The sequence below is a fragment of the Eubalaena glacialis genome, chromosome 13 (genome assembly GCF_028564815.1).
Source record: "Eubalaena glacialis isolate mEubGla1 chromosome 13, mEubGla1.1.hap2.+ XY, whole genome shotgun sequence".
Lineage (NCBI taxonomy): Eukaryota > Metazoa > Chordata > Mammalia > Artiodactyla > Balaenidae > Eubalaena > Eubalaena glacialis.
In genome coordinates this window covers 26,318,683-26,462,539 of record NC_083728.1, presented here as the reverse complement: position 1 = coordinate 26,462,539, position 143,857 = coordinate 26,318,683, and the positions used below count along the sequence as shown (strand labels likewise).

Sequence of the window (143,857 nt, the reverse complement as noted above, 5' to 3'; positions counted from 1 at the left end):
TTGGGATGCAGCAGGGAGCTCAAATCCAAGTACAGAAGAAACTTGGAGGAGAGAATCCTCCCCAGAACTCATGGAAGGAGTGTGTTGAAGTCCCTTGAATGGTGGGGAAGTCCCTGAGCTGTCCAGGGTGAGAGCTGGTCCACGGTTGGCAGGCTGAGGCCACCTGGCAGAGAACTGCCTGCCGAGGAGCAAATGGATTTCTTTGGGAAGCAGCCCCCTGGACGAAGGGATTGCTGTTGACTCACTGGGAAGTTGTCCCTGGGTAACTGCCTGGAAGGGAGCTGGGGTGACCCCAGCACTGGCTGCCACGGGGGTCCACTCAGCTCACAGCCTGAAGCTCTGGGAGGTGATGCCACTGGAGTCTGGCAAGAGGAGCACCAGGGCCAGGAGGGGAAGCTCCTTCCCCCTCCATGTCCCTCCAGAGCCTCTACTGACAGTGCTGAACAGTGCACCAGCTGGCAGAGGAGGAATATTTACAGGGACCAGCTCCATTGTCACAGGGCAGGCAAAGAGGCACTGACACACAGGGACTCTGGGACACAGTGTCCCCATGGCGGGGGTGGGGGGCAAGGGTGGAGGGAACTGGGGTATTTATACACCAATTCCCATCAGTCATTGGCTGAGGTTTTCTTCTGGAGCATCAGCTCTCCAGCACTCTGACCTGCTCTACACACAAGCCAAATGGGCTCCAGCTGTCAGGAAAAAAGTCCAGCAGTGACCAGAACCCAGGGGTCCTGGCTCTTCCTTTCTCTGCTCAGCACGTGGGGCTCTTTGGACAACAGGCCCATAGGATGTGGAGGTCAGAGAATCATTAGCAAGTGAGTTTCAGCAGCAAAACAGCCCCAAACAAGGCCTTATGAGCTCCCTGCCTCTTGGCTCCAGAGTGTTTGCCCCTGGCTAGGGAGAGAGTTGCAGGTCCGTGTGCCGAGTGTCCTGGCCAACACTCCCGGCAGAGGCTGGCAATGTTCAAGGGTGTGAATGGTCCCACCTGTGCCCAGCCACAGTCTTCATGTGAAAGTGCCCCATCTGGACCATCGTCCTCCAGGTCACATTTACACAGTGGAGATGATCAGAATGAAGCCATCCATACCCTCACCTTATATCCCAGTCCAAGTAGCCCTGAGTGATGTCCCCTCCCAGCCTGGAGCCCCCACCAAGCCATCCTTCTTGCCCCTCCTGCTGGACCCTAATCCCTGGGACCTGTCTCCAGTGCTGACGCAGAAACTGAAGGATCACGATGCTGTCAACACCCTGCAGCAGCTGCCGCTGCTCAGTGCCATGAAGAAGGAGTTGGCCGGGGGCATATTGAGCAGCCTGGTGAAGTCCATCCTGAAGCATATCATCTGGTAAGTGGAGCAGAGCCAAGTTGGGAGCTAGCTCTTTGCCCACACGTCTGCCCGGGACACGCTTTGCATGCTCAACCAATCGGTCAACAAGCATTGGTTGGTATCAGCTCTGTGCCTGACCGTGAAGGATGGATCAAACAAAGCCTCTCCCTCAGAGGCTCCCAGAGGAGTAACAATAACCGTAAGAGAGTGACCCAGGAACCCTAAGGGGGGTGACCTCAGAGGAAGGTCACCTGGGGTGGGAGGGTGAAGGAATAAGGCGATGCTTCTCATTGGAGGGGACAGGTGAGCCAATGACTCCATGCCCACCAGGAGACAAGAAGAAATGGCATTCCAGGCAGAGGGGCTGGCCTGAGCAAAGGCGTGGGGGGGGGGGGGGAGGTGAGAGTCAGAGTGGCTGGTGCTCAGACCCCAGGGCCAAGAGGGAGAGATCAGCAGGGCCAGGGCACAGAGGGTCTTATAAGTCAGCTCCAGGAGCTTGGATTCATCTCCTAAGTGATGGGGGAGCCATGGAAGTGTTGCGGGAAGGGGAGAGGAGAAGGATGGGGGCAAGACCGTGCTGAGGAGGAGTCAGCACACAGGGCTTGGGTCCAGCCGCTGGCTGGGCACTGTGGGGTTGGAGACAGGAAGGATGGAGGGAAGCCGGTCTGGGGACGATGCTCAGTGAACATGAGGCATGAATCTCATCTCTCCCGTGTCCCATCCAGGCTGAAAGTCACCTCAGCCAGCATCCTCCAGCTGCAGGTGCAACCCCTAGATGATGGCCGGGAGCTGATGATCAGTGTTCCCCTGGATATGGTAGCTGGATTCAACACGTGAGTGTCCCCTCAGTCAGGCACAGCTGGCCTGACAGTTTCCTCCACTCATTCTCCCCGCCCCCATCCTCCATGCAGGTGTCTGGAAAAGAGAGTTCCAAGCAGAGGACAGAGCAAGTGCAAAGGCCCTCAGGCAAGAGTGCACTTGCCTTGTTCACAGAATGGAATGAGAGCGGGGAAAGGGGGCAGTGAGGTGGTGCCCCAGTAGGCAGCTGGGGCCAGATCGTACAGGGCCTTGTGGGTCAAGGTGAGGACTTGGTTTTACCAAGTGAGATGGGCGCCGTGCAGGGCTCTAAGCAGAGGAGGGACATGACATGATTTCACATTCTTCAAGAAGCCCTCTCTCTGGCTGCTGTGTATAGGGGCAAGAGTGGAGACAGGGAGGCTATCCAGAAGCTACTGCAATAGTTCAGGAGGAGACAATAATAGCATGGACCAGGGTTTAGGAACAGGAAGGTGGTGAGAAGTAGACAGATTCCAAATATGTCTCAGAGGACACAACAGGATTTCCTGACAGATTGAATGGGGGCTCAGGGCTGGGCGGGGGGAGAGGGGAGATTGAGGGGACAAGGCAGCATGGAGTGGCCAGCAAACAAAACAGGGAAGATCATGAGAGGAGAGGATTTGGGGAAGGATCCATAGTTCAGTTTGTACATGTTAAATCTGAGATGCCTGTAAGACATTTGAGAAGTGAGTTAGGTATAAGTTTGGAAGCTACTGACATATGCAGAGGATTTAAACCAGGAGAGGAATCCAGAAACTGAGCCTGGGACACAATGAAGTCAACAGTTGAGGAGATGAGGAGACCCCAGCAAGGAGCCTGAGAAGGGAAGAGTGAGAGCCAGGAGACAGAGACGGACAGCAGGCTTGGCTTGATCCAGTCTGAAGCTGAGATGGAGCTCACAGCATGGGGCTCCTCCACTCCCAGGCCCCTGGTCAAGACCATTGTGGAGCTGCACATGGAGGTGGAGGCCCAAGCCATCATCCACGTGGAGACTGGCGAGAGAGACCACACCCGCCTGGTCCTCAGCGACTGCTCCAACACCCGCGGGAGGCTGCGCATCAGCCTGTTACATAAGTGAGTATGACCTCCTCCCACTGGGCTCCTGGCATGCCTAGGAGGGAAGCCAGGTGGTGTCCTGGCCCCATTTTACCGATGGAGAACATTGAAGCCCACAGAAAGAAAAGGACTTATCTCTCCTGACTCCTGATCTGGAGCTCCCTCCAAGAAATCTGTGATGCCAAAGAGAGCTCAAGATATCAAGGGTGAAGCGATAATGATGGGATTTCAGGCATCATGCCAGAAATTGGGGCAAACATTTGCAGGTGGAGAGGAGGCTCTTTCCTAGGCCCCTCAAACCACACAGGTAGGCTAGGGTGGAGCCATGGGTATAAACTGTGGAGTCAGGCAAACGTGTCTCCTTCATTTACTGTCCAGGTGACGCTGGGCAAGTCACCTCCCCATGCCTCACCTTCCAGGCCACAGTGAGAGGATTAACAGGGCAGTAGCGCTAAGCACTCAGCTGAGGGCAGGGCACACAACAGATGCTCAAAGACATGGTGCTTCCCTCCATCTCTCCTTAGTAGGAGAATGGGGGGAAATGCCAACTGCCCTCATCCCAGTGTCCAGCACAAATTCCTAAAGACAACCCCCAGGCCCTGTCCCTGAGAACTGTCTGCCACTGTCTACACCAGGCTCAGGGTCTACACCCAGCCTTGTTTCTAACAGGCCCTGGGCCTTGGGCAAGTTCCTTCCTCCCCTGGACTCAGTCTCCCCTTCTGTAAAACAGGGGAGTGGTGATCATCTCTGACCCTGCCTCATCTCTCTCCTCTTCTCCTCTTGGGAAGGCTCTCCTTCCTGCTCAACTCCTTAGCTGACAAGGTCATAAGCCTCCTGGTGGCAGCCCTGCCCAAGCTGGTGAAAAGCGAGGTAAGTGGAATCAGGGTCTCTCTGGCCTGTGAAGCTTGCTTCCCCTGTGGTTGGGGATGGAACTGCACGCTGGTGCTAAGGGACCTGTGCTTCCTTGAGTAGGAAGCTTCCTTGAGTGGGAAGCTTCTGGGCTTGGGTCACTCTTTCAGCAGTGGATCCTTGAGATCAAAGTAATGAAACTCCCAAAAGTCAGCCAGGGGACCTTGAACAGTGATGTGCTGATAAATTGCTCACAATTGACTCAGGAGGGGTTGGTTGAAGGAAGGGAGCTCTGATTTGTAACATTTACTGATTTCCTTGATGTAAACACCCCTTCCATTGCCAATTTCAAGCTACTAGTGTGATGTCACTGAACAGAGTCAGGAAGAGATGCCTGGTAGCCCACTCTTGTATGGCATTTCCACCATGCAGGTACAATAGACGTAAATAAGCTAAGAACAATAGATAACAGTAAAATAAAACAAAATAATTAGGAAGTAATGAGTTTTGAGTTTTCATTGACTTTGATCTTAGCATAACTTATTTAATTGTAAGTTTATACAATTTAATTTTTAATAATGTCAGGTTTAGCACCAAGCTCAGATATTCCTGAAAATTTAACAGTTGGCCCTCGTAAATTGGTCCAAGCTGGCTCTAGCGCACCAGGGCCTCACACCATCCTGGTTGTGTCGTCAGGGGTTTGTCACCCACCAGGTCTTGTTGGACTTATTTCTCTGAGTCAGTAAACACGAATCCATCTCATTTTATATGTCCCTTCAATGTCACAGGTAAACGAAAATTCTATAAGTTGGATTCATCCACTGTGACCATTGATTTTCACTGTAAATTCCAAGATGTGTTCACAACTGTGATTCTCCTGGGGTTAAAAACACCTTGTCAGGGACTTCCCTGGCAGCCCAGTGGTTAAGACTCCATGCTTCAACTGCAGGGAGCGCAGGTTCGATCCCTGGTCAGGGGACTAAGATCCTGCATGCCGCACTGCGCCGCGTGGCCAAAATGAAATAAATAAATAATAAAAACACCTCATAAGATAATTAACATATTTTTAATAAAAAAACTCTTTTGAATGGAAAACACACTATTATAACCAAAACTTTTGGCAAAAAAATACCCATAATCCTTCTACCTTAACTTGGCGGCTATTTTTTCTTTTGCATGTTGTTTTCCAAATCTCCATCCACATGCACTCAGATTTTTATGTGGCTGCACTCGGCATCAATATTATTTGATATCCTCTACGGTATATCTATTTCCTATGCCGTTGTATGATATTCATAACTATTTTAATAGCTGCACCATATTTAATACTTCTTAAAACCATTCCAGAGAGCCTTCTGAAAGAACTTTGAAAGTGAATAATTTGTAAAACTTAGCTTCACTTATGTGAGGTATTTTTTCTCTTAAGAAATTTTTTTTTTTCTATTTAAAGGTGGCAGTTTCTTAAAGTAGAGCCAGCTGGAAATTTCTTCCCAGCCTCCAGCAAAATCATATTTTAACTGGCATTATACTTGAATAGCTAAAAACGTGTCTTCCACTAGAAAAGATGGCAAGAACTTGGGATTATAAAATGTTCTTTGCATGATATCTGTTTTTAAGGGTGAAAAGCCAAATACAGTGAACAATTTGAGAAAACTGGCATTCCATTAATCATCATGGTTCCCCACCATGAATCACTGGATTTGAAACTACAGTCCTACGAATATTTTACTTGGCATGAAGGGAAAAAGGCGCAGCATGTTTAAATCTGGCAGGAGCCTATCTAGAAAATGCTGATGCCCCTTTCAGTGTAAATATGTGGGTCCCAACCCCAACTGCACATCAAAACCTCTTGATAAGGCTTTTTAAAATACTGATATCAGGGCTCAACCTGAGAGATTCAGATTTAATTGGCCTGGTGGTGCCCTGGTATCCCAGAGGATTCTAGCTGCCCCAGAGGAGGATTCTAATATGTAGCCAGGGTTGAGACCCAGGGGTGGAACTGAAGGAAGGGGAATTGTGGGAGAAGATGCAGAAGGTGCCAGCGACACCTTTCCCATGAGGAACAGACAGTGAATGCTGGGAGTCCCTGAGCTCAACTCCTCCATCCTCCCTGGGCTCAGGGTTGGCAAAGCAGCTGGAGCAGGGAACAGGTTTTTCATAGGAAAAATTAACATTTGTCAAAGTGCATTGTCATTTCTCGAGAGTAGCAATGGGTGGTCAACCAGAAGGTTCTTCACTGGGGAAATTGTACCTAAGACAAAATGACAAAACCTCAGAGCACTGCCCTGGAAAACAGGCTGCCTAGAGCAGAGAACAAGGCCTTTGGGCCCCATGGTCAAGTAAGTCAATTGTTTAACTTCCTCCCCAAGAAGAACAGCTCAGGCCAGGGGTTGTCACTATGGACATTTGGGCCCCCTAATTCTTTGCTGTGGCGGCCGCCCTGTGCATTGAGGGATGTTTAGTAGCATCCCTGGCCTCCACCTACTAGATGCCAGTAACACTCCCTCTAAACTGTGACAACTGAAAATGTCTTCAGTAATTTCCAAATGTCTCTTGGGAGACAAAATCCTCCCCTGCTGAGAACTGCTGCAATTTTGAGGGGAGAAGAGTTCGGGGGGCAAAGAGATGTGTTGGAGCTAGAAACCCACAGAGATTGTTCGCAAATCTGGTTGGGTCTGTCTTGCTGGCCTGTATTCTAACCTGACACGTGGAAGGAAGTCAGTACCAAGTGTTGACTCAAGAAGTGAATGAAGGAACGCATTCTCCATTTTCCTCCTATGGAAACGTGGGCTCTTGTGAACATGACGAGTCTGAGGGGAGGACAGCTGACAGGCCAGGCACACCCTGGACACAGGGCAAGGGACAAACCATTGCAAAAGATGCCAAGTGACGCCAGAGGCTGTGATGGGCTCTGAGCAGCGGTGATGACTGGGGACGTAGATGCACCACTGAGTCCTCAAGCCCATGGGTGAAAATCTGGCTGGCCGTGGGCACAGGGACGGGACTCAGCCCAGGAGAGCTGAGCATGGGTAACTGTGGGGCTATGTGCTGGCCCCTGGCTGATGGAGGCCCTGCATTTGTGCTGTTGCAGCTGTGTCCTGTGATCAAGGCAGCCTTTGAGGACATGTGTGCGGACCTCCTGAACCTGACGAAGGGTAGGTGCGCCGCTCTCTCATACCTTTCTCCTTGACTGCTGAGCTGGCCTCCAGGCCCTGGCTCTACCCAAGGTAGGCCTCCCCCCATCAGGCCCGAGCAGCAACTTGGCCCAGGAGCAAGTGAGACAAGAATCACCTGATCCCTGCCCAGGATGAGCAGACAGGAAATCACCACAACTGTGACTTCATGAGCACACAGTACGTGCAAGGTTCTATGTGAGCCAGTGGGTGTCCCAGATAAACGCAAGTTCAAATCCCAGTTCTGCCACTGATTTGCTCCATGGCTTTGAAAAAGTCAACTCCACCTCCTTATTCTGTTTCCTCATCTATAAAATGGGGTTTATGCAGCCCTACCTCACAGAACTGTTAGTGAGGATTAAAAGTTTATGGGAAAGTTCCAGATACATAGCAGGTTCTCTGCCTGGCACAGAGAGGTGCTTACAGATGTGTGCTGGATGGGTGGATAGATAGATGGATGGATGGATGGATGGATGGATGGATGGATGGATGATCAGAGACTACTATGGGCTACTAGGGAAGAAATAAATTGTATCCTCAGATCACTCACAGTGAAATTCTGAGTTCTTGGACCCCTCAGAGAGGGGATTGGTGGGAAGAAGAAAATGCTACCATCTACTCTTTTGGGATCTGAAGAGGTTCATTCAAAGCCACCAGAGAGGAGTGGAAAGAAGAGAATGGAATCAATAGGCATTCAGCACCCATAGAGCACCTGCTTTGGGCCAAGCCCTTGGGCTGAGTATTTTATATACACTGTCTTACTGACTCCTCAGACAACTCCATGAAGTGGAGCGGATCATTACCCCACTTCACAGATAAGGAAACTGAGGCTCAGAAATGAAATCATTTGTCCAAGTTCACAGAGGAAATTAGTGATAGGGGAAGGCTTTAACCCAATTCTTCAAGTTCCAAGTCTGGTTTAATTCAGATTTGAGCCAACTTTACTAGGTACCAGTCCTGTACAACCTATGAGGCAAGTAATACTACTCTCTCCCCATTTTAAGATGAGGAAACTGAGGTTCAGAGGCTAGCCAAGGCCGCTGGGGCTCAAACCCAAGTCTGTCCGGCTCCCCTGCTCCCCAGAGGCAGGGCAGGAGGCCTCCCCCAGGAGCAGGCAGACCAACGACCAACTCCCGGCCCGCCTCTGCGCCCCTCCCTAGTCCTCTCCATTTTCCGCCCAACAGCCCGGGCACATGAGACGCCACCGCCATCTGGCGGCCAAGTGGGGAATCCCAAGGCAAACGCACGCGATCCCTAGCACAGACCCAGACCCCGCCCCCCTGGGGGGGGTGTGCAAATCTGTCTGGTGGGGGAGGTAGACAGGTATAAGCAGTAGGTCAGTTTTGTTCCAAACCAGAACATTGGCATAGGACCGACTGGGTTCAGATCCTTTCACAGTATGCCCTTGAGGGACACAAGTCACTTCACTTTTGTGAGCCTTGGTTTCCCCATCTGTAAAATGAGGGTAATCGTAGGACCTACCTCCTAAGGTTATTGTGAGGATTCCATGAGCTAACACATGTAAAGGTTTAACACGTTACCTGGTGCTTGATATATGCTCAATAAATGTCAGTCAGTATCATCATCATGTTTATCATGGTCCTTATCAACATCATTGTTACACCTGCTCCTTCCCTTACTCCACCTCATGCAATAATGCTGCTCCAGCCAAAAGCAGCCCCAAACCACCCCATCCAATACTGTCCTCCACCCTCACACAACTTTCTTCTTCTCCCTGAGCAGTGCCCGTTTCTCTCAACTCTGACCATCTGGAGTTTGACTTTATGTCTCCTGCCATCGACCATAATGTTGTTCATCTCATCCTGGGGGTGAGTGTCATGGGACCTCAAGGAGAAAGTGGGGACATCACTGCCCTTCTCTGACCCCCAAGGGTCAGACACCATGGGTCTGTTTCAGGGGAGAAAATGCCAGTCACAGTTAGGACACACAGGCTGATTTAGAAGAATCTCAACAGGCTGAACATGTCCCATGTAAACCATTCTGATGGAGAAAAATCAGCAGCTGGAAGCTACAGGCCACACACAGAACATCGACCCCAGTGACCTGATTTCCTCCAACCCTGATTTTTCCAGTCAGGGTCCAGAGTGTGTGGGGCTCTTGGCCTTTCTCTCAGGCAAGCCCCTTCCATTCCTCAAATATCTGGTGACCTTGAACAAGAGCCCAGGATGGAGACACATCACTGAGGATCACACAGACCTAAGTTTCTCTCCCAGCTCCACAGCTCCCTGGTGTGTGACTTTGGGCAAGTTTCTTCACCCCTCTAAGCCTCAATTTCCTGATCTGTAAAATGTAATAACAATGGTCACCAAGGAGAGGAAGAAATGAGGCTGCATGGGACCTGGCAAGAAACCAGTAACCATCGGTTCTCTATAAAATGTGGAGCCGCCCACCCACACTGGGGCTGGACGCCCTCAGGGACCAGTTCAAGCAAGGCAGCGTGAATCTCAGACCAGTTTTCATGGATCCTTGGAAAACAGCAGCATCAAACATTTCCACCCATTCTGTTGTAGTCTTGAATTTTCCCTTCATCTAAAGGGTTTGTGAGGTATCTGAGAAGTTGAAACCTAAATGCCACATAAGACATCTAGATTTTTTAAAAATCAGAGATTACCTGAGGGGTGCAAGTGCAGTCGATGTTGCTAGGCACCTGAGATAAGTCATCATCTACAGCAAAGCACTGAATGCCAGGCTGAGTTTCCTGACAGCAAATGCAGAAAGGGGAACAAGCTGAATGGTGTCATTTCCTTCTAGGTTATTACTGGATACGTCGTGGAGTTAAAGTTCCCAGACAACTCTCTGCTCTGTGTCTCCTTAGGCCAAGTTGGTGGACTCGGAAGGAAAGGTGACTAAGCTGTTCAATGACAGTGTGGATTCCCTGAATCTGCCCTCCCTACACCACACCCCTTTCAGCCTCACCATGAGGAAGGACGTGGTGAATGCTGCAGTAGCTGCCTTGCTCCCTCCAGGAGAACTCATGGTCCTGTTGGACTATGTGGTAAGCCTCAGCATGGGACAGAGCGTGAAGCCACCTCTGCCGCATCATGGGGATTTCCTGAATCAACGGGGACACAAGGACTCCTATCCTAAGCAGGCACCACCTGTCAGGCTCAGCTTACGTATCTCCAGTGATAGAGAGCTCACTCCCTTATCAAACAGACCCTGCCTCTGATATATAACTCCAAAGCTGAAAACCTCCCTGTAACATCCAGCGCCAGTCCTAGTTCTGCCCTCCTGGAACCTGAAACGCCTGCTTCCTCTACCAAATAACAGGCCTGTCCAAAGGGCATTTTAGATTCTGACTGGCCCTGGGATGGTGACTGCACCACCGCTGTTCACTGCAGGACCCACGGCAGACATCACTAATCTCTCAGGGCCCTCCTTCCTGTTGACCCTGGATGCTGACACAGCCGCAGAATCCTTATCAATCCAGCACAGCAGACAACCACCACTAGTCAACTGGAGTGTGCCACCTCACCGGGGTGACCGATGGGGAAACTGAGGCCCAGAAGGGGATAGGGTTGGCCCAAAGTTAGGGAAGCGGGACAGGACTTCAGGTCAGCTGACAGACAACAGATCACCAAGCTCTCGGGGATTAGAAGTCAGGGTGAGGGGCGGGGGTGACGAGAAAAGGGGAGTGGTCACCAGCAACCACATTCATGACTATAGTAAGAATTCGGTCCCTTCTCTATGTCCTCTGAGAACAGGGAGCCGCCCACAGACCCACGAGCACCACCAACCCACAATAAAAGTCCAGGCCGGCGGGGACTTCATTCTCCACAGCCGCTGACATAGGGGATGTTTCCCACCAGGGACAGGCATGTGCACTGGACCACCAGGCCCTCCCAGCTTTTCTGCGGTTTGGGGGATCCCAGCAGTGGGGCTGCTGGAGGTGTGTCTCCCCTCTCCCCGCCAGCGGACCTGCTCTGGCTTCCTCTCTTCCTTAGCTTCCTGAGATGGCCCGCAGGCTGAAGTCAAGCATCAAGGTGATCAGTGAAAAGGTTGGTCCATTTACCATCTGCAGCCTGAAGGGTGTTTGCTGTGGTCTGTCTACTGGCCTCTGGGGAGTAAAGTACGTGTGGAACTGCTCTGTCCTTCGAGCACTGGTGACTGTAACAGACTGGTCCCAGTCCTCACGGAGATTTCAATCTAACAGGACAGTTTGACCTGAATCAAATAATTACACAGATAATAATTCAGTTACAAGTGTGGTGACAAAGGACAGATTCTAGGGGTTATGAGACCACTACTGGGGCACCTGATAGAGTCTGGGAGATTAGGAAGGGCTTCCCTGAAGGGAAAAGTATTCCAGATATAGGGAGAAGCAAAACCAAAGGCTGTGAGATGGGGAGAGCAGCAGTCTATTCCAAGATCTGAGGAAGCAGGGAGTCCAGGAATGTTGACAGCAGCCAGACCACATGGGGCCGCATGGGGCCGGCAGGCCATGGTGAGGCACTTGGGAGGTCACATGTGGGTCTGATGTCCTTTCAGGCAGCAAATCAGCTGGGGCCCACACAAATCGTGAAGATCCTGACTCAGGAGACCCCAGAGCTCCTTGTGGACCAGGGCAATGCCAAGGTGGCCCAACTGATCATGCTGGAAGTATTTGCCACCAATGAAGCCTACCGCCCCTTCTTCACCCTGGGCATTGTGAGTTCAGTTGTCTGAGACATTGGCAGCAACCTGGGAGACCCCCCTGTCCACTATTCCTGTTCACCCCTCTTGCTTTGCTAAACCTTTCCACCACTCTTTTTATCTCGCAGGGATAGGGGAAGGGAATTCTGAACCAAGAATCAGGAGATTTGGGGGCCCAGCTCTTTATTAGTCAGGATCTTTGGGCAGAAATTTAATTCACATGCACAAAATGAATTGTATTAGCTCGTATAACTGAAAAGTCTAGGTCAGATGGCTTCAGGAATAGCTGGATCCAGGTGTTCAAGCAATGTCATCTTCATTCTTCTCTCTTCCCTTGTTTTTCTTTGTGCTACCTTCATCCTCAGGCAGGTTATCCCTTCATGGAAGTGCCCCCAAGCTACATCAGGCTTATAACCTATCCGCTTGGCAACCCCAATGGAAAAGCTTCTCTTTCCCAGTAGTTCCAGCAGAACTTCCAAACCTGACTCTCATTGGCTGAGTTAGTTAGGGTCAAGTGCCCGTTCATGAACCAACCAGCGTGGCCAGAAAAATGAAATATGTAAATTTTCTGAGCTGGGACACACACACACAAACACACAGGAGTGGGGGATTGGGTTTGTCTCTATCCAAACCACAGGCCTGAGAGGGAAAGGGGTAATTCCTCTTCTGAAGTATGAACAGAACTAAATCATCTCCAAGTAAGTTCTTAACTGATTTTCGCAGTAACCCCAACAGGTCAGATCTCAGAGCTTCTATATAGGGGGATCCTGTGCGTAAAGGTATGGGGCTGGGAGTCATGAAAGGGCAAGCCCAGTAGGAAGGTATCTGAGATGGGGCCCTTAGAAACAGGCCCGAGACAAAGACTCTTATAAAAGTGATGTATTGGGGGAGAGCTCCCAGGAGAAGGACTGAGCAAGGATGTGGTCTCAGCTGGAGGCTCGCTTCTGCTTCACCCCACAGAGAGCTCGGGAGCATGGTGGCACCACAGAGTCGAGCCCAGGCTGAAACAAGAAGGCTGGCCTTTTGTACCCCCTTGTCCTTCAGTTGTTGGCCATAACTGCCCCCAGAGTAGGCACAACATAACCTCCCAGCAAGGCCGCTCCGCTCCAGCAAGGGCAGTTCCCCAGACAAGGGGACGGCTGGGCACTGTTAACAGCAGCATTCAGCAGCTGAGGAATGGATGCCCCACCCGAAAAAAGGACCTGAGTGGGCCACCAGCTGTATCGCACAGAGGACAGGGAGGAGGAAGAGACGAGGCCAGGTTCATGGCTGGGCCCTGAATAAGTGAGGCCGAGGAATCTGGACACCACCTGGTTGTTGGAGGCTAACGTTACACTCTCCTTACAGGAGGGTCGCTGCATGTCCTGTGCAGGCTGTCCACACGCCACGGCAGCGGGCACCATTCACACAACTACAGGATGCACAGTGCCCTGGCTTCCTGTGTGGGAGGATACTCTGAGCCCCCAACCAGCAGGGGAAGTGGACTGCCCCTGGCCAGCCTCACTCTCTGGGGACTTCCCCTCCATGGCCAATGGCAGACAGTTTTCAAAAGGTCACCAAGCCCAGGCCTGCAGGAGAAGTTTGTTCTCTGGGTGCAGCTGCCCTGGAGCTGGAGCCTGGCACTTGGGCTCACCCCAGCCCATGCGTCAAGATGATGCCCCTCAGTTTCCTCACCTCTACAATGGGGTAATAATAGGACTCACTTCACAAGAGTCGTGAGGATCAAAGGAGATGATCAGATAAAGCTCTTAAAACACCACCTGACACACAGTGAGGGCTCCGTGTGTATTGGCTACTGTCATCATTGTCATGATCAGTAATCCTCTGTGCAGTCTCTTCAATGGGGAGTGGGTACAGGTACCAGCCCAACAGAGAAGGAATTTGAGGCCCACAGAGGTCAGACCCTTTCCCAAGGTCACAGCCAACAGCTGAGATTCAGACCGTGTCAGCTTGGCCCCAGAGCCTCCTTGCAGAACCCCACACTCCACACCTCACACATCCTCTAAATAGATGGGGCCTGGGTTTCTCTTGTTGCAGGAAGCCACCTCAGAAGCTCAGTTTTACACCAGAGGTGACCTACTTATGCTCAACTTTAACAAAATCAGGTAAACATGAAAATCACTGTGAAGATTCTGGTGATGAAAATGAGTCCTGTCTGGTGACCACTGGTTTCTTTAAACACCCAGCGTTTTGAGCCTCTGGGGTGGCAGTGTGAGTGAAGGCTGCTTCAGGACGGGCAGAAAGGCTGTCTTGCCGGGACTGTCCCACTGTCAAGGACTGAGTGTGAGAGAAAGCAGAGAGGGACATGGCCTCGCAGCAGTCACGGGGCAGGCTGACCCTGGCCACGCGGGAAGGGGCCTCCCAGCACCATCCCCTCGGCCTGGGGCAGCCCATTTTGGACACCAAGAAAGTGGCAGTGACAGTCATGCCCAGATGCTGAGCCCCCATGGGGCCCAGCCCAGCAGCACACGGCTCCCGCTGCCTCCTACACCCCTGCCTGTCCTCCCCTCATCCTACCACCCTCCTGCTGCCCCAAAGGGAGTTGAGGGGTTGCAAACTGGAGCCTCCTGGGACAAATCAAGCCCATGGATGTGTTTTCATCAGCCCACATAGGGTTAGGTTTTTTAATATAAATTAGTCGCCAACATATACAAATCAGAATATCTGGCCGCCGTGGCCTGCATTCCTACATGGCAACAAACAGTGGAGCTAGGAATTAGGTACCCCCTTTAGAAGGAGAAAGAGATCCTCAGTCCACCATGGTCCTCACTCCTGGGGGTGATCTTTCTGCCTGATCTTTGGGCAACTATTTGTTTGCTATCTCCCCCTGCTTCCCCCATGCATTACAATGTAAGCTCCATGAAGCAAGGATTTTATTTGGGTCACTGCTGTACATCCAGAGCCTGCACTGTGTCTGGTACATAATAGGTGCTCAGTAAATAGTTGATGAATGAATGAATGGGACTCCGAGGGACCAGCCTCATGGGCATCTTCTGTTGCAGCTCTGATCGGATTCACCTGATGAACTCAGCCATTGGCCTGTTCAATGTGAGTATGAACAGATTTTCCCTGGGGATGCAGGTGATTGCCGAGGATGGTCCATCTCAGAAGTAGACATTGCCCAGGATTTGCTTTGAACAAGGTCCCCACGGGCAGCCCCATGGTGAGCTGGCCAGCCTCCCCGATCTCAGCCTCAAAGTCCAACCTCCTGGTTCAGGTGTTTACTGAGCACCTACTGTATGCCAGACACAGCTGAGACTACACACATTCACAAACACACAGATACACACGGACTTCCCTTCTGTAAAGTTCTGACCCTAAAACGGAAAACAAATCTCCTTTATTCACATCTCATTTCACTCATATAGACTCATCTCAGTGGTGACCCTGGGCAGCCCCTTCCCCCCAGTCCTCAGTTTCCCTGTCTGAGTCAGACTGAATCAGAGATCTCAAATTGGCTGAATCCTGTCTTCTGCTGTGGTGGGGTATTTGTTTCTTTGTTTTGGGGAGGGGCAAATTTTTCCACCCTTTTGTTTTGTCTTTTAAATTTTTTTGACAAATATTTTTTAATGGGGAGGTTTCCACATGAAAATCAGGACTTCTGGCTTCCCTTGAGAAGTTAAAACCTCGGGAAACAGGGTGAAATTCCCTTGGAGAATTCTGCTGAAACAGAGCGGTGGAGCCCTTGAGATTGAGGGCAAGGGATGCATCCCACAAATGTACCCCAGTCCCCTACCTGCTGGATCTAGGGCCACCTGGTTTGTGCCCCACCCCTCCCCCCACAGCCTATCTTGTCCGTGGAGCCCTTGCAGTTCTGACCAGTCAAGAACCTGAGATTCAGCATCTCCACCAGCTGCCCTCGCCAGAGGGCGGGACTGTGCCCATTCTAGGAATGGCTGGGAGGACTTCAGATTCTCAGCCAGGGTGATTGGGCCCCTTCTCTTTCACAGCCTGAACTTCTGAAAGACATCACCACCAAGATCCTTGCCTCCGTCCTGCTGCCAAACGAGAACGGTGCGTCCCTTTGCTGTCCATCCCCCTGGTCCCCAGGGCGTTGAGGGCAGGTGCTTTACTTCTCCTGCCTGTGTCTCCATTTGGGGCCCCTTTCATTTATTTTCCACCTATCCTCAGAGCCTAGTTCTAATTCTGCCTCCTCCAGGAAGCCTTCCAGGTCATCCACCTGGAAATGAGCTTTCCCATCTCCAGCATTCCAGCCCAATTTCTTCACTCGTGCCAGAGCCTAGGCATGCATGGCAATGCTCCAGGCTCACAGGGCTGACAGCAGGAGAGAGACAGAGGTGGAAACAGACAACTAGAGCACACCCAATGTGCCTCCGATAGACCGGGGCTCAAGTGCTGATTCCCCTTCTTGCTGGCTGCCTGGCCTTGGACAAGCTGCCTTATCATCCTGAGCCTCAGTTTCTCCATCTGTAAAATGGGAAAATAAGAGCACCTTCCTCAGAGGCATAAAGGAGAAGATGTTTGTATGGGGGCAGAGAGGGGGCGCCTGACACAGTCAGTGTTCAACAGTTCTTAGCCTTTGCTGTTGTTGGCATTGTTATTTGTGTCAGTAGTGGAGGAAGCCAAGAGAAAAGGATGGAATTATTCTTGTTGAGCCCCAGGTCATGGGGATCGGGAGAATTGGTAACCTCTGACTTTTGTCATGTCTTTGTTTTATTAGAGTAAGAAATGTCAAAGTATAGGCACGTGCTGTGGATGATGGGAGGCCCTGATGGTTCTTGAGCAGGAGCATGAGAGGATGTGAGGGTACCTTTTGGAGCAGCCAGAAGCTGGGGCTGGAGGCAAAGAGCGGGGAGATGAGGCTGGGTGGACGCTAGGGCTGGAGAACAGGGAGAGGCAAAAGGGGCAGTCTGAGTCTGGAGTGCCAGGTCTAGGAACTGTGAGCCTGCCCACGGCTGCCCAATCCCACCCCAGGCCCACCATTCTCTGACCACACTTGTGATTTCAGGCAAATTAAGATCCGGGATCTCAGTGTCAATGGTGAATGCCTTGGGATTTGAGGCAGCTTCGTGGTCTCTGACCGAGGTGAGTGGGTTAAACATACAGTCGCAGGGAGAGCCCAGGGATGGGAGGTGGGTGATGCTCTCCCATCCTGGCCCCTCTGGTCACTTATGGGGGACCTTGGGCAAGTCCCTTCTCCTCTCAGGGCCTCATGTCCTCATCTTTAAGTGGAAGAGGATGGCTGTCCTAGCCTGGAGTCATAAGCCTCCAGCCTTTTCTATCTTACCTGTCATCCCACCTGGCAGAGGGAAGGGTAGGAGGCTTTGTTAACTGGCTTCAAAGGCAAGTTGACATTTGACTCATTTTCAGCTGCCCACCCTCAAAAACTGTGTCCATGCTTCAGCTGGCTTTGATGGAGAATTATGACAGCATACTGTGCACGATACCTAGGCTGGGTCTAGACTCAGGGACCAGAGGACCAGTTCAAATGCCAACTCTGCCTCTCTCTCTAGCCAGGGGCCCTCAGGCAGATCCTTTGGCCTCTCTGAGCCCAAGTTCCTCACCCATAAAACCAGCAGATGTCTAAACATACAGGCCATGCACTAATGAACTACATACAATGATTCAATTATAATATAAGCAGTTTATCTAAGACACATACTGCATTTAATTCATGTTGGATGGACACAACAGGTGTCCATCCAACTGGGTGGCTGGAGGTTAGTATATTTCATGTATCTCTTATTAGGGGGCATTTAGCAACTGTCCTCTTTTTTTTTTTTAATCAAGTTGCAAAGCATCATTTGCAGTTTGGGTTACAAAGGTATCATTTCACCCTTTGGATCTGCTTTTTCCAAATTTCCTGTTTTGCTCTATTCATTTGTTTTGGACTAGCAGCACACTGATATCCTTTTTATAGCCTTACAATATAATATGTTTTAAAATCTAGTCAAAGGAATGAATAAATGGATAGATTTGAGGGAATTCACCGGCAGTCTAGTGGTTAGGACTCCGCGCTTTCACTGCCAAGGTCCCGAGTCAATCCCTGGTGGGGAACTAAGATCCCACAAGATGTGCAGCATGGCCAGAAAAAAAAAGGATAGATCCGAGATTAAACAAGTACGGCTTTAAAAAAGTTAATGGTACAATCTAGGTGATGAGTATACAAGTGTTCACTATAAAATTCTTTCAACTTTGCTGTATATTTGAAAATTACCATAATAGAATGTTGGGGGAAATCTAATAGGTTACATTCCTTGTATCACACTTAGTTTCCTCAAAAAAGGCAGAGTGTTGTTAAAAATTTAGCTGCCTGGGACCCAATGGATACAGCCAGGAATCTGCATTTTCCAAAACTTCTTGGGAGTTTTGTTGATCTGTTGGGCCTGGGGACAACAGTCCTATATAATCCCAGACTTTGCACCCAGATACTTTACCTGTGCCCCAGGCCCCTGCATGGTGTCACTGTTCACACACAGACGCTCCTGCTCTGACCCTCCCAAGAATTTTTTATGAGTGAGTTCAGGGTCATGACCCCCAATGCCAGCAGTCACCTTGTGGAGGATAAACTAGCATAAACCACAAAAGGGCAGAATGTTAAAAAAACTTTTTTGACTTTTCTCCTCCAATTCCAGGATGCCCTTGTGGTCACCCCGGCCTCCTCGTAGAACCTCAGACCATTTTCCTGTCTCCCAGTGAAGACTTGTATGGCGGCCTTCCATGCAAGCTGGGTCTCAGTGGGAGTGTGGAAGCTAGCTCTGTAGACTGGCCCTCTCTGCAATAAATAAACTTGTCTGTGATTCCTGCAGTCTGGAGTGTGTCTTTGTCCCAACTCAGGGGTCATTTTGCCCCTGGCAGGCTTAGGGACTGGACATCCAAGCCACATCTAGGCCATGTTCAGGCACATCTGAGCCAATCTGAGCCATGTCCAAGCCATGTCTTGGTGACATCAAAACACACGTGGACAAGGTCCAAGGTTTTGGCCACCTCCCTGAGCGATAGGAATAAAAAAGCCAGTTGCCCCCTCCTGCCTTCCACGTCAGCTTCTAGACCACCTACGGTAGGACAACCTCTCTTGTGGGTACGCACGTTGTGTTGATCTTGGTGATGTGGTGGGTCGAGGGCTCGCTGAACAGTGTGACTCTGGAGGCAGGATTTGAGTTCTGGCCTGGACCCCTCAGTGGTTGTTTGACCCTAAAATGTGGCTCCCCCTCTCTGGGCCTCAGCTTCCTTCTCTGTAAAATGGGGAGAATCTTAGTCCCCACCTTGGAGAGCTGTGGTGAGGATGAAATGAGAGAAGACAGTTCCCAGCACGTGGGAGGTGCTCAAACAATGTCATCTGTGGGTGATGTCATTGTCACTCTTGTTACCTGGACCCCGGGATGTTGGGCCTTATCACTGAAGTCCCTTCCCACTTAGACAGCACGTGACTGTCATTGTCTCCCTGGCCCTCCTGATGCCAGCAGGTTCAGGACAGACAATAAGGCCCCTGTCCTCCAGACTCTGGGTCTGTCCCAGCACGCAGAGCTCACATCCCATGAGGCGGGTGTTTCAGGAAAAGACGCTACACAGCTTCACAGTAAAAACATCCATAAGAACACCTTGCAACGTGGAAAGGCAGCCAGGAAGGAGTTTCTCCTACAGGAATCCTACAGGACTCCTACAGGTTAGGCCGAGAGGGACAGGACAAGACCCTGCACGAGGTGCTTACACTGGGGTCAGTGAACACTCGCTGGGCAGTTGCTGAGTGCTGGGCCCTGTGCTGCAGCTCCCCACATGCATCCTTGACCCCCAGGCACGCTTTGTGGTCCACATCCCACATTCCATTATTTTTCTAAATCATATTAAACCTGGGTTTTGAGCCCCCACTCACAAGGGAGCTGAGACAGTCCATCTCCATCTTCTCTGGGGCAGGTCTCCTCTGGCTCCCTAGGGTCATGCCACGTTCTATTGTGAGAGTTTCCGAGGAGCCTGGAGGGTGGGGCAGGGCTTCCGGTCTTTGGTCCCATCTGGTGCCGATGAATGGATCTCCGTCCCAGCCCACAGGATCCTGTCAGAGGTGAGCAGCTTGGAGCCCTGGCCACACTGGGGCACTTCTCCAAAACAGCCATGGCCATGGCTCCTGGGTTCCGACCGCCCACAACCTCTTAGGCTTCCTGGAGGGTGGTGAATAAATAACCCTGCTTCCTCACCCCTTGGGAGCAGGGAACAACTCCACACTGGCTCCCACAGCACCCCAGAGGGACTGAGCCCCAGGTGCCCATGGGGTCACTTGCTTGATACACACCTTTATGGGCTGTCTCCCTCCCTGCCTCACTTTCCCCCTCTCCTACCAGTGTCTCCTGGCATCACCTCCCCTATCAGCTACCTGCACTCAAATCCTGGTCTCAAGTTCTGTTTCTAGGGAACCCAAACCAAGACAAGTATTTGCTCTGCAGGTACTAGGCTAAGGGTCTTACAGACCTTCACTCACCCAGTGCCTCTCCTATGGTGCTCCCACTTGGCAAGTGAGGAAACTGAGGCTCTGACAGCTCAACACAACTACCAAGCAGCCCCTACCCATTACCCCGCACCGCCTCCCTCTACTCTCTGCTCCCTCATCACTCCCCCAGAGTCTCCACCCCCCGTAAAGAAGAAGAGAGGTGGTCTTCTGTGCCAGCCCCCTTCCGATTTGCACCCTGACACACAGGCGCCATCCGTGCACCCCTGAGGCAGGAGCCGCAGACCCGGAACTCCAAAATTCCAGCACCTTCCTGGGCTGGGGGAGGGAAAAGTCCTCTGCTTCCCTCTGAGTCTTAGCAGCAGCAGCAAATGAAAAACACCAAGTGATATCTCAATAACTCTTCCTGCCTTGCAGGAATTATTGTCTTACAGATGAGAACTCAAGTAACACAGAGCTGGTGAAGTGGTGGGAACCCAAGCCTCACCCACTTGCCCCAGCCTCCCACCTGAATCCACAGCAGGACAGTGACCCAGGTTTCTTTTTTTTTTTTAATTGGAGTATAGTTGCTTTACAATGTTGTGTTAGTTTCTACTGTACAGCAAAGTGAATCAGCTATACGTATACATATATCCCCTCTTTTTTGGATTTCCTATCCATTTAGGTCACCACAGAGCATTGAGTAGAGTTCCTTGTGCTATACAGTAGGTTCTCATTAGTTATCTATTTTATACACAGTATCAATAGTGTATATATGTCAATCCCCATCTCCCAGTTCATCCCACCCCCCCTTCCCTCTTGGTATCCATACGTTTGTTCTCTATTCCTCAAAATAACAGTGACAACTAACAGCCTCTATTCCCTGAGGGCTACTCAGTTCCCAGTACCGTACTAAACACTTCCTGTGGGTTAACTTTCCCATTTTACAGATGAATAGACTGGGGTTCAGAGACAGATAATAATGATGTCTTGTACCTCTCTGTGTCCTTCCCAGGGCTTCCCTTTCATGGAGGAGACCCCCAGGAAATCTCCCATCTCTCAGCAGAGATTAGTCCATGAGGTAAACATACAGAATTCATGGTGCTCCAGCCAAAATCTTCCCTCCTATCCTGTTTAGAGAGGCCAGATCTTGGAAGGGAAGGGAGACCTCTGTGCTTCCACCAATATCCTGCACCAGCCCCTAGTGACTCAGATGAGGAAATTAACCCTAGAGCCTTTCTCTGCCCAGGCAGGAGGACAGCACTTGGCAGTAATGTTGAGACCCAATCGACAGAAATGAGGGGGACCTGCCAACTTTTAAAGCATCTTCCAACCAAAACGTCCATGATTTTATGATGCTGAGATCCTAGAATAAGTACATCCCATCTGAAATATGGCACCAAACCATACTAATATCAGCCATTGACTTATTTATTTATTTGTTTGTTTGTTTGTTTGATTGCACTGGATCTTAGTTGCGGCTCGTGGGCTCCTTAGTTGTGGCTTGCAAACTCTTAGTTGCAGCATGCATGTGGGATCTAGTCCCCTGACCAGGGATCGAACCCGGGCCCTCTGCATTGGGAGCACGTAGCTAACGTTGCCCTAGCATTTCCTGCACAGCTGCTGTCTTCCAGAGCCAGCCCTTTCATCATCAGCCCCTCTGTGCCATGTTCCAGCCCAAGAATGGAGTTTAACACCTGCCCTAACCACATCTCTGACTGTGAAAGGGAAAGGAATTATCCACAAGGAAAATCTAAAAGCCGCCTAGAGGTGAGTCCTGCCCACCACTGAGATAACTGCACTGGACAGCGGTTAATGAAGGAGTGGATGCTGACACAGCCAGCTACGTGCACTCACAATGGTGGCGTCAAGATTCTCACGGAAGAGGACGTCTGCAGAGCAGTTTGGTTGGGAGTGAGGACTCGAGGTCTTGGAGCTGCATTACATAGTAACACCAAATTTCCCTTTCACTGGGTGGCCAGTTTCCTCTCTGGGCCCTGATTTCAAATCCCAGTTTTGCCACAGACATGCTGTGTGACCTTGAGTAAATCACTTAACCTCTCTGAGTCTCCATTATCTCATCTATAAAATGGAAATTAAAATAAGCAACTTTTTTGGAACATCCACATGAATTACCCCAATGAATCTTCACAATACCAAAAGACATAGATGGATTATTATTCCCATTTTGCAGACATGAAAAGTGAGGCTCAGGAGGGAAAGTAACTGGCCCACATTTACACAGCTACTGAGTGACAGTGGGGATTGAACCCAGACCTGTCTGGCTGCAGAGGCATGGCATGGGTGCCATATATGGAAAGAGGATGGGGAGTGGCCACAATGTGGTCACTGGGCCCCTCCCAGGCCTGCCTCTACCCCTGCTCTCCTCCACACACACCCCAACATACATCCTAACTCCCTTGGGTCCTGTGACTGCTACATTCTGCAATAGGAGCCTCCTTGGGCCCCTCCTGAGAGCTGGAGGCCCTGCCCCAGGCTTCATAGCACTGATGTGGCTCCTAAGGGAAAGGGCCCACCCCCAAAACCACAAGGCCCCCACCTACTTCCTCCCTGGGGTCTGTTGGCCCAGGACTAGAGCCTACCCCTAGGACCCCAGTGACTAGCCCCATCAGTTTTGGCCAGAAGCCCCTAGCCTTCTGGTGCCAAGAGGACCCCTCCCTCCACTGAAGGGCTCCGCTGAGCACAAACCGGCCAGGAGGCTGGACTTCCTGCCATGTTTCCACCCACCCGAGCTTCAGAGCTCGGGTTATAAAAGTTGTATCTTTCTGAGAAGCTAGTGACAGAGGCCCGGGAGAGATTCTGGACAGCCCTATTCTTGGAGAGGTAAGGACAAGGAGGCTAACATGGGCATTTCGCAAATATTTCTTAAGTACCTACAATCATGTGGTGATATGGTGCATAGATTCTCAGCCAAACTGGGTTCCAATCCAGGCTCTGCAGCCACTACCTGTGTGACCTTGGGCAAGCCATTTCTCCTATCTGTGCCCATTTCCGTAAAATAGGCCTGCTATCAATGATCCCAGACCGTTATGGTAAGGATTCAATAATGCAACAAAGCTTGTAAAGCTCTCGGCATAGAGCCTGCTACATAGCGAGGACTCAAGTAAAAGTCGGGGCCAGTATGATTCAAGACTGGTACGAGATGGAGAGGGCTCGGGGATGGTGTGAAGTACTAAGGGCAGGAAGGGAGGAGAGACCTGACTTGGGTGAACTGATTAAGAAAAGTGCCTAACATGGGCACTGGCTAAACACTGGTTGGATGAGTAGTGGATGAATTTAAGATCAGCCTGGTAGCAGAATATGAATAGTTAATGCCTTGAGTACAAATTTCCCAGTCCAAAATTCACATCTGCAAATAAACAAGAAACTTTCTTTTTTTTAGGACCCATTTTAATCACTGTTTTGAGTTCTTGCCATCAAGCAAAAAAAACTGGATGTTGCTGATTCGAGACAATGCCAGGATGTTCTCAGGCACTCCAGAGTAGGCTCAGCCACTTTGGGGGCTTTGCCCAGAGGCAGCATTTACCCTCTGGGTAGTGTCTTCATGGGCATTGGGGTGGGGATGTGGTGGCTCCTTAATGGGCCCTGCTTACACTGGCATCTGCCCTGGACGTGTCTGTATCCAGCTGGCCTCTGCCTTGCAGTTCCAAAGGCTGCATCTCCTGGCAGCACACCCTCGCCCACCTGGAGTGCCCCCTGCCTGCAGGCTCTGGGGTCCCAACTATGCCACCTTGGCCACCTGGGCAGAGGCTCAGCAGGCAGGAACCAGTACAAACGTACTGTTTGAAATACTGAAGTATTTCCCTACTAGTTGGCAAAGAGCCATGGCTTTAAGCCCCCCAGGTGCCTACCCTGGCCACTGTGGTGCTTCCCCCAGGACCCCCAACCCTTGTCCTCCTCAAGATTCAGAAACCTCCATGGTTTTAATGTCTCACAATGTCGCACAGCCACATTAACAGCTGTTGGGCACACTGCTTGCTAAGTGCTTTGCACGTATTATTGAGTGCATTCCCCACAGCAATCTATGATTGTCCCCCATTTTACAGATGAGAAAACTGAGGCACGGAGAGATCAAGTAACTTGCTCAGGGTCACACAGTCTGGAAGTGGCAAAGCCCAGATTTGAAGAGAGCCCACTTGAGAGGGAAGGACATTTCAGGCAGAAGGAACCGAAAGCACTAATGTGAGATGGTGGGGGTAAGGCTGTGTTCAAGGACTAGCAGATCTAGAGCGAGGGAAGGAAAGCTGGAGAGATGGCTCTAGGAGAGGCAGAGCTGCGAGAAGCTAGGCAGTGGCTCCCCAGTGAGGTGGCCAGTGGGGTTCCCAGCTCTGTGTCCCCAGGTCCTGGCCAGGAGGATGCTGCTGTTCTGGGGGTCACTGCTATGCTGGGGGCTGCTGCCCCAGGCCCCAGGGGAGCCCAGCACTTAGTCTTCTTGCGCTTCAGCAAGGATCAGCTGGAAACAGGTAGATTTTTAAGGGGTGGGTGGCAGGAGGCAGGAACTCAGGGAAGAGCAGGGGTGGAGGGTGACACCACCTCCCTACTCAAGGCTTTTCCTCTTCTGGCCTCCCCCTCACCAGCAGCAGAATTTGCCTTCCTTTGCCCAGAGCTGACCCCATCCTTCCCCTGCTCTAACACTTGCTGTGGCTCCCTAGTGCCTTCAGAAGCTCCAAGCTCTTCATCCTGGTTTTCAAGGCCCTGCCTCTCCAGCCTCTTCTACCACCACCTGCCCTGACCACCACTATAGACTTCCCAGCCTTCTTCCTTTGCTTGTGCTGTTCTTTCCTCCGTTCTCAACACAATGGATTCTGAGTCACCATTTAAGGCAAAGCTCTAATAGTCCCAGTTTCCCCAGCAGAAGGAGTCTCCTTCCACTGGGTTCCCACAGCCCTTTGGTGAAGCCTCATCTGTGGCCTTATCCAAGCGTACTGTACTTGTCCTGTCTGTCTGTCTTTCTGTCTCTCCCTAACTCTTGGCTGTGAGCTCTTTGTTATCCATTCACCTCCTTCCCCATTCAACACAGTCCAACCTCACTGATCTTTCTGTTTCATACTCACCAGGCTCATTACCACCTCAGGGCCTTTGCATGTGCTGTTCCCTCTGTCTACATTGCTCTCTCCCCAGATCTTGCAATAGTGGATTTCTCCACTTCATTCAGGTCTCAGCTCAAATGCCTCCCTTTCAGAGAGGCTCTCCCTGACTACCCTATCTAAAGTAGACCTCCCCCCCAGTCATGCTCCAATTCAACTCCATTTTATTTTCAAAAATTGCCTTGCTTGCTTATCTGAGGGCTCAGTTGTTTTCTGTGCCCGCCCCCACACCCCCGCTCCTAGAATGAAACCCATGGGCCCTGAGCCCAGAAGAGAGTAAGTGCTTCATAAGTACCTGTTGCTAAATGGCTGTCTAAATCGCTGACTCAGAGCAGGTGCTGGTGGGCCTTTGTTGAATGACTGAATGAAAGGTGAGCCCCGCCCTGAGGAGGGCCTTGTCCTCAGACATTTCAGGCTTGCTCTCGAAACACCACGTCCTGGACCGTGTGGCCAGGATCCCTGTGATGGGGGCCACAAGTGAAGGAGTCGCCATCCTGGACCACCGGCCCTTCGTAAGGGAAGGCCTCTCCAAAGGGAGCAGTGGGCTTGATCTGTCGCTGGTCGGGGACCTGCTCTCGGGGCAGAGCTTCCCGCTGCTGGGGGAGCCTCTCCAGCTGGGTGGGTGAGTGGCCTTCTGGCTTTTCTTCCCCCTCAGGAAGAGTGTTCTCACCTGGTGGGTGGGTAGGAGGCCCCAGCGTCGTTGGAGCTTTTCTCCAGCCTGGAAAGCCCTCAGCAAGTACATTTTTATGGTCCCTAAACCTCTTGAAGCCACCTGAAATCCTCCAAGGAACAAAGCAGAGTCTCAATCAGGGACCTTAGCCTGGCAGCCCTCCAACCCTCCACATTCAGCTTATACCTGGGTATTGCAAACTCCCGTAGTATTTTTTAAATATTTTAGTGACTTGCCAATATATAAAAATCTGGAGTGTTTTAATAAAAATCCAGATTTTCTGATTGTATTCGTTTGCTAGGACTGCCCTAACAAAGTACCACAAACTGAGTGGCTTAAACAACAGAAATTCAGGAGACTAGAAGTCTGAGATCAAGGCGTTTTCCATGTCTCTCCTCTAGCTTCTGGAGGGTTGCTGGCAGTCTTTGGTTTTCCTTGGCTTGTAGAATCATCACCTGATCTCTGCCTTCCTCTTCACTTGGCAATCTCCCTGGTTGTGTGTCTGTGTCTGTGTCCAAATTTCCCCTTTTTATACGGACACCAGTCACATGAGGCTAGGGGCCCACTCTACTCCAGTACGATCTCATCTTAACTACATCGGCAACAACCCTATTTCCAAATCAGTTCACATTATAAGGTGGGGATTAGGAGCGCAATATATGAACTGGGGGACTTCCCTGGTGGTCCAGTGGGTAACACTCCACGCTCCCCATGCAGGGGGCCCGGGTTCGATCCCTGGTCGGGGAACCAGATCCTGCATGCATGCTGCAACTAAGAGTTCGCATGCCGCAACTAAGAGTCTGCATGTCGCAACTAAAAAGTCTGCATGCTGCAACTAAAGATCCCGTGTGCCATAACTAAGACCCAGTGCGGCCAAAATAAATAAATAAGTAAATATTAAAAAAAAAAAAAAAAAAAATATATATATATATATATATATATGAATTGGGGGGTGGAAGGCAGACACAATTCAACCCCTAATAGCAACTCTCTCTATAACAAAGATCTGGCCACACCTGGCCTGACCTCCCACGTGGCAATCATTGGTGTAGGATCTGTAGTCCCTAAGTCAGTCCCCAGACACCTCCTCCACTCCCTTTACGTTACCTGCTTGGCCCTGAAGGCAAATGAGTTGGAGACTTCTGGCAAAATAAGTACCAACATAAATGAATGATATTTATGTAGGTTGGGGTAGGGGTTCCTGCAAGGTCAACCTATGTAGCCACAGGTAGGCCTCCGAATCCATCCCCCAGAATGAGGAGGGAGAGCCAGATGGGTCCTAAGATGATAGAGTCCAGAAGAAGTTTTCTGATGGGGGTGAAATGAAATGAAAAGCTAGGGCACTGGGGTGGGTAGGGGTGCTTCCCAGAGAGGCCTGGGAGGAGGGTGCTGGGCCCACACCTGCCCCAGCCCATCCTAAGGCCTAGGACTGGCCACCACTCACCCCTGCCTGTGCATTTGCACCACCTCTACTCACCCATCCTGGCACAGGGCACCAGCTTGGGAGGGCCGTAGGAAAAACCCCACATGGTCCAAGTCATTCTTCAAAAACCTCTGGAAGGTGCCATGGTAGAGGCAGGCATACAGCCTTTGGGGAGCCCAGTCCATCCAGGTCTTCCTCCAGCACTGGAACTTGTTGCTGCCCACTCCAGTGGGCACCAGGTAAGTCACCAGCTTGTATCTAATGTTCAAAAAGTACATAAAACTCTGGGTTCCTCTTAGCTCAGGGAGATGCGAGGACCTGAGGCCATCATGGGGAGCAGAAGTTTCATGTCCTCCTTCTTGGATGCTCAGCAGGGCAGGTGGTCCCTGAGTGGAAGGCGGTGGGATCACCAGCCGTCTTGCTCTCTCTGACTCCTGCCTGCTCACGTCTTTTTTGCAGAATCCTTATATTTGAATTCAGACCTGTTAAATGTGCACGGACAGGTCCTCCACTGTATTCTCATTTTGTAGAGGGTGACACTGACGCCTGGAGAAGGAAAGGGACCTTCCCAGGTCTTCAAGGCTTACAGGCTGCAACTAGAGCCCAGTGTTCTGCAGCTGGGCTGAGAGTCCGGGAAGGGGTGTCCCAAAGCTGCCCCCACCCCTCCTGGGGTCTGCCCCTATTCTAGCCAATACAGACACACACACTCCACAGAGTCACAGGGGCCTTACCAGGCCATACAAACAACACCCCCCAACCCACTCACAGGGTGGTCACAGAAGATGCCAAAGGCTCCGAGGTCACCCTACAAATCCTGAGTGACAGCCTGCTGCAGGTCACATTGCAAAGCAAACTGTACCTCTCGCTCTAGAGGTGAGTGTGTGCCCTGGGGGCTTCCTCCCCACCTCCCTCGGTTCCAGGCAGCCATGCAAGGCTAGCAAAAGTCTGCGGCCTATGTCACCAAAAGGGTTACAATAATCCTTTCCACTTGGGCATGTTTCAAAGCCACTTTTTTGTGATAGGGAAACTGAAGCACCGAGTAGGAGAGGGACCTGCCCAGGATCACACAGTGAACCTGCAGCAGAGGCTGAGATAAAACCCTCTGACTTCCATGTCAGGGGACATGTGCCCCATCTGAGTAAAAGGCAGATGCTTTCACGGGATGATCCAAGGAGGGTCTGGTTCAAGCTCACCTCGGGGTCCACCACGCCTGGACTCCAATCCCACTTACCATCCAGGCAACTTGAGTAAGGGCGTCCGTCCTCTGGGCCTCATCCACAACGTGTTATGATCAAGTCCCCTACTGCCCCTGGCTGTTGTAAGAGTTCACACCGCTCACTAAACTGTGGATGATGATGTCAACCTGGGGTTGTAAACACAACAGCCAATAAAGGGAGTGATTTGCACATGAAACAGGAATATTCTTACATGCCCCTTAGGAATACGCCCACTCTCTTTTTTTTTTTTTTTTTTTTGTGACATATGGCATTCTTTGTCTAGCTTCCCTTTTTAATAGAAAAGTGAGCACAAAGAAATATTTTCTTCACAGGGATGTGGGCACAGAGAAATATTTCTCTGCTATACAATAAACATATCATCACCCTTATAATGATGTGCAGTAAAAATGCAGCTTGACTCTTGGCCTGGTGGGGACTGCAGCAAACAGCAGAGCATGTGGCCCATCTCAAGGTCACATCAGCCGCCCTGTGAGGATGCTGGCCGAGAGTTTCCAGATCTTTTCGGTTTTCCAAAGTTTGAACTCTGTATTTTTAATGAACTCTTCCAGTTTTTCATTTGAGCCCTCCAGACAACTGCAGGCCCCACCAGCCTGTGACTTCTGGACTCAATCTTGGGCTGCGGCTTGGAGCCTGCCCAGACATGCTGCCCCTACAGGATCCTGCGGCTCAAAGTCATCAAGAACATCTGCATCGCGGTATGGCTGGAGCAGACGGGGAACAAGACCAGCGTGGCCTTCAAGGAGTGCCACACGCCACCAGGATACCTGAGCATTGAGGTTCTGGAGCAGTGAGTACCTACTCCCCACCACTCCTGTACCCAGCCCTTCACTGAGACCCTCCCCAGAGAGTCTCAGTCTTAGGCTGCCTCTCCCCAGCCTGAGCTGTCTAGAGTGACCAAGGGTGTCAGGGACAGGGTCATCTCCAAGACTACCAGCTGTACACACCACCCATCAGTATCTCCTGCCTTCACATTGAATGTTATGGCCAAAGTGTGCATCCACGCAGGTCATATCTTGGCTTGGCTGCTTCCTAACACCAGGAGCCCTGGCCAAGCTATTTGGCTTCCAGGAGCCTCAGTTTTCTCACCAATAAACAGGATCACAGAACTCAGCCAGCATGGGGTGGTTGTGGGGAAGAGATGAGCTAACCCCTGTGAGCTACTTAGCACAGAACCTGCCGCATAAAGTGGCCATTGCTTATGATTCTTACTATACCTAACAAAAAAGCCACCTCCTCCAGGAAGCCTTCCATTAACTTCCACTGCCAGGTGTGATCTCTCCCTCTTTGAAAATCCCAGAGACCTTTATTAAAGAGAGAAATAAAGCAAGAGAGGCAGAAAGGGAGAATCAAGAAGAAATAAAGTGGAGGAGGACAAAGTCTGGAAGAGAGAAAGCAAGAAGGCAAGAAGGGAAAAAAACAGAAAAGGAAAGGGGAGAAAGAGGAGAGAGGAGAGGAGAGGGACACCAGGCGGGGAAGGAAGCAGCCACCCTGAGCTTCCCTGTTCACAGGCCCCCTGGGGCTTTCCTCAGCCCTGCCCTGGACTCCCCTCTATGGCCTCAGTCTCCCCTTCCATGGTGTCTCAGACCCCACCTGCTCTCCCCACCCCTAGGATGGAACCCCTCCTTGTAAACAAAGCTCTGGGGTTGGTGACAGATGTCCTGGATGAGGCATTGCCCTTCCTCCTACAGAAGATAATAAGTTGCTCATTCCCCCTGCCCCGCCCCCTGAGAGAGGGGTGTGACCCCAAGGGACAGCCCCTTGATCTCACCCTGACCTCAACAATGACCCCCTCATGCCTTCCCTCCAGGGGTGTCCCCTGGCCACAACCCTGCTCAACTCGCTGCTGGAAGACCTATTACACATCACTCTGTGTTCGTAGCTCCCAGCCAAGGAAGAGGCTTATCTGCTGTCCCCCTACTGTGTGCCAGGAACTCTTCTAGGATCTGGAAATATGATGGGAAATAAAACAGACAAAGCTTTCCCATGGGGAGCCTACTTCCTAGTGGAGGGGATAAAGGGCATTATGTCTTATGACCTTGGTAAATCATTTCCCCCCGAGCCTCAGTTTCCCAGTCTGTAAAATGGGATTAATCACAGGCTCATAGAATGGACTGTTGTGATAATACATAAAACCTGGCACAGAGTTATGGCTCAATAAATGCTCATTGTTACAAGAAGCTGAGGCCCAGCCCACAATGAACTTAAAGCTAAGCAGAGAGGGAGAAGGAATTTCTCGCTGCTTCAGTGCCTCCCCATGCCCTTCCCTCCATCCCCCAGGGAAGCTGAGCCCCAGTTCCATTTCCTCATTGCAGCCCCAGCCATCTCCGGCCCGGAAGACTTCCAGCACTATGTCACCACCACAGAATTCATGGAGGAGGCCATCCTGATGAAAGTCCAGGTGAGCCAGCCCCTGGACAGGGCAGACCCTCTGGGGATGTCCACTGGTCTGGGGGAGAATGGGCACAGAGGAAAGTGAGGTGGGGCTTCTCTGGATAGGAGGCAGAGGAGAAGGAGGAGGAGAAGGAGCAAGCGAAGGAAGTGGTGGGCAAAAGAGGAGAGAGGGGATGGGAGAAGAAAGGGCAGACCAGGCAGGCCCCACCCTCCGGAGCTCACACTGAGCCTGGGAAGTCCCGCTCGACCCTGGAAAGGTGGAGAGGCCACGGGGCTGTATGTCCCACAAGTGAAAATCAGGCTCCAACAAAAGGGCAGGTGGGGTGGCTCAGGAGCGGCAGGACCGCGTGTAACGCCCAGCTGGAAGGGACCCCTCAGATGGGGAAACCGAGGCCCAGAGAAGCGATGAGGCTGGCTGCCCCTCTCCTCCATGCGATGGTAGCAGGTGAGTCAGGAGGACAGGAGGATTTGAGTGGATAGGAAGGAGGCACTGTTAACAAAGGCACGGAGAAAAGAATGGGGTTACATGAGGGAGAAGCAAGGAAGCGTAGCTCATGGGTTCAAAACCCAGCTCCACCTCTTACCATGTATAGGATCTTGAGAAAGTCACTTCACTCCTCTGGGCCTCAGTTTCCTCATCTATCAAATGGTTTCCATCTCATGATGCCGTTGTGAGGTCGAAATGAGATTGTGCCTGTAAATGTTCAGCGCTGTGTCTGGCACATAGTGAACCCTCCATATGTTAGCTGTAACCAGTTTTTGGCTGAGGAGACTGTCCCCTCTGAATTTCTCCTTCCTCCTTCATTTTTCTAAAGCTCATGACCCCTGCAGCCCAGGCCAGAGAGCCCCAAGGCCTGACCACCTGGCCCCCAAGCCCCTCCCAAAATTAGCCCCGGGCAGCCTGGCAGACCTGGCCTTTTCACTGGAAACCTAAAATGACATCCTGTCCTGCCTCTACACCAGCAAGGAGATACATGTGAACCTCCAGGACCCCACGGTGAGTACTTGAGAAAAGGAAGTACATTACTTTACTGCTCTACTTTTCACATGAAGAAAGCAAGGCTCAGGTGGCATAAATGCCTTCCTGGGTGAGCCTAGGTAAGTCACTTCCCCTCTCTGGACCTCACCTGGAGAACTCTTATTCAGCTTTCAGAACCCAGTATAGAAGTTCCTTCTTCTGGAAAGACTTCCTTGAACACCCCTTTGTTGTTCCTCTCTTCATAACATTTATACTGCAAACATGTATTGAAGGCCTACCATGTGCCATGCCCTGTGCACACAGGGTCCCTGCCCTTTCACAGATCAAAGTCTACCGGAGGAATAGACACTGAGCAAGAAAACAGATAAATAAAATAATGTATCTTATTTATAATAAGCAGAGCAATGGATCAGCAAGTGTGTGGTAGAGGTGAGAGAGCTACCCTGGACACTGTAGTCAGTGAAGACATCTCTGAGGAGGTGGCTGAATGGTGGCAAGGAGGCACACACAGACACACACACACAGAAGTCAACGGGAAGAGCAAGTTCCCAGGGTCGATGAGGGCATCACATGAGGGAGAAATACAGATAGATCACTGCTCAGAAGCCCCCAGCAGCTCCTCATCATGCTCTGAATAAAGTCCAGTCTCCTCTCTGCAGCCCCAGGGCCTCGTGAGATCTGGCTCCTGCCCACCTCTCTAGCTCTGTCTCCTCACCCACTACACTCCAGCCACACAGGCTGGGCTGGTGCTCACCTCAGGGCCTTTGCACATGCTGTCTCCCTGCCTGGAACACTCTTCTCTCCACTGTTGGTCTCTGTGCAAATGTCATCACCTCAGAGAGCTGCTCCCTGACCACCACATGTAAATATCTAAAGTAAGCCTTTTCTCTCTCCCCCACCCAAAACCCTCTCTCTCTTTCTACTCTTTTCCCTTCGAAATACTGATCTCACTATATGTATGAGTATGAGTAAAGTTATATATGCGAAGATATATATATACACACATATATACATATACACACATACGTATATTTGTGTGTGTTCATTTATGTAACTTTGTGTGTTCACTGTCTCTCCAGTTAGGGGACGGGGACTATGAAGAGTATACTCTCTGAAGGGTACACAGGGTGTGCTCAGTAAACACTGAAATATGAAATCCCAAGATCTATATCTGGAATATCTAATGTTATTGCTCCATTATTAACATGGGGAAACCAAGGCCCAGATAGGGAAAGTGACTCTCCCAAGTCACCCAGCAGGTAGGGTCAGGACTGGAGCCAGGGCTCCTGCCTCCCCATACTGTTCCCTCCTTTCCACACAGGTGTGGCAGCTCTGAGACTGGAAGTGAACCCTGTGATTCCATGTCTACAGAAATTCTTACACCAGTGGATGAGGGTACATGTGCAAGGGTGTTCTTTGCAGCTTCACTTGTTACAGGGTGAAAAATAAAGTTAACCTAGGTGTCCATCAATAGGGAATTGGTAAAATAAGTCAGGTAATGGCTATATAAGGTGGAATTCTATGCAGCTGTTTAAAAGAAAGGGGTTGTTCTATATGTACTGATGTTGAGAGGAACAAACAAGGTGCAGGACCATCTGGTTAGAATGTTCCCATCTATTCATTCTTCTATGTGTGCAGAAAACAGTCTGTCAGGATATACTCCAAAATGTCAATAGTGGTTACCCCTGAGAATAGGATTTAGGAGAAAAGGGGAAGAAGTGTTGGGATGGACTTTTCATTTTCACTGTATACATTTTATAGTGTCTTCTATAATGATTTACGATTTTCAAAAATCAGTGGATCACAGACAGATGAATATGAATGTGATAAAGCAAGTATAGGAAAATGTTAATAGAGGAATCTAGGTGATGCATATACAAATGTTCTCTATAAAATTCTTTCAACTTTGCTGCATGTGTGGAAATTTTCACAATAAAACGCTGGGGGGAAAAATCATTGAAACAATAAAAAGTCAACCTTTCCAGATAAATCACGATGAGAAATCTGGTGAATGGCTCCTCCCATGCTGCGACTGAGTGGTGTGCCAATGGTGCATTCAGTTAGGGACAATCACATCTCATTGAATCCCACTGACACCCCTCTCACTCCATGTACCTGTTCAGAACAGACCTGCAGGATTCTAAAGGCCAACACACATCTTGTCCTTTTTCCAGGCTGCTGACCTCATTCAGCTATTGTCACTGAGCGCGCTGGAGCCTGGGCCCAAGGTGGGTATGTTGCCAACTTCTCCCCCAGCACCTTGGCCAGGATCTCAGGAAAGATTTCTTGAACAGGGGACAGGATTGGGCCACAGAGGCATGTTACATTTGGCCAGACTTTCCTACTGTGGACCCTGGAAATTACTGTGCCTTCTTCACAAGTATCGTGAGGATTAAGGGAGACGATTCACTTAGCTCATTGCCCCACCCAGGTGACACGGCCATGTGGCTGTCATTATTATTCACTACTAAACAAAACCCCGACCCTGCTGAGGCACACCTCCTGAGGCAGACAGATGTGCACACATGGCAGATAGTAGTGAGCAGCAACTGTGTGCCAGACTCCTCCACCTATGTCGATGTGACCCTTGGAAAGCCTGCCCTCTCACCCCCTTTTTACACATGTGCAAACCGATGCTGAGCAGGATGACTTCACTTGCCCAAGCTCACATTGCTCAGTAAGTGGCAGAACCAGGATTTAAACCCAGTCCCAGACTCCAAAATCCATACTCAGTGTGCTCTCTCTAAAGGCTCTGAGAACAGGGCACCTGATAGACAAACAATAATAACAATAGATATAACAATAACCGCAATAGATAACAATAGATAACATGGCACTACTAGATGCCATGTTCCATTCTAAGCACTTTACATAAATTAACTCATTTAATCCCCACAACAACCTGGTGAAGTATGTATGATTATTATCCCCATTTTACAAGCATGAAAATTGAGGCACAGAGAAATTAAGAAACGTGTCTCAGGCCACATAATTTGTAAGCAGCAGAGCTGGACTCTGGCTCCAAAATCTATGCTCTTACCTGCATGCAAACCCAAGAGAAGGAGCATGTAATTTCACCTCAATGGAGTTCAGGGAGGGTAGGTGACCTTCCCAAGGTCACACAGCAAGTTGCTGCAGAGCTAGAATGAAAACTCAGATACTGTGACTCCTAAGACGGCCTTTTCCCATTCCTCCAAGCTGGGGGCTAAGGAACAGCATCTTCTGTCGCAGCCAGCACCTTCTCTGCTTTACCCTCATTTAGACTTCTAATCAGGCCAGAGGGAGCATGGGACTGACCATCAGCACCCCTCATCCTCCCACTGTCCACCTTGACGGCCACACGGCCTCAGTCATCCAGCCGGGCTCCCTGGTACTGCTGGGGCCCAGCAGCACCTCCTCCTTCTCAGTTTCCGGAATGAGTAAGCCTCAAAGTTTATTGTTCCCCAGGGGGCCTGGGGCCACATGAGGGCCCCTCCAGTGCCAGCTGACTGAGGCAGGGTGACAGAGGGCAGTGGCAAACCCCACTGGCATGTCATCTGCTAACATTCCATCAGTCCACACCCAAATAGCTGCACCTATTGTGAGAACATCAAAATACTTTAACACCTGCTCCCCTAAGTCCAGCCCCCAGTGCTCCCCAAGGATCTCTTCAGCAACTAAAGTGTTTTGCCTCTGATACCCCCTGTTCAGTGCCCTTGACTCTCTCCCCTAGACATGCCTACATCCAAAGCCCTTGTCCACAAAACCAGGAAAAAGCTCAGAGAAACAGAGTTCATGGAGGGCTCAACGCGTCTGTGTTCTCTGCTCCCGAGAGAGAGGCGCCCAAGCTAGAGAGCGCTGGACCTGGGGAGGAATTCTGGGGAAATACAGCTCCATCAAAGTTTCAGCTTCTTTATTCTGAGCCCCCTTGGGATTCCTACTTCCCACTCCACAGACTTTGAAATTGGGAATGTGCCCGTGGGGCAGAAGGGTCGCCCCACCATAGGTGAGCCTAGGAGCATCTGGTGCGTATAACAGGATGCTGGGATCTTAGTTGGCATGATTCTGTGGCCCATAAATCAGTCAGCTCTGGCTGGTGGCGAAAAGTCCAGTTTCTGGTTTATAAGGTAACCAGGTGAATTTTGGAGGCCCCAAAATGCTGGTCCTCTGACTTCCAGCAAGTGCTTCTACCACCAAAGGATTCACTGCAAAAGGCTTTCTCTCAACGCAGCTGAGCTTTCCCCCTCCCCTCGTATCCAGCCCTGGCCTCCCCTGACCTCCAGGAGCACCCAGCACCCACCAGTACTCTCTCCCATGGCAACACCCACACATTCATGGTCTGAACACACATGAACCAGCATGGGATCCGGCAAGAGGACCGGGTGAGAGGGGCTGGCCCTGGACAAGTATTCACGGAGGGCGGGAGTGAAGGAAATCCCTCTGGCTGGAATGTAAATTCCTCTCCTATTCTGACCGAATTTCAACTCCTCATAGAAACTCTTTTCAAAGGCTGTGTTTTCCTCGAAAAATCAGGAATTAAAACTCCAGTTCACTCCAAACAGGTAAATATTTTTGGTTTGGGATGGTCAGAAAAAATAAGAGGGTTGACAGAGAGAGATAGGAGGAGAGAGTGTGGTTACGGGGTGCAAGTTTCCTAGCTTGCTTCAGCTGAATGGAGCAGTTTACAGGAGGGTGGGAAGGAAAGAGAGGGGAGGTGTGTTGTGACTTGAAGCTCACTGAGCATTGCATCCCCCCGCCACCGCCAGCAACTGCCATCTTGGCTTCCTCGTGGTCCTGAAGGACCCACCGGCAGGCCTGAAAGAAGGCCCTGAGCGGTTGATGTGGGGCTGGAAAGCCTCACTTGCTTTCCATGGGTGATCTCATCTTGCCCTTGGGTGGGGGGAGCGCTCAGAACTTAAACTTGTCCATTTCATTCTTTCACGCACTTAACAAATACTGAGTGCTTACTATGTGCCTGGCCCTGTCTTCGGTACTTAGGATGTATCAGTGAACAAAACAAATGTCCCTGGCCTCATGGAACCCACGTTCTAGCAGGGTAAGGTGAGATAATAAACAATAAATACAGTAAGGTAAATTACATAGCATATAGGCAGGTGATAATGCTACGGAGAAAAGCGAGGAGGGGACGGAGTAGGGGTATCAGGAGTGCCGGTGAGGGTAATGTTCAAAAGGAAAGTCAGGGAAGGTTAGAGAAGAGCAATGCAGGAGGGAGCTGTGGGGACGTGGGGAAGGGGACCCAAGGTTCCAAGGCAAGGGTGTGCCTGAGGCCAGGGAACAGGAGGGAGCCCGGAGGGTTGGATCCGAAGGGGTAAGGGGAGGTCAGAGAGCGAGCAGGGCCAGGGGCCAGGCTGCGCTGGGCCTACGGGTGGGGGCGGGCTTTTCCTGAGTAAGATGGAAGCCACTGGAGGGTTCTGAGCAGAGGGGGAGCAGACTGGAGGGGGCTGGGGTGGAGGCAGGGAGGTCACTGAGCAGGCCGGTAGAAGGATGCAGAGGGTTGATGAGGCTTGGATGAGGTGGTGGCAGGTGGCAGTGGCGGGGAGTGGCCGCAAGCAGGATGCATTCTCGAAGTAGAGCTGGCAGGATTTCCTGATGGAGTGGTTGTGGGGAAGGAGTGAGAGGCGTCCAGGATGACACCGGGATTTTTAAGGGCACCTCCTTGTCTTTCAGGAGAATGTTTAGCTTGTGCTTCCCAGCAGGGCTGTGCATCCTGTCTCTGGTTTTCCTCACCCGTGGGCTTCCCAGCATGGCATCCTAAGCTACTTGTGCCACCTGCACCCACACGTGGCAGTACGGGGTTTCTGCTGTAGTGTGACTGGTCTGGGCCCTCGCTGCACTGGCCCCACTGTTAACGAGGCCATGCGTGGAGCACATGGTCTCTTCCCCCAGGTGTTGTTCTTGCTCCTACACTGGAAGAGCTTTTCACTGCCCTTGCCTGTCTGAGGGAGGCCCCATAAAATAACTCCCTTTCTCCCCACCCTGGGGGTATCCCGCCACCCTACACTACCACAGGACTGTAAGCCTTGTTGTCTAGCCCTAATGCAGGAAGGCTGCAAGGTGGAAAAACAATAAAACAAAGGGCTAAATGAGAACATGAACAGGAAACACTTCAAAATTATCATCCCTGTTGTATCAGGCCTCCTTGCTCTGGCTTTACTTGCATAGAATCCCAGGTTTAGAGGTCCTAGAGATCATCTTCCCAGGGTCAGGGGTCCCCTCTGTGACATCTTCAGAAGGCAGTCATCCAGACCAGGGCTGCCAGGTATGGTTGGACAGGTTGCGCACGGCACAAGCCACCCACATCACAGACGATACAAATATGAATATGTTTATGACAGTCTCCCAACAGATGGGAAACGAGTGTCTCGGAGAAAGGGAGTTTTTTCCCAATCTGTCCAAATGGGTTGGGGCAGCCCTGGTCAAGACCTCTTGAACATCCCTGGTGACAGGAGGCTTGCTTTCTCAGTGAGACAATTCTTGCCCCATTACCAAGCAGCTCTCAGCACTGGAGAGTTCCTCCTTGGACTGACCCAAAGCTGGTCCCTGTGAAGCTCTGGCCCCGGGGTTTTCTCTGGCCCAACTGGTTTCCTGGACTGCCCTGCAGAGATATGAAGATAGTTACTGTGACCTGGGGTGAGGCAACCCTTCTTCAGGGCCCCCAACTTTCCCCAGTCCCTTCACTAATCCAGTCATCTGGCTCCAATGCCCTTCAAAAGTGGAGTTCCCAGGACTACTCCTGATCTCCTGTGGGCACCTGTACACTGGAGTCCCCCCACCATTCCCGTGGTCAGAATCTGCCAAACCAGCTGAAGTGACCTTCCTGTTCCTCTTTCATCTCTTGTAGGAGGAACGTCTGGAAGCCTTTCTCTTAGAGCTTCTGAAGAGCTTCTTCCCCCATCACAACAGTGAGCGCCACCGCGTTTCTCCTCATGCCCACATACAGCGTGGCTGCGAGCCACATCAACCATGCCCGAAGCCCTGCACAGACAGCTAGCTTTTGCCTTGTCCCCTGGGGTTGGTTAAGAATTGCCCACGGGCCAGGCAGAAGGAGGCGGGGTGGGGAAGGGGCCATGTGTGTCCTCCTGGTCTTTGCCCAGGCCACTGGTGGTGAGAAGAGCTCAGAAGTGGAGGGACGAAGGGCTTCTCAGGGGAGGTGGGGTAGCATTACGGAAAGTGAGAAAAGGAAGGGCCCTCAGAGGTGGTGGAGCCCCCAGCTCACAATTCCAACGCCTGCAAGGTCCAGGTAGGTAACATACCCAAAGGAAGCAGCCCAGATAGGGCCTATGGTAAACATGCCCCGCCTTAAGTGGGCGGTTAGCACTCAGTTCAAATGCCAGCGGGGCAGATTTTTTTTACCTTTGAGAGATGCCAGAAAACTGAACTTTTTGAGACATCACCCCCAGGTTAGATATCAGCAACAAAATCAAACTTTCCCCAAACACTCCTGTCTTAGTTTGGGCTCCCTCAGAAGCAGACCCTGAGGTAACAGAGGGCAGGCAGCGTTTTGGGAAGACGGAAGGTGTGGGAAGTGAGTCTTCCAGGAATGCAGAGCCGCGTCAGGCTCCTCTGCCCCAGAGCGCTCAGCGCTTCCCTCTCCTTCCGCCTCCCCTCACGCCGTCTGTGTAACCTTCACCTGTCTACCCACATGATGATTTAGTCAGTGCCTACGTCCCCAGCCAGATGGTGAGCTGCCGGAAGGCAGGGACCCCTGGTCTTTGTTTTTTGGTGTGTTGCCACCCTTGTTCAGTGCCTCCCATCCAGGAGACGCTCAGGAAGTACATGTAGGATAAATAGCTCAGACATTACTCACCTCCTCATCTTTCAGAGGGCCCAGAGAAGTTACCCAAGGACTTACCCAAGGTCACACTGCAAGTATCTGCTGCAAGTATCCTTAAAATGCTGCTAAGAAGAGCATCTTCATAAAAATGTGTTCATAGTTATTGAATATATTCAAGAAGAAATTCCCTTCAGATAGATTTTTAATAAACGGGTAGAGGAGCTATTTAGAGACCTGACCTTCTGGAGTGAGGTGGCCTGATGGGGGAGAGGAGGACACACCCAGTCCCACAGACCCCTGCCCACAGGGCACTGAGCTCCCCCGCCCTCCCCTCTTGCAGATCTGCTCAGAGAACAAGGCCTCCTGCTGCCCAACGTCAAGGGCATCTCCTTCGACCAGGCGCGGATGGAGCGCTCCAAGGTAAATGCTGGGAAAAGGAGCTTCCTGAGGCACATGTGGGAGGTCAGAGCTAGAAGGGCCGTGGGGTCCTACAGGTGCCTTGTCCCCATCCTGCAGAGGCAGAAGCTGAGGCTTGGGCAAAAGAGGCACTCCATGTGGAAAGCCCTTTACCTTCCTTATCTCACCGGCTCCTCACAGCCATCCTGGGTGGGATGCCCCATTTACAGATGAGGAAACTGGGGCTCTGGGGGGCTCCATGAATCCCTCAGGGGGCCACACCCTAGGCTCACTGAGAGCTTCAGTGTCTCACACAGGTGATCTTCACAATTAGCTCCATGAAGTTGATGCTATTATTTTTCTCATTTTACAAAAGAAAGGCAGAGAAACTTGCCCAGAGCAGCAGAGCCAAGATTCCAACTGGGGTTCATCTGACTTCAAAGCCTGTACCCTGGACCATCCACCACCCTAGAACTCAGGTGTCCTGAACCCCAGAACAGGGCTGTTGCCTCTGGCACCTGCTATCTGTGAACTGCCAGAGGGTGGGAACCAGGGCAGCCATAGGCTGGCTAAATGCCAGGAAGGTAAGATGCAGCCAGAGACCAGAGGGCAGAGAAAACCAGCAGAGGAACCACGGAGGTGCTTCCGGGGGCGTTTGCCAGCTCTGAACCTGCCCCTGGAGTCACCCTGCCCCCTTGGCCCTCTTCCCTTCCCTCTGTGGGTAAACCTGAGAAGAGGCTGATGGGAAAGGGCAGAGCTTAGAGATGCCCTTCATTTCTTTGTTCCACCTTAAAAAGGCTCCCACTCTTAAACAGCAGGACAGGAAGGGATGTTTGGGGCAAGGCAGAGAGAAAATCAGACAGAACCTCCTGGCTGTATGACCTCATGACAAGGCAAGCCACTAGTGGTCTCTCAGCCTGTTGCCTCTGTCTGTATAATAGAGATAAAGACAGTTCTCCCCATGGGCTGGAAGTGAGGACTCCCCTGGCAAACACGAGGAATTGTTAGGGCCACTGATCTTACTACCCAGCCCTACTCCAACATTTGACAGAATGTGACCCACCATCCCAGATGTAAAGTTTGGGCTTCAGGACTCCCAGCTTATGCCGAATCCTGGACCCAGGACTCCCAGTTCCCAGTTCTGACATTCAGGAAACACTAGAAATCTGCTTTCAAGACCCAGAAGTTACTGTGTAGAAGGAGGCAGGAGGGGACAGCAGGAGTTCCTATCATAAAACCCCAGCTCCTGTCCTGTGCTACTCCCCCACCTCCACCCTCAGACCCTGACTTAGATTCAGCCCAGGGTGGCCCTAGTAGAGAAGGGTCCACTCAGGGTGACTCTAGCAGGTCGGGGCTAGAAGGGCTTCTAGAGGTAATACAGGGGCTGGGGCTGCTCCATAAATGATGTCACAAATCCTGGCAGTGTGGGCCAGAGAGGGTACTCTATAGCTCTGAGTACAAAAAAGAACAAAGTCAGGGCACAGCCCCAGCAGCTGCCATATAACCAGACCTATAGAGGCAGGGGGAGAAAGGGTGGGTGGGCTCACTGGCTCACTCATTGATTCACTTCTAGGCTGCCCCGCACTGTTGTGCTGGTTACACGTCGTACAACTCTAGAATGCACCACTCATACTGTAGTGTACCTGAACGGCACCACCTAGAGTTGGGCAGTGCACAACTTGTACATCCTTCCATGGCTGCCCTCATCGCTCACTCATTCATTCAGTCAATAAATGGCACCGGCTGTTCTGTGCCTGGCCCTGTGCTGGGTGATGTGGGGATAGAGATGAGTTAGATCCAATGCCTGAACCCTCCAGGAGCTCCCATTCTTATGGGGAAAATAGGTGCAGGAACAGATGGATTCCAGCACCATGGTCGGGTCTGGCAGAGGTTTGAGCATTGTGGGTGGGAGCACATGAAAGGCTCTAGCTGGGTGAGAGGCCCACCTCAGGGTGACCCAAGCAGGACAAACCCCAGTGCTATAGAAATGTGAGAGGCCCCTTGATACAAAGGCTTTCAGGAAGAGCCCCAAAGACTGGTCTGTCCTTCCCTCACAAACATTCCCAAAACCCTCCTCCCCCTCCACTCTATCCCCTCGTCCAGTCAGTCCCTGACTCTGCCCTCTTGCCACCAGGGGAAGGTGTGCCCTCAGGACACACAGTCCCTCTCAGGAGTGGCAGGAGCAGCTTCGGGGAGAGCTGGCTTTGCACGGCGAGGACAGATGGGGTGCATCTCCCTGCTTCTATCCACAGGATTACTTGCTACTGACTGTTCCGGAGGAATAACCAGTTCTTACTGAGGGCCAGTCCCTCCCCTCAGCCACAAGTGCTCCAAACACTTGAGAGTCCAAGAATGGCTACAGTCACAATGGAAAATCAGTTTCAATAAAGATGATTCTTGCTTGAGAAGGCGTCTGGTTCTGAGTTTGCTAAGGGGTTCTGGAAGGTAGCCAGGCTGTTGTTTTTTTTGTTTTATTTATTTATTTATTTATTTATTTATTTAATTTTTGGCTGCGTTGGGTCTTCGTTGCTGCGCGCGGGCTTTCTCTAGTTGCAGTGACCGGAGGTTACTCTTCGTTGCGGTGCATGGGCTTCTCATTGTGGTGGCTTCTCTTGTTGCAGAGCATGGGCTCTAGGCACAGCAGCTTCAGTAGTTGTGGCACGTGGGCTCAGCAGTTGTGGCTCACAGGCTCCAGAGTAGTTGTGGCACGTGGGCTCAGTAGTTGTGGCGCACGGGCTTAGTTGCTCCATGGCATGTGGGATCTTCCCGGACCAGGGATCGAACCCCCACCCCCTGCACTGAAAGGCGGATTCTTAACCACTGTGCCACCAGGGAAGTCCGGCCAGACTGTTTTGAAATGTTTAAATGAAGGGGTTTTCTCCCTAATAGTTCCTGTTTTCCCTTGGCCCCTCAGAGAGGTATTCTGAATTCTGTATTTGGTGTCTCAGAAAAGGGAGGTGCCTCAGAAAATGGAGAAAGGGCTTGAGCTTCAAAAGCCCAGGCCCTGAGAGGATGGGGTGTAGAAAGGATGTGAGGAATCTGCACACACAGGAAAGGTTCCCGGCTCAAGAGGGAGGAAGAGAAAGGAAGCAGGGAAGAGAAGTTAACTAGAGTCCCTAAGAAAGGGGGGACCACGGGACACAGAGATATTTGGGAGGCCCTGAGTACAGAGGGAAGCAGTCAGACCCCCAAGGAGGTGAGTGACTGTGAGACGGCCGCACCTCAGCGTGAGGTGATTGTCATGTGCCCAAAAGCAGTGCCATGGAGGGAGAGAGCCAGGAGCCCTCCTCCCCACCAACATCCCAGTCCCATGTGGCCCAGGCAGAGCCAAGCAGTGAGCAGAGAAAGGTTGGGCACTAGAGGGCTTTGCAGTCTGAAATGTAAACAGCTCCGTGGTTGCCAAGGGTGGAGAGATGGCAAAGCAGACAGACGCCCCCTCCCACGCCCGACCACCTGCCAAAGCCCATAGCAGGTTAGGCCCGGCCCCAGAAAAAGGCAGATGAGGAGAAACTTCAGACTGTTATAGAGGCTCATAACAGTCTCTGTCTTGGGAATGAGCAAGTAGTCAGCAGCCCAGGAACCCCAGCTGGCCTCTGGAAACTGGAAAAGTTGTTGGGGAGGCCCTCCTGGAGGCTGATTCTCTACTGTGCAGCCCAAACCGCGGAGGGACCTTCATGGGTCTGGTGCAGGGTCCCTGACCTGTAAGAGGAGATTGGAGCCCAGAGCAAACCACTTGTGAATTCTCTACTTGACTCCCTGACCTGTTTTACAAGAATGAACCACAAGCCTCACCTTGAAGGAAAAAAGTCCCCAACAGGAGACCCCAGTGCAGGAGCCATCAAGAGGTCTTGGGGCAAGAGGGCAGGACTGCCCCGCACTTTGGCCTTGCAAAGCCTCCTGGCCCTTGATGGGTATATGACGCACCTAAGATAAGGTGGAGGCTGGAACACACTTTCCCAGAGGAGACGTGAATCCTTACCCCAAGCCCAGAATTTTCCCACCTATGTGTGACCGCATCACCTGGCACAAGGTAGATACTGAGTACAAAATGACTGAATGGAGACACCTCCTCAGGACCTTAGGAAAAGTTGGGCAGGCCTCGGCTTGCTCATCAGCAAGAATGACCTGTCCAAGCATGAGAGAGCCTCTCTCACCAGCCACAGAAGCCCCTCATTCCTCTCCTATGACTTTACCAGATGCACCTCACTTTACAGTCTGCAGACACATCTGTTATCCCATTAGACCCTCACGATAACATTGGGTGCTGCCTGACAGGGTGTGCGATTATTCCCATCTGCCAGGCAGGGTAACACCACTTCTGACGCTAGAAATCAAGACACTGGCTCCAAAGACCACCCTCCTACTCCCTCCACCCCATATGGCCCCTCCCTGCTGCCACCCCACCCTGGGCCTCTAAGCTCAGCTGGGGAGCAAATAGCCCAAAACACCTCTCCCACTCACCTGCTTTGGTGGCCTAAGGCCTTCCCCAGTGGCATCACTCCTGAAGGTCTTTTTTTTTTAAATAAATTCATTTATTTTATTTATTTATTTTTGGCTGCGTTGGGTCTTCGTTGCTGCGAGCAGTCTTTCTCTAGTTGCGGCCAGCGGGGCCTACTCTTCATTGCAGTGCATAGGCTTCTCATTGCGGTGGCTTCTCTTGTCGCAGAGCACAGGCTCTAGGCGTGCGGGCTTCAGTAGTTGCAGCACGCAGGCTCAGCAGTTGTGGCTCACGGGCTCTAGAGCACAGGCTCGGTAGTTGTGGTGCACGGGCTTAGCTGCTCTGCAGCATGTGGGATCTTCCCGGACCAGGGATCAAACCCGTGTCCCCTGAATTGGCAGGCAGATTCTTAACCACTGTGCCACCAGGGAAGACCCCTGAAGATCTTCTTAAGGAAGTATCAATACACCTTTTTTTTTTTTTTTTTTTTTCAATACACCTTTTTAAGAAGTGATTTTCAATTTTTCAAGGCTAATGATCCATTTCTTCAAATAAAAGCTTACAAAGAAACCCGATACATAAAACAGATGACAAGGGAGTTCCTCTGATTAGAATGAGGCTGGGGGCTGGATCTCTGCCCCCTCTAGTTCCACCTTCTAATCCCCAAAGTGGGCACCTCTGAGGAACCTCCATGCTCCATGGAGCTAAGGCACTGAGTCACCCAGGAGGAAGGCCATCAAGAACCAAGAGCGCTGAAGGACATGAATACAGGATGGATGTGTTTTGACAACTGGGATAACCTAAAGAATGGGGGGAAATTCACTGGAAGAAAGAAAGGGACACAGAAGGAAGAACATGGAAGGCGCTAGCTCTTCCCCACCCAGATCACAGCTCCTCAGCTAAGGTCTCTGATTCCTCCACACCCAGTCCAATACCTGGTCCGATCCTGTTGTCCTACTTTCTAAATCACTCTCAAATCCACCAGCAATACCACACTGAACAAGGCCTCTATCATCTCTCACCTAGATTATTCCAGCTGCTTTCTCCCTAGATTCCAAATAGCAGCCAGAATAGGCTTTTCAAAACATAAACCAAATCATGTCACTTCTTGGTTAAAACCCTCCAGTGGCTTCCAACTCAGAGGAAAATCCACGGTCTTCACCACAGCTCACAAGGCTCTTCCTGACTTGGCCCCAGGTCAGTCCTCCATCTTCCTCTCAGTCTCACTGGCCTGTGAGTTGCTCAAACACACCAGATCTTCCTTACGGCAGGCTTACCCAAGCTGTTCCCTCTCCCTCCTCCCCTCACCCTGCCTGGGGTGCTTTCTTCTCATCCTTTAAGTCAACTTAGAAATCATCTCATCGGAGAGGCCCTCCACTACTCCCATCTCAACCTTCATTTCTTTCAAAACTCTTAGCACAACTTGTCCTTATTTTATTGCATTTTATTGGTCTGCTTACTTGTTCTGTGTCTGTCTCTCTAACTATTAAGTCATGAGGGGAGAGACCATGACTCATTAATGCAGTCCTGGTGCCTGGTACATAGTTGGTACTTAATAAATATCTGAGGAACACATAAATGAATGGATGGATGGATAGATGGATGATGGATGGATGAACTCATCACCACTAATCCAGGCCCTGCTCACATTTGAAGATACACTATTGCTGGAAACAAGAGGGAAGCCAGGGGCCAAGGACTTCAAGTTTCCCATTTGCATAAAGATATAGTCCAAGGAGAAACAATCCTTATCCATTTATTATATTAGAGCAAAGAGCTCTTCTAGGTGATACCTTAAAACAAACAAAACCTAGTTTACAATGTTACATGGAGTCAAACTGCTTTTCTTTCCAGAGTAAATTTATAATGCAGATATTTCACGAATTGACATTCACTTTCCCTCATAAGAAGTCCAAATGCTTGAGGTTGGCAAAAACAAGCCAGATCTCACATGGATCAGGAATCTTGAAAATATTCGTATTCTTTGACAATATGTATGACAATTCCCACTTCTGAGGATTCCCTAAAGAAGTGAGCAGAGATTCAGAGAAATATTTAAGGGCAACACTGATTGCCACAGCATTGGTTTTATGGTGAAAATCTGGGAACAATGTAAATGTCCAACTGTAGAGGATTTTTTTTTTGACAAATTCTTAGTAAGAAATATTTCACAGCCATTAAAATCATGCTTTTAAAACAGCATTTGGGGGAATTCCTTGATGGCGCAATGGTTAAGAATCCGCCTGCCAATGCAGGAGACACGGGTTTGAGCCCTGGTCCGGGAAGATCCCACATGCCGCGGAGCAATGAAACCCAGGTGCCACAACTACTGAGCCTGCGCTCTAGAGCCTGCGAGCCACAACTACTGAGCCCGTGTGCCACAACTAATGAAGCCCGTGTGCCTAGAGCCCATGCTCCCAACAAGAGAAGCCACCACAATGAGAAGCCTGTGCACCACAACGAAGAGAAGCCCCCGCTCACCGCAACCAGAGAAAAGCCCGCGTGCAGCAACGAAGACCCAATGCAGCCAAAAATAAAATAAATAAAAATAAATAAATAAATAAAGAAGATACATGCACCCCAGTGTTCACTGCAGCACTATTTACAATAGCCAGGACATGGAAGCAACCTAAATGTCCAACAACAGAGGAATCGATAAAGAAGATGTGGTATGTATATACGATGGAATATTACTCAGCCATAAAAAAGAACAAAATAATGTCGTTTGCAGCAACATGGATGGACCTGGAGATTGTCACACTGAGTGAAGTAAGTCAGACACTGAAAGACAAATATCATATGATATTACTTATATGCGGAATCTTTAAAAAAAGGGGTACAAATGAACTTATTTACAAAACAGAAGTAGAGTCAGGATGTACTACTAGAAAACAAACTTATGGTTACCAGGGGATATGGAGGGGGAGGAGGGATAAATTGGGAGATTGGGACTGACATATACACACTACTATATATAAAATAGATAACTAATAAGAACCTGCTGTATGGCACAGGGAACTCTACTCAATACTCTGTAATGGCCTATTTCGGAAAAAAATCTAAAAAACAGTGGACAGTTGTATATGTATAACTGATTCACTGTGCTGTACACCCTGAAACTAACACAACATTGTAAATCAACTATACTCCAATAAAATTTTAAAAAAGGGAGTTATCAAGTTATCAACTCGTACATACTATGTGACATGTATATGTGTGTATACATATATATAGAGAGATATATATGTATACACATTTTTTTAATTCAAAAAATATTGTTTTAGGATCTATCCATGTTGCTAATTACGTATCTAATTGATTGCTTCTTGCTACTGTAAGGAATCCATAATATGTGTCCAATTCATGCATCTAATATTTTTATGTATATTTATGTATACTATGTACATATATATAATATATATAGAGAGAGAGAGCAGCATGTATAGAGAGATATCAATATATATGTGTGTGTGCATTCATACAGATTGTAATGGTCAGGCCATTCAAGATGGCTGTTCTCTTGCTCTCTGTACATCCCCTGCTCAACCAGTCCTTGCTTCACTCACATGACTCCTCTTAATTATAGGGCTTAATCAGTAACCACCTGCCCCAGCTGCTTGTTTCCTGGTAAATGATAAGCCAACCTGAAATCATTTACCCCTATAAATGATAGCCTCTTTCTCCCCCGAGTAGCAAAGATTGTGGCTATGTCCTGCCTGCCCTCTGCTGCCCACGGTGGGCTGTCACTCCAGAACCTTGGGTTTGGATATGTTAATATCCCCTGTCCAATAAGCTGTTGATGTCTCTGTCTCTGAACTCTTTCTTCTATCTCGAGGCTGGGCAACTACAAGGCTTTCAGGCCTACAGGGTACAGCCCAGCACAGATAGTCAAGAGGATGAGGAACATAGAAAAACTAACAAAATAAAACAGAAGATACTTTGAAGTTTAAAAAAAAAATGTTGGCTGTGATTGTCAGATAGCTTGAGTGGTAAGATTACAGATGATTTTTGTTTTCTTCTTAATATCTTTTTACAGTGAACATGGTTGACTTTTATCATTATGGGAAAAAAAGTCCTCATTCATTGAGTAAATAAATATCAAACACCTACTCTCAGCCACGTGAGAAAAACAAAGCAAGAATGGTTTCTGCCCTCATGAAACTCGTGAAGGAGATGACATTCAACAACTCAGCCAACAAAAAAGACACACAACTACAAATACCAACGAGGGCCCAGAAGGAAGACAACAAGGGGGCACTGGGAAAGAGAATAATTCAGGGGCAGCCTGATTTAGATGAGGTGCCAGGGAAGGCTTCTCAAAGCAGATGATATTTGAGCTGAGCCCTGCAGGATGAGTGAGTTAGGCAAAATGTGGAGAAAATGAATCCAGACAATGGGAACAGAATGTGCGAACTTCCTGAGGTGGGAACAAGCTGGGTATATCCAAGAAACTAAAAGAAAGCCAGTGCAGCTGAAGAGATTAACAAGGAATGTTGGAGAATGAGGTTAGAGAGGCAGGCAGGAGTCAAACCACACAGAACCTCACAGGCCAGGGCCAAAAATAAAGGGGTTATTCTATGTGCAAAGGTGAATCATTGATGACTATTAAGCAAGAGAGTTACGTGATCTGAATTATGTCATACATTTTTAAGAGAAAAGAGATTGAGCCAGAACTACAAAGATACAGACCCCCAGAGCTAGCTTTAGGAAAAAATCCTATGTCTGTTATATCATGAGAAGTCAGGAGATTCATCCCTGAGCCATCCAAACTGATCACCCAAGGGAGCCCATATCTCTGTCCAAGGCCATTCTGAAAAGGGGTGGAGACAGGAGAAAGGAGGGCTGAGGATGACAGGAGCTCCTTGTCTCATGTACTGCTGTCACTTCACACACTCAGAGCCACTGTGTTACCTGATTTCCATAATCCCCACATAGGAGAAGCAGGCAAGGAACTGTTAGCCTATTTGACAGTCAGGGAGAGAAACTGAGGCTCTGAGAAGTTGGACCATTCATTCATTCATTTGTTCAACATTTACTGCACACTGGGTGGAGACAGTGATGTACAAGACGAGTAAGACATGCCCCAGCCCTCAAGAATGTCACAGACCAGTGGCACAAGAAGATGAGTGGCATGTCCTAGGTGAAGGCTTTGGTTTCAGGCACATCTGTGCTAGAATCCCAGCCCTGCCACTTTTGTAGAGGAATAACGGCTTCTCTGAGCCCCATTTAGAGTTTCTTCATCTCTAAATGGGGATGTGGGTGATGGTACCGTGCTGCTGCTGCTGATATTGACAGGTCATTGTAAGGATGGAAAGCATTTTCTGAGTGCTCATTAATAGGGGCTTGGTGGTTGTGGCCGCACCTTATATTTCAGGGTGATTTCCATGACATGTCCCTCTCCCCATCTCAGGCAAAGTTAGTTCTCCCCCATGTAAAACCCAAGCTCGCTGATTCCATATGCAAATGCCACCGTAGCAGCACCTGTAGGTATATATGGAGCCAACTTGTTGCACTTCCAAAAGAGGATGCCCACTAGCAGCAAAGTGTAGCCCGTGGATAGTAAAGTAGCTCAGAGGGAAAGCAGAAAAAACAACTTGTAGCCCCTCTGGGAATGGATGAAAAGCTCCTCTAGGCATTTGACTTACAAAGCAGAGACCACAGGCCTAACACACTGACTGACATCTGTGTGGCAACTGGGTGAGAAAGGAAGAGAGCCAAAACAAAGACAGCCGACAACATGTCTTAAATACTTAGACTTTGGAAACGTCTCATGCATTCGTGATAAGATACAGTCACATGTATATTTGTAGTAGGATGTGTGAAGAAAACTCTATCCTCGCACTGAAAAGAAAAAACTTCAGTGACATTACAATGTCTCTATACCTGCCTTCATTCTGGTAAAAGCATTATAAAGAATCCATTCTTTTTTTGGTAAAAAACATAACCCCCAAATCCATATTTTCTTGTAGCAAACAAGGTGTAAATCGTTGCCAAAATCTAGGAAAATGGTATAAAATCTGAGAGAAAGGTGGGCAAAAAAAATCTGAAAAAACTGATGCAAAATTATGTGATGATGATGATGATAAATTATGGAATACTCACATATGCCAAGCATGGTGCTAATTGTTTGACATATTTCATCTCATTTAATCCACATGGCAACCTTATGATAGGTACAATAGTATCCCTACTTTGTGGATGAGGAAATTAAGGCACAAAAAAAGTTGGATAACAGCCCAAGGCCACACGAGAGTAGGTAGCTTAGCCAGGATTCACACCCAGGTCTGTCTGGCCCCAAAGCCTGTGCACAGAAATTCTGCCTCCTCCTGAAACACTAATTTTTGACATTTGATAAATCACAAAGCCCACTGAAAATCTCATGAAAGACATGTACCCTAAGAAATGAAAATTAACCCAAATTTCACAAGCAACTGCAGAGTGTTCAGGGATATAAGTTCCCTACAGGAGGTCCCTGTGAATTCCCATTACTGGCGAAGATCTGAGACTGATTACACCAGAGAAGGAAACTGAGGAAGGAAAGCCACAAATGACTGATGAGTTCCAGGGGACTAGATGACGTGAACAAGCATATACGCAGATAAACATATAAATATGTACACCCGTGTGTGTACGTCACTAAAGAAACACCTATGAAAGGTCATAATCCTGATGCCAACCAAGACGACTGTGGCTCAGCCGGGCCTATTAAGACCTCTTCACACAGAGGTCATTAAGAATTCGTCCCTGCCTTATGACCTGCAACTGTGATCCCAGCCAAGCCTTGGCCAACCTTGAAAGGGCCCTCTCCTTCAAGAGTCAGCAGGTCAAATCACTTAGAGCTTGGGAACAAGCACTGTCCTTGTGCCCAGCCTGATAAACCACACCTGCATGAAACACCTTCCCACGGATCCTGGATTAGCAGAATTCAAAGGCTGCCCCACCTCCTAAAGTTAAAGGAGAGAGACACAAAGAACTGGGAGGTCCCAACGGCCGTCAGAGGTTGCATCCCTGATGTGCCCCTTCCCGACCTCTGGAGTTGGGTTCATTCTCTGGGTCCAAAGAATCAATGGATGCACTGAAATCAAAGTTCACCCACCAACAGGTGTCACAAATTTCACCTAAAAGATGATTCCATTTCCCTCAAATGTCCAAGAAAAATAAGACCCAGGACAGTTGGGTTTTGTCTTCTGCTTATCACCATGTATAGGTTCTGCCCTCTGGAAAAGGTCAATGTCATTTGTTCTATGCATCTAACATTCCAGCCAATTCCAAAATGGGACCTTTGGCAACTGAAACTGTAGCTGAGGTTCACAGTATGAGAACAGTGAAGTTGGGGAGGGCCCTGCAGCAAAATGCTGAGCCTGAAGGCAGAGACCCAGCCCAATCCCCACCCCAGCGCCCACTCCCCCACTTCAGGCATTAACCATCCCATCAGTCAAAATCACCTCCCTCTCCCACACTCTTGCACTGTAAAGCTGTGGGAATACCACAGCATGATCATGACAGGACGTACAAAATCACAAAACATCGAGTGGTAGGAACCTAACAGATGACTGGGCCTTCTCTAAATTATAGGAAAAACCTGAGGCTCAGAGAATAGGCTCTAGAATTTGGGGAGCCATTAAATGAGATAATAAGTGAGAAGGAGTCTGGGCTAGAGACTGGAAAATCCTGAATACAGATGAGCACCACAGCAGGCTACTGACACCATTCAAGCCTCATTCCTGGGGCAATTAGGGAAAGGAAAGGGGGCTGAGCAAATCATGTAACGACCATGCTTAAAATCCCCCAGGCCTGCATTCATGCTCTTGCCTGCCTGAGACACTGTGTACTTTCCAATCCTCTTGCACCCATTTGGATCCTTCATATCACACACATCTGATACAAAATGTCACTTGACATGCAGGCCGTCCCCGAACACCCTGTCCAAAGGGACCCCATACCCTCTCCCTCAGATCCCCGCTCTAGTATTGGTCACTCAATGCTGAGTGCCAACTATGACCAAGGCATGACACTGGCACCACGGGGTGAATATCCCAGGCTTCAACCATAACACCTAAAAGCCTGCCATAGGGGCCGGCCATGTATTCACTTCCATTAAGTCTAATGTACAATCCCTGTGAGGCATTACAACGATGACAACCATTTCTTGACCAGTAGGACATGCCCAGCACAGGTCTAGACACTCAACAGACAATACGTAAGAAAACAGAAAGTGCCGACTCACCCACCCACCCATCTCAACCGCCCAGGGAATGCAAATCTAGACCATGAGGAGAGGCAAGGTTTTGGATGCACTTCTGTGAATCCAACTGTACTAAACATCCTGAGTATAGATATATTTAAGTACAAAGAAATACAGATATTAATGATGGGGAAAGAAAAAAAAACTAGAAAAGAACAAAAAGGAAATATCTGAGTCAAGCATGAGATCATTAGAAAATTTTCAAAAAATGTAATGGTGTACAAAAATGCTTATGAAGGGACTGTTAATTTTTCAAAAGCAAAATAAAAATTACATTAGGTCTATGCAAAAAAAAAAAAAAAAAAAAAAAAAGGAGAAATACCAGTGCCGTCACTCAGATCTCTTTTCCCTTCTCCATACTTCTCTGAACTTTTCCTGCCATGTGGGGTTTGTGTTTTATAAACAGAGAGCAAAATGCGTATGAAAGGAAGAGGAATTATTCAATGGAGGCCAGAATTCCACAGATAAGATGAGCCTTGAGCTTGCTTGAGAAGAAAGTCATTCTAAGGTTGGGAGAACTGTGAGTTACGTACAAACATGCATACACACACACGTTACTTGAAGCACTACTTAAACGGAGGAATTCACCTGAAAAACGAAGATGTGTGGCTTCTCTTGGAAAATCAGAGGTCTGGGGGACCGAGCCGCTCTGCTTCAGGGCTAATCAGCTTGAGAGAGCAGTGCTTCCTCCTCTCTAAGGGGCTCTCTCTCCGTCTCCACAAACCCCGCCACTCCCCCACAGTCCTGCAACATGGAGGCTGGGAGGTCAACTGCCCTTTGTCTTCATGCCCATCCACTGGGGTGCTCACACGGGGCCACCTCACTCCTCAACATCAGAGCCAGGCCTCCAAAGACACTGAAATTGATGGTAGTCTCACATGATAACAGGGATTTTTCTCTTGTTCTCTCTCTAGACCCACTTTAACCAAAATACATCCCCTGTGCCTGGAAGTCTCCTTCCTCCAGATCCTATAAATGTCAACACTGTTGTAATTTTGTCCCGAGAAATGCTCAAGGAAATCATCACTAAAAGTGCCAAGCAGAGCTCTGTCAAGGTAAGCCTTACCCACATGGCCCCTCCACTCTCCTCTTTGCTTAAGTCTAGTCTATCAACCTCTAAGTGTGAGAAGGTAGAAATACAAGTAGGTTCTGGAACATTTTTCCGTAGATAAATATGGGGAAGTGCTATGGGATACATATTTTCCCTTAATGGTCATATAATGGGTCCTTGCTTACACTGGGGAAAAGGAGGAAGCAGCGGCACAGGAGGACAAATGTTTTCTGAGTGTCTCCTATGTGCCAGGTACAAAGCCAGGTGTCTTTACGTGATGTCATTTCGTCCTCTGAGAGGACAGCACTGAGAGGTAGAGCTTCTTATTCCCATTTTACAGGTGACCAAAGTGAGAGAAGCAACTTACAATAGTCAAAGCATGTGCAAGGGAGTGGGTTTATCTACATATGAGGTATTCACTTGCCCCCTGCCCAAAAAGTGGTAGAAGGCAGTAGTTACAACAAAATACTAACCCTAAGTCCTCTCTATGTGTCAGGCTCTATTTCAGCAATGTACAATGTTTCCTTACCAGAGTATCCCAAAATCATCAAGTGCAGAACTATCTGCCACAAGAGTATAGAAAGAAACGGGCTTTAAACTGGATGAGGAGTAACAGAAAATGTGTTTCTGTGTTATATGCCCCACTGTCCTTCCGAGAAAGGAAATGAGATAAAGGGAAATGTCTGAAATTAGTGCCTGTGTGGTCATATCAGCTGTACCAGCACCCAGCAAGGTGACCGATGAATACTACAGGATCAATAAATATTTAAATAAAAGAACCAAGCAATGCGTGGATATCTCGCAATGCAACATCCTGCAGTCCTTCTTCCTCTCCACACTCTAAATGATGACTTCTTTACAACAGATGAATAACCTAGGTGCAAAGATCACCAAAATAGTCTACAACCACCTGTCAAGAAACAAAATCCACGCCACCTACTGGGTTGACATGGAAAAGGATGGTGAGAAGTTTGCCACTGGGCATACGGTGAGTGCTGAATGACAAATCACGACTGAGCTGTGAGGAGGAACTAGTAGGAGCAGAGGTCACATGGAAAGAAGAGTGTTCTGTAGGGGGAACTAGTACCAAAACCCTGGGGGCCACAGTGCCTGGGTGTCCCTAGGAGGAGGAGACCAACCAGGCTGGTAGGCTCAGTCTTGAGGGGAGAATAAACAGGTAGTCCCCTGAGACCCGGTCACCTCCACTCCAGGCCTCACCTGTGACCTTGTTGGTCATATCACAATATGACATGTTTGCTGAGTAGCCTGGTGAAGGTATTTTTTTAACTCATGTTTGTTTTATATTAATGCAGGATTTAATCATCTCCCATGCATGCAAGATTTCAAAAGACAAATTGATAGCGGACATCAAGATTGAGAGGTACTGTCTATAACTACAAACCCCTCAACATTCGTCAGCACAGGAAGCAATATCAAAAACCCAATTCAAATCACATGCGAAGAGTAATGGAGAAGGCCCTTGGGAAATACTTGGATGATTACAGGGAAATCAGAAGGAAGTTTTACTCACGTGCTCTTATTCACCTTAAATTTGCTCTTTCTCCTCTGTATTTAACATTTTAAGGGGATATGGGGATATATGTATACATATAGCTGATTCACTTTGTTATACAGCAGAAACTAACACAACATTGTAAAGCAATTATACTCCAATAAAGATGTTAAAAAATAAAAATAAAAATAAAATTTTTTTAAATAAAAAATAAATTTTATAAGTGACTTTAAGAAGCAACTGAACTGGGACTTCCCTGGTGGCGCGGTGGTTAAGAATCTGCCTGCCAAATTCAGGGGACATGGGTTCGATCCCTGGTCCACGAAGATCCCACACGCCGTGGAGCAACTAAGCCCGTGCTCCACAACTACTGAGCCCGCATGCCACAACTACTGAAGCCCACGAGCCTAGAGCCCGTGCTCCACAACAAGAGAAGCCACCGCAATGAGAAGCCCGTGCACCACAACAAAGAGTAGCCCCCGCTCGCCGCAGCTACAGAAAGCCCGCGCACAGCAACAAAGACCCAACACAGCCAAAAATAAATAAATAAAATTTTAAAAAAAGAAAAAAAAAAAAGAAGCAACTGAACTAATACCTAAACTCTACTTTAGAACTGGTTAATAATTTTTATTTAAAAATAATTTTTCCTTGTATTTTGTTTCCTGACAACTCTCAATACAGAGTGACACCCCCTGAGGCTGTAAGTTGATTTGATTTTCAAAACATTTATCTATAATAGGGGAGAAATTATTTTAAAGCCAGGCACTCAGTGAAACGGGGACTCTGCAAAGGAAAAGGTCACACAGACTAGATCACAGGCACAATGTGGAGCAGGACTGCAGGCTCCAAACCTAGGTTCTCTCTGAGAAGCTCTTAAAACTCGGTTCCCCAAGCTCATTACTGGAGTGCCACATTCAGTCAGTGACCTAAAGGAAGGCCTAGAATCTGTGCTTTTTTAGTGTTGGGTGATTCTCATACACCAAGAAGTCTTGGGGGTCCACTGGAAGGAAGAAAAGATGATCTAGATTCTAATTTTGTCTTGGCTCACAGGAGGATATCCAGCCTCCCCTAGCCTCACACTTCCCATCAGAGGTTTTCAGTCCTTGTTCTACAGAGCACGCACATGGAGCCCCACAGGAGACCTGGGAGGTAGGGAAGTGGGGAGCACGAGGGTGGGACCCAGGGACCAGGCTCCAGAAAGAGATAAGGAAACTTACAGAAGGTTCACCAACCACCTCCGCATTTAAGACATTTGATCTCCCACACGTTCATACTTCCATTCAACAAACATTTAGTGAGCATCACTACGTGTCCAGCCCTAAATCTGTAACATGAAACGGTGATGAGGTCCCAGACTCCAGGAGGGACCCTCTAGTTTAAGCAGGAGGACAGGAATAGATTAAAACCATAAATAAATAAGCCACATCATTAAGAGTCTGGTAACCACACACTGGATGGAGGCACACAATGGGCACCCAGAGGTGAACAACCTTATGTCTATGTCCCATATGTCAGCCGTGAGATAGTGGGGAGTCATGTGAGAGGTAGACTCTGGGAGTCGGTGTAAGCCTGGGGTTGCTTCATCTTATCTGTACCAGGCAGCTATGTGTTAGGCCAAGCTCTGTGCCAGGGAAGGATCACAGAAGGCATGAACCCTGACCTCATATAACTACCCACCTGACAGGGAACGCAGACACTCATGAAAATAGCTGTCAATTGAGCATGAAGAAGACAGAGTGGAGGAAGCATGAAATGGAAGGCAGACTGTGGGTTCACTGAGAAAATGATGCCTGAACTCAGCCCTGAAGAAGGAGCAGTTTACCAGAGGGCAAAAGTGTGTACCAGGTAGAGGGAATAGGATGTGCAAAGGGTAGGTCGCATGGACACATCGGCCTCTTGAGGGGAATGCAAAAGAAGGGAGGTAAACATAGCACCAGCAAGGAGGACCAGATCAGGGAGGGACTCAGAATGGATCCAAAGGAGGCACTATCCATCCTCCCCAAAATACTGAATTCACATTTGGCCTGAGGGCACGTGGCTGTACCACTGTGCCTACAGCAATGTCTGGAACATAATAGGAGCCCAAAAAACACTGGTAAAGGAGCCACCCAAGGCATCAAAACCTACTGAAGGGGCTTTGAAAATCCCCAAAGAATTAGAGGCCTGAGAGATAGATTAAGATCCACTTCCCCTCGTAGCCTTGTCAAGTACCAGACTTCTTCCACCAGGAAAAAAGCCCATATGTACAGAGGCACCCAAGACCACTTTCCCTGATGTCAGGACTAGCTGGGGGACTAGCAGATATACTAACAAAAATGCTCCACCCATCTCTTTCAGATGGACGAGGTGCAAAATGTGATACCTGTGGTTCTGAAGAAATTACTGCTTGCCATTGTTGGTATGTGGAACTAATGATGTAAACACCTACAAGAGTCAGTGTCACAAGAAAGGTACAAAGATGGGAAACCACACTCCAGAATGTGACACGGCAGTGAGCAGAGTATCATCTGATCACTGTGATTGAAAAGCACTTTTTTGTTTTTAGATAGGGACTTCAGCATCTTGAGATGGCAAAACATGAAAAACAAATCAAAATGTCCCTTCTACACGTCCACATGAAATCCAGCCCACTAGGTGTTTTCAGAACAACAGCATCATGACACTTAGAGGAAACAGGGACCAAGTCACCTAGTCACATAGATACTGGGGTTTGAGAAATTCAAGAGTCTGAGTTCAAAACCCTTATAACCATCAAGAGATATGATGCAGGGCTTCCCTGGTGGCGCAGTGGTTGAGAATCTGCCTGCCAATGCAGGGGACACGGGTTCGAGCCCTGGTCTGGGAAGATCCCACGTGCCGTGGAGCAACTAGGCCCGTGAGCCACAACTACTGAGCCTGCGCGTCTGGAGCCTGTGCTCCGCAACAAGAGAGGCCGCGATAGTGAGAGGCCCGCACACCACGATGAAGAGTGGCCCCCGCTTGCCACAACTGGAGAAAGCCCTCGCACAGAAACGAAGACCCAACACAGCCATAAATAAAATTAAAAAAAATTTTTTTTTAATTAAAAAAAAAAAGAGATATGATGCAAAATGCCATCTGTACATATTTATGATGAACTCTAGGGGGTTCAATGTATTGCAAATGAAATCAAAATAGCAGGGCTTAATTCTTCTGTTTTCTTAAGGCAGGGAGGGCAGACATGCCAGCATATCTCTTGGTATCAATTCTCTGCACATATAATGTCCATCAGATTTCCAGTTAGTTCTAGGTCCTTGAGAACTCACCCTCACACACACAAAAGACTGGGAGAGACTATGTCTTAACTCAAATCCCTCCGTTGAATGAGCAGGGGAGAGATTTCTCCTAGAGCCATACACTGCCCAAAGATATCCTCCAGCTGACTGTGGCTAAAACAACCCAGCCTAGTCATTGTTTCTTTCAACTCATATCATAAGATGCTCTTTCTTTATTTCAGAAAATTTACATCAATGGAATATTCCAGCAGGAGTAATCTCAAATTCACTAAACAATGCCAAGGTTCAAGTGCTTAAATCGGTAAGAAAAAGAAATATAAACATTTTCCTTTCACACTAAAGCTCACTCTGCACTTCAGTCTTCGGAGTAACAAATAGGGGCCAGTGGGCCCTGGCATCACAGTCTGTTCTGGGCTGTCCCACCAGCTCCCTCTGGTCTCCCCACTCTTTCCTAGGCAGATTCATTGCATACTGCTCCTTTAGTTACCATATAAGTCCTAACCCTGAGATTGGAAACACCCCCACTACATATGCCTAACTCATCCACACTGTCAGCTTGTGACTATTGGAGCCTCTCATTCTCTGCCACCCTGACTCAAATTTCCCCTTCTTCCCATCTATCTAACCCTACACTCAGAGAAAACTGAAAAGAGAACTTGCTTTCTGAAAAACAGTTAAAAGAACGGGAGTTTTCCATACACAAAAATAAACTCAAAACGGATTAAAGACCTAAATGTAAGGCCGGACACTCTAAAACTCTTAGAGGAAAACATAGGCACAACACTCTATGACATAAATCACAGCAAGATCCTTTTAGACCCACCTCCTAGAGAAATGGAAATAAAAACAAAAATAAACAAATGGGACCTAATGAAACTTAAAAGCTTTTGCACAGCAAAGGAAACCATAAACAAGACCAAAAGACAACCCTCAGAACGGGAGAAAATATTTGCAAACGAAGCAACTGACAAAGGATTAATCTCCAAAATATACAAGCAGCTCATGCAGCTCAATATCAAAAAAACAACCAAATCCAAAAATGGGCAGAAGACCTAAATAGACATTTCTCCAAAGAAGATATACAGACTGCCAACAAACACATGAAAGGATGCTCAACATCACTAATCATTAGAGAAATGCAAATCAAAACTACAATGAGGTATCACCTCACACTGGTCAGAACGGCCACCATCAAAAAAATCTACAAACAATAAATGCTGGAGAGGGTGTGGAGAAAAGGGGACCCTCTTGCACTGTTGGTGGGAATGTAAATTGGTACAGCCACTATGGAGAACAGTATGGAGGTTCCTTAAACAACTAAAAATAGAACTACCATTCGACCCAGCAATCCCACTACTGGGCATATACCCTGAGAAAAACATAATTCAAAAAGACACATGCACCCCAATGTTCATTGCAGCACTATTTACAATAGCCAGGTCATGGAAGCAACCTAAATGCCCATCGACAGACGAATGGATAAAGAAGTTGTGGTACATATATACAATGGAATATTACTCAGCCATAAAAAGGAACGAAATTGAGTCATTTGTTGAGACGTGGATGGATCTAGAGACTGTCATACAGAGTGAAGTCAGAAAGAGAAAAACAAATATCGTATATTAACACATGTATGTGGAACCTAGAAAAATGGTACAGATGAACCGGTTTGCAGGGCAGAAGTTGAGACACAGATGTAGAGAACAAACGTATGGACACCAAGGGGGGAAAACTGCGGTGGGGTGGGGATGGTGGTGTGCTGAATTGGGCGATTGGGATTGACATGTATACACTGATGTACATAAAATTGATGACTAATAAGAACCTGCAGTATAAACAAACAAACAAAAAAAACCAATACTAAACTTTCTTTGGGTTATTTGTATGGAAATATGTTAATATAAATGTTTCAGACATTACATGAAATTTCTAAAAATCTTATATGTTCTGGTATAATGTTATAAGTCATAACTCTAGTTATTACTTTAAAATGTATATCTCAGAAATAACTAAATTTCCTTGTCAATTGCATTATTATGAACTTTCATCAAATCTTTAAACCGTGGTCATTTTTAAGTCTTTTGTCATTTACAGACAGTTCTGGGTGTACTCTGATGCTTTTGCAAATATGTTCCTATAAAAGGGTTTCATCTTCAAGGAATTCATGGAAAAGACTCTGACAAGTACAGGTTTCTGGTACCTGACTACACTGCTGAACTGAATGAGTAAGCATTTTCAGAACTCTAATGGAAAACTGATGAATTCATAAAAGTGCTAACAAAAGATCAAGATGAAAAAAAAATTAATTACATGGGACTGAGTAAACTGATGAGGATGATTATAATTTTTGTGACTTTGTTTGAATAAAAAAAAAAAAAAAATCCCACAAGGACTCAGAGGCAAAAAATATACAAATCAATTTTCACTGCAAAGTAAAGGAGCTGTTACAGTGAAGGATTACTGGACTGAATGTCAATATTATGACATAGTATGAGTGTGTTTCGTGTTTGGTAATTGCAATCATTGTTGCTTTTGTTGTGGTCATCCATTTACAATGCTTGGTGTCAGTTTATTTATCTCTTGTAGGGGCTTCCCTGGTGGCGCAGTGGTTGAGAATCCGCCTGCCAATGCAGGGGACACGGGTTCGAGCCCTGGTCTGGGAAGATCCCCCATGCCGCGGAGCGGCTGGGTCCGTAAGCCACAACTACTGAGCCTGCGCATCTGGAGCCTGTGCTCCGTAACAAGAGAGGCCACGATAGTGAGAGGCCCGCGCACCGCGATGAAGAGTGGCCCCCACTTGCCGCAACTAGAGAAAGCCCTCACACAGAAACGAAGACCCAACACAGCCATAAATAAATAAATAAATAGATAAATAAATTAAAAAAAAAAAAAAAAAGAAAGCTTATCCCTGGTCCTAGCACATAGTGAGTACTAAATACGTATTACTTATTTTTGGAGATTAATATGAACTTTTTTGTAATGGGATGGAGGCCAGAAGAAGGAAAAATGTTTTGTGAACTTCATTCTCAGGAATAAAAGAACAAAAGTGCGTTGGGACATATATCCACCCTATGACCCAGCAATTTTAGTTCTGGTCATTCACCAATGAGAAATACAAAATATGTCCAAAATGGGCAAGGATTTTCCTCACAGCTTTATTCATAAAAGCCTAAAACTTGAAACAACTCAAATGTCCACCAACAGGTGAATGGACATACAAATTGTGATATTTTCATACAATAAGATATTAATCAGTAATAAAAAGGAATGAACTCCTGATGTGTACAACAACATGGATATATCTCAAAACATTATGTTAAGCAAAAGAAACCAGACACAAAAGTTGCTTATTGTATAGTCTGTATAGTCTGTAAATGAATTTCTGGAACTGACAAAACTAAGCTAATGTAATAGAAATTGGAGCAGTAGTTGCCTTAGGGGGAGGGTTGACTGGAGAGGTGCACTGGGAACTTTGGGGTGATGGGAAATATTCTATATCTTGTTTGGGATGGTAGTTACGAAAGTGTATACATTGTCAAAACACATCAAAATGTACACTTAAAATACGAGCATTTAATTTTACGTAAATTAAAATTAAAAAAAAAATAACTCCCAAGAAAATGCAAAAAAAAAAAAAAAAAAAGCAAAAATATAAAAATCCTAGAAGATAATATAGGAGAAAATCTAGGTGACCTCGAGTTTGGCAGTTACTTTTTAGGCACAACACCAAAGGCACAATCAAAGAAAGAGGTCATTAAGAAGTTGGACGTCATTAAAATTTAAAACTTTGGCTCTGTGAAAGATGCAGTTTAGAGAATGAAAAGACCAGGCACAATCTGGGAGAAAATATTTGCAAAGCATATATCCAATAAAGGATTGGTATTCAAAACATACAAAGAGACTTCCCTGGTGGCGCAGTGTTTAAGAATCTGCCTGCCAATGCAGGGGACACGGGTTTGAGCCCTGGTCCGGGAGGATCCCACATGCCACAGAGCAACTAAGCCCGTGCGCCACGACTACTGAGCCTGTGCTCTAGAGCCCGCGAGCCACAACTACTGAAGCCTGCAAGCCACAACTACTGAGCCCACGTGCCTAGAGCCCTACTCTGCAACGAGAAGCCACCACAACGAGAAGCCCTCACACCGCAATGAAGCGTAGCCCCCACTCACCCCGCCAACTACAGAAAGCCCATACGCAGCAATGAAGACCCAACACAGCCAAAAATAAATAAATGAATAAATAAATTTATATAAAATATACAAAGAACTCTTTTTTTTTTTTTGCGCCACGCCACGTGGCATGCTGGATCTTAGTTCCCTGACCAGGGATCAAACCCACGCCCCCTGCAGTGGAAGCACGGAGTTTCAACCACTGGACTGCCAGGGAAGTTCAAAATATACAAAGAACTCTTAAAATCCAACAATAAGAAAATTAACAACCTGATTAAAAAGCAGACATAAGGTCTAAACAGACATCTTACCAAAGAGACACAGATGGCAAAGAAGCATATGAAAAGATGCTCAACATATGTCATTAGGGAACTGCAAATAAAATAACAAGATACTACTACACATCTATTAGAATGGCTAAAATTCCAAACACTGACAACAACAAATGTTGATAAGGCAGGAACTCTCATTCATTGCTGGTGAAAATGCAAAATGGTGCAGCCACTTTGGAAGACAGTTTGGCAGTTTTTTATAAAACTAAACATACTCTTAACATATGACCCGGCAATCACGCTCCATGATATTTACCCAAATGAGTTGTAAACTTATGTCCACACAAATACCTGTCACAGATGTTTTATGGCAGCTTTACTCATAATTGCCAAAACTTGGAAGCAACCAAGATGACCTTCATTAGGTGAATGAATAAATACATTTATCCAGTGTAGTATATCCATACAATGGAATAATATTCAGCACTAAAAAGAAATGAGCTATAAAGCCATGAAAAGACATGGAGGAACTTTAAATGCATATTACTAACTGAAAGAAGCCAATCTGAAAAGGCCACATAATATATGATTCCAACTATATAACATTCTGGAAAAGGCAAAATTATGGAGACAGTAGAAAATTCAGTGATTGCCAGAGGTTGGCAGGAGGGAGGGATGAAAAGAAGAATTTTAGAGCAAGGAAATTATTCAGTATGATACTATAATGATGGATAAAAGTCTATTAAATTTGTAAAACCCCACAGAATGTATAACATCAAGAGAGAACCCTAGTGTAAACTATGGACTTTGGATGATAATGGTAAGTCAATGTAGGTTCATCAATTGTAACAAATGTACCACACTGGTGTGGGATGTTGATAGTGAGAGAGGTTGTACATGGGCACGAGGCAGCAGGTGTATGGGAATGCTCTGTGCTTTCTTGTTATTTTGCTGTAAACCTAAAACCGCTCTAGAAGAACAAAGTCTATTTTTAAAAGAAAAAGAAGAAAGATCTTGAATCAATAACCTACCTGCCACCATAAGCACTAGAGAAAGAAGAGCAAACTAAACCCAAAGCAAGCAAAACAAAAGAAATAAAAAGGATTATAAAAAAATACTATGAACAGTTTATGCCAATAAATTAGATAACCTGGTTGAAATGGACAAATTGCTAGAAATACACAACCTACCAAATCTGACTCAAAAAGAAATGGAAAATATAAACAGATCTATAACTAGTAAGGAGACTGAACTAGTAATCAATACATTCTATTAACATGGAGTATTACCATTGATTGACATTATTCAACGATAAAAAAAAGGAATGAAGGACTAACACATTACACAACATGAATGAACCTTGAAAACACTATGTTTAGTGAAAGAAACCAGACACAAAGGCCATATATTGTATTATTACATTTATATATTAATAAAATGTCCAGAATAGGCAAATTCATAGAGACAGAAAGGGTAGCAGTGTTTGCCAAGGGATGTTGGGGGAGTGGAAAATGAGAACTGACCACTAAAAGGCATGGGGTTTCTTTTTGGAGTGATGAAAATGTTCTGGAATTAGACAGTGGTAATGGCTGCATAACCTCATCAATTTACTAAAAACCACTGAACTGCATACTTTAAAATGGTGAAATTAATGGTAGGTGAACTATATCTCAACAAAAAGGGAGAGGGAATCAGTCAAAGTGGCTATATAGGGTTATAGTAACATTAGACAATTTGGATTTCAAAGCAAAAAATATTACCAGGGGTAAAGAAGGTCATTTCATATTGATAAAGAAATCAATTATCAAGGGAACACAAAAATCCTAAATGTTTATTCATCTATTAACATAGCTTCAAAATACATGAAGCAAAACATGGTAGAACTGCAAGAGGGAAAGAGACAAATCCATAATTATTTTCAAAAATTTCAATACCCCTGTCCCAATAGCTGATAGAAGAACTTGATAAATAGTAGGCAAGGATATTATAGGTTTAATCTGAATTGACTGACATTTACAGAACGCTACACCCAACAACAGCAGAATACGTATTCTTCTCCAGTGTACACCAAACATTTACAAAGACAGATCATACTCTGAGCCATTAAACAAGTCTCAATAAAATTCAAATGATTAAAGTCATACAAAGGATGTTCTCTGACCACAATGTAATTAAATTAGAAATCAATAACACAAAGATCTCAGGAAAATCCCCAAACATGTAGAAATTAAATAACCCAGTTCTAAATAACCCATTGGTCAAAGAAAAAAATTAAAAGGGAAATTGGGAAGTATTAAACACAACATGTCAAAAGGCATGACAGAAAAATCCAAGGAGATCATAGCCAGACACACAATAAAAGCCTCAGCATATCCTAATATACACAGTCTGTTTTAGAAGCAAAATCTTTCAATGATCACTCTCATTTGTTAAGATTTTATTATGGGGGCTTCCCTGGTGGCGCAGTGGTTAAGAATCTGCCTGCCAATGCAGGGGACACGGGTTCAAGCCCTGGTCCGGGAAGATCTCTCATGCCACGGAGCAACTAAGCCCGTGTGCCACAACTACTGAGCCTGCGCTCTAGAGTCCACGAGCCACAACTACTGAAGCCCGTGCGCCTAGAGCCCGTGCTCCGCAACAACAGAAGCCACTGCAAGCCCACGTACCGCAACGAAGAGTAGCCCCCGCTCGCCGCAACTAGAGAAAGCCCACGCACAGCAACGAGGACCCAACACAGCCAAAAATAAATAAATAAAATAAATAAACTAAAAAAAAAAAAAAGATTTTACTATGTTCCATAGACAGTGCTAAATTCTTTACAAGTATAATCTCACTGAACTCCATATAAGATAAGCATTTTATTATTACCCCCATGTCACAGGAGAAAAATCAAGGCACACAAGAATAATAAAGTAACTACTCAAGTTCACACAACTCTGAAGCAATGGAGTGGGGAATTCAACAAAAGTCCTTCTGACTCCAAATATTCTACACTACCATCTTTTGGATTTTTTTTTCATGATCCCCACAGAATGACCTAATCTTGGTAGTGAATGGGCCAAAAATAACTCCTCAGAGCCTACTATAAGGTAATGATGCTTTCTAAACTCCAAGTGCTGTTAGACCTGAAGGTAAAGAATGAACTGACAGGCTAAAAGAGGGGTCCATGAGAGAAATTCTCAGGTAAAATATGAGAATAAAGTGAGGAGACAGGCAGCTAAGTCAATGTTATCAAACCAAAATGTTAGAAAGATCTAGAGCAGTTTTTGATAAGCAAATGGTTCTCTCCACCTTCGCCTCCCCTTCAGTCTCTAATTCCTAGGGTACATGGGAGAAAACCAGAGAGGTTTTCTGGTGTCCACAGTAGAAATCGGGTTGGGAAACACTTAATCCAGAAACTACAGGGAAAATCTCAGAGACACTAACCACGGCAAAAATGAAGTAAAAGTAGATAAAAAGGGACCACTTTAGTTTAGGTAAATTTAATGACTGTAAAAGCTGTTCACAAAGGAGCAAAGAAATGCATTTTCCATTTCATAGAAAGTTGCTTCACCACTTGCAGCTTGTCTCCAAAGCTTCGTTACCTCTTTCATTAGTGACCAGTCACATCTCTCTTCCTGCTGGGAAGGAATGAGAGGCCAACCACTCAGGTCAGCAATATGCTGCAGAGTCCTTCAGAGTGGTCCTGCAGAGAACATGTCCTTTAAGTGTCTGAGAGCCGGCTGAGGTGATCTGAAAGAAAACCAATCAGAAGAAGGCAAGGTAACCAGGACTGAACTACAGGGACTTAATGTGAATCGTCCAGAGGAGAGGCCACCAAAAGGAATCTAATGGAGATAACAGGCCAGCAGAGACTGCATGGTTCCCCTGTACCCCCAATCCTTGGAGGAAGAGACGTGTGATACAATGCTAATGCATATAATTTAGGAAGTCCAAAATAGGTCATTCCCAAACAGCCACTTCTCCCTTTTCTCTTGGGAGATGGCTTCTCCCCAGAGGCAACCATAAGGTTCAGGTGTGAGCTGCCTATCACAGATCCTGCCCCTCCTAATCCCAGAGGTAAGCTGTGATCCAGGCCGTAACAGTCAAATTCCGCCTTAAGATATTTATGGCCAATATTTGGTGAGAAAGGCTCTCTTTTTTTCTCTAATTGAGAGCTGAAAGCATGTGACCCCCAAAATTACCAGGGGCCTCATTTCTGAACATAAGAATGAGTCAGTCCATTAGTAAATATTTATTTAGTGCTTACTGTGTTCTAGGAATTGTCCTAGGTGCTACAGATATTAAGAAGAACAAAACACATGTTTTTCCTACCCTCAAAGGAGCTTTCAAGAGAAGACAGACAATATATAAACAAACAAATGAAAATTATTTCAGGCACTAAAAAGTGCTATGAAGATAAAATGAGCTAATGTAAACAGTGAAAAAAGCAAGGCAGAGGGAAGCTTCTTTCAGCACTACAGTGGGCCTCTCAAGGAGGTGACATTTAAGAGAACTTGAAGGTTTAAAAGAAGGCAACCAGGCAAAAATCAAGAGCCTCCTAAGCAACACAGCATGTGCACAGACCCTGACACTGGAACTAGGTCTGAGGGGCAAAAAGGAGGTCACCAAGACTAGAGGAAAGAGAATAAAAAGAGTACAGGGGACATGAGGTTGGAAAGGTAGCTGGGGAAGATCATAAAAGGCCATGGACACCCTGCATTTTATGCTGGCTCCAATGAGAAACCACTGCAGGGCTTAAGCAGATGAGTGAGTGATCTGATTTAGAAAGGTCACACTGACTGCTATGGGGCAGAACGACTAGAGGAGGGCAAGAATGGAAACAGGAATATGAAGCCTCTGAAATTCTCAGGTACTGTTGGTGGGAGTGTAAACTGGTACAACCATTTTGGCTATTTCTATTATATACACCCTGTTACACAGCAATTCCAAACCATATACCCTACAGAAATGAATATATACTTGCACTAAAACACAGGCATAGTCGTAGCAATTCTATTCATAATAGCTCCAAACTGGAAACAACCAAAATGGCCAATACATAAATTGTGGTATATTCATATAATATGGATAAATATAATCATGGATGAATTGCACAATATCCATGCATCAAAAATATACACTGTATTAGAGCAATTATACTCCAATAAAGATGTTAAATATATATATATATATATATATATATACACTGTATGATTCAATTTTATATCAAAAACAAGCAAAACTGAACTATGGTATTAGAAATTAGGATGCAGGGGAAAAGGGTAACTGGTAGGAACATGACAGGGGTTTGGGGAGTTCTGAAAATATTTTGTTTCTTAATTCAGGTGGTATTCACATGGGTAGGGTCACTCTGTGATGATTCATCAAGTAGTACACTTGTGAGCAATCTTCTACATTTATGATATGCTTCAATAAATAATTCATTTTCAAAATATAGAAACAGAAAACCCGTGAGGAGGCTGCTCTAATCTCCCAACCAAGAAATGATGACGGCTTAGAGAAGGAGAGAAACGGTCAGGCCCAAGATACATCCCACAGGTAGAGCCGAAACAGATGAACTACTGATGCGGAGTACAGGAAAGTAAGTATCTAGGATGATTCCTATATTTTTGGTTTGAGCAACTGAGTGGTGCCATTTGCTGAGATGGAGGAGGCTTGAAAAGAAGAAAACTGCAGGAAAGTGGGAAGAATTCATTCTATTTTGGCCACATTAAGTTTCGGATACAAGAAAGAAAGGAGACAAATGCAAATCTGGAGAGGAAGTGAAGGGATGGAAGCAAAAAGCACAAGGAGCAGCATGACAGAAGACGCAGACGCTTCCTACACAGTCCCACATGAGCAGATAGCGTGGGCAGGTGGAGATGTGAGTGAGCTGGTAGAAATAATGATGAGACAATGGGATTTCACCTAATTGTATCGATTTTCTCTATGAAATACGAGGCAAAGACATCAGCTGAGACTAGGATTTAGATAAGTGAGCGAAGATTTAGGGAGAATGAGAGTGGAAAAGTTACTTTACTGGGGAAATACAGTAGGATTAGGATTTCAGCACCATTCATTTGAGTTTTATGGCATGAATGTGAACTGAGTGCAGTTGGTTTATGTGAAGAGACTGTTATTCGTCCCCCAACAGTTCTCCTGTTCTTCCTCAGTAACTCCTTAGAACTCCCGATTTCTAACTGGGCACATCGTCATTCAGAATGAAGACCACACTTCTCAGCTTCTTTGCAGCCTGGCGTGGTGTGTTACCATGGTGGAAATAGTATGTGCAACTTCTGCAAACTGTCCTAAAAGGAAGAGGGCAAGCCCTTCACCTTTCTTCTTCCTGCTTCCTACTAGCTAGGACATGGCTGCTGGAACAGCCATCTTGAATCATAAGGTGACCTTGAGAATGGAGGCCACACACAGCAGAGCAAAAGACAGAAAGAGCCTAGACCCTTGGTGATCGTGGAGCCATCACAATCACCAGTCCCAGACCTTCTATATCTAGATTTTTATGACAAAGAGAACTCCTACCTTATTTAAGCCACTGTATTTTGAGTTTTCAATCACCATCATCTGACCTAATCTATGTAATAGAGATGAACTGTGTGCTCTTCCCCAACAATGTTCAGCTGCTAGGGTGCAGCTGCAGAGTAAGCAGATAATCACTTTCACCAAGGTTGGAATTTAGCCAAATAAGCACCGAAGAAGAAAGGGAGACAAGAAAATGAAATTTATGAGGAAATGGTTCTAGCACAGCCCGGGGACTCTAAGTGGAGAAAGATGAGAAAAGTGACAGAAAGATCCAACAGACCCCTGGTTCCACATCTTCTCCTTCATTCTGATCCTTTCACTAAATCTTACTTGTGGGGTTTATGTCACTTCGGAACAAAAAAAGAGTCCCAAGTAACATTAAGTATCGGAACAAAAAAAGAGTCCCAAGTATCACCTTTCTATCTTTCTTGACAAATGAAATTTTTCCACTTTACAAAAGAATATCATACTAACATTACAACCCATACCACCAAACTCATCTTGCAAATAACCCTTATCTATAGTAGAAAGAGAATAGGAAGAGGTATGAAAAAGCAACTGAAAATCAAAGAAGCAAACATTCAGAAGACAAAGAAGAAAACAAGACAGTGTCAAAAAGAAAGAATGAACAAGTAGAAAAGCCTATGAGAGACTGTTTCCAGATCAATCACGTTGCTGCCTAGTAGGAATTACTCCATTTAGGAAATCTCTAGGTAATGCTGAAAGTAAGACAATCCGCAGTCAGGACAAGGCCAGAAAGGAATGGGATCATCAAGTCCCCAACCTGAAAAATCATTGTTTTCGTCAGATGGACAGAACAGAAAAGTTCTGAGCGCTGGTAAAATTTCCAGGCCAATCTACAGAAGTTACATGCCAGGGGAATGAGCCTCCCTCAGCTGCACACCATGAACCATGGCTCCCATGACTCCAGAGGGAGGTGACGGAAGGGCAAGGACAGAAAGCAGAGGAGAGGGTAAGGCACTAAGGAACAGGGTGGAGGACATAACACTGAACAACATCAGCAGAAGCATCACCCTCTCGCCACCTCTCTCTTTTGCAGATGCTTCAAAGCTCAGTGTTGAAAAGTGGTCTTGCTCCTGCCCACCTCATCAGTATGTGTCCTGCCAGTCTCTGGCTCTGGGGCAAAGTGGACATGAGGAAAAAAAGGAAGATGGCAGTAGCAGACCTGTGGTAGTGTAGGAAGAAAAAGAAGAAGGAAGAAGCTCATGAAGGAGGGAAGAAAGGAGGAATATCCTCAGTGAAATGGGGAGAGGAAGAAAGGGAAAATCCCACAGCCATTCAACTAGACCTGTTAGTCCAGGGAAGGGATGCAGGAAACTGGAGCACATGTAAGTTAGGGATGCCTGGAGCATCAGAGACCTTGAAGGGCATGCTGATCTCTGACAGAACTATCAACTCACTTAAAATCACTTACACTTCCTGGCCTCTCTGCAGCAGGAAACTACTTGCCACTATGTATTCCAATCTCACCAAATTCCCAGAAAGAACCCTTTCAGGGCAGGAGAGAAGAAAAACAGAAAGCCTAGTTTGGAGCAGTCTAAAATTCAATTCAAGTGCCCTTCCACTGGTCAGGTTGAGAAGAGATTTTTATTTTACTAAAGAATTTCTCCAGAAAAAAATTTCATTCCCCCAAATTATCCAATCCAACACCCACTTCACAGTGTAAGTCAACAGTGCAAAAGGATACCTTACCTTCACCAGCACATAGTCCCCAGGCTGAGCTTGGACCCTGAGCCCAGAGTTAGTGACATCCTCCATCTCTACATCAGGAAAGATCACCTTAAGGTTTCCATCATTCCGGCCATACAGGTCAGTGGCAGAGCGTTTACTGAGCTGCAAAAGAACAGAGGAGAGGTTATGAGTCTGTCACAGTCATCAGTTCTTGGTCTGTCTCAGATCCCCAGGGGTCTGACCCATAGAGCATTTCTTTTTTTTTTTTTTTAATTATTTAGTTATTTATTTTTGGCTGCATTGGGTCTTTGCTGCTACACGCGGGCTTTCTCTAGTTGCAGCGAGTGGGGGCTACTCTTTGTTGTGGTGGGCTTCTCACTGCGGTGGCTTCTCTTGTTGCAGAGCACGGGCTCTAGGCGCACGGGCTTCAGTAGTTGTCACTCGTGGGCTCTAGAGCGCAGGCTCAGTAGTTGTGGTGCACGGGCTTAGTTGCTCCGCAGCATGTGGGATCTTCCCGGACCAGGGTTCAAGCCCATGTCCCCTGCACTGGCAGGTGGATTCTTAACCACTGTGCCACCAGGGAAGTCCCCACAGAGCATTTCTTAACCAAGGAATCATAAGACTAAGTGCTTTACTGCTGCTTCACCAACAAGGGCAGTAAATAGCACACAACAGAAGCTCAATAAAATTTTCTGACAATATAATATATGATTCAATCAACGAGTCTTTGATTATAAAATTACCTTTCACGGGAATGGACCTCCAACAGGCCTGATGCCAAGGACATATGGGTGATACACTTGGCAAAAGGACTCTCACTTCACTGAGTCCCATAGTAATCACTCAGGAATGTTCTGGGGTTGTCTGGCCTGGGTTACTTGTCCCAATGAATAGGCAGACTGGAAGCCAGAGTCTCCATCACAACATGCAAAAGACTGGGCCAGGAGAATACTAAAACCAGTATGATGGTATTAATTTCCAGAACATAGCCAAGTCTTTCTCTTCCAATCATGATGAAGTGACAAAAACCAAATTTATCCTCAGACCTTAAATAACCAGGAAACTGGACAAAATATATGAGACACCTATTTTCAGATACTGGACAACAGATATGCAAAACTATGATCCCTAAGAGAAGGAAAACAAATGGGGTGAACCCTTCAATCACCCCTGCATTCTACCAGGAGACAAGTGCCAGACCAGAGAATGCAAAGCAGGGAGGGAGATCTCAAGGCAGAGCATGGTGGTTCTCTCTGAATTGAGGAAAGTTGGATCAAAGTCCAGGGAGCCTGCAATAGCTGGAAATTATGGAGCAAGTTCGAGAGAGGAGGGGGCTAAGCAGAAAAAGAGCTGTAGAAATGTGCATAGTGGCCCCCTGAGTCTTTGCTGAATAATAATACATCCCTGTGTGGAGCAAAAATCCATGATGTCAGACAAAGAAAGTAACCTGAGAACTGTCAGCTGGTTAGCTCCCAGATCTCACAAAGGGCTAGGAATCATCTGACCTACCACCAAATAGTCCTCACTGATTCCTTGGGACATGCAGTAACGACTCTAGAAGAGCCGTAAGTAGTACTAAGGCTAAACTATCCCTAGAATAAAAAAACTTTTCTAGCAAAGATTAAACACAAGCCTTGATGTCCATTCTGACCAGTGTGATGTGTGGAATCTAGAAAAATGGTACAGATGAACCTATCTGCAGGGCAGGAACAGAGACACAGACATAGAGAATGGACATGTGGACACAGGGGGGAAGGGGAGAGTGAGATGAATTGGGAGATTAGGATTGATATATACACTATCATGTGTAAAATAGATAGCTAGTGGGAACCTGCTGTGTAGCACAGGGAGCTCAGCTCAGTGCTCTGTGATGACCTAGATGGGTGGGATAGGGGTGGGCGGTAGGAGAGAAGTCCAAGAGGGAGAGGATATATGTATACATATAGCTGATTCACTTCGTTGTACAACAGAAGCTAACAACATTGTAACGCAACTATACTCCAGTTAAAAAAAAAAAAAACCTTGAAAGGATCAAACAAAACTACAAACTACAAGTAACAAAACTGCTTATCAGAACAAAGCCCAACACAAAACCCAGACACTCAAAGATAATGTCTGACAACAAAATGTCCAACATCCAATCAAAAATCACTAGATATGCCCAGAAGCAGAAATATGTGACTCATAATCAAGAGAAAAGTCAGTCAATAGAAACAGACCTAGAAATGATAGCAGTGACAGAATTATCACAAAGATATTAAACCAGCTATTATAATTAGGCTCAAATACTAAGTTTCAAAAGAAAACAAGAACACAGAAGAGAAGCAGAAGATATTTTTAAAAAACCAAATATAACTTACAGAGATGAAAAATACATGATCTAAAATTTTTAATTCAATACATAATAGCAAATGAGACACTGCCAAAGAAAAGAAGAATGAACCTGAAGACAGAAAAATAGAAACTATTTAAAATGAAGCACAGATATAAAAAAGAGAAAAAAAACTGAACAGCCTCAGTGTCCTATGACACAATATCAAGTGGTTGGACATATAGGTGACTGGAGAAGGAGAGAAGAAATGGGGGGTGGGCGACGGGTGGCAGGAAGGAGGAGTACAGAAAAAATATCTGAAGAATAGTAAATGAAAATTTTCCAAATTTGATGAAAATTATAAACTCACAAACTAAGTAGCCTCAACATATCCCAAACAAAACACAAAGAAAGCCATGCCAAGACACGTCAAATTTCTAAAAAGTGATAAAATGACAACTAACACAACATGTAATACTAAACTAAATCTTTTTCTTATAAATGACAGTTCTGAGACAAGTGGAGAAATTTAAATGGGGGTCTAAGGACTGGATGGTAGTAATCTAACAAGCTTAATTTTCTGATTCTGATGGTTGTACTACAGTTGTATAGGAGAATGCTTCTGTTTGCACAAAATACACACTGCAGTATTTGGGGAATTGGGGGCATCAGGGCAACTTACTCTCAAAAGCTTCGAAGAAAAAAGTTCTTTGTACTATACTGCTACTTTTCTACAAGTTTGCGATTGTTTTACAATAAATTTTTTAAAAGAGAGAGTGTTCATGTGCCGTGATTTGAACAAACCAACCATAAAAGAACATTTATAAGACAGAGGGAAATTGGAACATCAACTACGTATTTGATAATATTAAGAAACTACTGTCAATTATTTCAGATATGATAGTCACATTATGTCTATTTTAAAAAAGAGTCATCTTTTAGAGATATATACTGAAATAATTACTGACAAAATAATATATGTCTTGTACTTGCTTCAAAACAACTCAGTGGGGGCAGTAGAGATGAAACAAGATCAGCCATGATTAACACTGTATTAACAAATTGCTGAGGCTGGTTAATGGGTACGTGGGCATTCACTATCCTCTCTATACCTTTTTTTTTTTTTTAGATTTGCCATAATTTGAAAAGGTGGAGGGGTACTTATAGGCTACAGAATGAGACAGATATGGGTCAAATTCTGGCTCTGCCACACTAGCTGTGTGACCTTGGGGAAGTTATTCCTACTTTTCCGAGTCTCCTTTCTTCATCTACAAAAGTGGGGTAATAACAGCACTACCCTCAAGGACTGTGGTGGGACTCAACATGCTGACGACTGTAAAGTACACAGTTCCTGGCACATAGTAAATGCTCAGTATACAGAAGTTATCATCTTCTCTGACACTGAATACAGCAACCCGGTGTTTTAAGCTGGCCGTGGGACTTCCTTGGCGGTCCAGTGCTCAAGGCTCCACACTTCCACTGCAAGGGGCACGGGTTTGATCCCTGGTTGGGGAACTAAGATCCCACATGCCACCCAGCGCAGCCAAAATAAACAAATAAATAAATAAATGAACTGGCCATGACTGGAGGAAAGAAAGTCTCCCCTAAGAAAAAGTGAAGACTCCAATGCTGACCTTGAAAAATTCATTTATTCTCTAGCCCCAGGTAAGTACTGGCTTATGCTGGATGTGTTTAAAAAAAAAGAAACCTTGTTTTGGTTCATTTAATTACCATGGGCTCTCTGTGGGGTTGATGAAGTCTTGGACAAAAATTAGTAACCTGTGAGTACTATTCATTCAATCAAAAGACAGGTACACTATTCTGTACCAGACCCTGTGTGAGGAGAGCTGGGCATACAATAAGACCTAATTCCTACTGGATAAAATGTGGATTGCTAATAGAGATGTTCACGTACAGATCTCCAGAATCACAGTGACACCCTAAATAACAAAGCATTTATCAAGGCAAACACTTTTGAGGTATTTCACCAGCTCAGCATCACCAACCATCAGCAGCTACTAGACCGGACCACAGGAAGATTCCTAACCCAAGCTGAGTTGATCAGACTCCCTCTCCTGGAAATTTGAATTGGAGCTGAAAGACATAACTTTGGTCTGTGAAAAACTGGAACTATACCATGAAACACAGGAACTATAGGGCTGCTGTACTCTGCCACACAGATGAAGAATCAGGAAAAGCTGGTCTGAGGAGGAGAGAAGAAAGTCTGAGCCTCAAAGGCTTCCCAGACTGGGTACAGTCCCTTCCAGACACCTGGCAGTATTCTTGCCTTTGGGCTCCACAGAACACTCCTGAAGTCTTATACAACACAGAATTATTTTTGGCTTAGACTGAATGGCTTGAACAAATTTCCCACTGTTACTCACTACCAGAGAGTCCTAGCAAACACAAATAACAAGCACTTGCTGATTTTGACACTGCCATATCCTACGGCATGGAGCAGGACTCTCCTTTCTCAAACCTGGACTTGTGAGGAGTCACAGAAAGAGCCCTATCTCTCTCTTTCCTCTCCTCTTCAATAGCCGAAGCATGCAGCTTCACAGAAGGTTAGGTTCCCTAACTCACCCCTTATCCCATCTGTTTAGTGCTCTAAATGATGACTAGGTTCCCAAGCTTGACCACAGAAGACTACAGAACCCCAAACTTCCGAAACGCAGTACATTTCTAAGAAAGTGTGATTTCTAAAAGGACTGAAAACAAACAATAAAATTGTTTCTAAAAATACACATATAATAGTGTTTCCAAAAGGTGGAGCAGAAATACTTTTCACTAATCCTTTCACTAAATACAAAAATATCCTTCAGGAACGAAGAAGAAATCAAGACACTCTAAGATGAAGGAAAACAAAGAGAATATGCTGCCAGAGTGTCTAAAGGGAGTTCTCTAAGCAAAAAGCAAACAAAAAAGAAGAAACCCTGGAACAACAGGAAGAAAGAAAAACAGACAACATGATAACTTGCAAAGAAAATCCCAAGCAACCTACCTAAAAGACTCCTAGAACTATTGAGTTCAGCAAGATCAGAGGATACAAGATAGAAATACAAAAACCAATTATTTCCACATACTAACAGTGAACATATGGACACCCAAAATAAAAATATAGTTGCAATTACAATAGCTTAAAAAAAAAAAAAAAAAAAGGATGTAAATCTAAGAAAACATGTACAGGATCTATATGCTGAAAACTGCTAAAAGAAATCAAAGATCTAAATAAAGGGAGATATACTGTGCTCTAAAAAACAAAAAACAAACAAACAACAACAACAAAAAATATATATATATATACACACATACACATAGCCTTACCCCCTCCACCAGCACCAGCTGGGTACAACCCACAAAGGTCTTGTTGGCTTTTGTTGCTTCTTCTCGGAAGACAGCAATAAGTTCCTCCAAACGCCTTAATTTTACCTCTTCCGGGATATCATCCTTCAGCCTATGATATGCCCGTGTCTTCTATTAAAAAACAAAAAGAGATGGAGGTCACCACAGACTTGTAGAATCCGTTCTTCAAGCACAGAGGCAGACATGCTCATCCAATTTGCAATTTACAGACACATGTATAGGAACTCAAGCCACACCACAAGGGTTCTCTAGCTCTTGGGCCTTCTAAGAGAAAAAGGTAACTATGCAGTGGAGCCACGTTTTTGCAAGGGTTAAATTCTAAATTTAGCACATGAAAATCATAGACTCAAAATTGTTCTTGATATTTTTATAGGATACAGACACTAAATAATTCATATACCAGGTTACTCAGCAGCAGTGTTTATAAAGACACAAGGTGCAAAGCATAGTAAATGTTTATCAATAGGGAACCAGTAGGGCCTTCCCTGGTGGTGCAGTGGGTAAGACTGCGCTCCCAATGCAGGGGGCCCAGGTTCAATCCCTGGTGGGGGAACTAGATCCCACATGCATGCCGCAACTAAGAGTCCGCATGGTGCAACTAAGAAGTCCACATGCTGAAACTAAAAGATCCCACATGCCACAACTAAAGATCCCACGTGCCGCAACTAAGACCCGGTGCAGCCAAATAAATAAATAAATAATTTTTTTAAAATTTATTTTAAAAAATAGGTAACCAGTAAAACAAATTATGGGGCTTCCCTGGTGGCGCAGCGGTTGAGAATCTGCCTGCCAATGCAGGGGACACGGGTTCGAGCCCTGGTCTGGGAAGATCCCACATGCCGCGGAGCAACTAGGCCCGTGAGCCACAATTACTGAGCCTGCGCGTCTGGAGCCTGTGCTCCGCAACAAGAGAGGCCGCGATAGTGAGAGGCCCGCGCACCGCGATGAAGAGTGGCCCCCGCTCGCCGCAACTAGAGAAAGCCCTCGCACAGAAACGAAGACCCAACACAGCCAAAAATAAATAAATAAATAAAATTTAAAAAAAAAAAAAAAAACAAATTATGGTTTATCTACACAATGGAATATTACACAGTTGTGAAAAAGAATGAGATAGCTAGGTATACAGATAGGATTGCTCTCCAAAATATACTCTGAACAGAAATAAGCAAGGCACAGATCAACATGTATAATAACTTTGATGTAGAAAGTATACATATAAATATATTTATAAATACATGAAATGTCTCTGGAAGGTTAAAGAAGAAGTTGCTAAGAGCAGGTGCCTTCAGGGAAGGAACTGAAAAACTAGGCAACCTAGGAAGAAAAAACAACTCCTTTGCACTGCATACTATTTTGACCTTTTGAATTTTATACCACACTCAGGTTTTACCCAATCAAAAAAAAAAGAAAATGTATCCTTGAAATGCTTTTAAATTATCCAAAATCATAGTGTACATACATGTTTATATATATAAATATACACACACACACGTTTATATATATCTTTATGTACACAAGCTCATAATGGAGTTGGAGAACCACTGAGCTAGACAAAAGTGGAAAGTCTATACACCAAAGTCTGGACATTCAAACCAATCTGCCTTTAAGAGAACTACCATATCCAAAGGGAAATGAAGAATGGGTAGAGAATTCTAAAACAGAATTCTCTTACAGGGTTTACTCTATTGTGTCTTATTAATAACTAACCTCTATTGTGCACTTAACTATTATAAAACACTATTTTAAGTGTTTATATATATTATCTTAATCCTCAAAATAACCTGATGAGGTTGGTATTAATGTTATCCCTTTTCACAGATGAAGAAAGCAAAAACTTTTCCCAAGGTCACACATTATTAAATGGGAAAGGCACAATGTGAGTGTGCTTGTTCTCATCCACTATGCTACTTAAGCCTCTAGGACCTTAACCCTACTCTAGGAATTAGACTCCAAAGTAAACACTCATATCCAATGCCCATAGGATATGCTTCCACCTCACACTGAAAACTCACTTCCCAACTCTAGCATTAAAAAGAATTTCTCGGGGCTTCCCTGGTGGTGCAGTGGTTGAGAATCTGCCTACCGATGCAGGCGACACAGGTTTGAGCCCTGGTCTGGTGGGATCCCACGTGCCACGGAGCAACTGGGCCCGTGAGCCACAACTACTGAGCCTGTGCGTCTGGAGCCTGTGCTCCACAACAAGAGAGCCCGTGATAGTGAGAGGCCCGCGCACTGCGATGAGGAGTGGCCCCCGCTTGCCGCAACTAGAGAAAGCCCTCGCACAGAGACGAAGACCCAACACAGCCAAAAATAAATAAATAAATAAATAAGTTTAAAAAAAAAGAAAAAGAATTTCTCTTGGGCTTCCCTGGTGGTGCAGTGGTTAAGAATCTGCCTGCCAATCCAAGGGACACAGGTTCAAGCCCTGGCCTGGGAAGATCCCACAAGCTGCGGAGCAACTAAGCCCGTGAGCCACAACTACTGAGCCTGAGCTCTAGAGCCCGCGAGCCACAACTACTGAAGCCTGAGCACCTAGAGCCCGTGCTCCGCAACAAGAGAAGCCATCACAATGAGAAGCCCGTGCACTGCAACGAAGAGCAGCCCCCGCTCACCACAACTAGAGAAAGCCCGCGCACAGCAGCAAAGACCCAACACAGCCAAAAATAAATAAATAAATTTATTAAAAAAAAAAAATTTCTCTTGCATATTTGTGATGTCCACAGAGATGAAGCAAATTGGAACCCAACAACTCTTCTGATGCTCCATCCCTGAAACAATTCTATAAGAGACATCAATATACACATTGGCCCACTTACACTGTCTACAGAACACTAGGTAGTAGGCTTTAAAAGATGTGAATTAGCTTGGTTGATGACAGCTGAGTGACAGTGATGGTTCGATCATTCATCAGATAGCTTTTCCCTGGCCACAGAGACCCCTCAGCCTCCAGCCCAAACACACAGCAAGCTGCCCCTGAGGTGACTGCGGGGATGAGAAGTGACCCATGCAAATTCATCCCTACTATCAAGAAAATGGCAGACAACCAGAACTATCCCCTCTCTGCAGGAAAAATGCATTACCCTTCCTTTTCTTTCTCATCTCCTTCTGCTTTGCTTTCCTGGGAATCTGTGTTATAGGAGAAACTCTAAAGTGGACATCAGTGGGTTCACTTGGCCTAGAAAAATGGAAATTAAAAATGGCTGAGGATGGCTAGGAGGGCAACAAGGAGCCTCTGTAAAACAAATCACATCTGTTGGCCAGAAAAGAAGTTCTGCATATTAATAAAAGATTTTCAGTTTCTTTTAAAGAGAATAGTGCCCCTCCCTCCACTTTCAAATTCTGAACCTAAACATAATTTTAAATATTCTAATGAAGAGGAATATTAGCACAATTGTTTTTCATCTCAAATTGCTGAACTGTATAAAAGGGTGGACAGGTTTATTAGAAAAAATAAAGAAATGAATGGTAAGATCCTTGTGGTTTCTCAAGGACAGCCTCGCTGCCACTTTCTTTTCTTCCCAGCTGTCCACGATCGACCAGAAACTGGTCGGGAATGATGTCAGTCTCAGCATAGAAGTAGCTCCTCCCCCAGCCCAGGGCTCACCTGTCTCATGCTGTAGGCAAAGAGGAAGCCCATGTTGTACTGAACTTCCTGAAGCAAAGACACTGTCTGGAGGTGATCTTCCTCCGTCTCACCACAAAAGCCAGCAATGAAATCGCTGCTGAGGCTCACACCTGTGACACACAACAAAAGACAGCATGTCACTGCTGCTTACCTTCAAGAGAAGCCTTTGGTACCTGTGGATTACAGAGGGAAGGATAGAGCCTGTAAGGCCTTCCCTGGAGCTAGCCAACCCGTGTGCAAGTAAAACGGAACAGTTATTATAGAGCAAGGAGGTAAAGGCCTGCTCATCAACAAGGTTCCCATGCCAGAGCCTGGCTTCTCAGTCTACATTCCCCTCAGTGCTAGAAAAGGTATTTTTCACTTCAAATATTGGATTTAGGGACACAGTAGGAGTCCATATTTTCAAATTTGTCCTGCTTTAACTTTTTTTTAATTTTATTTTTATTTTATATTTGGGTATATTTGATTTACAATGTTGTGTTAGTTCCAGGTGTACAGCAAAGTGATTCAGTTTTACATATACATATATCCATTCTTTTTCAGATTCTTTTCCCATATATTTAGGTTATTACAGAATATTGAGTAGAGTTCCCTGTGCTATATAGTAGATCCTTGTTGATTATCTATTTTATGAATTCCACTTGTAAGTGACATCATATGTTATTTGTCTTTGTCTAACTTACTGCACTTAGTATGATAAACTCTTGGTCCATCCACACTGCTGCAAATGGCATTATTTCGTTCTTTTTTATGGCTGAGTAATATTACATTGTATATATGTACCACACCTTCTTTATTCATTCCTGTCGATGGAGATTTAGGTTGCTTCCATGTCTTGGATACTGTAAATAATGCTGCAATGAACACTGGGGTGCATGCATCTTTTCGAATTATGGTTTTCTTGGGATATATGCCCAGGAGTAAGATTGCTGGATCATATGGAAGCTCTATAGTTTTTTAAGGAGCATTCATAATGGCTGTACCAATACGAAGGTTGTCTCCATAGTGGTTGTCTCCATATGGTTGTCTCCATAGTGGCTGTACCAATTTACATTATCATCAACAGTGTAGGAGGGGTCCCTTTTCTCCACACTCTCTCCAGCATTCATTGTTGGAAGATTTTTTGATGATGGCCACTCTGACCAGTGTAAGGTGATACCTTATTGTAGTTTTGATTTGCATTTCTCTGATAATCAGCAATGTTGAGCAGCTTTTCATGTGCTCTTTGGCCATCTGTATGTCTTCTGTGGAGAAATGTCTATTTAAGTCTTCTGCCCATTTTTTGATTGGGCTGTTTGTTTTTTGATACTAAGCTGCATGAGCTGTTTGTCTATCTTGGAAATCAGTCCTTTGTCAGTCGCTTCGTTTGCAAATATTTTCTCCCATTCTGTGGCTTGTCTTTTTGTTTTCTTTATGGTTTCCTTTGCTGTACAAAAGCTTTTAAGTTGAATTAGCTCCCATTTATTTTTGTTTTTATCTTCATTACTTTAGGAAGTGGATCCAAAAAGATATTGCTGCAGGAATTCCCTGGTGGTCCAGTGGTTAGGACTTGGCGCTTTCACTGCCATGGCCTGGGTTCAATCCTTGGTTGGGGAACTAAGATCTCTCAAGCCATGTGGCATGGCCAAAAAAAAAAAAAGATACTGCTGCCATTTATGTCAAAGAGTGTCCTGCCTATGTTTTCCTCTAAGTTTTATAGTATCCAGTCTTACAGTTAGGTCTTTAATCCATTTTGAGTTTATTTTTGTGTATGCTGTTAGACAATGTTCTAATTTCATTCTTTTACATGTAGCTGTCCAGTTTTCCCAGCACCACTTATTGAAGAGACTGTCTTTTCTCCACTGTATATTCTTACCTCCTTTGTCATAGATTAATTGACCACAGATGTGTGGGTTTATTTCTGGGCTTTCTATCCTGTTCCAATGATCTATATTTCTGTTTTTGTGCCAGTACCATACTGTTTTGATGACTGTAAGTTTGTAGTATAGTCTGAAATCAGGGAGCTTGATTCCTCCAGCTCCATTTTTCTTTCTCAGGATTGCTTTGGCTATTCGGCATCTTTTATGTTTCCATATAAATTTTAAAATTGCTTGTTCTAGTTCTGTGAAAAACGCCATTGGTAATTTGATAGGGATTGCACTGAATCTGTAGATTGCCTTGGGTAGTATAATCATTTTGACAATATTGATTCTTCCAATCCAAGAACATGGTATATCTTTCCATCTGTTTGTGTCATCTTCAATTTCTTTGATCTTATAGTTTCTTAACTTTCATCTTATAGTGTCTTATAGTTTTCAGAGTACAGGTCTTTTGCCCCTTAGGTAGGTTTATTTCTAGGTATTTTATTCTTTTTGATGCAACAGTAAATGGGATTGTTTAATTTCTCTTTCTGATCTTTTGTTGTTAGTGTATAGAAATGCAACAGATTTCTGTACATTAATTTTGTACCCAGCAACTTTACCACATTCATTGATGAGCTCTAGTAGTTTTCTGGTAGCATCTTTAGGATTTTCTGTGTATAGCATCATGTCATCTGCAAACAGTGACAGTTTTACATCTTCTTTTCCAATCTGGATTCCTTTTATTTCTTTTTCTTCTCTGATTGCCAGCGCTAGGACTTCCAAAACTGTTGAATAAAAGTGTCTTGTTCCTGATCTTAGAGGAAATGCTTTCAGCTTTTCACCCTTAAGTATGATGTTAGCTGTGGGTTTGTCATATATAGCCTTTATTATGTTGTTAGGTTCCCTCTATGCCCACTTTCTGGAGAGTTTTTATCACAAATGGGGGTAGAATTTTGTCAAAAGCTTTTTCTGCATCTACTGAGATGATCACATGGTTTTTACTCTTCAATTTCTTAATGTGGTATATCACAGATTGATTTGTGGATATTGAAAAAAATCCTTACATCCCTGGGATAAATCCCACTTGATCATGGTATATGATCCTTTCAATGTACTGTTGGATTCGGTTTGCTAGTATTTTGTTGAGGATTTTTGCGTCTATGTTCATCAGTGATACTGGCCTGTAATTTTCTTTTTGTGGTATCTTTGGTTTTGGAATCAGGGTGATGGTGGCCTCACAGAATGAGTTTGGGAGTGTTCCTTCCTCTGCAATTTTTTGGAATAGTTTCAGAAGGATAAGAAGGATAAGTGTTAACTCTTCTCTAAATGTTTGACAGAATTTGCCTGTGAAGCCAGCTGGTCCTGGATTTTTGTTTGTTGGAAGTTTGGGGGGTGGGTTTGTCTGTCTATCTATTTATTTATTGCTGCGTTGGGTCTTCGTTGCTGTGTGCAGGCTTTCTCCAGTTGTGGCAAGCAGGGGCTACTCTTCGTTGCAGTGTGCGGGCTTCTCATTGCAGTGCCCTCTCCCATTGTGGAGCACAGGCTCTAGGCACACGGGCTTCAGCAGTTGTGGCTCACAGGCTCTAGAGCGCAGGCTCAGTAGTTGTGGCACACAGGCTTAGTTGCTCTGGGGCATGTGGGATCTTCCCGGACCAGGGCTCAAACCCCCATCCCCTGCTTTGGCAGGCGGATTCTTAACCACTGTGCCAGCAGGGAAGTCCCTTGTTGGAAGTTTTTTAATCACAGTTTCAATTTCAGTACTTGAAATTGGTCTGTTCATACTTTACTTCTTCCTGGTTCAGACTTGGAAGATTGTACCTTTCTAAGAACTCAACCATTTCTTCTAGGTTGTCCACTTTATTGGCATATAGTTGCTTGTAGTAGTCTCTTATGATCCTTTGTATTTCTGTGGTATCAGTTGTAACTTCATTTTCATTTCTTTTTTTTTTTTTTTTTTTTTTTTTGGCTGTGCCACATGGCATATGGAATCTTAGGGATCTTAGTTCCCCAACCAGGAACAAACCCATGCCCCCTGCAGTGGAATCAAGAAGTCCCAACCACTGGATTGCCAGGGAATTCCCTCATTTCTAATTTTATTGATTTGAGCCCTTTCCCTTATATTCTTGATAAGTTTGGCCAAAGGTTTATCAATTTTGTTTATCTTTTCAAAGAACCAGGTTTAGTTTCATTTATCTTTTCTGTTGTTTTCTTCATCTCTATTTCATTTATTTCTGCTCTGATCTTTAAGATATCTTTCCTTCTACAAACTATGGGTTTTGTTTGTTCTTTCTCTAGTTGTTTCTGGTGTAAGGTTAGGTGGTTTGAGATTTTTCTTATCTCCTGAGATAAGATTATATTGCTATAAACTTCCCTCTTAGGGACTTCCCTGGTGCTGCAGTGGTTAGGACTCTGCGCTCCCAATGCAGGGGGCCCTGGTTCGATCCCTGGTCAGGGAACTAGATCCCACACACATGCCGCAACTAAGAGTTCGCATACCACAACTAAGGAGCCCGCGTGCTGCAACTAAGGAGCCAGCGAACCGCAACTAAGGAGTTCACCTGCCACAACTAAGCCCTGGCACAACCAAATAAAAATAAATAAATAATTTTTATAAATAAATAAATAAATAAATAAACTTCCCTCTTAGAACTGCTTTTGCTGTGTCCCAAAAGTTTTGGATCGTCATGTTTTCATTTTCATTTGTATCTAGGAATTTTTTGATTTCCTCTTTGATTTCTTCAGCGATCCATTTTTTAGCCTCCATGTGTTTGTGTTTTTTACAGTTTTTTTCTTGTAGTTGATTTCTAATCTCACAATGTTGTGGCTAGAAAAGATGCTTGATATGACTTCAGTTTTCTTAAATTTACCGTGGTTCGCGTGACCCAGCATGCGATCTATCATGCAGAATGTTTCAGTACCTCATCCAAACATATACTTTTGAAGTTAAACACAATGTTCCAACACACTTTAATTTATTTAATTATCCCAACAATCCAATAAGGTGAGTACTATTAACTCCATGTTACAGATGAGGAAACCGCAGCCCAGAGAACCTCCACACTATTCTGCCCTATCCAAATGAAAGTATTGGTACAGAACACAAGTTACAATAATTAGAAATTTGTAAAACAATGTAGACATTGTCAACAAATCTAAACTAAAAGACTTACAGAGTAATTTTATTCCGAGGAAGGGAAAGGAGAAAGGGGAGTAAGGGTTATGATAACAAGAAAGGAATTACCTCTAAGTACACATTTTTAAAGATATCAATTGCTCCCAAATCAGAACTAATTTAGACTATAACTTTGCCAGCTAACGAGCAGGAACAAGGTTTCTCTCATATGTTCAGAAACACAAAGACTATAGAAAAGGAATCCCTTTAGTACCTGAGGCCACAAGCTAATCTACACCTCTGAGTATATCTAGCAAGACCAAGATATTAAAAAATCGGAAAGAAGTAAAAAGAAAGAGAGAAATGAAGAGGAGCAAAAGAAGTGAGAAAGGTGACACAATGTACTACCACAGGTGTTGCCTGTATCTGACCAAGAAGACTAGGGTCACTGGTAGAGTAATGTGCTCAGCAAAATGTGTTTCTTAAATGTACCTGGGATAGACTCTCTGATATGATGAATTAATTCCACATAAGCTTCTCTTGAGTATCTGCAATAAAGAACAAAAAGAAAAAGCTTAGATGAACCAATCTTCTTTAAATGAATGATATAAGAAGATAACACTATGAACTAATCACATGTAATTACTTCTCATTCACATAGGACAGTACAAGAGTAAGTATCCAGAAGAGTCCTTTTGATCCAAATCCTGTACTATAACCTAATCCAGAGCCTATAAAATTTTAATTCAAGAACATAAATTACTCTAAATAGATGTTTTTATTTAACTAAGAAATGAAGACAAATTAACATTTAATATCTCTAAAACTCTTTGCCAATGTGGAATACAAAGAAATTACTAGTTCCATACAGCTTGCCATTTGTCACATGCTCCTTTCAGTCTTATCTTTGCTATACTTACTATTCCCAAAGTGAGTGAACACATGGAGCTATATTTAAATTCTAAGACCTAAAAAACTTTAATGTTAAAAGCTAAAGGATTAAAATCTCAGTGTGCCACACAGTAGGTGCATAATGAAACACATGCTAAACAAATGAAATGAGTGATCTAGTCCTCAGTCTATACTTATAGAATGAACAGAAGCAAGTTATAATGTCCATGGGTTTACTCATGTAATAAATATTTAGTGAGCAGCTACTGTGTGCCACACACTACACTAGGTTCTTAGACACTGCTTGATCCTTAAGGAAACATGGAAAGGTATGGGATGCCCCCCCGCCCCAAGCAAGTCTGACCCCCTCCGCATGGCCTCCAATACACGGCTGCTTCCACTCTGGGCTGGTAGGTGGATCTGTTTACAGATATTGTCCCTCTCATGAATCAGCTGCAGAACCTGATCAAATAGAACACATTAAAGGTCATCAAAGTCTCACCAAAGAATCTTGCAGAAAGGAATACCACCCCCCACTGTTTCTCCACCAAGGTTAATTTTTGAGAATTAAGAGGCTGACTAAACCAAACACATAAATTACCGAAAATCTTTACTTTTGCTCAACCCACGTTCTGCCTGTCCCAGACATTTCACCTGATGGCATCTCTGCTTTCAAAGAGTGAAGAAAGTAAGCAGAGGTCAGATTCAAGCCATGGGGCTATACAGGGGTAGTGCCAACACAGACCAGAAAGGAAAAACAGCATTTGTTTCATCCAGCTTACAAACTAATTAGCCACTTTAAAAGATATCATCAAGGAACTAAAACTAGAAGAAAATACCTGAAAAAAATATACTGACAAATGATTTGTATCAAGAACACATAAAGAACTTTCACAACTCAGTAAGACAAACAACACAGAGGAGAAAAAGTAGGGGTGGGGCCAAAAAACAGACATTTCACCAACACAAAAAACCTTCCAAAAAAAGGTTTCACACGTGAGCTACATACTACATGCCAAGCACATTGCCGAGTATGTCCTACCCATTATATCTATTTCCCAATAACCCAAAGCAGGAAGTGATTATTAACCATTTTACAAACAAAGATGACAAGTTGAAAAGGTCACCCCTACTGGTAAAGCAGTGGAAGAGCCAGGACTGAACTCAGCTCTGAGGCCAAAGTCTAGACTGTTTCACAATGCATCACACTGCCCCCCACCTGTCCTTCCCACAACATCCTGTAATAAAACCTCTCTCCACACAGCCCTCATGGTCCCACTGGTGGTCTTAATATCAGTCCTTTACCTGCCTCCACCTTGGCAGACTTCAAATCTTTCCAAAGGATGGGTAGATTCAGAGGGCAATATAGTAATACACCACAGGATCCCCTGATCCTCTGAGGACGGATGCCTCTGCTGCATGCTACTGGCTGCAGCCTTTGGCATGCTTAAGGATACTGATGTCAGTTCGACACAGTAAACTCTCAATACTCACCTCATCAGGAAAGTCCTTGGGGTGGGGAGAGGTGAAACGAATCCTCATTTCAGGATCTATTCTGGAGACCTGATCCAGAAGGTAAGCAAAACGAAGGCCCCCTTGCTTGGCTTTATAGTTGGTGGAAAAGCCGCGGCTAAGGTTGGTGGACACTGCATTGTTGAACTGGACCTCTGAATTGTCCCGAAAACTATTAACATTCTGACCAAGGAGTGTCACTTCTTTCAGCCCCTGAAGAAGGGAAAATAAATATACTGGAAGCAATTTTAAAACACGTTTGGCAGCTTCATACCAAATCACTAACTAAAATTAGCTAAACCTACCAAGAGCCATCCATAAATGTACTCTGTCTTTAACCCAATAATTTCATGCTTGGGCATCTTGTCTGAAGAACTGAACTTCAGAATAAAACCTTATGTAAAAAATCTTCAAAGCATTTTTTAGAATAGCAAAAAAGCTGGATTCAAGCCCCATGTTCAATAATAATTGTTAATTTATAACACCAAAAATCAAATTATGACACCGTTCTGTCCACTGAATGTTATATAACCATCACCTATGAAGTATTCTTGCCAAAAATATTTAGTCTAAATCCCATCAAGCTTTTACACCTAACTTCCAGTTTACCAGAATTCAGGGGAGTATTTTAAATGACACCATGAGGAAGCAGTCAGACAAATCCAGACATGTCTAATGCATCATTTAAGACACACAACAAAAAAGTGAAAGGACTGTTTTAGATTAAGAGAGATTGAAGAAATATTACAATACAATCAAACAAAACTGTACAAATCTTGATGGGATCTTGGTTTGCAAACAGAACAGTAATAAGATATTTTTGGATAAATTAATAAATTTTGAATATGGGCTGCATGTTAGAGAATATTAGTTAATTGTTAAACTTCCTACAAATGATAATGGTATTATGGTTATGGTGGGGAAAATTCTTTATTCTGAGAAGACACATACTGACGGATGCAGGGCAAAGTGGCCTGATGACTACCACTTACTTTCAAATGGTTCAGAAAAAATATATTTATATATCTATAGAGAGAGGCAGATAAAGGACACACGACAAAATGTTAATAATCATGTTTATTAGACTAGTCTTTCAACCTGTCTGTCTGATAATCTGCATTGTAAAATTTCAGAAAGAAGAATAATGGTTTCTATAAAGACTATTTTTTATAATTTTATTTTGACATAATTTCAAACTTACAGAAAAATCGCAATGGTATAAAAAACTCCCAGGACTTCCCTGGTGGACCAGTGGTTAAGAATCCGCCTTCCAATGCTAGGGAAGCAGGTTCAATCGCTGGTCAGGGAACTAAGATCCCACGTGCTGTGGGGCAACTAAGCCCGCGCTGCAACTACTGAGCTCGTGCACTCTGGAGCCCATGCACCACAACTGGAGAGCCCGTGTGCCTTAACTACTGAGCCCACGTGCTCTGGAGCCCACGTGCCACAACTAGAGAAACCCACGCACCGCAACAAAGAGCCCATGCGCTGCAACGAAAAGATCCCACATGCCACAACTAAGACCCAACACAGCCAAATAAATAATTTTTTTTAATTAAAAAAAAAAACTCCCATACACTATTTGCCCAGATTCAATAACTGTTAACATTGTGCCCTATTTCTTTATTATTCACATTCACACACTCATGTATATACTTTCTCTCTCTACACACACACACAAGCACACATTTTTCTAAGTCTTCTGAGAATAAGTTGCAAACATCATACTCTTTTACTTCTAAATATTTCAGCATATAAGAATATTTTCTTATATGATAGTAGTCACAGGACAATTATCAAAATCAGAAATATTGCTAATATTATCTAATCCACATTCCATAAGTCAAATTTTTACCAACTGTCCATACTATGTCCTTTATAACTTTTTTTCTTAATCTTTATTCAGCAATGGCATGTCTAGAAATTTATCTTATGGATATAACTATTAAGATGGACAAAGATTAATGCATAGAGATGTACTTCTACACAGCACTGTTTTAACAGAGGAAGAACTGAAAGCAATTTGAAAGCTGCTGTCCTACAAGTAAATCATAGTGCATCCATACCAAGGAAGGCCACACAACTACAAAAATAAATTAAAAGCTGTTAATGACATGAGAAAATGTTCACACTGTTACAAACAGGATACAAACTTGCTTAGGCAGTGAGATCACAATCACATAAAAATATGTAATTTTTTTAAACATTTTTTTTCCCTGATTAGAATCCCACTCCAGGACCATGCAATGCATTTAACTGTCAAAACCCGAGTCTCCATAAAGACTATTTATTTTTACAAGTTGTGACATAATGTTAGCTTAAAAAACAGGATATACTAAATGCAATGTGGATCCTGGATTGGATCCAGAAGAAGACATTAGTGGGGAAACTGGCAAAATCAGAATAAAGTCTGAAGTCAGTTAACAATAATATACCAATGCTAATCTTTTAGTTTTAAGAAATGTACCAAAGTTAAGTGAGATGTTAACATTAGAGGTAACTATCTTTGCAACTTTTCTTACAGAAAAGAAAAGTTTGAAGTTATTCCAAACCAGAATATTTTTTTAAAAGATAGTAAGATATAAAACTAAGTAAAACACACACACATATAAAGAGATGTAATGACCAAATGAAAAAAAGAGTTATGGGACAATTGGGAAAATTTGAATATGAGTGGACTAAAATGAAAAGATACTTAGCGTTTTTTGTTAATCCTGTTAGAGGAATTAATGGTATTGAAAATATCCTTATTTTTTTTTAGGGATGCACAATTACTTAACGGTGAAATGTCATGCTGTACTCTGAGATACTTAACAAAAAAAATAAATATAGCAAAATGTAACAATTATTAAATTTCAAGGACTTCCCGGGCAGTCCAGTGGGTGGGACTCCACGCTTCCACTGCAGGGGACACGGGTTCGATCCCTGGTCAGGGAACTAAGATCCCCACATGCTGCGGGGCAACTAAGCCCATGCGCTGCAACGAAAGATCCTGCATGCCACAACGAAGATCCCAAGTGCCACAACTAAGACCCAATGCAGCCAAATTAATTAATTAATTTTTAAAAACACACACACAATGCAGAATCTTAATTTTTCATAAGTCAAAGTCTTTGAATTCACTAAGATTCACTTTAATGTTATTAAGTTCATTCTTTCATACGCAAATAACCTAGAAAAGTTAGGGGGTTTTTGTCATCACCTCAGTCTATTTAAACAGAATATCTCCATCCCAAAGGAGTGAGTTTTGGTACGGTTGGGGAGCTGGAAGGGGAGAGGAAGGAGACCACTTTAGACCACTTTAGATAGCACTGGGAGAGGTAAGGTATGAAGAATACTCACAGTGCCTGTGAGCAGCCAGAGACCAAATCAGGGAACTGAGAATCTGGGGATGGGAGAAGAGAGCGTGCCAGAGTGCACAAAGGCAAACTGCTGACTTAGAACTGGAGCAGGGGCTAGCCTCGCATGGTTCCTAAGCGAAGCAAGTAAGAAAACACAGAGACTCAAGTGGAAGAAAAGCTCCATATTCCCACCTATTGTCTTCTTTTGCAGGGCTGGAATATTAGGGCCTAGGGTTAGGGAGAGACCTCAAGGCCTGAGGGACCAGCTCCCAATAGGAGGAAGGCAGGAGATATCTCCCCTCTGGCCTCTGATCTGATTCACTACCCTCACCTAACCTCTGTCCCTCAACTAGTGAGCTGGCTCAGTGATAAAATGAACAAGAAATTTGGGAATAGCCTAGAATACAAAGACAGACTAATAAATCATTCTCTAAAAACTTATTAAGTGCCAGTAACAATTGTCCTTCCAGTAACAATCCTTCCAATAACCTAGCAAAGAAGGTATCTACCCTCTTTTCATAGATGGGGAAACTGTGTTTTGAAGAAGATAGTTAAGTGACCTATGCCAGGGCATCAAGCCAGAGAATGGTGGAGCCAGAATTCACAATCATCTGATTCATGCTTTCTCCATTCTACTGTGCTGCCACCTGAGCAAACCTCTCAGTGGATCTGCCTATAATTCCTGGGCAGCAAACCCAAGATGTACACCCAGGTATTTCTTTCTGGCCAGGTATGGTTCTAAACTTGTACAGCTTAGAGACAGCACAGGTTGCAAAACTAGAAAGGTTGTCCTCATCCTCCCGCAAACACGCTCACAATAAGAAGGGCTGGAGAATTTTTCACCTGCTCAGAAAGCTTCCTCACTTCCTCCAGAATGGAGGCAACAGGCCGACTCCTCTCCCGGCCACGTGTGAAAGGAACAATGCAGTAGCTGCACATGTTGTCACAGCCTCGCATGATAGACCTGGGGAGGAAAGCACCAGAACTTAGTAACAGGAGCAGGATGGCCTGGTCCAACCCAAGGAGCAGCTCCCTTGGCATTATCCTCTGGCTCTGAATTCTCTTGGCAACAGGCTCACACTGGACCAGTTGGAGATCTAAGAAGCAATAAAGCAGACATTTTTTATCTTTAAAAACTATTATGGGGAGTTCCTTGGTGGCCTAGTGGTTAGGATTCCAGGCTTTCACTGCCGTGGCCTGGGTTCAATCCCTGGTCGGGGAAATGAGATCCCACAAGTTGCACAACACGGCCAAAAAAAAAAAAATTATTATGTGTTAATCACAGGATATAAACCAAACTGTAATTGGTGGATGCAGTGGTTACCCTAAGGGACCGCAGTGGTGAAGGAACGGGTTGCAGACGTACCACACCTGAACTCTCTACTGTTTATATTTAGATATTTTTGAACTCTTTAAATCTAGAGCAGAAAAAAATAAATATTATAAAGAGTGTATTAGGAATGGAGACCTTGGATTTAAAACACAAGGTTCTGCATCTCTCACTCATTCCTGATCCAAATGCTAAGTATCTAAGTTACATCACCCTCTTTCATTGCATCATGTATATGAAAGCCTAAATTTATCTTAAGGAAATAATGATGGATAGATGTATAGTAAAGATGTTCACTGAAGGACTGTTAAATAAATGTTAGCTATTAATTTTTATAAAGCATTCCAACTACAGAGTATTGGATAGCCATTAAAATGAGAGGTTGGCAAACTTTTTCCGTAAAAAACCAGATGGTAGATATTTGAGGTTTTGCAGACTATACAGTAGAGACTCATCCTCCTCACAACTACCCAATTCTGATATTGTAGTGGCAAAAGCAGCCACAGACAATATATAAATAAATGGGTATGGCTGTATTACAATAAAACTTTATTTACAAAAATAGGCTATAAGCCTATTTGCCAATCTGTTAGAGAAAATTTCATGATATAACAAATGTACATTATTTTAAATATGAAAAGGTTGTAAAACCAAGTACACCAAGAGCCAATTTTTATAAATAAATATACACAAAGCATACACACACAAACACAGAAGAACAGATACACACCAAACTGATAATAGTGTTTATCATTAGCTAGTAGGAGTATAGATAATCCTTACTCTCTTCTTTGTGTTTTTCTATCTTTCCACATATTCTTCAACAAACATGAACTATTTTGTCATCAGATCTTCTTTTTTTAACTTAAAAGATCAGAGGAGGGGAAAAAAAGATTCTGAAAGCCCTAGATATTTTAAGTGAAAAAAATAATAAGAGTATAGAAGGGAGGGTAGGAAAGATTCCATATTATATACATGAATGCATGTGCAAAGAATACCTCTGAAAGGATTATATAAGAAACTCCTAACATGGCTGCCTCTGAGAGGTAGCCTAGGAGACTGAGGATGACAGGTGTGAGGGAGTCTTACTATACCATCTATTGTCTTCAGTTTTTTGTACTACGTGCATTAATTTTTTTAATGTAATAAAATTAACATGTTATTTTAAAAGTAAGAAAGGAGAAGCTGACTCCCCATCTCTTGGTCAGTGACTCACACAAAAGCAGAAGTGGCACTGGGGCTCGTCTGGACTGGCACGACATCAGCATAGGTCTCATCCAGAGAGAGCAGAACATTGGCAGCTTGCTGGCCTGACTCGGCAACAGCAAGCAGCCGAGGAAGGTCCCTATAGGCATCTGGACCAGCCAAAATATCCACCATTTTCTCTCTGTTGAGGATCTCCTCCTTCAATCTCTCAGCCATGCAGCCTGGGAGGGAAAAGAAATAAGCTAAGACCTGTTCCCAAATTCATCTCGTCTCACAACTTCTTTTTAGTACACATTCTCTCCAGCTGGATCAGAGACCAGGTCACAAAAACTTCTCTAGGAGTTTAGCATCATCCTTCAAATTTGCCCAACACTTCTATACCTCTGGAACCTGCATATTCCTATATAAGAAAACCACAGGAAAACAGCTCTATAGCAATTCAATGAAATGCCTGGAAAAAAATGAAACCACCATCCAAAAACCTTTCTAGACATGAACCACTTCTTTTTTCAATTGAAAATTACTTGGTGCTACAAATAAAAACTATTTTGTGTCAGGAACTTATTTATTAAAATAAAACTTATTTATATACAACTGCACTTACATACTTTATCCCTCTTGTTGCCCATAATACTTATTAAAACCTATAAGAAATGAGTTATCCATCTACGCTGGTATCTTCCATAATCAAGAACACCACTGTTATTAGTAAAACTATACAATTTAAAAATCCATTTTATTAAACAAAAACCCTTTAAAAACACTGGTTTAAGAACTATTCTTCGCTGTACAACTGTGTATAGCAGCATCATTCACAATAGCCAAAAAGTGGAAGCAATCCGAGCATCCATAAACAGATGTGATATATACATACAATGGAATATTATTCAGCCTTAAAAAGGAAGGAAATTCTGACACAAGCTACAGCCTGGATGAACCTTGAGGGTATTATGCTAAGTGAAAAAAGCCAGTCACCAAAATGTTGTATGATTCCATTTATATGAAGTACCCAGAGCAGTAAAATTCACAGAGGCAGAGAGTAGAATGGTGGTTGCCAGGGACTGAAGTGAGGGAGGAATGGGGAGTCATTACTTAATTAGTGTGGAGTTTCAGATTGGGAAGATGAAAAAGTTCCTGAAATGGATGGAGGTGATGGCTGCACAACAATGTGAATGTACTTAATACCACTGAACTGTACATCTAAAAGGGGTCCAAATGGTAAACTTTATGTTACATATACTTTACCACAATTAAAAGAAAAAAACTATTTGGGGGATTTCTGACATTCCTAACAGATATATACCCAGGGGCTTCTATAATGAAGGAACTGGAATGGAACAAAACATTCTAGCTAATCTTTCCATCCTCCTGCATCACTTAGTACATTAATCTGTGTAATAAAGGATATGCTCCAACCTGTGTTTCGACCCATCATCAAGAAGAATTAATTTAACTATTCCACAATGGACACAGCCTATTTTAAGGTTAAGTACATTGACTAAATTCTGGGACCATGAGGGTACAGAATATTTATTTTTGAAATATGCCTCCCAGCTATCTATACCAGAGCTGTCCAATAGAACTTTCTAAGACAATGGTAATGTGCTTTACCTACGCTGTTCAAACTGGTAGCACTAGTCAAGTGTGGCTACTGAGCAGTCGATATGTGGCTAGTGAGACTGAAGAAGTGAATTTTTAATATTATTTAAGTGTAATTAAATTTAAATGACCACATGTGGCTAGTGGCTATTATACTGGTCAGTGAATAATTAGATCTTCACTTGGGCATGCTTCAGGAGTCAAGATAAAAGGTGCCTACGTGGTAAATTCAAGCTGTCCCTTCAGACTCCAAACTCTCTCCTATCCACTACTCTGTGCCACCATGAGCCCCATCAGACTAGTAAGGACAGATCACTTTCTGAGTACAGTACCTATTATTTTAAGGCACTAAGAAAAGCCCTTTCATGAGCTTTATCTCATTTAATCCTACAGCCTCTAACATTAAGTATAAGAGTTGAATGGCATGTATAAGATTGTATAAGATTTCTTCACCACTGGGAATCCAGCCTCTAAGGGAAACCCTAGCATATAAAGCTACATGGAGCCCAAGTCTCACAAAACTCACAAAATCTGCAAATTACCAGATACCTAGAATCCCAATCCTCAGAGGCACTCGGGAGCGGAGCCGTTTTGACTTCAAGGATTTGAGCTGATGTAAACGATTCCAGATGGTCTGTTCAGCCTTCTCCCTGCAGAGGTCGAAAAAGGTAGACCTGAACCTGAAAATAAACTACAAAGCAATCTAAAAGAGCAAGACAATGGGAAGAATGGGAATTCCCTGGCAGTACAGTGGTTAGGACTCCACGCTTTCACTGCAAAGACACAGGTTCAATCCCTGGTTGGGAAACTAAGATCCTGAAAGCCATGCGGTGTGGCCAAAACTATTCCTAGAATGACGCCCTCCCTGCACATCTCCAAATCCTGACAAGCCTTTAAACCAAAATCAAAAACAACCTACTCCACAAAACCCTCCCCAACTCTCTTCTGTTGGAGAGTTTGTTCTCCTGTCACTTTAACTATTCTATTCCCTGTACTCAGCAATTTCTCCTTTTTACTGTTTGATTTTTATACCTAGTGCTTTCTGCCAGATATTAGAGCTATTTGTGTATCTGTCTTAGTTTCCATATCAGACCAGACTCCTTAAAGTCAGGCTCCATGGAGGAAGGGTTCATTTCTGAATCTCCCAAAGAACCTAGTCCAATGTCTTGCAGCAAAGACCCTCAGAACAAAAATGTTGGATTAATTAATTGACAGTATAGCCAGCTGAGGAAACATAACACCAACATGCCTTGTACACAGAAACAAAGTAATAAACAGGGTATGTTCACTTCTGATGGATGCCACCCATCTCTGTTCAGAACTCTGTCCCTAACTACTGACGGTACCTAGCCCTTATGATGTGAGGTACATCATAAACATGTGCCATTGGCTGCAAGAATAACCCAAGAAAAAGTTGGGCAACTCAGCACACTCTCGGTTTCCTCATCAATAAAATGAGTTTGATAACAGCACCTACCTCATAGGGTTGTTGTGACAATTAGTTAGTGCACGTATAGTACTCAGTACAAGACCTGACACACAGTCCACGCTTAGCAAATGCTGACCATTCTATCGTTACTATCTCTACTGGTGTAAAACTGCAAATCCACTGGCTCATCTCCATAGGTAGGGCCAGCGTGGCACCGTTGGCTCTGGCATTATTATATAAGATATATTCACTCTCTAGGTAAAGAACAAATTCCCACCTGATAGAACATGTGACAAGGAGGACCACATCAGCCTGGGTGGAGAGCAAGGAAAAAAAGGAAAATTATGATCTTTGAAATTAACCTTTTAGAATCACTGCCCACAGCCCTTTTTTTTTTTCAGATTGTGGTGAAACACACATAACATAAAATTTACCATTTTAACCATTTTTAAGTGTACAGTTCAGTAGCATTATGTACATTCACACTGCTGTGCAGCTATCACCACCATCAACCTCCACAACTATTTCATCTTCCCCAACTAAAACCTGTACCCATTAAACACTAACTTCCCATTCCCCTCCTCCTCACGGCCCATTTTTAACCTAGTTCCTTGCCTGAAGGTAAGCACCACCTTAAAAGTTTCAAAAATAACTGCAACAAAAGTACACCTCGGTCCCATACTACACACTTTCCTCAAGGGAACTCACTCTCACTAGGCCATAGCCTGTTCCTGAAACTCCACCCAAGAACTGGCACACATGCAGAATCTCGCCCTGGAAACAAGGGGAAGCAGGAAATGTGTATACCTCCTGAAGGTTACTGGTCCGGAGGTAGCCACTCTTCTGTAAGATGGACCAGGCTATCTCTGTGTCATTCACATTCATCTGGCAGCCATAGGTCTCAAAGTAGACTGCAATGAGAGGGCAATTCCGTTGTAGGCAGATGAAAAGGGACCACATGTCTCAAAAGGTCTCTTCCCCAAATGCCCCAGAAACACCTGAGGCAACTGGTTAGCCGCTAAGTCCCCTGTTGCCTCAATTCTAAGGCATCATTAATTGCCAGATGTACCCCCAAATTAATGACAGCCTTTCAGAACAAAAGAAATACTACATTATATACACACACCAATTACAAGCCGTATCATTTAAAAATGGAGAAAACATGCACCTGACAATCAGGAAATATGGTTATAAAAACAATTAGAAAAGGGAGGACTAGTTGACAATAATTATCAACCTGGGGGGAAATAAATTTAAATCCATGTTAGGGCTTCCCTGGTGGCGCAGTGGTTAAGAATCCGCCTGCCAATGCAGGGGACACGGGTTCGAGCCCTGGTCCGGGAAGATCCCACATGCCGCGGAGCAACTAAGCCCGTGCGCCGCAACTACTGAGCCTGCGCTCTAGAGCCCGCAAGCCACAACTACTGAAGCCCGCGTGCCTAGAGCCCATGTTCCGCAACAAGAGGAGCCACTGAAATGAGAAGCCCATGCATAGCAACGAAGACCCAACGCAGCCAAAAATAATAAATAAATAAAACAAATAAATTTATTAAAAAAAAAAAAATCCATATGTTACGCTCCTCCTTCTTAAAATGAGGTTCTCCAGACTCTGGAGGGAGCAGCAGTGGCCAGAGGGTACATAAAGCCACAAAATAAAAATGAGGCAACTTCCTACAGTAACTTCAAACGTCTTAAATGAAAGCAAGCATGGCTAACATGACATAAAACACATTTGCACAAAGCTATAAGAACCTCAATTTCACACCATAGCAAGACCCTTCAAACTAAATTCCTATTTCAACCCCTGCGCCCACCAACGCACTCTAATCCACAAACCCAAATAAATTCTAAATGGAGTTAAAAGTTGAAGGACAATCACATGAAAACCAATAGAAAAGAGCAGTAATTTTTTTTAAAAAAGAAAGAAACAATCAGGATTTTTTTTTAAACCTTCCTTGGCTCACTTCCCTTGTCTAAAAAAAGAAAACACCAAACTTATGTCAGGGAGAGACTGAAGGGAACAACAAATTTTAAAGGACTACAAAATACCGAGCAGGAGTCACAAGGTATACAGACTCCTTGATTTACCAATTCAACTCCTAGAAATTTATTCCAGAAAAAAATTTTTAAAGAAGCAAAGCTATCTATATATGCATGTATCTGTATACATATATATGAGGCACTTATTATAGTGTTATTTATAATATAAAAATTTTTGAAACAACCTAATGTCCCAACAATTGGAAAACATCATGGTACAGCATGTGATATTTTGCAGCAATGTTTTTAAATTTAATTATGAAGACTAGTATTTGGAAGAATATTAAATGAAAATAGCACATTACAAATAATTTGCACCATATGACTGCAACCAAATCATTAAGAATTATAAAGGGAAATTTTTTTTTGAAACAGTGCAAAAGGGGAGAGGTCTGGTTGTCTCTTAATGTCTCTTCAAACTTTTTTTTTTTTTTTTTTAATTTATTTTTGGCTGTGTTGGGTCTTCATTGCTGTGTGCGGGCTTCCTCTAGTTGCGGTGAGCGGGGGCTACTCTTCGTTGCGGTGCACGGGCTTCTCATTGTCGTGGCTCCTCTTGTTGCGGAGCACGGGCTCTAGGCGCGCAGGCTTCAGTAGCTGTGGCACGCAGGCTCAGTAGTTGTGGCTCGCGGGCTCTAGAGCGCAGGCTCAGCAGTAGTGGCGCATGGGCTTAGTTGCTCCGCAGCATGTGGGATCTTCCCAGGCCAGGGCTTGAACCCGTGTCCCTTGCATTGGCAGGCGGATGCTAAACCACTGTGCCACCAGGGAAGCCCTCAAACATTTTTTTAAAGGCATTTTAACTCAGTGCATTATGTTTCTCAGAAAACCTCTGCCTAAGCATAATGATTTTCTACAGCACCAATTATGAAACCTACCTTATAACTTAGGATGATCTAAAAATCAGAATAGAGATCATAAGGGTTTCCAAAAGTAACCAAAGAGAGGACTCCCCAGGACTTCTACCCCCAAGTTGCGTGTACCCAAACTATAAGTTTCTTTATATTATTGTTACTTGGTAGAGTCTGATGATTCCATAACTTAGCAGCCTTCCCACTCTGTTAACCCTCCAAAGCCAGGTCTGTAATAAAAGACCTGTTAAGAATCAGACTATGGGACTTCCCTGGTGGCACAGTGGTTAAGAATCCGCCTGCCAACGCAGGGAACATGGGTTCGAGCTCTGGTCCGGGAAGATCCCACATGCCACGGAGCAACTAAGCCCATGCGCCACAACTACTGAAGCCTGCGTGCCCTGGAGCCCTCATGCTGCAACTACTGAGCCCACGCGCCACAACTACTGAAGCCCGCCTGCTGCAACTACTGAAGCCCGCATGCCTAGAGCCCATGCTCTGCAAAAAAGAGAAGCCGCTGCAATCAGAAGCCCGCACCCCGCAATCAAGAGTAGCCCAGAAAGCGTGACTGCAGAAATGAAGACCCAACGTAGCCAAAAAAATAAAGAAAGAAAGAATTAGACTATGGATGCTGGAAAGGAGTAAAGCAGGAAGTCCAAAGAGAAGTAAAGTAAAACCAACCTTTTCTCTGCCTTCCTAAAAGTTCATCCACTGTGAGATATGGGGGTGGGTCCTCCACATCTGGAGTAGACGGTTTCTCTTGAGGAACGGAAGCACTTCTTAAAAAATGCTGAAAAGTCGGTCCAGTGGCCAGCCTGGAGCTGAAATCCTTCCAAACTCCATCCTCCTGCCGCGTCTCTGGACTGGGACATGCAGAGCTGCGGACACCACTGTGTGCCCTGCAGGTCCTGAGCAGCAGCCAGCACACAGAGGTCAAGGGCCCCCACCTCAGACATCTCTGCGCTTGGAGGACACACTGTAAAGGATGCATGGCACTAAAACAGCCCAAAGACTGCAAGAGAATGACAGACATCACCAATATTTATTGAACACTATATACAGGGCACTGCTCTAAGCACTTCCAAGTGTATTAATACATTTAATCATCACAAAAACCCAAGAAGGTACTCTTAATAATATTGTCCCCTTAATAATATTTTACAGGTGAAAAAACTGAGGCAACTTGCCAAATATCACACAAAGAAGTGCCAGAGATGAGATGCAAATCCAGGCAGTCTGTTTCTAAAACAAAGGGGTTGTAGAGATGAAATGAGAAGCCCTGACAAAATAACAAAGTAGTATCTTGTGCCAGGAACAGTTCCAAGGGCTTTACGTGTATCAGCTCTTTAAATCTTCACAGCATCCTGAGGAACATAGGCAACAGACACTATTATTATCTCCATTCAGAGAGGAGGAAATAGACAGAGAGGCTGAGGGACTTACCTAAGCTCCCACAGCCAGTAAGCAGCAGAGTCGGGATTCAAATAAAGGTCTCTATTAAAACAAAGCCTGTGCCCCTAGCCACCTTGCTACACCGCCTCCCCACACTGTGAAACCATTTACTGAGGGCATCTTCTTTTGGGTTCCTTCAAAAGGGAAGTATCTAACATGGGGGCACCATATGCCTGATCGGTGACTACTTTTGACCTCCAAGAGTCTCAGATTACTGCTCTTCAAACTTCCCACCCAGACTCTCTCACATATGGCTGCGGGGGGAGGGATGGAAAATGGCACAACCTTTACAGAGAGCAATTTACCACCTTCCATCAAAATTACAAACACACAAACCCTAGATAACTAATAAGAACCTATTGTGTAGCACAGGGAACTCTACTCAGTACTCTGTAATGACCTATGTGGGAAAAGAATCTAAAAAAGACTGAATAGATGTATATGTATAACTGATTCACTTTGCTATACAGCAGAAACTAACACAATACTGTAAATCAACTATACTCCAATAAAAATTAATTAAAAAAAAAACACACAAAAACCCTTTGACCAAGCAGTTCCATTCCTAGGTATTTATCCTACAGATAGACTCATGTGCAAAATAACCTATGCATAAGGATATTTGATGCAGCAGTGTTTCTAATAGCAAAGAAACGGAAAAGATCTAAATGTCATCAATAGGGGACTAGTTAAATAAGTCACAGTACATCCATACAATGGAATAAGATGCAACCGTTAGAAAGTGAGGTTGAATCTATACATGACAAAAAAGCAAAGAAGCAAAGTGTTATACTAGATATAACGGGCCATCCAGAAATCTGTGTAGGAAAGAAGACATGAATATTCAGGTTCATATTTGTAAATACATACAATATCTCTAGAATGCATAAGAAACAGAGGGTGCCTCCCAGGAAGGAACCTAGGTGACTCAAAGCACAAAAGGTGGAGACTTACTTTCCACCACATATTCTTAATGGACCCCACATCTCCAGCCTGACTACCTCACTCCAGCCATACCAGACATCTTTGTACTGATCTTCACTAGCTTCTAGGCTTTTACACATGCTGTTTTCTCTGGCTGATGTATCTTCGCTCAACTGACTTGGCCAACTCCTACACTACTTTTAGGTCTCTGCTTCCTCCTGGAAGCCTTTCCTGGCCACCACCGCCAAAGTCTAGGGGTCCTCCCCTAGGTTCCCAAAGCCTCCTTCTAACTATCACAAGACTCATCACACTTTGCTGTTAATTACTGCTTATCCCTTGTAAGCCGGAGGTCTCTGAAAGCAGGGAAAAAATCTCATTCATTTCTACATTCTTAGTATCTCCCATTCTAGTAACATGGCAGGTGCTATACATGTAAAATGAGCAGATGTGGCCTGTTACTTCTCCAACCCGATCACCTGCTGTACATGCTACCAGCACTTTAGGCAGGGGCAATGCCAACCTACTTTCAAGTGACAGAGAACAGCAGACTTTTAGTGTGAACTTTAAAGTCACCCGAGGTCACCGTGTGACCTCGGGAAAGTCAAATTCCTACCTCTGAGCCACCAATTCCACAACTGTAAAGTAAGGATAAAAATAATACCCACCTCTCAGAGGTGTTGTGAGAATTAAAGATGTTAAAGCCTAACTTGGCATACAGTAATTCTTCAGTAACTGCACAATTGCAGCCCACACCTCCTTTGATGGTGGGTATAGAGCATTGTGGTTAAGACGCGAGAGACGGAGTCTGACCCAACTGCTGCCTCGCCAGATAACTTTGGGCACGTGGAAGCGTCTTAAGTTCTGGCAGCTTCCATTTCCTGTGTAAAATGGGAATAATAGTACCTATTACAGCACCTATCTCCATGTCTGTTGTGAGGATCAAATGTGACAATACGAACAAAATGCTTGCATAGCACAATGTAGGGGGTCTCGGTGGGGGTCTACATTAATTGGCAGTCGACAATAACGATGAGACAAAAGCCTCATCTTAACATAAACAATAAAGCATCCCACTTCATTGGGTGATTACAACGTGTCAAGAGTGGTGCTAAGCGCTTTCCATGGATTACCGTATTTAATCCTCACAGCAACTGTGAGGCAGGTTCTACTATCATCCTCACTTCACAGGGGACAAAGCTAAGGCTCGGGGGAAAGAAGGCTGATTTGTCCAAGGTCACAAACGAGTAGGAAGCGGGGCTGGGGTGCGAACCCCGACAGTCTGACTCCAGGGTCCGCGCTGTAACCACCGCGCCAGCCCCCGCCTTGAACACCGCGCATTCCCGGGGCACCGCCGCCCCTCCAGTCCCAGACGTGGGGCGTGGCGGAGAGCGCAGGCGACCTCCGCCGGCACTCCGTTCACCTACCGCTGCCCGAATGCCTGGCGTCCAGCCGCGGAAGCTCCTCTCAGTAGGCAAGCTCCCGGCTCAGCTGTCTGCGGCTGCGCACGCACACGCGCAACTTCCGTTCCGCCGAAATCTCCGTCCGGGGCGCTCCGTCCGGCGCGCTCCGTCCGCCGGAAGTGCGTCTTCTCTACTGTCCGGGTGGGTCCAAGCTCCTGGCTTTGAAAACCCTCCACTGGTGCGCTGAACCAAGCGGTAACCCCTAGCCGGCAGGTGGCAACTGAGCGCTTGAAATGTGGCGAGTGCGAGTTAAATGTGTTCTAAATGTAAAATACACACCGGATGTCGAAGAAAGAATGCCAGCTATCTCCTCGATAATTTTTATATTGACTACGTGCTGAGATAATATTTGGGATTTATTGGTTTAAATGAGTATATTATTTAAGTTAGTTTCATCTGTTTCTTTTTACTTTTTTCAGTGTGGCTACTGGGAAAATTTTAATTATTTACGTGGCTCGCTTTCTATTTCTATTGGACAGCGCCGCGTTATAGGTTAAAGACTTCCCAATTCACGTTTCCAGCATAGAACCCCCCTCCCAACCCCTGGAGTCACAGACACATAGTTCCACTGTCTATGGGGCACCTCCCCTTGGGTACCTATCGACCGTCTCTGACTCAATACAGAACTCATTTCTTCATACACATCCTAACCCAAAACCTGTGTCTGCCCAGTCTTGCCCATCTCAGTAAATGACCCAAGCATCCTCCCAGTTGCACTAGGAGAAACTGAGTCATTTTTTGTTTCCTCTCCCTCAATCTCCACACTCAATCTATCAGCAAAGTTTTGTCAGCTCTAACTCCAAAATGTCTCAAATCTATCCACTTCCCATTCTCCCGTTCTTCTGCTGCAACTCTAGCCCAGGCCACCATCATCTCATCAGAAAGGACAGCAATAGCCTGCTAACTGGCCTCCTTGCTTTTGCCCGTAACCTAGTTTCCTACCAACTATTTCCCACACAGAGCCTAAGAGAGTTTGTCTTCTTAACTCATATCATGGGAGTTCCCTGGCGGTCCAGTGGTTAGGACTCCGCGCTTTCACTGAGGTGGGCCCGGGTTCGATCTCCATCCTTGGCTGGGGAACTAAGATCCTGAAAGCTGTGCAGTGCAGCAGGAAGAAAACAAAACAAAACAAAACAACAACAAAAAAACACAAGACTTAACTCAGATCACATCATTCCTCTGCTGAAAACTCCCAGTGGCTTGCCATTGCCTTTGCAATAAAATCCAGATTTCCTACTGTGTCCTAGGACCTGCATTATCTGGCTACTGCTTACTTTTTACTTCTCCAACCTACTTATTTATTTCTTACTATTTACTTCTACCATGTTCTAATTAACTATATTTCAACTACACAATTTTATTTTGCTCCTTCAATATCCCAAGCACATGTTTATCTCAGAGCCTTTGTACTTTGAACATTCTCTCTCTGGAATGTTCCCCAAAATTGTTTCAAGGCTGGTGCCTTCTCATCCTTCATGTCTCAGCTTAAATATCAGCTCTCCAGAGAGGCCCTCTCTGACCACCCCATGTAAAAGGCTCCCATCACTATCACATCATTTTCTTCTCAGTATTTGTCACTATCCAAAATGATAGCATTTTTTGTTTACTTGCCATTGCCTATTTCCTAGACATTCAGCTCCCTGAGAGCAGCGACACATTCTGTCATGTTCACTGCAATGTCCCCAGGGCGTAGCACAGAGTCTGATTCATAGGAGGGCTTAATAAATACTTGTTGAATGAACAAATGACTGCTTTATGTATTAGTTTGGGTTCCCCAGAAGCAGACCTTGAACAAAGGACTTGAGTGCAGGCAGGTGATCACAGGAGACACTGATAAGGTAACTCAGGGAATGAGACAGGGGAGACAGCCAATAAGGAGTGTGTTATCAAGCCAGTTACCAAGGTGGGCATCTGGGTCTTCATTCTGTTGGGGAGCTCTAGGAAACAGTGTAAGACACAGACCTCAGAATTATTTCACCCAAAGGGAGAGGAAGCTGGGGTAGTTATATACTACCAGCCATGGTGGAAGTATACTCCTACTTGTGTTAATTCCTCAGTGCTTCTACTCTGCCTATGCAGGGAAGGCTGTGGTTTGGGAGAAAGCCCTCTATAAATAAGATGCAGTCACTGACTCCAGCACTCTGAATTACCAAGGCTCTGGGCGGCCTGACAACCCCTGCTACAACTGGCCTCTTCGACACCTCATTAGAACTCTGTGAGGTTTATTATTGGCCCGAGTTACAGGCGAGAAAACTGAAAATACAAAAAGGTAGTCAAGTGCTGAAGCTCACATAACTAGGGTATGGCAGAACTGGGATCCACCCACAGGTCAGTCTGATAACAAAGAAGTCCTATTCTTAACACTGACTGACTAATTCAAAGTCAGACTGACTGGGTTCACATTAAGGCTCCGATACTTTCCACGATAGCCATGGCCAAGTCAGTCCTTCCTGCTGACTTCCACTTTCTTTGCATATAAAGTGGCTGCTATGTAGAAAATATACTGCATTGAGGGTAGGAGGGTGGGAAGACAAATCAGTAGAGTATTGAGGAGGCTGTGGCAGTTGTCCAGAGATTGTGGAGTCCTGGGCCAGTGCGATGTCTTGGGGCAGTGAAGAAAAAACAAACCCAGATTTCAGGAGTTTGAGACATACCACAATAAATTCCACAGCGTCTCTTTACATGACTGCTGGGTGCCAATTGAGTCAAATATACAAAGGCAAACACAGCCCAAGAATTGTATTATGGCTCTTGTTTTTTACTGTGGTTCTCCAGGTAATGTAGAATGTGCTCTGATCTTTTCAGGCAATAATCAGCACCGTGAAAATACAAAATTTCAGAATTCCTGGAAAACTTTTAGACTCTAGAGACAAGTTCCTGGAAACTCTGAGATCTAAAGACTCCAGTTGGAGAAATATTCAGGTTTACTGTCAAAGTTTTTACTACAAGGGGAAGATGTTCTGTCCTAACTTGGCCATGGGGGGTGCCACCTGTGCCACACAGAGCCCCACCATGGTGGCCGAACCTCCATCCCAATAGGAGTTATGTTGAGGAGGGAAGCCTCCCACCCATGCTGCCAAGGTCAGACAACACCCATTCACCCTCCACAGTGACCCCAAGCATGGACCCTGTCCTTCCTGACACATCAATTCTCTATTTCAGGTCCTACTTATCGTTTCAACATGGCCCTTCCCTCTTTAGCCGCGGTATTGTCCTCAAAGAATCACAGGAGAGAGGGATTCTAGAGCTGGAAGGAAGCCACTTTTAGAGCTTCCAATGTGGGAGTCAGGGAGGAGCCGGGATTTCAACCCAGGTCTCTTGGCCTCTTAGAACTGTGCTCTTTCAAATCTGGATCTTCCCCTAGTAGCCCCAGAAGGAGTGTCACCTTCCCCTTTTGTGGCCAGAGCAGGAGGCAGCAAGTCAGAAGATGTCAGAGCTACCCCTTGCCAGTTCTGATTGCCCATGGGATGGGCATGAGGAATGTTCTCTGGTGCATGTTATGCTGCCCCCACCTATACATACACACACACACACACACACACACACCAGCCATTCCCAACATCCCTACTATCCTGTCCCACACACATCAGCCCATGTGAGGGCCAGGGACCATTTCCAACCTCCCAACCCATCACCCACCACATTCCAACAACAAGGGTCCTTTCAGCTGCCATATTGTGGAGTCTCAGACAGTGTTGTGTCTTGGGCAATGAAGGTGATAAAAACAACACTCCCCGCCCCGCCCAGATCTCCATGGAAGGCTCATGTTCCATCCCACCTTGGGAATCTGTCATCTGGGATGCCATTCCCCCTCCTACCTAACTCCTACTGGTTGGTGATAGTTCTAACAGTTACTGAGCAATTTCTTCTTCCCCTCCTCCTTTCCCACTGATCAGCCTCAGCCAAATGACTTGTTTTGGCCAACGGAATGAGAGTGGACAAAATGCAGAGGATGTAAATGTGCTTGTGCACTTTGCTTGTCTTTGAACTCTAGGGACTTGCCATGAGAACATGCCCTGGGAGCTGATGCCCCTTCATCCTGGGCTCCAGAAGGAAAATCATAGAGTAGGCCTGAGCCCAACCCACAGCCTGGACCAAAGCCAACCAGCCAAGCCCAGCTTCTAACAGTCAAACTGCAGTCAACATGCAGCCCCAGAAGCATGAAAATAAATGTTTGTTGCTGTGGCCACAGAGTCTGGAGTTGTTTCGGTCCACAGCATTATTGCAGCAGTAGCTGATTTTTAGCCTGCTCCTTCAGAAGGACATCAGCTTCAGGTCTCCTCCTGAGAGAAACCTGCCCTCACCCCCAGAGCAGGTCAGGTCCCCGCTGGCCTCTCTGGTATTTCCATGAGTCTACCCAATCACACATTTGATTGTGAGAGCTTCTGCTGAATTTCTTTCCCCTGTGCAAGGGGGCCTGTCAGTCTTGCTCCCAGCAAATCAGCTCCTGGACCCAAGGATTAGCACAAAGTAGGTGTTCACTATGTATTTCTCAAATGAACAGTGGATTGATGAATGGGTGGGCAGATTGAGGTGGGCAAAGCTGGAATATCTCTGCTTACCTGCATTTCCCCAGGTTTCTAGAACGAGCTCTGGCTCTGGCTTGTTACGTGAATCCATGTGGGCCTCAGTTTCGTGTGGAACCTTGATTAGAACTGCTTAGTCTAATGCAGTAGCTACTAACCACATGTGGCTACTGAGCATGTGATATGCAAGCAGTGTGAATGAGGAACTGAATTTAATTCCATTTTAATGAATTTTAATTTAAAAACTGATACTCAATTCAGTTATTGGAAAACTTTAGTACATTTGGAAATACTTGATTATGTGAATCTAATTTTTTCAACTGGAAACTTTATGAAATCTAAATACCAATCAAAGGTTTCCAATGAAAATTTGGTATCTGAATAGAGATGTGCTGTAGGTATAAAATACACACCAGATTTCAAAGACAGTATGAGAAAAAGAATGTAAAACATTTCATTAATGAATTTTTATATTATGTGTTGAAGTGATAACATTTTGGATCTACTGGGTTAAATAAAATTTATTATTAAAATTATTTCCATCTATTTTTTCTTACTTTTAAAAATATGGCTACTAGAAAACTGGTAATTACAAATGTGGCTTGCATTATATTTCTAGTGGATGGTGCAGGGCCAGAAAATCTCTAAGGTGAACAAGGGCCCTGAAGTCAGAAAAACCTAGTTTGAATCCAAGCTCAGACATTTCATAGCTGTGTGACTTTGGGCAAGTCACTCTCCTGTTCTGAGCCCCAGTTTTCTTACCTGTGAAATGGAGACTGCCGTGCCTATCAACATAGATATGTGGTGAGGATCCAATGAGGAAATGTATGTACAGTGCCTAGCACATAGCAAGCACTCTCTAAATGTAAGCTATCGTTACTGTCATCACGGTAATTTTTCTGGACAATGCAAGCAACTGGGGCTCATATGCAGCCAGCTGCATGGTACAGATTCCAAAGAAACATTCCACGAAGCACACTCCAAGCGTCCTCCCTTCTGCAGGAAAGGAGCGAGAGGCTCTCTATGATGGTTTTAAAACAGGTCCACACAAAAAAAAGTTTAAATAAATAAACAAATAAAATAGGTCCACAAATTCTTTGACATTCCTTTCTTCAAGAGGTGGAGCCTAATTCCCCTCCCCTTGAGCGTGGGCTGGGATTAGTGACTCACTTCTAATGAATAGAATAAAGCAAAAGTGACAGTATGTGACATCCAAGACTGGGTGATAAGAGGCATTGTGGACCCCTCTTGGTTCTCTCTTCTGTGTCACTCACTCTGGGGGAAGCCAACCGCCTTGTCATGAGCACACTCAAGCAGCCCTATAATTAGGCCCATGTGGTGAGGAAGTAGGGCTTCCTGCCAACATCCATAAGTGAGAAATATTGGAAACAGATCCTCTAGCCCCAGTCAAGCCTTCAGATGAGTGCAGCGGACACCTTGACTATAACCTCATGAAAGACCCTGAGACAAGAACAACCCAGCTTAGCCCCTTTCAAATTCCTAATCCACAGAACTTGAAAGAGAATAAATGTTCACTGTTTTAAGCTGTGAAATTTGGGGGTACTTTGTTATGCAATAGTAGATAACCAATAGACTCTTTTTTGGCCCTGTGGTTAAAGGTCTGCTCTTCTCTAGGGAAAGGGGCTCCAGTCCTGGGTCTGGTCCATCTTGGGACTACAGGGGCCACTACAGCACCCACAGGCCAAGGTACAAACCACAGACACTGGGCCAGGCTGCCTGTGTACTCACAGGCTGTTTATTTATCCAAGACTAAGGATGAGAGAGAGAGGATGAAGAGAAAAACCAGATGCCTCAAGGTGGTAGAGCTGATGGGAGAAATGAACAGAAAGGCTCCTCCTCTTTCTCTTGACACAGACCCCAGGGAACTCCAGCTTCAGGTGGGGCCTCTGGGGACAGTTTAGGGGCCCCTAGGAGGCCTGGCAGTTGTCAGCTAGGGTCAAGATCCCCAGAGGGGCAGGTCCCGGGCTCGGAATGGCTTCTGCGTACACAAAATATCTCTCCACAAAAGGCACTGGTGTGGGTGGGGGGAGCAGCAGGGAGGCTACCACGTCACTGGCAGGATCCACTGTGTCCTGAGTCTGGGTCCCAGCCTCTCTCAGGGGCTGGGTCTCTGCCTCCTTGTTCCTTTCCTCTCCCTTCCCTCAGCCCAGTGGTAAGCAGGCAATCAGCGGAGGGCCAGGTCAGGCCATGTGGTGGACACCCCCTCTTCAGGGCTAATGCATCTGACGACCTCTAGGCTAAGAGCCCCAGACGGGTGACTTTGGCCGAGAGGAAGGAGTGGATGATGAAGACCATTGTTTTGGGGCATGAATGCAGGTCCAGCTGCTGCAGGGTGGACGGAGAGAAGGGTCAGGAGCCCCATCCAGCCTGGGCCCCAGGACAGCATCACCCCCCAGCCCCTCCACTCACAATCTCTCCTTCAGCGCCCCCGAAGTCCAGGAAAAGGAGACTGGCACCATCGTCCGAGGACATCTGCAGCTTCTCAAAGGGTTGTTGGAGCAGCACAACTTGGGCCGCACCTGGCTCAGCCGCCCACAGTGTGAAGCCTTTGTCAATATGCACAGAGAGGCTGCAGGGACGGCCGTTCCATGTGCAGGCTGTGGGGAGGGTGTGGGCATGGGCACAGCGACACCTCAGAGACCGCAAGCCCTACCTCCAATCCCCACTGGCAGCTCCAAAAGCGGAACTTGAATGCCACTGGAGATGGGAGGCTCACTGTCAATGCCATTTGTACACCCACCCTGTACAGAGTCACCCACACTCTGAAATACAGAAGGATGAGCAGGCAGAAAACCTATACCCCACTTCCAGCCCCACTGCCAGCAGCAAAGGTGGAAAGGGGGAGCTTCAACTCTGCTTTGGACAGGAGGCCCACTCCCTATAAAGGCATCAGCAGACCCACCAAGCATGGCCTTTGGAGACCTTAGGGGCCTGTAGACTTGCCCAGTTAAATGTGAATTTCAGATAAGCGATGGATCATTTGGACATACTTAGACCAAAAAAATATCTGTTGTTTTACCTGAAATTCAAATCTAAGTGAGTGTCCTGTATTTTTTCTGGCAACCCTACTCCAAGTGCCATCTCTCATATCCTCACCAGCAGAGTCACAAAGCCGGCACAAGAAAACCCCCGGGAAAGGAGTCTCACTACCTACCAGGGCACCTGCATATCCAAAACACAGGGCCCTCAAAGACCTCAAATCCCACTCTCTCTCCCCCTCCTGAAGCACCCTAAAGAAGGAAACTTGAATGCCCCTGGGGATAAGAGGCTCGTTACCAGAAAGGCACTCCCAGATCCACCCAGCCCACCTGTCGACACCTCCTGCACACCCTCAGCAGCCCGGTGACAGCCATCCACCAGCTGGCGGGTCCAGGCAGCCAGCTCCTGCGGTGACTCCACGCTGAACAGGTGAGTGTCCACACCGTGGCGCGTACCCGTGCGCAGGGCAAAAGAGAGCTCTGCATCGTAGGACAAGGAGCCCTTGGAGGGGCCTGAGTGCACCAGCCTGGGGGCAGGGGGCAGAGGGCTAAGCATGAGGCCTCAGGCAGCAGGGAGGTAGTTCTGGGCCACGGGGGTGGTTACCTGGGAAGGGACCCTGCGACTCCTTTACCACCTAATGTGGGGACAGGACTTCCAGACGGCCACTGATTGACTCACAGGAGACCATCTCCTGCCACCCTTCCCCTTGCCCCCTCGGCTCCAACCGTTCTGGTGTCTTCAGACACGCCAAGCACACTCCTGCCTCAGCACCTCTGCTGTTCCCTCTGCCGAGCACACTCTTCCCTGATTATCTGCATTGCTCTCTCCCTCACTTCCTTCACACCTTTGCTCAAGTGCCATCTCCTCTGAGAAGCCTTCCCTGACCTCTCTGTCTAAAACGGCACCCCTCCCTATCACTCACTAGCCTTACTTTTCTTTATGGTACCAGAAGTTATAATTACTTTTCACTGTTTCGGTTGGCTTTTGTCTTTTTCTCCAGAATATCATCTAGGGTACAAATTTTTGTCTAATTGTTCACCACTATATTCCCAGCAACTAAAACAATGCCTGACATATAGTAGGTGCTCAGTAAACATTTGTGACCTGAATTAATGAATCACTTAATTAGGCAGGCAATTCATGACCTGCTTATCCCTAGTAGGCAGCAGGCTCCTGACACGTATGCCAGAGCCCAGCCCAGAGTGAGGAGACATGGACAACAAGGGCCCAGACCCCGCAGCTTGACTCTCACTTGCTGTGTAACCTTGGGCAGTTCAATGCCCCTCTCTGGGCACCAGACCCCAGAGTTCTGTCCCTTAGCCCTCTTTGTTCCTCACTCCACATACTTTCTCTCATAGCTTCATTCCCCCTTGGAGCTGCTTCTGATACCCAGTCCCCTACTTTGCAGCCCTAAACTACAGACCCACAAGTCTCCAAGTTTCCTACCCAAGCTCCCTACCTGTCCCTCGCACACTTTGGACTCAACTCAGCGTCTTGCTCTGACCTCCCCCCTTTGCACTCCCACCCCCAGTCCCACTGCTCCCCTAGACACAAGCTCCAAACCTCCCGTCCATCCATTCATCCGGACACCTCCCTCACCCTCCCCATCTGGTGAGTACTAAGCCTGGTTAATTTTACCACCCATGTGTTTTCCAATGCAAATGCGGCCTTTCTTCTCTATCTGCTGCCTCCACCCACCTCCACCAGCTCTCCTGCATGACTGCTCCCATCCCCCGCCTCCAGCGTATTTTCCAGGTGGCAGCAACATGGATTCTTTTAAAACACAACCCAGAGCCACCTCACTCCCAGGCTAAAACTCTTCAACTCTGCCCCAGCTCTTAAGATAAGGCTAACATTCCTTAACCAGCCAATAGAGGCTCCACGAGATCAGGCCCTGCCAACTCCCTGCCTCATTTCTCTCCATTTCCTGCAGAGTCTACACACTGCTTATAGCACACTCACAGCTCCATGAACGTGTGAGAGCCCTTCATGCCTCTGTACCTTTGAGTATGTTGTTCCCTCTGTGTGAGATGCTTTTCCAGCCTTTCTTAAATAGCAAACTTCTACTCATCTGTCAAAGTCCAGCTCAAATGTCGCCTTCTGCCCGAAGACTTCCCCCACCAGGCCAGGTAGAGTTAAGTGGTTCCTACAACTCTGCATCGTAAAGGCTGTTTCCGGGTCAGTCTCCCCTGCCAGGCTGGGGACTCCCTGAGGGCAGAGCCTCTGGGGACTCTCTGTCTCCTGAACCACACAGCACAAGGTTGGGCAGAGTAGGCATCAATGAATGAGTGACTGGTGGGACCTCATATCCTTCTGTTCCAAGCCCCCATTTTACAGATGAGGAAACCAGGGCCCAGACAGGGCAGAGACTTGCTTCAGGCCACCTGGGGAATAACTCAGGGCAGGATGGGGCTGGAGTCCCCAGCTTCTGAGGTCCATCTAGAGCATCACCCCCCAAACTGTGGGTGGGACACACAGTCCTGCCTGTCCGCAGATACCTGGTGGTGATGAGCGGGGCAGTACGGGCCGGCCGGCTCAGGGCCTCACGGGTCTGGGGGAGACAGCAGTAGAGGAGCAGCTCCTTTTCGGTCAGCAGGGCCAAGGTGGGTGCTGTGCCCCCACTGGGCAGCTGCAGGGGGCAAGGCAGCAGTGAGGAGGGACGGAGAGGGGAGAGGTCAGAGGGCCAGGGCGGGGTGAGGCAGTGAGGGGCAATGGGATTTGGGTCAGCTCCAGGACAAGGGACGAGGGGGGAGGACAGGTCCCGGGCCCTGCAGGCACCTGCTCAGTCAGCCAGCCGATCTGCTTGATGTCCTGGCTCCCGGCTGTGCTGGTGGCTGACAGCAGCGCCTGCAGCTCGTCCTTGACCCAGGGCATCAGAGCGTTGACCTGGGCTTGGATGGCAGCTGCCCACGACCTGGCGCTAGCCTCATCCTTAGCCCTCAGGAAGAGGGTTTCCCGGCCATCTGCTGAACAGATCTCCAGATACCTGCAGGCACAAATGAGGTGGAGGGGAGGGCCCGTCCACTGGGCTGCAGGTACCCAACCCTGAAATCTGGCCCAAGAAACCCCATCTACCACAAAACCAGAAGAAACCACAGGGGATGCCCATGACAGAATCAGGAGCGACACTCACGGCAGGGCTCCAGCCACAGTTGTTGGAGCCTCATGGGGCTTATCTATCTTATCTCAGGATAAGAGACTATCTCACACACACACACATAGGCATATACACACAAATACACACACACTCAAACATGTGTGACAGGGGCCAAAATTATCACTGTGCGAGGATTCATGATTTTGCCCTGTCCTTCCTGGTTTCTAAGGAGAAGGACTGTCTTGCTGGGCCATCTCCCAGGTTCTCCTTTGTGGTGCAGAACCAAAGTAACGCACTGACGGGGTAGGGGTGTGGACACAGCAACTGAAGAGGCCTGGTAGCCTGAGATGGTCTACATAAAAAGAGGTGGGGGGCGGGGGAACTTCCCTAGCAGTCTGATGCTTAGGACTCCACGCTTCCAATGCAGGGGGCACGAGTTCGATCCCTGGTTGGGGAACTAAGATCCGCGGTGTGGCAAAAAAAAAAAAAAAAAGAGCTGGGGAATGGAGAAGGGAAAAGGGCGGGGAGATAAAAAGCCACAGAGGTAAGTGTGGGAAAGGTTTCAGGGAGGTACAAGAGGAGTTAGTGACAGGGAGAGGACTTTCAAATGTTCTGTGGGGCATTAAAGATTCACTGCCCTTTGGCTTTTCCGTAAACAGTGAAGTGGGGCAGAAACTGGAGAACGGCTCACACACATCCGTTCCAATGCCCTCCGCCTCTGCCTTCCTCCACTACAGAGCTCTCTTGCAGCTAGCCCTGGCCATCGACCCAGTTCTGACCGATGAGAGAGAGAAGGCTCTGGGAAGGGTGTCCCTTCCTAAATGAAAGGTAAAGCGTTCCCAGCTGTGGTAGTTAGTTTCCAAAGGTGGCCTCCACCAAATTCATCCCTCCCTATACACACGGTGCACCTCTCTCATCAAGAGGTGAAGCTTCTTTCTCCTCTATTTGGCCTTGTGACTTGGTTTGACAAATAAAATGTGGCAGAAGTGCCATTCCGGAATTCCCAAGCCATCATGAAATCCAACTAGCCCCAGGCCACCCACCCTGAGAAGAACAAGCTAGCCATATAGAAAGGTCATACTGAAAGAGGAATGCTTAGCCAGCCTCTAGCTGTTCCAACCACCCCAGCTGGCACGTGGGTGAAACAGCCATCTTGGACTTCCATGCCCAGCAGATACCACATAGAACAGAACTGGCCGGCTGATCCAGCCCAGATTACAGAATTGTGAAAAATAATAAACTGTTATCTTCTAAGCCACTAAATTTTTGGATGGCTTGTTATGCAGCAATAGAACAAAATACCAGGAGAAAAGTTCCTTTGTCCCTCGCCTTCTTCCTGTCTGGAATATGGACACATGCTTGGAGATGCAGCCACCATCCTGCTTCCAGGAAGAAGAAAATCCACAATGAAGATGGCAGAAGGGGAATTCCCTGGCAGTCCAGTGGTTAGGACTCCGCACTGTCACTGACGAGGGCCCGGGTTCAATCCCTCGTCGGGGAATTAGAATCCCGCAAGCCATGTGGTGCGGCCGAAAAAAAAAATTAAAAAAATAAAAATAAAAAAAAGAAGCTGGAAGCCTGATGCCTTGAGGGCATTCTTGAGCAGCAACAGCAGCCTACACAGCTGACTGCTAGACTTTTTTTTAAACATGTGGAAAAATTAACTCCTCATTTATTAAGCCATTTCGTGCTGGGGTTTCTGATACTTGCAGCCCAATGTAATCCTAACACTAAGTAAAAGTTTGAAATATTTTTCATTACATTTTGGTTACCAGATTGTGTTCCTTTGACTGGGATATTGTGCTGATATGGAAACCCAGTTATATTCAAGTTACACATATGTGCACAAATCAGGCACATGTACATACATGCATATACACATACAAATATTAACACAAACACACAAACACATATGCACAAATCTACACCCCTGCCCGTGCAAATGCTCACATATACACACAAACACTTGCATTTAAATGCCATCTACATGTACACACACGTAGAAATACACGTACACACATGCTTCAGGTGATGTCTGGGATCAGGCTGGGATCCACAATTAACCTAAAGTTCTATGAGTCTCAGGAAGGACTGATACCACCTCACCTTCACCCAACACAGAACGCCCCTTTAGTGGAGCACCTGTAAGTGACCTGTGAATCACTAGTTCTTGCCTCATGGGGGCAGGCTGGGGCTGGGGCACCAAGTAGGGCCAGGAGATATGGATGCTGAACATTAATCAGCCCTTCAGGGCAACGCTGGGCATTGGCCTGGCATTGAACCTCAGCTGTAACTAGGACCCACAGCACAAGCCTTTTATGCCCAAGCCACATACACACCACCCCAATACTGCACACCGCATTTAATCAACATAGACTGCATTCACCACCATCATCACTCAAGCACCTGAAGCTTCTGAAGCAGGGAGGGCTACCTGGAATGAGGCAAGCTCCATCCCTTCCAGGTTGTGTGATCTTGGGCAGGTTACTTCCTCTCTCTGTCCTCATCTACAAAATGGTGGTGAAATAATAGGACTTTGCCTGTAGGGTTGCTGTGAGAGTTAAATTAAGTTGTGCGTGATAAACGCTCAGTAATGTTGGCTGGTATCAATCTTATCATCGGTGTTAAAGGCTGTGCAGATGTGAGGGACGGTAACCTTCCACGGCCCTGACACAAACGTTACCAGACATCTCAGAACCTCAGCAAAGTTGGAAGAGACTTCAGGGGGTCACTGAGTCCGATATCCTTGTTTCACAAAGGGGAATCTAAACGTTAGTGAAGAAAAGGGACTAGTTCAAGGAGAACCAAGACTGGAATCCAGGGCTCCTTCGCAGACCAAGTTCCTCCTCAGATGTGAACTGCCCAGAGGGAGAAGAGAGAAGCAAAGCACACCATCATCCCCGTAACTTCACCCTTGCATCCATTCGACAAACACCTCTTAAGCACCTACTATGTCTGCGCATCGTGCTTGTCACTTTGTAACACAAGGGAATCTTTCCTTTGGCCCCACTACCTAACACAAGGGCATGTCTGTCTGAGTTGCCCCCTACGTCAGGCTTACCTGGTCTCCGGGTCAGTGGGGGTGCACCTCCTCGAGACATATGCCATCTTCAAGGACATTTGTTTGGCATCACGGAGGTCCCGGGGTGGAAGGCCAGGGGAGGAAGGCTGCCGCTGAAGGGGTGAGGCAGGAGGCGAGTCCCAGCCAACCGAGGTCCCACTGGCAGAGTTCTTGAAATATGGTGAGACCTCTTTCATGTACTTGACTGGTTAGGGGAGAGGTCAGCAGTTACCACTGTGACATGGGCTCCTACGTAGCACACATCACAATTGTCACTAATTCATTAAAAGTTTAATTTATGTCCACTATCTCCTCCTCTAGGCTAAAGTCTCAGACAGGGCAGCATGGTAGAAAATTCTGGATGCATGCCAACATCCATTCTCTCACTTTTCCCTTGGTTTATAGACACATGGCCACTTGGAAGAAAGACTGCATTTCCCAGCCTCCTTTGCAGCTAGGTGTGGCCACATAACTAAGTTCTAACCACATAAGTTTAAGTGTTTAGAGCTTCAGGATGGCTGCTTAAAGGGAATGGGCAACAGCTGCAGCAAGGCAGTGAGAGCACCGGGAGTCAGATGTGACTGCTCTGCCACTGTCCCATTGTTTGCCTCTATCTCTTCAGTCTTCTCATCTGCAAAAAGGAGGGGCTGCATGAGATAGTCCTGTGGTGGAGGCTGCTAATTTTCCTCCAAGATAGTGATAAACTTCCAGCTTAAGACTTCATTTTCTAGGTTCCCTTGCAGCTATAAGTGCCCATGTGACCAAGTCTGGCCAATAGGATGAGAGCAGAAGAGATGTGTGCAGCTACCAAGTTCTGCCCATTAAAGAAAGGGGCACGCCCTGGTCTGGGAAGATCCCACATGCCGCGGAGCAACTAAGCCCGTGTGCCACAACTACTGAGCCCACGTGCTGCAACTACTGAAGCCCACGCACCTAGAGCCCGTGCTCCGCAACAAGAGAAGCCACCGCAATGAGAAGCCCACGCACTCCAACGAAGAGTAGCCCCTGCTCTCCACAACTAGAGAAAGCCCGTGCGAAGCAGTGAAGACCCAATGCAGCCAAAAATAAATAAATAAATAAATAAATAAATAAATAAATTTATTTAAAAGAAAAAAGAAAGGGGCACGCCCTTCCTTTCCCTGTCTTTTCCCTTGACAGGTTGAGCTGGCTAGAACACAGACTGGTGGGGCACCATCTTGACCAGGAGAACATGAGCCACACTCTAAAAGGCTGACTAACAAACAGAAATAAATGGATGCTGAGATTTTGGACTGCCACGTCAGACTTGAACTGTTACCTAAGAAAGCAAGGAGCTTCTATTATATTTAAGCCATGGTATTTTATGGGGATCTGGTTACAGCAGCACAACTTGTACCCTAACCAATATAGATGTCTAGAGGCCCTCTTAGCTCTGACCAGTCATCACTGAGTGAGTATAGTGGACTCCTTCTAGAATAGCATTGTCCAACAGAGACAATGATTTCTATGATTATGAAAATGTTCTCTATATACACTGTCCAGCACAGTAGCCACTAGCCGCATGTAGCTATTGAGTACTTGAAATGTGGCTGGTACAAAATTCAGAGGAACTGAACTTTTTATTCAGTTCCTCTGCCCAACTGACCCATAAAGTCATGTTCTGATATGTGATCCTGCTCTCCTGGCTATGCTAGCTGGACCAGGGGTCAACCCCTTACCCACACTAGGCTACCCAAATTGAGACTGTTGAGAGATCCTACACCAATGTCTTGAACACACTTGAAAGCTATAGGGGCAACCACCTTCTGCAGTGAGGACAGAGAGGAGGAGAGAGCTGATTTGTAGGGAGAGAAAATCAGTGGAGATGCATGTTGAGAGACAGGGGAAAGCCCTGCCAGGCATCTGCTAATGTTCCGGTTTCTGATACTCCTCATTTAGAAAGTCGGACTGCCATCCCAACAGGAGTTATGATATTTGCAACCAAAAGAGTTTTGATTGGGACCTGGATTCCATGCCTTTTGACAAAAGGAAGATGTCAGTAACAAAGGGCAGCTAGAAGTGAAAGGCAACATGATGACAGGGTTGATCTGAGAAGAGCTTGGTGGGAGAAGAGTTTCAGAGACAAGTCAGTTTTCTTGAGCACCTAATATGTGCCAGGTGTTGGACTGGCCCTAGGTAGGACTGGGATGGTAAACATGTGACACTTGAGCTACCATTTGTTTATCCCTTGCTCAAGGAAGCCATCACAAATCAATCATAGTGTTCTATGGCAGCCATTACCAATCAATTAAAGCTAACTGATAATAAAACATTTTGGCATTCTTACTCTATCAATTAGTTGAGTTTGGCTGCAAATAATAGAATATATAATAACAGTGCCTTAAGCAATAAAGATATTTATGATTTCATGTAACAAGAAGTCTAGAGGAAGGCAATTTTAGGATTGGTTCAGTGGCTCAATGACATTGGATCCTGGATAGGCATCTCCGCCACTGAATCTCTGCCATTCTCTGGCCTTCCCCTCATGACCACAGGATGGCTGCAACAGGCTCAAGCTAATCATTCCTTACATGACAAAACCCAAAGCAAGAAGGGAGGAGGCAGGCAGAAAAAGGGCTGTCTCCTCACATCTCCCTCTTATCAGAGAGGTAAGTATTTCCATGAAGCCTTATACCTCATTGGCCTGACTGGGCTGCATGCCAACTTCTAGCAAATCATTAGTAAGAATGAATAGTCATGATTTATTTAGACCAATCACAATTCAGCCTCTAGGGCTGAGCATATTCCCACCCAATTAAATCAGGCTCTGGTAGCATGGAAGAAGGGGAAATGGTTGGAAGGCAGACAACCAGTAGTGTCTGCCACATCTGTCCCAGCATCTGGACTGTTCCCAATTCTGATGAGCAGCAGTCTCCTCATCTCTAAAATGAGCTGCTAGAAGGACAGTGTGTACATCAAGGTGGTTAAAAGTCTTGCCCGAGCGCTGGTCTCTCTTCTCCCAGCCAGGCTGGCCACTCTGCTGCCCTACTGAATAGTACCTATGCCTGCTAGCCCTTGGGCAGCCTCTCTTCCTCTCCTCTCAGCCACCTCTACCCCCATGGCCATCTGGCTTGCTAGCCATCTGATGTCTGCAGTCAAGGCCCAGTCAGTATGCTCTGCCTGTGAGCGGACAGACCAGGAAGGGGTGGGGAAGCAGTTCTTGGTCCAGCTCCCTGGAAGAACCACATAAGAAGATATTTCTGTTGCAGGAGACTGCCCCTGAGGTTCAGATAGGATCCAAGGCAAACAGGGGTGAAAGTGAGAGGGAGTTACAAGCCCTATTGGGGTTGGAAGAGAAGTTATATTGAAAACAAGAGCAGATTGTTTTGAGAGAACTAAGCCTAGGTCTGAAGATTGGGAACTAAGACGAAAAATGACTCATCCTCACCATTACAGCAATGACTTACCCCAGGATTATGTCTCAAGGGGCGATAGAGGTGGGACACATCACAGCCTACCTGACAGCCAAACCATTCCCCTACTTTTTTTCTCCTTGCTAACAGAACCCAGAGCCCAAAAGGCTGGGCTTCTCCCCAGCCCAGGGGGAAAATCTTGACTGGTCAAAGTGAATCATGATCATTCCATCCCTCTTGCTTGTGATTAGCTTAGAAAGGGGCAGATGATACAATTTTGTCCAATGAGCTGTGAGGGAAAATATACTCCCTTCCCTTCCTCTCTAGCCTTCAGAAGTTGCTGGGAGGGGGGAGTTGGTCCTAAAGCGATGATAGTCACTTTGACCCCAGGACTGGGGTCCACACACTGAGGATGGTGAGTCCTTAAATTAATCTACCCTGGAGCCATGCTGACTTTATGTATTCTGGAAGAAACATATTTTCTTCAATGTTTAAACCTCTTTGAATTGGGTTCCTGTTACCTGCAGACAAAAGCATCCTAACTAATACAGCACCCACCCATTCCCCCCCACTCCGACTCAGGCTGCAACTGATATATCTCCCTACTATAATTAACTACGTCCCTCCCCTGCTCAAAGCCATGCTCTGGCTCCCTGCACTCTTCACCCAACTGCAAGGCTCTCCAGGACCTGAGCCCTGCCTACCTTGCTGGCTTTACCTCCTGCCACATCCCCAATCTCGCCCTCTAATCCAATTATACTGACCTCCTCAGAGCTCTCAGAAGCTGTAGGGGCTTCCAAATGCCTTTAAAAATGCAGTTCTCCCTGCACAGAATGCCCTTAGTACATGGTTTGGAGACAGGCACTCTAGGATTTGAATTCCAGCTCTGCCTAGCTATGTGACCATGGACGAGGTAATTCACCTCTCTGGCCCTCAACCTGCATAATGATGTCTACCTCAGAGAGACGTTAGAATTAAATAAGATGATATAAAACATATGACACAGGTTCTGCCCACACTTAGAACTCTGCTGTGATTTTGTGTGTTGGGGCTGTCTCTCGCACCAAACTGGGAGCTCCTAGAGGACAGAAACGGGGCTTGATTCGCACCCAGAGTCAGTGCTCTGTGAATGGAGAAATGAACACCAGGGCAGGAAAGGTTCGTTCAGCAGAAGCGAGAAGGTGCCACAGCCCAGGAGGTCCTGGCTCAGCTCAGACATCACCCCTCTAGGAAACCTTCCCAGATACCCGCTCTGGAACCTCCACGCCCATCACCTCCGCAGTCCCCTAGACCCCACTTCCCTATGTGTCCATGTGGGAGTCCGTGTTCTCCTCCAGGCTGGGAGCACTGTGAGGGCAGGGACCTTGACTGACTCGTCTCTGTACCCCCCAGAATCCAGCAGGGATCTCCGATGCTACGTGCTCAGCAAATGAACGTTTGTCAGCTTTGAAGCCAGAGAAACTACTAGAGGCCCTGCTCACCCAGGCCATCCCAGAAGTGGGTCCGCCTTCTCCTCTCCCACAGGAACATGCTATAGATGGACAGCACACCAGCTGGTGTCTGAAACAGGGCTTGCATTTCACCAACCAATCAGCCTGTCCCAGAGTGGGGGTGGGGTGCTGGGGCCCCCAGAGTGTGGCCATAAATAGCCCAGCTCTGAGCCCTCCTCCCTGCTCTGATTTCTGCCTGAGTCACCCAACCAGGCAGGGCGGGGCTGCCCAAAGGCAGTGGCCTAGGGAGCTGAGGGCAGGAGCATGACCCTGTGGCCAGCATTCTTGAGACCCCAAGGATAGACCCAACTGGTGTCCACACCCTCCCCAGCCAAACCTCTGGCCCAGGAGCCTCGTAAAGCAGATACGTGGGCCCTTCCTCTTCAGGGAAGCTGAAACAGACACAGGACACCCTGCCCCTTCCAGAGGCCCCAATTGCCAGCTCTGCCAAGGAGAGAAGCCAGCCCTGACCCCAAGGAGCCAGGAATAGATTCCACTAGAAATGCAAGGAACAGAGGCAAGGCAGGACCATTTGCCTGGCCCAGGACAATTGGGAGGGAACACATGTGTTGCAGAGAGAAGGGGATACATCTGTTCTGGCTCAACACAGTATCCCCAGTACTTATCCCAGTGCTCAATAAATGTTTATGACTGAATGTCTTGGCTTTGAGACTTGGCTGAAGCCTGTCCCCTAAGCTCAAGCTGTTCCTTGTCTGTTCAGTGGGTGCTCATTTACTTGCCCCTGCCTGAAATTACATGATCTATCCATTTGCTTACTAGTCTACAGCCTCTCTCCTCTAACCAAAATGTCAGTTCCATGAAGGCAGGGACATGTTTCCTTGCTTATTAGGGTATCCCCAGCATCAAGAATAGTACCTGACATATACCAGGTAATCAGTGAATAAGAAATGTGTTAAGTAAATGAATATTGACAAGCCTGGGGCTTCTCAGGATGGAGACAACATTGAATTGGGCTCTAGAGTGAGGCAGGCTTGGGTTTAACTTCCTTGCTCTGTGACCTTGGACAAGTGACTTGACTTCTGTGAGGCTCTATTTCTTCATCTTTGTAATGGGAGTAAAATATATCTATCTCCTAACATACTGAGATTCAATACTTGTAAAGCACTTTGTCCTGCCTGGCATAGAATAGGTCTTCAATAAATAGCAGTGTGGTTATTATTTCTGCTGCTATTCTTAGTATGACAGTATAAGGGGATGAGCACAGGATGTCGTGACAGACAGACACACAAAAATTTCAATCCAGGCCCTGACGCTTACTATCAGGCCTTGGCAAGTCCCACGGTCTCTCTGAGCCTCAGTTTGCTTGCCTATATAATTGGCACTCATATGCCAGCTTTCTGAGTAAGGCATTGTGAGGATTCAAGTCCAAGCTGCCCACCTGCCCACCCAGGATGTTGTGGAGAGGACTTGGCATTCCAACGGGCTCTGGATGATCTCTGAGGTCCTGCTGGTCCAGCAAGGCTGGACTATACATAGTTCCCAGCCACTGGCAGGCCTTGCAGCAGAGCTGCCTGGATTGCCACACTCTGGGGCATAAAATCTCACCTTCCACACCCTTGTGCAGTATAGGGGGCACCATCTATCAAGATCCTAAAGGCACATGAACACTTTGAACTTGCAATACCCTTTGCAGGAATCCCCTTCAGATAAATGTTCACAGGTGCATAGAGCGGTCATGGCATCATTGTCTATGGCACAAGAGGCTAGGAGCAACTTGAATCCCATGAATAGGGGCTGCTAAATACAAGAAGTGAGCTCGGGACTTCCCTGGTGGTCCAGTGGTTGAGAATCCGCCTTCCATGCAGGGCACGTGGGTTCGATCCCTACTGGGGGAACTAAGATCCCACATGCCGTGGGGAAACTAAGCCCACGCACCATTTCACAACTAGAGAGAAGCCCGTGCACTGCAACAAAAGATCCTGCATGTCAACAAAGATCGTGCGTGCTGCAACTAAGACCCGATACAGCCAAATAAATAAATAAATTTTTTTTTTTTTTAAAAAGTTGAGTTCCTGGCAGACCACTCAGTCCCGTTCACGGCTATATCCCCAGTGCCTTACATCGAGTCTTGGCATAGAGCAAGGGCTCAATAAATATTTGTGAGACGAATGTCTGAATCCCAATAATGGGATATTATGTAACCATTTAAGAGAATGAGGACTTCCCTGGTGGCACAGTGGTTAAGAATCCGTCTGCCAATTCAGGGGACACGGGTTCGAGCCCTGGTCTGGGAAGATCCCATATGCCACAGAGCAACTAAGCCTGCGCACCACAACTACTGAACCTGTACTCTAGAGCCCACGAGCCACGACTACTGAGCCCGCATGCTGCAACTACTGAAGCCCACACACCTAGAGCCCGTGCTCCGCAACAAGAGAAGCCACCGCAATGAGAAGCCCACGTACCGCAACGAAGAGTAGCCTCCGCTAGCTGCAACTAGAGAAAGCCCGCACGCAGCAACGAAGACCCAACGCAGCCAAAAATAAATAAATAAATTTATTTTAAAAAATAATAATAATAAAGAGAATGAAACAGAGTTACATGTGCTGAGTTGGAAAGAGGTCCTCAACTTGTTCCATGATAAAAACAAATATGGAAACCTTTCTCTGGAAGTGTGTGAAAATATTAGCCATGGGTAATATTAATCTATGAGAAGATAATTGCTTTACACTCTCCTGTTTTGTTTTGTTTTTTTAATTAAGCATATATTACTTTTCACATTTTTTTAAACTCTATTTTTCAAAAATATACCGCCAGGATCTGGGGAAGGGGCAGCAGGTGCCATGTTAGGCCACAAAGTTGGCAAGAAGCCCCTGAAGCAGCCCAAGAAGCAAGCCAAGGAGATGGACGAGGAAGATAAGGCAGTCAAGCAGAAACAGAAGGACGAGCAGAAGAAACTTGAGGAGCTAAAAGCGAAGGCCCCGGGGAAAGCCCCCTGACCACAGGTGGAATTAAGAAATCTGGTAGGGACTTCCCTGGTGGTCCAGTGATAAAGAATCCGCCTTACAATGCAGGGGACACGGGTTCAATCCCTGGTCAGGGAACTAAGATCCCACATGCCGCGGGGCAACTAAGCCCGCGCATCGCAACTACTGAGCTCGCACAGAGAGCCCGCGTGCTGCAAACTACAGAGCCCACGCGCCCTGAAGCCTGCGCACCACAACTAGAGAGAAGCCCGTGTGCCACAACGAAAGATCCCACATGCCTCAACGAAGATCCCGCATGCCGCAACTAAGACCCGATGCAGCCAAAAATAAAATTAAATAAATAAATAATAAATAAATAAATCTGAAAAAAAGGAAATCTGGCAAAAAGTAAGCTGTTCCTTGTGTCTGAGGCAATGATGATCCTTAATTCCATTCCTGTTTAAACATCTGGATTCTCTGCCATAACATCTGTTGCCACCTATAGCTAGAATGAAGTGTTGTCTTGGAACATATTGTACATTTAAGAATAAACTTTTGTTAAAAAAAAAAAAATACACTGAAAAAATAACCATATGTATATCTACACACTACCACATTCCAAACCATCTTAGCCAGGATTCAAAGATAAAGCCCTCATCAACTCAGGAAGTCTACTAGGATCTTAGTAATGGGAGAAAGAAGCACTTATTGAGCACCTACTATATACCAAGCATGAAAGCTCAAATCTCACTAACACATCTTCACCTAATCAAACCAACTCAATGAGACCGATCCATTGTTAAACTGCCCAATTTAACAGTTGAATAAATTAAATAAACTGAGCCTCACAGAGATGACATGACTTGCAGTGCAGTATAAACATTTAAGAATATGGGTTTTGACATCTGACAGATATGACCTCAAATTCCATCTCTGCCCCTGTGTGACCTCAGGCAAATAGCTTCACCTCTCTGAGTTTCAGTGTTCTCATCTGTACAATGGGATGAATAATGTACCTTGAATCATAAGGGTGGTTTTGAGGAGGCAACAAGAAAGCATATGGAAGGCACCTAGCACAGTATCCAGCACACTGTAGGTGCTCATTAAACAGCACACATAACATCACTACTATTAACATTCTTATCATTATCATTATAATTTCCTCCACCACCACCAGCAGCCAAGCTCACATAGCTAATCGAGGCCAAAATCTGCCTCCAGAGCCCCACAAGCATTTTAATCAAAGATCCAGGGAACAGGCCAGGACTGAATTAAGCCAAGTTTTGTCTGTGGGGAATCACATGGCCCTAAGCCGTATGTGTGTGCAGCCAAATTAATGTTTTCTTGAGAACAATGATTAGAACAACAGGTCTTTGCAGCCATAGGAGGACTGGACGGGGGCTCCATTCATGCCTCTGTTCCCAGGACAGGAGTCCCTCAGGCGCCTCTCAGGCACAGTATCACTAGGCTAAGCTGCATGGAGTGGCCTCAAATTAGCTGCATCCATTAATAACACCCCACTTTTGATAGTGGTGATGTATTGAGCCAAATTTCAGGCAGGACACCTGGCAGTGTCCATCTCCCAGGGGATGAGCTGGCGGGGGCCTGGCCTTGGAGTTCTGAGGACTCACAGTGGAAACTCTTAGGAGTCAGTCAAGCCCAGCTTGAGCCTTGAGCCCCATCTTAAACATTTAGGAAAGTCAACTGCAATTGAGGAGGTTAAAGGCAAAGTAGAAAGGGTCAGGGATGTCCCCTAGGTGATCATTCCCCCCAAACTCACCAACATCTAATGTGTGCTGGGCTTGGTGCCAGGCTTGGGGCTCTGAGGCAAACTACACATGATTCTTGCCTGCAGAGACCTTCAAGTTTACTGGAGAAAACAAAAATGCTGCTGCTGATGTGATGATGACAAAGGTTGACATTTATCAAATGCTTACTGTGTGGAATTGTGCCATAAACCTCAAATGCATTGTCTCATCCTTCTAAATAGCAAATAAAATAAATGAGTGCCTACTTATGCACACTGGTCCCAGCACGTTACATGCATTATTTTTTTATGTTGCAAACAACCGTGAGAGGTAGGTATCATCCAAGGCAGAGTCAATAGTGGCCTCTGCAATCAGACAGACCTAGTTTTGAATTCTGAATCAGCCAATTTATTAGTTGTATGACTTGAAGAAAGTTATTTATTCTTAACAAACCTTGGTGACTTTGTCTGTAAAACGGGGATTATAGCAATTCCTACTATTCTCTGTGTCTTTTATGTACATGCTACTCTATGCCTGTATCTTTTAAAAGCCTGATCTTTGTGTAGGGTGAACCTTCTCTACTTTGTACAAAGTACTAAAATTGGCTTTATTCATTTTTGTCCTTTAGTATTATTTTTTAATGCATCACAGGCTCCCTGTTGCCTGTGTCTTATCAGCCTCACTGGGAGTGGAGGGAGGGGAGGCATTTGGCTGTCCCTCCCTTTTCCCCCAGGCCTGGTCTCCAAGGGCCCAGGCTGGCCCTGCTTCCAGATCCTTGCACACAATGGGCCTCTCTAAGCAGCAGACAGAGGCGTGTTGGCTGTCAGCTTGGGCCCAGACTCTGGTCACAAATACATCGCTATAGCTGAGAATAGGCTCAAGACACTTGTGCAAACTCCTGCCCTCAGAGAGGAAAAGGTCTAGAGGGCAGGCTGGGGTTGCTGATACCCAACTGTGCCCCTGACTTAGGCCAGGGAAGTAGGGTTCTGGCTGGCAACTGCAGTTTGCTAGTGACATCTTTTCTTCTAGGATGTTCTCAGGGAGCTCTGTACCCATCAAGCCCTAGACCTCAGGAAAGATGCCCAGCTGCCCTGCCAAGTTCACATCCAAAGGACAGGCCATGGGCCCTTGGAGGTGGTCTTAGAAGTGGGATGAGGGTGGGGAAGTTCTGAACAATGTGACCAGTGATTGGGTGCTAGGGAAGAACCTAAGCCCAGAAAGGCTTCCAGGAGCTCTGGCTCCAGACTGGGGCAGCTGCCCAGTCTCCACAAACTCCCCCAAATCTCAAGGACCAGTCACAACCCAGCATCCTAGATCCCTCATGTCTTCCAGGCTTTTCAGATCACCCGTGCAATTCAAAGAGTCTTGACCCCAGTGCTCGCCCCCACCTGTTTGTTGCCTTGGATGGAATTACCTCCTTCTACAAGCCTGCTGGAGAGCAGCTCAGAGAGAGACTTCAACTAAGAAAAAGCTGGGAAAAAACTAACAAGAAGGCTACAACCTCGAGACTCCTCCTTTTATTCAAACCTGCTTAGGTCAAACCACCACCATCTCCCTCCTGCTCGTGGTCCCGGCCTCTTTGTTGCCATTCTGCATCTACTGTTGTCTCCCTCCAAACCAGGTTGATGCTGTAAAGCCCAGAGCTGACCATGTGAGCCCCTGCTGAAAACCCTTTAACCGCTCTGTTCCTCTCCAAATTCCTTTAGTCTGGCACTCAAGGCCCTGCAGAATCTGTCAGTCTGAATAGCCCTCTCTTTCTCCATTCCCTTCCTCACACCTAGGCTCAGATAAAGCTGAATTACTTCCCAGGCAACTCCCCAGGTAAGTCAAGTCATTTCACCCCTTCGTGGTTTTGCTCACACAGCTCCCCTTCCTGGAATGCCCTTTCTCCACCCCATACCCACATCTGCTTATTGTTCATAAAGTGCCAGCATCCCCTCCTCCAGGAAGTCTTTCCTGACCACCTGCCTCCTCCAATCCCTGGGCAGACCCCATCTCAGCACCTATGACAGGATGGTGATCTAGTAGGTTTGCTCAGCTATCTGCCCCACGAGACTGAGAGTCCCCTTGAAACCACTGAGTAGAGCAGTACAAAGGGAGGAGGAGAGAAAGAGAAAGCAGGAGAGGGCTGTCATCCAAAAGGGAGGAAAAATACCAGAAGATTATAAACAACTTTATGCCAAGAAATTTGACAACTTAGATGAAATGGACAAATTCCTTGCAAGACATAAACTACCAAGAAAAGAAAAAAAAACAGATCATCTAAATTGCCTTATTAAAGACATTAAAATTGGGAATTCCCTGGCAGTCCAGTGGTTAGGACTCCGCACTTTCACTGCAGGGGTCCAGGGTTCGATCCCTGGTACGGGAACTAAGATCCCACATGCTGTGCAGTGTGGCAAAACAAACAAACAAACAAAAAAACCTTTCTATAAAGGTAGCTTCCCTGGAGAATGCTACCAAACATTTAAGGAGGAAATAATACCAATTCTATATAAATGCTATGGGACAGGAGGGGAGTCACTAACATTTATAGAGTGCCTACCATGTGCCAAATCCTATGCTGGGCAAGAGGCAGGCCAGGCTCCATCCAGCAGCCTGGGGCAGCGTTTGCCAAGGAAAGCTCTTGCCCTATGAAAAGTCTTAGAGAACATAGGTGCTGGAAACCCTCAGTCCTGGGATGGTATTTCTCTTCCCTACTCTATGTGCAGCAGACATTGCTAATCAATTCCAGCTCCTTTCTGCTGAGTCCAGATAAGACCTCCCAATCTTTCCAAATATGGAACTCTCAGTAGCCACCAAGGAAGCTAACACTCAAAATGAAAGCTGTTGGTCATCTCTGATCTAGCTTAACCCCAACAGATATGAAAACTGAGCCCCAGAGAAGAAGAGGGTCTTGCCTAAGGCCAGATTAATTACAGAGCAGACAGGATTTTAGACGCTGATTTTTAAATAGTTTGTGTGGAGAAGATAGTGTTCATATTTTGTCTCCCCCACTCACTGGTGGGCTCCTTCAAGGAGGGCCAGGTCTGCTTTAGCTTCTGACCCAATGCTCTGCAAATCAGGTACATAGTAGGTCTCTGGAAATGCTTCTTGGCTTTAGTGAGGAAGGAATGGAGTAAACGAGGTAGAAGGCTTGGGTATTAGCCCCGAAACCAGGAGGCGCTTCAAACGTCTAACACTCAGAGATGCTACCCTCTCAGAATGATCCACACTGAGAAGCCAGATAGAGACATTCTTTACCTAAAGATGAGGAGGTGAAGGGGACCTTGGCGTGGATTAGAAATGTGTCTACAGTAGAAATTTTACCATCCATGGACTAAACTTTCAAACAGCAGAGACTAAAAGAGTTTTTCAAGTCAACCAAAATATGACATTTTGATGAATTTCAACTGTTTAAACTGCATTACTGGCTATAAATATCAAAGTGATGAGGCATATGGGAGGGAAAGTCTCCTATATCCATATCATTAATGTGTGAGCTTGTTATTTAATTTTGCTGTTAAAATATGACTGATACACTTAAGCTTTTAGGGACCAATACTGCAGAGTCAGCTTTCAGTAGATATTTTAAAAATGCAACAGTAGCATTTAAATAGACACACAGTACATTTAAATAGATAATAAAATGTAAAAATAAAATAAAACAAAACGATAGACAATTTAGGTCAAGAATGCCAAAGATCACCCAGGGATCCAGAGCCTGTTTGTCTCTGTGGCCTCTTGGACACTTCTTTGGGGACACAAAGGCAACCTATCAGGATCTGGGCCTGGGGCTCAGCTCTGCAGCTTCACTGGCCATGACATTCTCCATCAGCCCCCGCCACCTCCGTGTGCCTGTTCTGGGCCAGGAGCCAAAGACACATTCTTCAGGCCCCCATGGCTTCCGGAACTGCCAGAGTGGAGTTTTTTTTGGGTTTTGGTTTTTGGGTTTTTATAACGTCTTTATTGGAGTATAATTGCTTTACAATGTTGTGTTACTTTCTGCTGTATAACAGTGAATCAGCTATATGTATACATATATCCCCATATCCCCTCCCTCTTGCATCTCCCTCTCACCCTCCCTATCCCACAGAGTGGAGTTTGATGAAAGGGCTGAGCAGAGCAGAAACCTCCTGACAGAGCTGGCAAAAGGCAGAAGTGGGACCACCCCAGCAAGAGACTGTAACAACCTATGGGAAACTGAGGCCCAGAGAAAGCCAAGGTCTCATCTAAGACCACACAGTGACGGGATAGTGGAGGGGAGCCACCAAGTCCCCCCCCACAAAGTAATACTCCTCTCTGAGCCTAGCTGGAAGTATTTGATGTCCTGCTACATAAAGGCCAAGTCCTCTCCCAAAGCAAGATGGGTCTCAGGGTTTTAGGAGAACTCAGAGTTGAGAGCTCCCCTGGTTCCTCAGGAAAGAATCTTAGCCGCCCCTTCGCCAGTCCCCGCCCCTCTCTTCCCCTGAGTCACTCACTGGGTGGCAGATCCTGCCTGCCATGGACCTTTTGTCCTATTTCCACAACCCAGTAAAGCAGAAGTTACATCCCTGCCCTACAGATGAGGAAAGTAAGGCTCAGGGGAATGAGGTGACTCGTCCAAGGCCACAGAGCTAGGGAGTGGGAGAGAGGAAATGAAAGCCAGGTCAGCCTGGCTCTGGGCCAGCTCTGCTGCCACCACCCCTGCTGTCTCAAGGCAGATCCCCAAGTTCTGTTTCTGTTTTCAACCCTGCCCACCTCCCAGCCCCCACTGCTTGAGGCCTGGGGAAAGTAGGGAAGAATTGAACACCCCTGGGGTCCCCAGTGCTTACCCTCAAGCACCACCTCTTTGCCTGTCTTCTTTAGGACTTGCACCGCCTCGTCATGGGTGGCAGAGGAAAGGTCTTCCCCATTCACGGACAGGATGGCATCCCCTACAAAGAGGGCCTCCGTCTGGTCAGCTGCCAGGCCCTTGAAGATCTTGGAAATGAGAATAGGCATCTTGTTCTCTCGGCCCCCTGCACAAGCACGGAAAGAGGAAGAAACTGAGGCAGACACTCCAACACTTGCGAGTCACATCGAGGCAAAATTATTTCTGAAGGTCTCTCACTGTGTCCAACCCAGTGCTGGGAAATGGGGAGTGGAGAGTAAAGAGAATCTCAGAAAAGAGCCTTAGAAGTTTAGGACACTAATAATACTTACAAGTCATTTTCTAGATTTATAATGTTATAATGGATCTTTTGGTTAAATGCTTTGGGTGTTCACCAGTGTTTGAGTAACTTACAAGGTGCTTCAGTAACTTCTTTTTTTTTATTTTATTTTGGATTTTAAGCGATTTTCCCATAATGGGGGAACCCACTGATAGCCTCTAATCAAGAATAAAGATAGAAGTCAGCTATTGCTATGGTCACAAAGGATCTCTTTAGCAATCAGAAAGCTTTACAACCTAGGATCCAGGCTAGAAACCAAGGCCTTAAACTCTAGAGATTTCAAAAGCCTATCTGGGGACTCGAATTCCGTTTGGAGGCGTCTTTGAGCTCCTCGAGTAGACATCATGAGCAAAGCTCACCCTCCCGAGTTGAAGAAATTTATGGACAAGAAGTTATCATTGAAATTAAATGGTGGCAGACATGTCCAAGGAATAGTGAGGGGATTTGATCCCTTTATGAATCTTGTGATAGATGAATGTGTGGACCTGGCAACTAGTGGGCAACAGAACAATACTGGAATGGTGGTAATACGAGGAAATAGTATCATCATGTTAGAAGCTTTGGAACGAGTATGAACAATGGCTGTGTTCAGAGAAATCAACTGCTTCCACATGTCCCCTCTCCATATTTTACTACGATGAAAACTGGGTCGTGTACATTTTCTTACTGAACTTTTTTGTTAAGTAAACTTCTGTAATAGTCAAAAAAAAAAAAAAAAAAGGCCTATCTGGGGACTTCCCTGGTGGCGCAGTGGTTAAGAACCCGCCTGCCAATGCAGGGGACATGGGTTCGAGCCCTGGTCCGGGAAGATCCCACATGCTGCAGAGTAACTGAGCCTGTAAGCCACAACTACTGAGCCCACGCGCCACAACTACTGAAGCCTGAACGCCTAGAGCCTGTGCTCCGCAACGAGAAGCCACTGCAATGAGAAGCCCACACACCGCAACAAAGAGTAGCCCCTCCTCACCACAACTAGAGAAAGCCCACGCACAGCAACAAAGACCCAACGCAGCCAAAAAAAAAAAAAAACCTAATACATTTTAGCACATTGCTTTATTTCTAAATTCTTGAATGTCCTTTTAAAATCAGAAACAGTAATAACAGTAATAACACCATGCTAAATGCTTTCAATCTTGTCTCGTTGCATCTCCACAACACCCTAATCACACAGACATGCTCAGATTCCTACTGGAAAAACTGAAGTGTGGAGAGAAGCCCCTTACCCAAGGTCACCCAGTTGGTTAGTGGCAAAGCCAGTATGTGAACCTAGGTCTCCTGGCTCCAGAACCAACACTCTTAACTCTATGGTAGACTGCAAGTCAGGCTCTCAGGTATCACACTAGTGCTCCATCCTCAAAGATGAGGAACAAGTGGCCCAGGTCATAATTCCAATGTCACCCAACAAATTGGTGGCAGAAGTAGGACTGGAATGCCTCTCCAGACCCCCACACAGGCCCAACAGTTTGTTCATTGCACCACACAGAGCTTGAGACCTAGGAAAGGAGGGAGTTTCTATTCATATCTATCTGCCCTCTTCTGCCTGAAATTAGGGACTTCAGTTCAGTTTGAATCCATGATTATTCTTGGATGCCTGGGCTGGGCTGGACCCTAAAGGAAAGGTCAACATGGCAACAGGAGCCCAGTCTCCATACATGAAGAACTGAATGGAGCTGGTATTCCCCCTGACATCTCCTAAAAGTACCCTTACTCCCACCTGGAAGTATGAAGCTAGGAGGTAACTTTATGTGACCTTGCAAAGTCCCCCTCCTCTCCAAGACTCAGTTTGTCCATCTGCAAAATGGAACTCTGTATGAACTCTAAGTTCCTTCCTGTTTTAACACATTGAGTGTACAATTTCTGGATTGATCTGTTGCCCTATCCCATGCTGGAGTTTGAAGGCAAAACCGGAGTTTGAAGGCCCACTCCCTGGCTTTCCCATTTCCCCCTTTTAGATCCCTTTGGTTGGATGTATGGAAGTTTGCCCTTCCATGGGGAAGAACCGACTCCTCTGGACCCTCTCTAGGGGCCTGATAATTGAGGTTCAAATCCCAGCTCTGTCGCTCACTGACCGTGTGATCCTGGGAAAACCATTTTACTTTTCTGAGTCTCAGTTTCTTCACCTACTAAATGAGGATTATGCTTCCTACCTTTTAGTACTTGTTGCCAGGATGAAGTGGATCATGAGCCTAGAGTACTGGGCACAGCACCTGGCACACAGTGGTAGCCAAGTCACCACCATCCCCACCCCTTCAGGAAGGAATGGTGAACCCAGCAGCTGGGGTGTGCAGGTTTTTTAGCACTAGGTTAGTTACTTCGGGAGTCTCTCGTGACCTCTATTCTTCCTCTCATCTAACAGCCATAATTCTCCAGGCACCTACTATGTGTGGCAGGGTGAGTACTTTGGACTCCTGTTTTCATAGAAACATCCCAATTCTACCATTACCCTCATTATATAGTTGAGGAAACTGAGGTCCGGAGATGGGAAATGACTTGTCTAAGTTCACACAGCTGATTCTGGACTTCAGTCTGGGTTGCCCCCTAAAGAAAGCTGTCAGTAGTGGGGGCTGAGAGCCCATCTCAATCCTGTGGAAGGCGGAAATGGTCAGATCAAGAAACTCAAACCCAGCTGTTAGGGCTCTTCACCTAGGTCCACAGCCTTCCTAGGTCCTCAGATTTCTAGGTCCTTTCTGGCCCCCTGTCTGTGAGCCCAGCCCAGCTGGCGCCTCCAGCTAGTCTCCAATCTCCCCACCAGCCATGCTTCCTACTCCAGGCCTTACTCCTCCCTCCCACCTTGGGTGTGTCTTGAAGACTTCCCCCTCCCTGCCCTAGTAGCACCCCAGGCTTCAGTCTCCTTTCTCCATCCTTTGCTCTCCTGGGGTTCCTGCTGTTGTTGATGGCCATGCAACCCTAGACTAGGCAACCAGTCTCAGATCTCTTTGCCTCCACACAGAACTCCCCACCCACGTGTCCTTGGTGAGTCCCCAACGCCCTCCACACCTGTGCCTTCTGACTGAGACCTCAAAGCCCTCTCCGACCTTGGTGCTCCTGGTGCCCTCGGTTCCCTCTGTCCTCTCAGATGCCCTTACCCCCAGACAGAAGTCATCCAACTCCATGTCCTCAATACGCTGCCAGCCCCCGCGACCTCTGCGCCCTCGGCGGTCCCACAGACACCACAACCCGCGCCCTCGGTGGCCCCGCGCCCACCTTTAATGCTGATACCCAGCCCGCCGGCGTCGGCCTTGCGCACCGTCACGCGGCGCCGCTGGAGCAGCAGCGCCTCAGGCAGCGGCGGGGACTTGGCGCCCGGTTCGGCGGCGCCGTTCAGCTGCGCGGGTTCCGGCTCCCGCTGGGCACCGGGCTCCGGGCCGGGCTCGCCGTCGGCGGGGCTCACGGTCAGCGCGTCCTCCTCTAGACTGAGCAGCACCCGCTGCCACCGGTCGCCTCCAGCCCCCGAGCCCGCCCCGCCGCGCAGTTCCAGCAGCCCGGTGCGCGGGGCACGCCTGCCTGACGCCATCTTCGCCTCCGAGCCCCCGGGCCGCCGCGCTCGCCCTGCCCCGCAGTGCCCGGCCAGCTCCAACCCAGCGCCTAGGGCGGAGGGCAGGCGGGGCCCGGCTGGGCCAGCCGCCACACTACCACTGGCCTCTGGGGGTGGAGCCTCGAGGGACGGGGCTATCTGTGGGTGGGGCTAACGGTTAGTGGCGTGGCCACAGGCAAGCTAGAGAGGGGCTGGGGCGGGGTCCAGGAGCCGAAGGATATGCTGTGGGTCTACATGGGGGTGGGGTCATAAGGGTGTCCGGGCGGGGCCACGAGTTAAGGCAATGAGCGGGTGAAGTGGGGTGGACGGGGCCATTAGGGGGCGGAGCTTCGTGTCAGGGGCTGGACCCTAGGACCCTGTGGAGGAGACTGCACCCGGCATGGCCGTCGAGGGCCGGCGCCGCAGCTCGCCCACTTGGGAGCACAAGAAAAAGAGACAGAACCGTGGATCCTGGTGCGAGGCTTTGGGCGTTGGGGTGGGCTGCACATGGCGGAGCGCTGGACTCCAGGGACAGGGCTTGAGTTTAAGTGGTAGACACGAGCTGCGAGTGACTTCGCAGGCAGGTTTCTAGTGGAGGAGATTTGAGGGAGCTGGTTTCCCACGGTGGGGCTGGAGCTTTGGTCTGTGGGCGTGGCTTAGTGTGGGGCCTGGTGTCTAACGCTGACAGGCTCCGCCCTCTAGGATGAACGCGTTGCTGCTGGCTGTTCAGGGCTTGGGGAAGGGGTGAACACTGTCCCCACTTCGAAACTGGAAGGAGTTTAAGAGATTAAGCCCCTGTTCTGTTCACAGTCGAATACGGAAAAGCCTGAAGTCCCACACTGGCCAGAGAAGAACCCACAACTCCTGGTGTGAGGGAAGAAGGCTGGAGGCTGGGGCTCTGGGTCTGGGCCTGTGGAGACCTGGTTTACGAACCCTGCTCAGACACGGTGTGAGCTCCACATCGACCCTGGTCCCGGGCCCACATCGACTGGTCCCGGCACTTCAGTTCTCTAGGCCTCAATTTCCTCATCTGTGAGATGGGGGTCCTAATAACCCCTACCTCACAGGGACTGTGTCAGGATTAAATCAACGGGGAAATATACTGTACACTGTGAATCTTATGCAATCAATATAATCACTTTTACTGAATGCTTACTATTGGCCAGGCCTAGATCTAAGCATTTTCATGTGATTTCTCAACTTTACAGTAGCTTTGTGGAGTAGCTACCGTTAAGAACACTCCCATTATACAGAAGGGAAAATTTCGATTTAGAAGATCTAATTGGCCCGGGTCACACATCTGTGAGTAGGGCAGAGCTGGGATTCAAACCTAGGCTTGTTTGACACTGGTGCCTGGGCACTGACCCACTCTGCTAGACAGCTGCCAAACACACAAGTGAGGTGTGATCATTACCAGAAAAATCCCATCACTTTGCACATCTCAAGCAGCCCTCATCTCTGCCTCTTGTCTGCATCTTCCACTCCTACCTGGGATGTGTTAGGCAATAAATAGGGCCACATCAGTCTGTAGATTCCCTGCATCTTCAGGTAGAATCCTCCACATAAGATACCATCAAGGGGAAAAAAAAAACTCACAAGAAAATAGGTACGTATACAAATTGTCCACAGCAAACTTCTGTTTGCAAATAACTAGAGGCCAAGCCAAGTATCCAACAAGAGGGGAATGGCTCTATATCACTGAAAACCCACTGAGGGGACTTCCCTGGTGGCGCAGTGGTTAAGAACCCGCCTACCAGCCTGCCAATGCAGGGGACACGGATTCAAGCCCTGCTCCAGGAAGATCCCACATGCCACAGAGCAACTAAGCCCGTGCACCACAACTACTGAGCCTGTGCTCTAGAGCCTGCGAGCCACAACTACTGAGCCCGTGCACCACAAATACTGAAGCCTGCGCACCTAGAGCCCGTGCTCAGCAACAAGAGAAGCCACCGCATTGAGAAGCCGGCGCACCGCAACGAAGAGCATCCCCCGCTCACCGCAACTAAAGAAAGCTTGTGCGCAGCATTGAACACCCAACACAGCCAAAGATCGATAAATAAAATAAATAAATATTTTTTAAATAAAAAAAACCCACTGAGGCCACATACATAATGCAGTTGTATTATATGCACACGTACATATAAAAAATAGATGTCATTTGTTCAGTTTGCTATACATTGGCACATGAGCTGGCTGGTTAATATACATTGTCGGCTTCCCTGGTGGCGCAGCGGTTGAGAATCTGCCTGCCAATGCAGGGGACACGGGTTCGAGCCCTGGTCTGGGAAGGTCCCACATGCCGCGGAGCAACTAGGCCCGTGAGCCACAATTACTGAGCCTGCGCGTCTGGAGCCTGTGCTCTGCAACGGGGGGGCGATCGCGATAGTGAGAGGCCCGCGCACTGCGATGAAGAGTGGCCCCCGCTCGCCGCAACTAGAGAAAGCCCTCGCACAGAAACGAAGACCCAACACAGCCAAAAATAAATAAATAAAATTTTTTAAAAAGAACTTTAAAAAAAAAAAATACATTGTCATTTAAACCTCACATGAATCCTGCACAGTCTTTATATTATTCCCATTTTATAGATGAGGGAATTGAGGCACAGCACTAGTAAGAACAGATCTCTATGCAAGCATGGGTCTCTCTGGCTTCCAAACCCATATGCCTCCTACTCCTTTCTGCAGCCTACATAGCAGCAAGGGATGAGTTCACAGTTCATTCATTCATTCAACAATATTTATTGAATATCCACTATATGCCAGACATAGTGGTAAGTATATAAACAAGTAGTTGTAAACAAGATAGACAGTGTCTCACCTCACAGGACATACATCCCACTGGGAGGCAGGATCTCATTGTAGTTAAGAACAGGAACTTGGGATTCTGATTTTCTGTGTTCAAATTCCTACTGTGCCTTTTTTTTCCCCATCTTTGTTGAGATATAATTGACGTATAACACTGTGCCATTTTCTATCTCTGTGGTCCTGGGTGACTTTTTTAACCTATAAGCTTCCATTTCTTTTTTTAATAAATTTATTTATTTTATTTATTTATTTTTGGCTGTGTTGGGTCTTCGCTGCTACGCACGGGCTTTCTCTAGTTGCAGCGAGCTGGGGCTACTCTTCGTTGCAGTGCACGGGCGTCTCATTGCGGTGGCTTCTCATTGAGGAGCACGGGCTCTAGGCGCGCGGGCTTCAGTAGTTGCGGCACGCAGGCTCAGTAGTTGTGGCTCACGGGCTCTAGAGCACAGGCACAGTAGTTGTGGAGCACGGGCTTTGTTGCTCTGCAGCATGTGGGATCTTCCCGGACCAGGGATCGAACCCGTGTCCCCTTCATTGGCAGGCGGTTCTCAACCACTGCGCAACCAGGGAAGCCCCAGCTTCCATTTCATAATCTATAAAATGGGGATATTAAAATTACTATCCATGGGATTATTATGAGGAATAAATAATATTGGTAAACTGCTTAACACAATTCCTGTACTATATAATTAGCATTTAAAAATATGAGTTGTGGGGCTTCCCTGGTGGTGCAGTGGTTGAGAGTCTGCCTGCCAATGCAGGGGACACGGGTTCGAGCCCTGGTCTGGGAAGATCCCACATGCCGCGGAGCAACTGGGCCCGTGAGCCACAATTACTGAGCCTGCTCTCTAGAGCCTGAGAGCCACAACTACTGAGCTCATGTGCTGCAACTAATGAAGCCCATGTGCTCTAGGGCCCACATGCTGCAACTACTGAAGCCCTTGCGCCTAGAGCCCATGCTCCACAATAAGAGAAGCCACTGCAGTGAGAAACCCGCGCACCACGACGAAGAGTAGACCCTGCTCACCACAACTAGAGAAAGCCTGCGTACAGCAACGAAGACCCAATGCAGCCAAAAAAAGCTAAGGAAAGAAATGAACCCATTTGTGAACCTTACCATCTAATAATGTTAGTCTGTGTCTTCTAAATAAACAGAAACCTTTTTTAAAAAATAAAAAATAAATATGAGTTGTAATTATCTTGGAAAACAGGCATCAATCAAATAGCTTTAATTTAGAGTGCTAAGTATCAAAACAGGGTAGACACAAGTAAAACAAACCAATCAACCATCTGACATATACATGACACTCGATAAATATATAGAAGAAAGAGACAAGGTGAGAAAGGAAGGAAGAAAGAAGGAAATACAGAATTATATATATGCATTGATATTTTTAAAATATGACTGTGCTTGAAGATTGTAGGGCAATGTGAGAAAATTGACGGTAAACACTTAATGATAAATGAGAACTGCATTTTACTTGACTCTTGGAAGCTTCATTCTGAAGGTAGCGGGGCGGGCGGCGGGGATCAGGAGGGAAGCAAGAGACCAGAGGGGAGATGAGACTCCTTTCCCAGAACCAAAGCCTGAAACCAGATCCTTAAAAGTCCCCCCACGTACTGCCCTGCTTTAAAAAGACTTAATAAGCCCCAGACAAACTTGGTGAGAAAAAGCCCTGAAACAGAGTTCCTGCCCTGGGAGACTGTTTTCTGTGGTTATAATGGGAAAGGAGGAAGAAGAGGGATGATGTGTGCAGAATAAGAGGAGGCTAGCAGAGAAGGAAGAAGGATGTAGAGTCAGAGAAAACAGTGGTGTATGCATGTACATATGTATATGTGTACGTGTGTATATAGAGATGTGTATGTGTATTTTATGTGCGTATCTGTGAGAGAGACAGAGTGTGTGTGTGTGTCCATGGTCACACAGTATGGGCAATGCTAACCAGCTGTGCCCCTGTCAGTCCACCCCCAGGAACCCTGTAGCTGGAGGAATGCATTACCCCTCCACTGTGGTCAGCTGATGCCTCTCTGCTGTGGCTCAGAAATTGGCCTTCCAGACACATACACACAGGCCTGGCTCCCCACAAAACCCCAGGGCAGAGCTCCCAGAGGAAATCAGTTCACTCTCAAGGGATAGGAGAGGGGAAAGGGAAAAGGAAGAAGAGAGGAGCCGATCAGCTCACCAGTCTCCAATTCCCACTGGAGGCCCTGCAGGCTCAGGCCCTTGGACCAGCAGTCTCAGGCCCTCGTCTGAGATAGGGAGGCCTCCATGCTCGGGCTCCAAGGCAGGTAGCAGAGTTTTCAACACTCCTGGCCTCCGAGACCCAATGATGGAAGTAATAATGAGAGTTTACATGACCAACTGCTTAACATAACTGCTTTCGGTGGATCATCTCATTTAACTTTCAAGATAATCCTAGGAAGTAGGTCCTGTTATTATCTCTATTAGGCAGATGAGGAAACTGAGGTCCAGAGACATTTGGTACTAAGCCCAAGCAGTCTGGCACCAGAGCTCGCTGTGACACTGTACTGCACCCGAGGAGAAGTTTGGATCTTAGTGGAGGAGGTTTCCAAAATATAAGACTTGGGAATTCCCTGGCAGTTCAGTGGTTAAGACTCTGTTTTTCCACTGCAGGTGGCACAGATTCGATCCCTGGTGGGGGAACTAGGATCCTGCAAGCCACATGGCGTGGTCAGGGAAAAAAAAATTATAAAAAAAATTTAAAATAGGGACTTCCTTGGTGGCGCAGTGGTTAAGAATCCGCCGGCCAATGCAGGGGACACGGGTTCGAGCCCTGGTCCGGGAAGATCCCACATGCCGTGGAGCGACTAAGCCCATGTGCCACAACTACTGAGCTCGCGCGCCTAGAGCCCATGCTCCGCAACAAAAGAAGCCATCGCAATGAGAAGCCCATGCACCACAATGAAGAGTAGCCCTTGCTCGCCGCAACTAGAGAAAGCCCACGCACAGCAACAAAGACCCAACGCAGCCATAAATAAATAAATAACAAAATCTAAGACTCTGTGGCATCTTGTGAGATGGAAACCAAACCAGGTGCTACCCTTATACACCATCTTTTAATCTTCCTTGCAGCCTTGTGAGGCAGGCGTTATCATCTCCATTCCGCAAGGGAGGAAACCATGGACGAGAGAGGGAAAGCAATTTGTCCAAGGTCATACAGCTAATAAGTGGCAGAGCCTGAATATGAACCAGGTTATTTCTGATTCCAAATCTTTGGCCTCTTCTGCGCTACCCTAAGATCCTAGTTAAAATCAGACTCTCAGGGGAATTCCCTGGAGTTCCAGTGGTTAGGACTCCATACTTCCACTGACGGGGCCCAGGTTCATTCCGTGGTCCAATCCCTGGTCAGGGAACTAAGATCCCACAAGCTGCACGGCACAGCCAAAACAAAAGAAATCAGACTCTCAGAATGTTTAGAGAATTCAAATTGTAGGCTTGTGGAATTTAGAATAAAGGAATGTTAGCCACCAAAAATCTTGGTGTTTAGGAGGGGCAACCCATCACATGTCACCAAGTCCAATTCCCCCACTTCACCCCAAGCAAGAAGCTCCTTTATAGCATCCCCAAGAGCTCCCCCTCTAGCCCGTGCTTAGGTGCCTCCAGTAATACGGACCTCACATTTCCACAAGGTAACCCATTCCAGTTAAGAGGGCTCTCCCCACCACCCAAGCCAAGTCAGGGAGATGGGACACCCTCACACTTTGTAATCTTGCTGTCTCTGTGCTGGAAACTCAAGGCTGCCTTTTTAAAATGCCTGTTAAAATGAAAGCTGAGAGGACGTCTAATAATTCTCCCATAACCATCCTATTCATTTCCTTCACAGGACTCATCACAATTTGTACTTCATGCTTCACATGTTTGTTTAGTTGATTATCACCTGTCTCCCCAGTAGACTGGGCACCCACTGAGAGCAGGAACTCTGTCTACCTGGTTTATTGCTGTAACCCCAGCACCTAGCATACTGCCCAGCGCAAAGTAGATGCTCAATAAATATCTATTAAATGGATGAATGAATGAATGCATACTTCCTGAGGGAGCATAATAGGAGCTTGGGTCTGTGAAAGGTAAGTAGAGGGATGGCCTTCCAGGCTGAAGGCTGGGAGAGGGACTGAGCTCAGCACTTCATACCTTCAGGCAGGGCTCAATGATCTCCATCTACTAGGGCAGGCACAGTATTACACACCATCAAAGCCCCAGCACAAGACCTGGTAAACGGTAAAAGTCCAGTAATGTTTGATGAAAGAATACTGAATAGCAGAAAAGGGTTCTGGTTTCCACTTAAAAGGATGCCACCCACAGCTGGAATCCTTTCCTTCTTTCATTTATTCAACAAATTTCGTTTAGTGAGGCTGGGGTAGGTGTGAAAAATCACATCTTTTCTGATCAAACAGACTATTCCTGGGCCTCCTCTCTCAATCTGTCTGACATTAGTTCATTTATTTATTCATTCAAAAATATTTATTAAGTCTCTTGGGAATTCCCTGGTGGTCCAGTGGTTAGGACTCCATGCTCTCACTACCGATGACCAGGGTTCGATCCCTGGTCAGGGAACTAAGATCCTGCAAGCCGTGCGGCACGAACGGGAAAAAAAAAAAATATTAGTAAGTCTCAGCCAGTCACTGTGCTAGGTGCTGGGGATAGTCCATGAACAAGATGTATACAGTCCCTGCCCTAATGGAATCTACAGTCTAGTGGAGGAGTTCTTTATTAAGCAAGAAAACAAATCAAATAATTGCCAAATCTGATGTGTGCCTGAAAAAACTAGCAGGGGATAATGATGGAGAATAACAAGAAGGACCTATTGGAGGGTAGTCAGGGGAAGAGGTGTATTCAAGCTAAGACCTAAAAGTTAATGAGGAGCCAATAATGCTGAGAGGAAACAGCCTGTGCAAAGGCCCTGAGGTATGAAAGACCTTGGCTTCTTTGGGTGGCTGTAGTTTAATGACCAAGGGAGAAAGTGCAGAGAGGTCACAAGAGCCAGATAATGCAGACCGCATGAGGCCAGGAAAGACAGCCAGATTTTATTCCAAGCTGGAGGGCACTAGAGGGTTTCAGTGGAGAAATAACATGGTTTGTTTTATGGAGTTACCTTTAATTTTTATTAAGTATTTAAAATATTTAAAATAATTAAGACATCTAGCTAATGTGTAAAGAATAAGAAAATAAGTAATTATATACTTAGCACCCAGTTTAAAGAATAGAACATGATGGGGAATTCCCTGGTGGTCCAGTGGTTAGGACTCGGCACTTTCACCGCCATGGCCTGGGCACGGCCAAAAAATAAAAAGAATATGATCAATTCATCTGAGTCCCTCTGGCCCCCCTCCCTTATCACATTCCCTCTTCCCACATCCAGAGATTACCAATATGTGAATTTTGCTATAATCATGTCCTTATATTTCATTATAGTATTAATATATTGACATATGTATGAATCCTA

General features: G+C 46.3%; 4 protein-coding genes and 1 pseudogene across 7 annotated transcripts in view; 3 read left to right on the top strand and 2 right to left on the bottom strand.

Moving 5' to 3' along the window:
- The window catches only part of BPIFB1 (BPI fold containing family B member 1), a 19,975-nt gene extending 1,450 nt beyond the window's left edge, over positions 1 to 18,525 (top strand). Inside the window, exons 2-15 of the mRNA XM_061209173.1 lie at positions 1,211 to 1,346; positions 2,054 to 2,161; positions 3,090 to 3,239; positions 4,010 to 4,091; positions 7,162 to 7,225; positions 8,987 to 9,072; positions 10,080 to 10,259; positions 11,209 to 11,262; positions 11,753 to 11,911; positions 13,934 to 14,001; positions 14,899 to 14,944; positions 15,847 to 15,910; positions 16,866 to 16,942; positions 18,493 to 18,525. Coding sequence (XP_061065156.1) covers positions 1,211 to 1,346; positions 2,054 to 2,161; positions 3,090 to 3,239; positions 4,010 to 4,091; positions 7,162 to 7,225; positions 8,987 to 9,072; positions 10,080 to 10,259; positions 11,209 to 11,262; positions 11,753 to 11,911; positions 13,934 to 14,001; positions 14,899 to 14,944; positions 15,847 to 15,910; positions 16,866 to 16,942; positions 18,493 to 18,525 — 1,307 coding nt within the window. The remainder of the gene's footprint in view (positions 1 to 1,210; positions 1,347 to 2,053; positions 2,162 to 3,089; positions 3,240 to 4,009; positions 4,092 to 7,161; positions 7,226 to 8,986; positions 9,073 to 10,079; positions 10,260 to 11,208; positions 11,263 to 11,752; positions 11,912 to 13,933; positions 14,002 to 14,898; positions 14,945 to 15,846; positions 15,911 to 16,865; positions 16,943 to 18,492) is intronic.
- Positions 18,526 to 24,652: 6,127 nt separating this feature from the next.
- Positions 24,653 to 42,540, top strand: LOC133104149 (uncharacterized; annotated as a pseudogene).
- Positions 42,541 to 66,645: 24,105 nt separating this feature from the next.
- On the bottom strand, positions 66,646 to 103,720 carry CDK5RAP1 (CDK5 regulatory subunit associated protein 1). 4 transcript variants are annotated; one of them, XM_061207852.1, is made up of 15 exons: positions 103,654 to 103,720; positions 102,895 to 103,107; positions 100,535 to 100,865; positions 97,776 to 97,879; positions 97,246 to 97,280; positions 96,089 to 96,189; positions 93,951 to 94,161; positions 92,248 to 92,368; positions 88,046 to 88,276; positions 86,916 to 87,013; positions 86,153 to 86,208; positions 80,687 to 80,817; positions 77,044 to 77,193; positions 71,430 to 71,570; positions 66,646 to 66,929 (listed from the first exon to the last, which is right to left on the bottom strand). In XM_061207852.1, the coding sequence occupies exons 3-15, from the start codon at positions 100,842 to 100,844 to the stop codon at positions 66,849 to 66,851; spliced, it is 1,770 nt and encodes a 589-aa protein (XP_061063835.1). In that variant the 5' UTR covers positions 100,845 to 100,865; positions 102,895 to 103,107; positions 103,654 to 103,720; the 3' UTR covers positions 66,646 to 66,848. The 4 variants fall into 4 exon arrangements, with proteins under 4 accessions (XP_061063835.1, XP_061063836.1, XP_061063837.1 ...); XM_061207853.1 differs by lacking the exon at positions 102,895 to 103,107 and having other exon boundaries at positions 103,654 to 103,705; XM_061207854.1 differs by lacking the exons at positions 102,895 to 103,107; positions 103,654 to 103,720 and adding an exon at positions 101,041 to 101,055.
- Positions 103,721 to 109,943: 6,223 nt separating this feature from the next.
- SNTA1 (syntrophin alpha 1) lies at positions 109,944 to 135,721 on the bottom strand. Its single transcript, XM_061207924.1, has 8 exons — positions 135,285 to 135,721; positions 131,703 to 131,888; positions 117,374 to 117,578; positions 113,994 to 114,201; positions 113,714 to 113,844; positions 111,545 to 111,741; positions 110,646 to 110,833; positions 109,944 to 110,561 (listed from the first exon to the last, which is right to left on the bottom strand). The coding sequence occupies exons 1-8, from the start codon at positions 135,592 to 135,594 to the stop codon at positions 110,469 to 110,471; spliced, it is 1,518 nt and encodes a 505-aa protein (XP_061063907.1). The 5' UTR covers positions 135,595 to 135,721; the 3' UTR covers positions 109,944 to 110,468.
- Positions 132,382 to 132,746, top strand: LOC133103774 (small nuclear ribonucleoprotein G-like). The gene has a single exon (XM_061209295.1). The coding sequence runs from the start codon at positions 132,425 to 132,427 to the stop codon at positions 132,653 to 132,655; it is 231 nt and encodes a 76-aa protein (XP_061065278.1). The 5' UTR covers positions 132,382 to 132,424; the 3' UTR covers positions 132,656 to 132,746.
- Positions 135,722 to 143,857: the final 8,136 nt, after the last annotated feature.

Coding starts and splice junctions, on each gene's coding strand:
- SNTA1 (XM_061207924.1), bottom strand. CDS start 135,594: ATGGCGTCAGGCAGGCGTGCCCCGCGCACCGGGCTGCTGGAACTGCGC. Junction 131,889..135,284: donor GCTGGGTATCAGCATTAAAG/GTGGGCGCGGGG, acceptor GTGCTTGTGCAG/GGGGCCGAGAGAACAAGATG. Junction 110,562..110,645: donor GGGGCGCTGAAGGAGAGATT/GTGAGTGGAGGG, acceptor TCCACCCTGCAG/CAGCTGGACCTGCATTCATG.
- LOC133103774 (XM_061209295.1), top strand. CDS start 132,425: ATGAGCAAAGCTCACCCTCCCGAGTTGAAGAAATTTATGGACAAGAAG.
- CDK5RAP1 (XM_061207852.1), bottom strand. CDS start 100,844: ATGCATCCTTTACAGTGTGTCCTCCAAGCGCAGAGATGTCTGAGGTGG. Junction 96,190..97,245: donor CTTGTCACATGTTCTATCAG/GTGGGAATTTGT, acceptor CGACCTCTGCAG/GGAGAAGGCTGAACAGACCA. Junction 71,571..77,043: donor AGCTGGTGCTGGTGGAGGGG/GTAAGGCTATGT, acceptor GTTCTTTTGCAG/CTCAGTAAACGCTCTGCCAC.